This window comes from Corylus avellana, chromosome 8, assembly GCF_965113065.1.
Source record: "Corylus avellana chromosome 8, dhCorAvel1.hap1.2, whole genome shotgun sequence".
Classification (NCBI taxonomy): Eukaryota; Viridiplantae; Streptophyta; class Magnoliopsida; order Fagales; family Betulaceae; genus Corylus; species Corylus avellana.
The window spans coordinates 19,518,769-19,630,799 of NC_142497.1; the positions used below are offsets into that span (position 1 = coordinate 19,518,769).

At 36.6% G+C, this 112,031-nt stretch overlaps 13 protein-coding genes and 1 long non-coding RNA gene across 20 annotated transcripts in view; 8 read left to right on the forward strand and 6 right to left on the reverse strand.

Moving 5' to 3' along the window:
- Positions 1-4,288, forward strand: part of LOC132163317 (heat shock cognate 70 kDa protein 2-like) — an 8,179-nt gene extending 3,891 nt beyond the window's left edge. The window contains exon 2 of the mRNA XM_088519027.1: positions 1,856-4,288. Within this exon, the coding sequence (XP_088375153.1) occupies positions 1,856-4,065 (2,210 nt within the window). The 3' untranslated portion in view covers positions 4,066-4,288. The remainder of the gene's footprint in view (positions 1-1,855) is intronic.
- A 2,272-nt stretch (positions 4,289-6,560) lies between these two features.
- LOC132163316 (heat shock cognate 70 kDa protein 2) lies at positions 6,561-12,787 on the forward strand. Its single transcript, XM_059573559.2, has 2 exons — positions 6,561-6,975; positions 10,576-12,787. The coding sequence occupies exons 1-2, from the start codon at positions 6,762-6,764 to the stop codon at positions 12,630-12,632; spliced, it is 2,271 nt and encodes a 756-aa protein (XP_059429542.2). The 5' UTR covers positions 6,561-6,761; the 3' UTR covers positions 12,633-12,787.
- A 5,577-nt stretch (positions 12,788-18,364) lies between these two features.
- On the forward strand, positions 18,365-24,421 carry LOC132163338 (heat shock cognate 70 kDa protein 2-like). Its single transcript, XM_059573588.2, has 2 exons — positions 18,365-18,852; positions 22,220-24,421. The coding sequence occupies exons 1-2, from the start codon at positions 18,639-18,641 to the stop codon at positions 24,271-24,273; spliced, it is 2,268 nt and encodes a 755-aa protein (XP_059429571.2). The 5' UTR covers positions 18,365-18,638; the 3' UTR covers positions 24,274-24,421.
- A 1,006-nt stretch (positions 24,422-25,427) lies between these two features.
- Positions 25,428-28,544, forward strand: LOC132164136 (heat shock cognate 70 kDa protein 2). Its single transcript, XM_059574565.2, has 2 exons — positions 25,428-25,755; positions 26,648-28,544. The coding sequence occupies exons 1-2, from the start codon at positions 25,545-25,547 to the stop codon at positions 28,381-28,383; spliced, it is 1,947 nt and encodes a 648-aa protein (XP_059430548.1). The 5' UTR covers positions 25,428-25,544; the 3' UTR covers positions 28,384-28,544.
- A 542-nt stretch (positions 28,545-29,086) lies between these two features.
- LOC132164604 (uncharacterized) lies at positions 29,087-31,733 on the reverse strand. Its single transcript, XM_059575141.2, has 2 exons — positions 29,515-31,733; positions 29,087-29,348 (listed from the first exon to the last, which is right to left on the reverse strand). The coding sequence occupies exon 1, from the start codon at positions 31,029-31,031 to the stop codon at positions 29,538-29,540; it is 1,494 nt and encodes a 497-aa protein (XP_059431124.1). The 5' UTR covers positions 31,032-31,733; the 3' UTR covers positions 29,087-29,348; positions 29,515-29,537.
- Positions 31,734-34,407: 2,674 nt separating this feature from the next.
- LOC132163064 (WUSCHEL-related homeobox 2-like) lies at positions 34,408-35,869 on the reverse strand. Its single transcript, XM_059573263.2, has 2 exons — positions 35,536-35,869; positions 34,408-34,772 (listed from the first exon to the last, which is right to left on the reverse strand). Exons 1-2 carry the CDS (start codon positions 35,867-35,869, stop codon positions 34,408-34,410), a joined length of 699 nt encoding a protein of 232 aa, XP_059429246.2.
- Positions 35,870-41,179: 5,310 nt separating this feature from the next.
- Positions 41,180-42,849, forward strand: LOC132163599 (uncharacterized). Its single transcript, XM_059573946.2, has 2 exons — positions 41,180-41,340; positions 41,670-42,849. Exon 2 carries the CDS (start codon positions 41,747-41,749, stop codon positions 42,680-42,682), a length of 936 nt encoding a protein of 311 aa, XP_059429929.2. The 5' UTR covers positions 41,180-41,340; positions 41,670-41,746; the 3' UTR covers positions 42,683-42,849.
- Positions 42,850-49,839: 6,990 nt separating this feature from the next.
- On the forward strand, positions 49,840-53,313 carry LOC132164043 (uncharacterized). Of its 2 annotated transcripts, XM_059574451.2 has the most exons (4): positions 49,840-50,076; positions 52,312-52,439; positions 52,716-52,902; positions 53,075-53,313. In XM_059574451.2, the coding sequence occupies exons 3-4, from the start codon at positions 52,732-52,734 to the stop codon at positions 53,144-53,146; spliced, it is 243 nt and encodes an 80-aa protein (XP_059430434.1). In that variant the 5' UTR covers positions 49,840-50,076; positions 52,312-52,439; positions 52,716-52,731; the 3' UTR covers positions 53,147-53,313. The 2 variants fall into 2 exon arrangements, with proteins under 2 accessions (XP_059430434.1, XP_088375259.1); XM_088519133.1 differs by lacking the exon at positions 52,312-52,439 and having other exon boundaries at positions 49,985-50,076.
- Positions 53,314-63,212: 9,899 nt separating this feature from the next.
- On the forward strand, positions 63,213-68,401 carry LOC132163027 (dof zinc finger protein DOF3.6). Of its 3 annotated transcripts, none has more exons than XM_059573229.2 (3): positions 63,213-63,460; positions 63,617-64,526; positions 67,991-68,401. In XM_059573229.2, exons 1-3 carry the CDS (start codon positions 63,410-63,412, stop codon positions 68,080-68,082), a joined length of 1,053 nt encoding a protein of 350 aa, XP_059429212.2. In that variant the 5' UTR covers positions 63,213-63,409; the 3' UTR covers positions 68,083-68,401. The 3 variants fall into 3 exon arrangements, with proteins under 3 accessions (XP_059429212.2, XP_059429214.2, XP_059429213.2); XM_059573231.2 differs by lacking the exon at positions 67,991-68,401 and adding an exon at positions 66,682-66,891 and having other exon boundaries at positions 63,214-63,460; XM_059573230.2 differs by lacking the exon at positions 67,991-68,401 and having other exon boundaries at positions 63,216-63,460; positions 63,617-64,873.
- Positions 65,018-66,209, reverse strand: LOC132163028 (uncharacterized). Its single transcript, XR_009438272.2, has 2 exons — positions 66,108-66,209; positions 65,018-65,442 (listed from the first exon to the last, which is right to left on the reverse strand). It is a non-coding gene; the product is annotated as an uncharacterized LOC132163028 (long non-coding RNA).
- A 207-nt stretch (positions 68,402-68,608) lies between the features above and the next one.
- PUB13 (plant U-box 13) lies at positions 68,609-75,318 on the reverse strand. 2 transcript variants are annotated; one of them, XM_059573227.2, is made up of 4 exons: positions 74,831-75,318; positions 71,331-71,447; positions 70,504-70,959; positions 68,609-70,040 (listed from the first exon to the last, which is right to left on the reverse strand). In XM_059573227.2, the coding sequence occupies exons 1-4, from the start codon at positions 75,098-75,100 to the stop codon at positions 68,895-68,897; spliced, it is 1,989 nt and encodes a 662-aa protein (XP_059429210.1). In that variant the 5' UTR covers positions 75,101-75,318; the 3' UTR covers positions 68,609-68,894. The 2 variants fall into 2 exon arrangements, with proteins under 2 accessions (XP_059429210.1, XP_059429211.1); XM_059573228.2 differs by having other exon boundaries at positions 74,812-74,901.
- A 15,704-nt stretch (positions 75,319-91,022) lies between these two features.
- LOC132164064 (uncharacterized) lies at positions 91,023-94,537 on the forward strand. Of its 2 annotated transcripts, none has more exons than XM_088519327.1 (12): positions 91,023-91,285; positions 91,383-91,517; positions 92,128-92,194; positions 92,337-92,433; positions 92,508-92,555; positions 92,713-92,809; positions 92,983-93,066; positions 93,394-93,434; positions 93,567-93,623; positions 93,732-93,791; positions 93,955-94,006; positions 94,093-94,537. In XM_088519327.1, exons 1-12 carry the CDS (start codon positions 91,126-91,128, stop codon positions 94,182-94,184), a joined length of 990 nt encoding a protein of 329 aa, XP_088375453.1. In that variant the 5' UTR covers positions 91,023-91,125; the 3' UTR covers positions 94,185-94,537. The 2 variants fall into 2 exon arrangements, with proteins under 2 accessions (XP_088375453.1, XP_059430457.2); XM_059574474.2 differs by having other exon boundaries at positions 93,567-93,632; positions 94,093-94,527.
- A 1,919-nt stretch (positions 94,538-96,456) lies between these two features.
- LOC132164340 (uncharacterized) lies at positions 96,457-97,490 on the reverse strand. The gene is made up of 2 exons (XM_059574837.2): positions 96,792-97,490; positions 96,457-96,696 (listed from the first exon to the last, which is right to left on the reverse strand). Exons 1-2 carry the CDS (start codon positions 97,458-97,460, stop codon positions 96,613-96,615), a joined length of 753 nt encoding a protein of 250 aa, XP_059430820.2. The 5' UTR covers positions 97,461-97,490; the 3' UTR covers positions 96,457-96,612.
- A 1,152-nt stretch (positions 97,491-98,642) lies between these two features.
- LOC132163584 (uncharacterized) lies at positions 98,643-99,858 on the reverse strand. 2 transcript variants are annotated; one of them, XM_059573925.2, is made up of 3 exons: positions 99,138-99,858; positions 98,943-99,025; positions 98,643-98,845 (listed from the first exon to the last, which is right to left on the reverse strand). In XM_059573925.2, the coding sequence occupies exons 1-2, from the start codon at positions 99,810-99,812 to the stop codon at positions 98,954-98,956; spliced, it is 747 nt and encodes a 248-aa protein (XP_059429908.2). In that variant the 5' UTR covers positions 99,813-99,858; the 3' UTR covers positions 98,643-98,845; positions 98,943-98,953. The 2 variants fall into 2 exon arrangements, with proteins under 2 accessions (XP_059429908.2, XP_059429906.2); XM_059573923.2 differs by having other exon boundaries at positions 98,643-99,025; positions 99,138-99,857.
- Between the last annotated feature and the right edge of the window lie 12,173 nt (positions 99,859-112,031).

The window sequence follows — 112,031 nt, forward strand, 5'->3', positions numbered from 1 at the left end:
TGTGAATTACCTAGGTATAAGCACATATATAAAACTTTAGTGCGATTTGATTTAGCAAAATAATAAAATCGAGGCCTAACTTGCAAGGACGAAGCCATAAAGTATTGCAGGTAGGGGCCAAGGCATAAATTTATTTATTTATTTATTATTATTATTATTTTTGTATCATCTAAAGTAGTGGTTCAATAGCCTATGGAAATTCACGAAGTGGTTAGGTACATACTAAGGTATAAACTAGAAGAAATAAAGAAAAAAAAAATTTAAGACCTAGATTGAAAATTTGGGGTGTTCAATCGGTTATAACCGTCGGTTATTGGCTATAACCGGTAACCGCAACCACCTAGGCGGTCATTGGTTATTTAATCCTTTTTTTCTGGGGGGGTATTCGGGCTTTTTAAAGTATTTTGGGCCTTTAATTGGCTATTTTTGGGCTTATTTTAATTATTCTGGGCCAAAATATTTCCAGAAAGATGAAAAACGAGAGAATGATGGCACCTTGGAATGAGAGAATGAGGGATTGAGAGGTAGGGAGGGACTGGGAGAATAAGATGAAACCCTATCCCTATGGATTTAATATATATATAGTCGGTTATTGGTTATAACCGCTTTGCCCTTCCTCTAAAATCGCTAACCACAATCGCCTTAGTCGGTTAGCAGTTTTTAATAACCGACTACCAAATCGGTTAGCGGTTATCAGTTGACTCGCTTGAACACCCCTATTGAAAATCACACGAAGAAGAAGCAACAACTATGAGACGAAAACAGAGTGAGTTTAAGCCGTGTTTAAGTTGAAAACAAATTACTTAGCACTACTTCTGTGTTGCAAATTGCGTTTTTTCATTTATTTTTCGCTTGGAATAAATCAGTATAGGAAAATTAATTCTTGATTGTGGACTTGTGCTTGTTTTGGGTTAGAATAGTAACAAGATGTACAGCAAAATGCTCAAAAAATATAAAATTTAGTAGATAGAGCCAAATCTCAAATGGGTAACTAGCTTAATGGGTTATGGACAAAAATAAGGTTACTACAGTTTTTAATGGGTAAGGGTTAAAAGGTTTGAGAATGAGTAACCAGCTTTTAGGTTTGAATGAGTATGGCTCAAAAGATTTTTTGGGTAGAAGCAGTAAGGCCAAAATTTTATTGGGTAATGCCAAAAATATTTATAAGTGGGGCCAAAAGAATTGTGGGTAAGAGCCAAATATTTAAAAACGAAAATTTGACCTTAAAATTTTTTTTTCCTCAAGAATTGAGGGAGGGGGGGCATGGCCTCTACCGGCCCTCTCTCATTCCGTCACTATTGACTTGTCTAAGTGCGATTTGTGATTAGTGTATTTTTTGGCCTAGCCAAATTTGTCAATAAAGTGTTAAGGTATATAATTAAAATTTTACATTGATTAAGTTTTTATATGTAAACTGCTCTTTTACATTAATTTTTATGGAATATAGTAGTTAATGCTATTTAGTAAATTATTATACGATTGTTATGCAACTTGAATAAATTGGCAGTAAAAATTAGTATTTGAATCAGTAAGGACTTATAAAAATAAAAATCAATAATCAATTTTCACTTGCATATCATCGCATTCTACTAAATAATGTTTATCTTTTGTTATATATTAACATTATAAAAAATATATAAAAAAATAATTTTTTTTTTTTTTACCACTCTAAACTAAAATTCTGACTCTGCCACTGGTTGGGGGTCTTTCTTTTAAGTAGCATAAAAAGGTGACCCTTTTTGCTTTCTAATGGGTTCGAAATAAATTAAGGTGACAAAATGTACTTATTGTGAGGCTAAGAATGTTTAATGTAATGACTTGTTTACATGTTGATGTTTATGTCGGTGGTATGAAGACTCTAAGCGTTTGATTGGAAGGCGATTCAATGATGCCTCAGTGCAACATGACATGCAATTCTGGCCATTCAAGGTGATTGCTGACCCTGATAATGGGAGGCCCATTATTGTTGTTAACTACAAGTACGAGGAAAAGCAGTTTCTGGCTGAAGAAATCTCTTCAATGATTCTCATAAAGATGAAAGAGATTGCAGAGGCTCATTGTGGTTCAGAGATAAAAAATGTTGTTATTTCTGTTCCTGCTCGTTTCAATCACTCACAACGTCAAGCCACAATGGATGCTGGAGTGATTGCAGGCCTAAATGTGGTGCGTATTATCAATGAGCCAACTGCTGCTGCTATTGCATATGGGCTTCGCAATGAAAATGGTGGTGGTGAGAAGAATGTTTTCATCTTTGATCTTGGTGGTGGCACGTTGGATGTCTCACTTCTCGCCATGGATGGGCATTTTCTTGAAGTGAAAGCTACAGCTGGGGATACCCACTTGGGAGGTAAAGATTTTGACCGTAGAATGGTGAAGCATTTTGTTCAAGAGTTCGAGGCAAAGCATAAGAAGAAAATTAGTGGAGGTAAGGCTCTTAGGAAGTTGTGGACTGCTTGTGAAAGGGCTAAGAGGATGCTGTCATCTAACACTCGAACAACAATTGAGATTGATTCTTTGTGCGAGGGTATTGACTTCTACTCGAGCATCAGCCGAGGCAAGTTTGAGGAGCTTAATAAGGATTTATTCTGGAAGTGTATAGAGCCTGTTGAGACGTGTTTGAAGGATGCTAAGATGGATAAGCGCAGTGTCCATGAAGTGGTTCTGGTTGGGGGGTCTTCCAGGATCCCCAGGGTTCAGACATTGCTGCAGAACTTCTTCAAGGGGAAGGAGCTTTGCAAAAGGATTAATCCTGATGAGGCTGTTGCTTATGGTGCTGCTGTTCAGGCTGCGATTCTCAACAGTGATGCTAGTAAGAAGGTGAAGGACATCTTGTGCGTGGATGTCACTCCTCTATCGCTTGGTGTGAAGACTGCTGGGGATGTCATGAGTGTGCTGATTCCGAGAAACACCACCATTCCCACCAAGAAGGAGGAGAACTACTCAACCCACTCTGATAACCAGGGGGGTTTGTGCATAGAGGTGTATGAGGGTGAACATACGCGGATCTGTGAAAACAATTTCCTGTGCAAGTTTGAGCTCAGAGGCATTCTTGCTGCTCCTCGTGGAGTTCCAAGAATCACCGTTTGCTTTGACATTGATGCTGATGGTATCTTGAACGCCTCTGCCAAGGACCAAGCCACTGAAAGTAAGAAAGAAATTACAATCACCAATACAGGCAGGCTCTCCAAGGAAGAGATCAAGAAGTTAGTGCGGAAGGCTGAGAAATACAAGGCTGAGGATGTCAAGCATAACAAGAAGGTGGAGACAAAGAATGTACTGGAGAACTATGCTTACAACATGAGGAGCACATTTAAAGATGACAAGTTTGCAGCCAAAGTCCCCTCTGCTAACAGGGAGAAGATTGACAATGCAATCGAGCAGACTATCGATTGGGTCGAACGGAACCAACTTGCAGAGGCAGATGAATTTGAGTTCAAGATGAGCGAGCTGGAGAGCATATGCAACCCGGTCATTGACAAGATTGAGCATGGCTCTGATGGTGATGACATGGCTGGGAAGGAGATTAAAAACATGGCTCAGGATGAGGAGCACAAGGAAGAGATCGAGAAGGTGGTGAAGAAGGATGAGATGGCCATGGATGGAGCCAGGCAAGAGGATAAGTGGCCTGAGAGGGAGATTAAGAACCAGGCACAGAAAGCTGAGAAGTACATGGCTCAGGATGAGCCGGAGCACAAGACGGAAGAGATGGCCATGGGTGGAGCCACCCAAGAGGATAAGGAGCCTGACAGGGAAATAATTAAGAACCAGGATGAGGAGCATAAGAAGAAGGCTGAGACCATCCCCGAGGATAGGGAGCATGGGAAGAAGGTTGAGGCAAAGAAAGCATTGGAAAATTGTGCTTACTCCATGAGGTACAGAATCAGAGATGTGAAGAATGCTTTGGCAGAGACTGAAGATGCAATTGAGCAGACCATCCACTGGCTTGGAAGGAACCAGCTTGTGGAGGCACATGAGTTTGACAATAGGATGAAGGATTTGGAGGGCATTTGTTACCCTTTCATTGCCAAGATGTACCAAGGAGCTGGTACTAGTGGTAAGAATTGATACATTTAGCATCTCACTAGCCTATAAAAGTCTCCATCTATAAATTTCTCTTCTTTTTCTTTTTTTCCTAGGCACTGTAATATGGCTTTTGTTTGTGGAGTCTATAATTCTATTGCAAACATAGCAATGTAACTCGTTGTATTTTAGGTGTGCTTGGGTTGGGTGTTTTAACTTCTAATTCTTGTTGTGGGTAACAGAAGCAAGTGAGAGCCCAATGCGCCTACTTCAGTGGGCTTAATTACATCATACTCAAGCTCTTAAAGTCTATTACATGAGTGAAATTGGTGTAAAAATTTAGTATAAAGAGTAATATTATTCTCTAAAAAAAAAATTAAGTTCAACCTCTAGCACCCTCTTAACTTTCTCTAACCCATTATTATAGTATAATTAAGTTTTTGTTTAACAAAATAAATATTTTAAGGCCCCAATTAGGGTAAAGTGGTTAGTCAATGCTGCGTAGAGTGGAACAGTCTTCATTCAATCATTCAACTCCCCAAAAAAAAGTGTAAAAGTCTCTCAAAAAAAAAAAAAAATTAAAGTATTGTAAAGTCTTGGTGACCTTTTCTTTTTTTTGTTTTTTTTAAAGGCAAGTCTTGGTCGTCTTTGATGCCTTCTTGTTCCCTCTGTAGGAACGTCACTAACCTACGTCACCTTCCTTATGAATTGCTTGGGTCATCGATAAAGTTGGACTTTTTTTTTTTTTTGCTTTTCTTTATAAAGGGATAACTTCTTGGACAAGTAGCAATAGTTAGGTGGGAACCACATCTAATGCGACGGTCCTATCGCGTAATTACTCTTACAATTAAGTGGCTGATTTTTGAAGGAGTCGATTTTTTTTTTTCTTAATATGATAAATTTTAAATAAAAACGAATTCTTTTAAAACTAAATATGCGTATAACAAAAAATATATTTGTCAAAATTCATAAATATAGACTAAAAATTGATATATTAATAAGATAACACGTAGGCAAACACTAGTACCAAAAAAAAAAATGCAAAAACAAAATGTTTAAAATTGGAGCTTACGCTATTTTAGAGAACTAAAATTAGTAAGGACCTGTTTGAGATTGCGTTTGAGTGACCTAAAAATGCTTTTAACACTCAAAAAGTCCGTTTGAAAAAAAAAAAGTACTCGTTTGGTAAAAAAATTAAAAACGCTTTTAAGAATTCAAAAAGCCTAAAAAAAGCCAAAACGCATTTGATAAAAACTTAAAAATGAAACTTTTGCCCAAATGTTTTTTTTTTATTTAAAAGTTATTTTTCTCAAACGCAATTCCAAACAAGTTTTAAATGTTAAATATAATTAAAAAGTAAAAACCAATAAAGTTATCCCTCGTTAAGTTCTCTTTTACCCTTTTACCATGGTATGCTACTTTCTTAAAAGTTACCCAATCTTCAACTACATGCATTACACAAACAATAATTAATATAAGTTGCAAAAATATTAAAAAAAATAAAATAAAAAGACAAAGCAAAAAGAATTGGCATAAATCCACTTGGTCGTGTTTAAGTTGCATTCTCGATCCTAGAGTAATGCTATAAGAAGGACTATAATTCTTTTTGAATTTTTTCAAATGTGATGTGGCTTTTAAAATTATTAATAAATCAAAATTTAATAATAATGATCACAAATTGAATGGTAATTTTAAAAATTATATCACATTCGAGAAAACTAAAAAAAAAAACTCTAGTCCTCTTTATAACATTACTCTACGATCGAGAATGCAACTTGAACACAACCAAGCGGATTTATGCCAATTCTTTTTGCTTTGTCTTTTGTTAAAATATATATATATATTCCAATTTTGAATTTGATAAAATTAAGATTTGTATTTTGAATATCTATATAAATCGAAGCTTTTGTTACTATTTTCCATCAAATAAATAACAAAAACAACATAAAAGTACAATTATGTCATTCAGTTTAAAAAATTCAAGAAAAAAAGAGAGAAGAAGTTGGGCTGGGTTCTACTAGTCAAATGATTAGAACACACGAACATTATCAGCCAAAAAAGACTTTTTTTTAAAAAAAAAGATTCCTAGTCAAAAGAGTTAACAACATTAAATTATAAATAATTTAACAAGTACTGTATCAACCGAAACACAAATTTACATGCATAACCAAATGGCTGAAAAGGATAAAATAAAAAAGAACAAAACAAAAGTTTATGCATGGATTTACATTTACATACCATAATAAAATATATTTCAACCATTTCGATCAAAATGCTATAGAATTATATATATAATAACTATAATTAAAAGTGAATATGGATAACAATATAATAATTAATGGATGCTTTTTAGATGCATGGTACTGAGAAATGCTGAGCTTTCTGACGTCTATTGACAATAGATTAGGAAAAGAATGAAAGACATCGATTGACAATCGTACGAAAAAGTGGAAAAGGAATCGAATATGCGTTGGCTTTCCCCAAACAATAATTGCAACTCTCATGTACTCAGACAAACAACTCTGCTGAAAACTTGCGAGCCAAGTCTAGACTGTCTAGTAGTCTACCTGCTCCTCCATTACTATACGTCTATATACTAGTTAGTTTGCCCTGATCTCCAATTCTCACTACACTCTTCCACTGAATTCCCAGTGATCGATCATCTTTCTCTTCAAACATCCAAGAGATTTCTTCCTTGTTTTTCCTTATCTTTTTTAATTTCCGGTCAATTCTTGTAAGCTATGGCTGGGAAAGTGCAGGGTCCGGCGATTGGGATTGATTTGGGAACATGCTACTCCTGCGTGGCAGTTTGGAAACATAATCGGGTGGAGATCATACCCAATGATCTTGGGAACCGGAAAACACCATCTTTTGTTGCTTTCAATGAGACTCACCGCTTGATCGGTCATGCGGCCATGGACCAGGCAGCCACGAATCCTGCCAACACTGTTTTTGGTGAGTTCCTGCTTCTCTGTTTTTGTTGTTTGTTTTATGTATATATATGGGTTCTGTAATTCTGTTAGCTTGCAGAGAAATTTTGGATTTTTTATTTTTTATTTTTTATTTTTATTGGTTTGGTTTCTTTCATGATAATGAGGAGGAAAATGCTTTCTTTTGGGTTTGGGTGTTTGGTTGTTGGGTTTGGATTGGGATCTGAAAATTAGAATTTCGGGTGTTTTCTGGTGGTTGGGAAACGAGTGTGAGCTGTTTGGTATTTTCTGATGGGTTTCTTTTTGTTGGGTATCAACGGTGGCTGGGTTTTGGCTATCGGTAATCGGTGCGATTTGTTCTCTTTTGGGCTTTGAATGGCAGTGACTGCCGATTGGATAGGGGTGATTGGGGTTGCCCACCCTCAGCCGTTCATCAAGGTTCAAGAAAGAAGATGGGGAAGACGGCTTTTAGTTTTTGGCAAAAAGCAAACGTTTCTCTTTACCTAAACTTTAGGTAAAGAGAAACGCACCGTTTGAATAAGGAAGAAACACTTGTTTTATCCGGACATTTTTTTTAGAGCCCCTACTATCAGCTGTAATACACTAATACCCCATTTTTACAGCATCCAACTAAATTTTGCCACATCATCGAAAAAAAAAAAAAAAAACCAATTTTCCCATTGCAAGAGACCCACGATCTATACCAAAAAACCCAACACCTACTCAGCCCAACGCCGCCGGTGGAGGATCTGTGCTGCCGGTGGAGGAGCACCGTCCTGTCTGATAGCCGAAGCCAAAGCACCGGCGCCGGTGGAGTTTATGAGAGATACCTCTTTCATCCCTTCTTCTCCGCCCAAATCACACCCATCTCTTTTTCTCTCTTTCTCGGTGGTTTTGGAGAAGGACCCAGCAATGAAAAGTAGCTCAAAACCCCCCAAGCAACTGTCAACTTCCATATCTGAGAGAGTTCCATATCTGAGAGAGAGAGCGTCTGAGAGAGAACACGCTAATGAGTTTCACTGTCTTGAGAGAGAGAGAGAGAGAGAGAGGGCTGAGAGATATCCTCCTCCAACGTGTGAGAGAGAGAGAGGGAACGTGAGTTTTCCTTTGAGGAGTGCTCAAGAAATTATGTTCCAGTGTTTTCATGCTTATTTGCTTTTGATGTTTTTAGCTTACTTGTCAAATTTTTATTGAATGCCTAAAAAGTGGGCTTTTACAGCTGGATCGCATTAGGAATGCTACGCATATAAACAAATTTGATGTGGTGTAAAATGGTTAGATATAAGATAAGTTCAAATTTTAAAAAACTTACTTACTTATGCCGGTTTTTTTTTTTTTTTTTTTTCGAAGTGTGTTCAGACTTTGACTCTTAACATTTTTTATTTTTTATTTTTTTATTTTTTAAAAAAGAAAACTTATGAAATTTAAAAGTTGAAAGGAGTTAATGAGGACGACTCTGGCGCCAACTTGAAACAGAAAAAGATTCTCTCTATTTCTTTCATTTAGTGCATTTTGAAGGGTAATGCATTAGAGAATAACTTATATAGGGAGGTTGTACAAAGGGTGAATTTTGTGCAACCAATTAGAAGGTGACACCTAAGTAAAATTTATCAAACTTAAGTTTTTGAAAAAAAGCCTAACTACACCCGATTATAAATAAAAATTAATTTAAAAAAAAACATAATTGAAGGGGTGGCCTGTGGGTGGTGGCCGGCCACCCCTTCAATTTTGTTTTTTCTTTTAAATAAAAAAATATTAATTTTTTATTTTATTAGAGTATAATCTGGTGTGGTTGAGTTTTTGTTTTAAGTATAAGTCTAATAAAATTGGCTGATGTGTCAACTTTTTATTGGTAGCACAAAACTCACCTTTTGTGCAACCTCCCAATATAAGTTATTCTCAATGCGTTATCATTAAAACTTTTGGACAACACTACCTTTTAAAATGTACTAAATGGAAGAAATTGAAGGGATTTGAAATGGAGAAGATCCTTTCCCACTTGAAACATGCTTAAAAAAAATTAATAATGCTTTAAACCTAAGCTTTTTTTATTTTTTATTTTTTATTTTGAATTCTAAATGTAAATTACCTAGGTATAAGCACATATATAAAACTTTAGTGCAATTTGATTTAGCAAAATAATAAAATCGAGGCCTAACTTGCAGGGACAGAGCCATAAAGTATTGGTAAGGGCCAATGTATAAGCTTAGGTAAAAAAAAAAAAAAAAAAAAGGCCAAGGCATAAATTTATTTATTATTATTATTATTTGTATTATCTAAAGTAGTGGTTCAATAGCCTAAGGAAATCCACAAAGTGGTTAGGAACACACTTGGGTATAAACTTGAAGAAATAAAGAAAAAAAAAAATTTTAAGACCTAGATTGAAAATTTGGAGTGTTCAATCAGTTACAATTGTCGGTTATTGGCTGTAACCGGTAATCGCAACCAACTTGGTCGGTTATTAGTTTTTAATAACCCCAACTAGGCGGTTATTGGTTATTCAATCCAATAACTGACCGGTTATTACTTATTTTTTTTATTTTTTTTATTTTTTTTTGGGCTTTGGCTTTGGCTTTTGGGATTTTTAAGTATTTTGGGCCTTTAATTGGCTTTTTTTGGGCTTATTTTAATCATTTTGGGCCAAACTGTTTCCAAAAAGATGAAAAACGAGAGAATGAGGGCACCATGGGATGAGAGAATGGGGGATTGAGAGGTAGGGAGGGACTGTGAGAATAAGATGAAACCCTATCCCTATGGGTTTCATCTTATTCTCTCTCCAAAACGACGTCGTTTTAGATGTTTTATTCAATAGTTTATTAATATAAATATTTAATATTGATTTAATGAATATGGCTCAAAAGATTTTTTGGGTATGAGTAGTAGGGCCAAAATATTTAGTGGATGGAGCCAAAAATTTTATTGGGTAATGCCAAAAATATTTATAAGTAGGGCCAAAAGAATTGTGGGTAAGAGCCAAATATTTAAAAACTTAAATTTGACCTTAAATTTTTTTTTACCTCAAGAATTGAGGGAGGGGGGCATGGCCTATACCGGCCCACCCTTATGACCTGTCTAAGTGTGATTTGTGATTAGTGTATCTTTTGGCCTAAGCCAAATTTTTCAAGAAAGTGTTAGGTATGTAATTAAAATTTTACATTGATTAAGTTTTTATATGTAAATTGCTCTTTTAAATTAATTTTTAAGGAATATAGTAGTTAATACTATTTAGTAGATTATTATACGACTGGAATGCAACTTGAATAATTTGGCAATAAAAATTAGCATTTAAATCAGTAAGGGCTTATAAAAATAAAAATCAATAATCAATTTTCATTGGCATTTCATCGCATTCTACTAAATAATATTTATCTTTTGTTACATATTAAAATTATAAAAAATATATAAAAAAATAATTTTTTTTTTTTTTTCTTGACCCCTCTAAACTAAAATTCTGAATCCGCCACTGGTTAGGGGTCTTTCTTTCAAGTAGCATAAAAATCTGACCCTTTTTGCTTTCTAATGGGTTCGAAACAAATTAAGGTGACAAAATGTACTTATTGTGAAGCTAAGAATGTTCAATGTAATGACTTGTTTACTTGTTGATGTTTATGTCGGTGGTATGAAGACTCTAAGCGTTTGATTGGAAGGCGATTCAATGATGCCTCAGTGCAACATGACATGAAATTGTGGCCATTCAAGGTGATTGCTGACCCTGATAATGGGAGGCCCATTATTGTTGTTAACTACAAGTACGAGGAAAAGCAGTTTCTGGCTGAAGAAATCTCTTCAATGATTCTCATAAAGATGAAAGAGATTGCAGAGGCTCATTGTGGTTCAGAGATAAAAAATGCTGTTATTTCTGTTCCTGCTCGTTTCAATCACTCACAACGTCAAGCCACAATGGATGCTGGAGTGATTGCAGGCCTAAACGTGGTGCGTATTATCAATGAGCCAACTGCTGCTGCTATTGCATATGGGCTTGACAATGAAAATGGTGGTGGTGAGAAGAATGTGCTCATCTTTGATCTTGGTGGTGGCACGTTGGATGTCTCACTTCTCGCCATGGATGGGCATTTTCTTGAAGTGAAAGCTACAGCTGGGGATACCCACTTGGGAGGTAAAGATTTTGACCGTAGAATGGTGAACCATTTTGTTCAAGAGTTCGAGGCAAAGCATAAGAAGAAAATTAGTGGAGGTAAGGCTCTTAGGAAGTTGTGGACTGCTTGTGAAAGGGCTAAGAGGATGCTGTCATCTAACACTCGAACAACAATTGAGATTGATTCTTTGTGCGAGGGTATTGACTTCTACTCGAGCATCAGCCGAGGCAAGTTTGAGGAGCTTAATAAGGATTTATTCTGGAAGTGTATAGAGCCTGTTGAGACGTGTTTGAAGGATGCTAAGATGGATAAGCGCAGTGTCCATGATGTGGTTCTGGTTGGGGGGTCTTCCAGGATCCCCAGGGTTCAGACATTGCTGCAGAACTTCTTCAAGGGGAAGGAGCTTTGCAAAAGGATTAATCCTGATGAGGCTGTTGCTTATGGTGCTGCTGTTCAGGCTGCGATTCTCAACCGTGATGCTAGTAAGAAGGTGAAGGACATCTTGTGCGTGGATGTCACTCCTCTATCCCTTGGTGTGAAGACTGCTGGAGATGTCATGAGTGTGCTGATTCCGAAAAACACCACCATTCCCACCAAGAAGGAGGAGAACTACTCAACCCACTCTGATAGCCAGGAGGGTATGTGCATACAAGTGTATGAGGGTGAACATACGCGGATCTGTGAAAACAATTTTCTGTGCAAGTTTGAGCTCATAGGCATTCCTGCAGCTCCTAGTGGAGTTCCAAGAATCACTGTTTGCTTTGACATTGATGCTGATGGTATCTTGAACGCCTCTGCCAAGGACCAAGCCACTGATAATAAGAAAGAAATTACAATCACCAATACAGGCAGGCTCTCCAAGGAAGAGATCAAGAAGTTAGTGCGGGAGGCTGAGAAATACAAGGCTGAGGATGTGGACCATAACAAGAAGGTGGAGACAAAGAATGTACTGGAGAACTATGCTTACAACATGAGGAACACATTTAAAGATGACAAGTTTGCAGCCAAGGTCCCATCTGGTAACAGGGAGTCAGTTGAAGATGCAATCGAGCAGGCTATCAATTGGGTCGAACGGAACCAACTTGCAGAGGCAGATGAATTTGAGTTCAAGATGAGCGAGCTGGAGAGCATATGCAACCCGGTCATTTACAAGATTGAGCATGGCTCTGATGGTGATGACAATATGGCTCTGGATGAGCCGGAGCACAAGGAGGAGATGGCCATGGGTGGAGGCACCCAAGAGGATAAGGAGCCTGAGAGGGAGATAATTAAGAACCAGGCACAGGAGGCTGAGGAGCATAAGAAGAAGGCTGAGACCATCCCTGAGGATAGGGAGCATGGGAAGAAGGTTGAGGCAAAGAAAGCATTGGAAAATTATGCTTACTACATGAGGTACAGAATCCGAGATGTGAAGAATGCTTTGGCAGAGACTGAAGATGCAATTGAGCAGACCATCCACTGGCTTGGAAGGAACCAGCTTGTGGAGGCACATGAGTTTGACAATAGGATGAAGGATTTAGAGGCCATTTGTTACCCTTTCATTGCCAAGATGTACCAAGGAGCTGGTACTAGTGGTAAGAATTGATACATTTAGCATCTCACTAGCCTATAAAAAGTCTCCCATCTGTAACTTTCTTTTTCTTTTTCTTTTTTTCCTAGGCATTGTAATATGGTTTTTGTTTGTGGAGTCTATAATTCTATTGCAAACATAGCTATGTAACTCTTTGTATTTTAGGTGTTCTTGGGTTGGGTGTTTTAACTTTTAATTCTTGTTGTGGGTAAAACAGAAGCAAGTGAGAGCCCAATGCGCCCACCTAAGTGGGCTTAATTACATCATACTCAAGCTCTTAAAGTCTATTACATGAGTGAAATTGGTGTAAAAATTTAGTATAAAGAGTAATATTATTCTTTTAAAAAAAAATTAAGTTCAACCTCTAGCACCCTCTTAACTTTCTCTAACCCATTATTATAGTATAATTAAGTTTTTGTCTAACAAAATAAATATTTTAAGGCCCCAGTTAGGGTAAAATGGTTAGTCAATGCTGCTTAATTAAGGTTCAATTATGATTAAAAAAAAAAAAGGAAAAATACATTTTACCTCCTAAACTATCCACGTATTTGCACTTGTAACCCTAATGTTTAAAAAGTGATACTTTACCCCCAACATCCAAATTGTTGTAATTTGACTATTTTGACTTTTTTTTTTTTTTCCCAAAATGCCCATATCTCAAGTTTTTATTTTATTTTGTTTTGCACCATTGTCAATTTTGTCCTCCCACTTTAAATGATCAGTTCCTCTCTAATTCATTTGAATCGGATAGAAACAAAATTCCTAACTTAGGAGTCCAATTCATTGATTTGTTTTTTTATGTCGGCTTTTAGTCTAGTGGAGTGCAACAGTCTTCATTCAATCATTCAACTCCGTAAAAAAAAGTGTAAAAGTCTCTCAACAAAAAAAATAAAATAAAAAATTAAAGTATTGTAAAGTCTTGGTGGCCGTTTTCTTTGTTTTTTTTTTAAAGGCAAGTCTTGGTCGTCTTTGATGCCTTCTTCTTCCCTCTGAAGGAACGTCACTAACCTACGTCACCTTCCTTATTAGCTGCTTGGGTCATCAATAAAGTTGGATTTTTCTTTTTTTTTTTGCTTTTTTTATAAAGGGATAACTTCTTGGACAAGTAGCAATAGTTAGGTGGGGACCACATCTAATGCGGCGGTCCTATCGCGTAATTACTCTTACAATTAAGTGGCTGATTTTTGAAGGAGTCGATTTTCTTTTTTCTTAATATGATAAATTTTAAATAAAAAAGAATTCTTTTATAACTAAATATGCGTATAACAAAAAATATATTTGTCAAAATTCATAAATATATACTAAGGATTGATATATTAATAAGATAACACGTAGGCAAACACTAGTACCAAAAAAAAAAACAAAAAAAAACAAAATGTTTAAAATTGGAGCTTACGCTATTTTAGAGAACTAAAATGAGTAAAGACCTGTTTAAGATTGTGTTTAAGGGACCTAAAAATACTTTTAACATTCAAAAAGTCCGTTTGAAAAAAAAAAAAAAAAAAAAAAGTACTCATTTAGTAAAGAAATTAAAAGCGCTTTTAAGAGTTCAAAAACTTAAAAATAGTCAAAACGCATTTGATAAAAATTTAAAAATGAAACTTTTACCTAAAAGCTTTTTTTAAAAAAAAAAAAAATTTAAAAGTTTTATTTTTCAAACACAATTTCAAACAAGTTCTAAATGTTGAATGTAAGTCAAAAGTAAAAACCGATAAAGTTATCCCTCGTTAAATTCTCTTTTACCCTTTTGCCTTGGTATGCTACTTTCTTAAAAGTTACCCAATCTTCAACTACATGCATTACACAAACAATAATTAATATAAGTTGCAAAAATATTAAAAAATTAAAAATAGAAAGACAAAGCAAAAAGAATTGGCATAAATCTACTTGGTCGTGTTCAAGTTGCATTCTCGATCCTAGAGTAATGCTATAAGAAGGACTATAATTCTTTTCGAATTTTTTCAAATGTGATGTGACTTTTAAAATTATTAATAAATCAAAATTTAATAATAATGATCACAAATTGAATGGTAATTTTAAAAATCACATCACATTCGAGAAAACTCAAAAAAAAAATCTAGTCCGCCTTATAGCATTACTCTAGGATCGAGAATGTAACTTGAACATGACCAAGTGGATTTATGCCAATTCTTTTTTTTTTTTTTAAAAAAAAATGATATTCCAATTTTCAATTTGATAAAATTAAGATTTGTATTTTGAATATCTATATAAATCCAAACTTTTGTTACTATTTTCCATCAAATAAATAACAAAAACAACATAAAAGTACAATTATGTCATTCAGTTTAAAAATTCAAGAAAAAAAAAAAAAAAAAGTTGGGCTGGGCTCTACTAGTCAAATGATTAGAACACACGAATATTATCAGCCAAAAAAGACTTTTTTGAAAAAAAAGATTCCTAGTCAAAAGAGTCATCCAGTCTCTTATAATTTAACAATTTTAAATTATAAATAATTTAACAAGTAATGTATCAACCGAAACACAACTTTACATGCATAACCAAATGGCTGAAAAGGATAAAATAAAAAAGAATAAAACAAAAGTTTATGCATATGGATTTACATTTACATACCATAATAAAATATATTTCAACCATTTCGATCAAAATGGTATATATATATATAATTTAAAGTGAATATGGATAACAATATAATAATTAAGGGTTAAATACTTAATACCTCTTGAAGTTTGATAACTTTATTTTTTTTCCCTTAGGGTTTGGTTTTTATCACAGGAGGTCCCTGTGGTTTTGATAAATGACCAAGTTAGTCAATCCGTTAGTTGACCTAACAGAATTTTACGTGGACCAATCAGATGTTGACACATGCCACCTATTTTATTTTATTTATTTATTTTTTTTAAACAAAAAAAAACGCAAAAAAAACCACCCCCAATGGTGGTTGGGAGTGGTTTCGGCCACCCCCAGCACCCACTGGGGGTGGTTTCGGCCGCCCCCTTGGAGCCAAGGGGGTGGCCGAGCCACCCCCATTCGGCCAGATGGAGGTGGCCATGGCCAAAGAGCCACCCCCAAATGGCCAAGGGGGTGGCTCGGCCACCACCAACATCTGATTGGTCCACGTGGAATTTCGTTAGGTCAACTGACGGAAAGACTAACTTGGTCATTTATCAAAATCACATGGACGTCCTATGATAAAAACCAAACCCCAGGAGGAAAAAATAAAGTTATTAAACCCCAGGGGGGTATTTAGTATTTAACCCAATAATTAATTGATGCTTTTAGATTCATGGTCATTGGAAAGAGAATAACTTATATAGGGAGGTTGCACAAAAGTCACATTTTGTACCACTAATAAGAAGTTGACACATCAGCCAATTTCATTAGATTTATACTTAAAACAAAAACTCAACCACATCAGATTATACTCTAATAAAATAAAAAATTAATTTTTTTTATTTAAAAAAAACAGAATTGAAGGGATGGCCAGTTGGCCACCCCTCCCCCACTTTGGGTGGCCGGCCGCCACCCCCAAGCCATGCGGGTGGCCGCACAGCCACTCCCATGGCTTGGGGTGGCTTGCCGGCCACCCCATAGGCCATGGGGTGGCATGCCGCCACCCCCAACCCATGGGGGTGGCTCACTGGCCACTCCCATGGCCTATGGGGTGGCCGGTGAGCCACCCCCAAACCATGGGAGTGGCTGCGCGGCCACCCCCATGGTCTGGGCGTGGCCACACAGCCACTCCCATGGCCTATCACTACAAAAAAAAATGGCATTTTATGACGTGGTTATAGTACATGTTTTGTTGCCACGTCAGAAAATTTCTGACGGATTAATTTTAAAACGTCAGAAATTAATTTTCTGACGTGTGAACAGTGACACGTCAGAATTTTCTGACGTGTCAGTTTTAACACGTCAAAAAATTCTGACGTGCTAAAAATTGGAAAGTCTGAAAAATTTTAACGATTTAAAAAAAGAAAAAATTATATATTTTCTGACGTGGCAACTTTTACCACGTCAGAATATTTCTGACGTGTCGATGTGCCACGTCAGAATTCTCTGACGTGGCTGTCCAACACGTCAGAAGATTTCTGACGTGGTGGTGTGCCACATCAGAATTTTTCTGACGTGGCTGTCCAACACGTCAGAAGATTTCTGACGTGCTGGTGTGCCACGTAAGAACATATATATAAATTAAACTTATATATATGTGCAGATTATTTTGTTTTTTAGAGTGCTTTTCTGACGTGTCAGGTGTTGCACGTCAGAAATTTTTGACGTGCAACACCTGGCACGTCAGAATTTCCTGATGTGGTAAAAATACCACGTCAGGAATCCCCTCAAGCGAAGGCGCGCTTCAGGAATCCCCGCTCGCACACGTCCCATCTCTCAGCTTTGAATATTTGAATATTCATTATTTTTTTATATATCTTTTATGTCCCCCAGCTGGAAGACCACTGCCCAAGGTATATCTCTCAGCTTTTTCTTTTTCTCTTGTTTTCTCCGTTTTCTTTCTTTCTTCCGCCATAGCTGAAGCTTGATCAAGCTTCTTCTTTTTTCTCTTCTCCACCCACCGGCCGTATATATATATACTCTCTCTCAAGCTCAGTAGTTTCTCTCTCACGAAGTCTCCGATCCTCCACAGCTAAACCCGCCGACCGTCTCTCAGCCATCGATCTCCGGCCGTCGTCCTCTCTCCCTCCGTTTCTAGCCCCTACAAGAGCTCCTCACAGGTATATATACAAGAGCTCCTCCGTTTTCTGAATGTACACTTTAGTGTTCTTCTGCAGTTCTTTGGTAGTACATTTTTTAAGCTTACATAGCAAAACATTAGGCATGGAAGTGCTGGCTACGGTTGGCCGGACAGGTTCTCTGTGGCTCTATCTATTAATCTAAGATCAACAACACTGTCAAATTCCAGTCAAACCTTGACATTTTGAAAAAGGAGATGAAATTAAGGCCTCTTGGCAGAAAAGCTTTCTCGACGACCCATGTTGTGGCTGCCAATCATTCAATGACCAAAGCAGTGGAGCAAATTTCTTGACCAAAAATTCAAGATTAAACAACATCAAACAAATTGAAAGGTGCAAACAAAAAAGCAATTAATCGTAAATTCAACAAACAAATAAAAAAAAAGAAAAAAAACTAAATTTTCTGACGTTGGAGTTCTACCACGTCAAAAAATTTTCTGACGTGGTAGAACTGCCACGTCAGAAAATTTTCTGACGTGGCATTAGTAGCACGTCAGAAAATTCTGACGTGCTACTATTTGCCACGTCAGAAAATATTTCTGACGTGTGCTACACTAAAACGTCAGAAAATTCTGACGTTTTATCCACTAACACGTCAGAAAAAAAAAATTTATTGACACCTATGTTTCTGACAATCAACACACGTCAGAAAAATTTTCTGACATGTCGGACACCGAAAAACGTCAGAAAATTCTGGTCAAGAAAAAATTGTTTTTTTGTAGTGTATGGGGCGGCCGGCGAGCCACCCCAAGTCGGGGAGGGGTGGCTAGCCAGCCACCCATTCAATTTTATTTTATTTTTTATTTATAATTTGGTGTAATTAAGCTTTTTTGAAAAACCTTAAGTTTAATAAATTTAACTTAGATATCACATTCTGATTGGTTGCACAAAACTCGCCCAACTTCCTTATATAAATTATTTTCCCTGAGAAATGCTGAGCTTTTTGACCCACAATAGATTAGGAAAAGAATGAAAGACATCAATTGACAATCATACGAAAAAGTGGAAAAGGAATCGAATATGGGTTGGCTTTCCACAAACAATAATTGCAACTCTCATGTAATCAGACAAACAACTCGATCTGCTGAAAACTTGCGAGCCAAGTCTAGCAGTCTACCTGCTCCTCCATCACTATATGTCTATATACTAATTAGTTTGCCCTGATCTCCAATTCCCACTACACTCTTCCACTGAATTCCCAGTGATCGATCATCTTTCTCTTCAAACATCCAAGAGATTTCTTCCTTGTTTTTCATTATCTTTTTTAATTTCTTGTCAATTCTTGTAAGCTATGGCTCGGAAAGTGCAGGGTCCGGCGATTGGGATTGATTTGGGAACATGCTACTCCTGCGTGGCAGTTTGGAAACAAAATCGGGTGGAGATCATACCCAATGATCTTGGGAACCGGAAAACACCATCTTTTGTAGCTTTCAATGAGACTCACCGCTTGATCGGTCATGCGGCCATGGACCAGGCAGCCACGAATCCTACCAACACTGTTTTTGGTGAGTTCCTGGTTCTCTGTTTTTGTTGTTTGTTTTATGTACATATATATGGGTTCTGTAATTCTGTTAGCTTGCAGAGAAATTTTGGATTTTTTTTTTAAAATTTTTTATTATGTTGGTTTGGTTTCTTTCATGATAATGAGGAAAATTGCTTTCTTTTGGGTTTGGGTGTTTGGTTGTTGGGTTTGGATTGGGATTTGAAAATTAGAATTTCGGGTGTTTTCTGGTCGTTGGGAAACGAGTGTGAGCTGTTTGGTATTTTCTGGTGGGGTTTCTTTTTGTTGGGTATCAACGGTACGGTGGCTGGGTTTTGGCTATCGGTTCTTTTGGGTTTTGAATGGCAGTGACTGCAGATTGGATGGGGGTGATTGGGGTTGCCCACTTTCAGCCGTTCATCAAGGGGCATCGATCAAGAGGACATGGATTTACGCTCAGTTACCGACGTTTTTTTTATTCTTCTGTAACTGTTAAGTCTTTAGGGCATGAAGGTTGAAGAAAGAAGATGGGGAAGACGGCTTTTAGTTTTTAGCAAAACGCAACGTTTAGGTAAAGAGAAACGCACCGTTTGAATAAGGAAGAAGCACTTGTTTTGTCCGTACACTTTTTTTTGAGAGCCCCTACTAGGCTACTATCAGTTGTAATACCCCATTTTTACAGCATCCAACTAAATTTTGCCACATCATCGGCAAAAAAAAAAAAAAAAACCAATTTTCCCATTGCAAGAGACCCACGAACGATCTATCCCTAAAAAACCCAACAACTCCTCTCAGCCCAACGCGGCAACGCCGCCGGTGGAGGAGCACTGTCGTGTCTGATAGCCGAAGCCAAAGCACCGGCGCCGGTGGAGTTTATGAGAGATACCTCTTTCATCCCTTCTTCTCCGCCGAAATCACACCCATCTCTATTGCTCTCTTTCTCGGTGGTTTTGGAGAAGGACCCAGCAATGAAAAGTAGCCCAAAACCCCCAAGCAACTGTCAACTTCCATATCTGAGAGAGAGAGCGTCGACTTCCAGATCTGAGATAGAGAGCGTCTGGGAGAGAACACGCTAATGAGTTTCACTGTCTTGAGACACAGAGAGAGAGAGAGAGAGAGAGAGAGTGGGCTGAGAGATATCCTCCTCCAACGTGCGAGAGAGAGAGAGACAGGGAACGTGAGTTTTTCCTTTGAGGAGTGCTCAAGAAATTATGTTCCAGTGTTTTCATGCTTATTTGCTTTTTGATGTTTTTAGCTTACTTGTCAAATTTTTATTGAATGCCGTAAAAGTAGGCTTTTACAGCCGCATCCTACGAGAAATGTTAGGCTTACAAACAAATTTTACATTAAAATTTTTACAAACTGACGTGGTACAACATGATTGGATATAAGGTAAGTTCAAATTTTGAAAAACTCAATCATGTTGTGTCACATCAGTTTATAAAAAATTTTCTATAAAATTTGTTTATAATCCTAACACACCTCGCATCTTATAGAAGGTTTTTTTTTTTTCCAAGTTTGTTCAGACTTTGACCCTATAATTATTATTATTATTTAAAAAAAAAAAAAAAAAAACTAATGAAATTTAAAAGTTGAAAGGAGTTAATGAGGAGGACTCTGGCGCCAACTTGAAACGGAAAAGAATCCTCTCAATTTCTTTCATTTAGTGCATTTTGAATGGTAGTGCATTAAATGCACTATCATCATTAAAAATTTTGGACAATACTACCCTTCAAAATGTACTAAATGGAGAGGATTTGAAATGGAGAGAATCTTTTTCCACTTGGAACATGCTTAAAAAAAGGAATTAATAATGCTTTAAACCTAAGTTTTTTTTTTTTTTTTTTGAATTCTAAATGCAAATTACCTAGGTATAAGCACATATATAAAACTTTAGTACAATTTGATTTAGCAAAATAATAAAATCGAGGCCTAACTTGCATGGATAGATCCATAAAGTATTGTAGGTAGGGGCCAAGGCATAAGCTTAGGAAAAAAAAAAAGGGCCAAGGCATAAATTTCTTTATTTATTTATTATTATTATTTTTTGTATCATCTAAAATAGTAGTTCAATAGCTTAAGGAAATCCACAAAGTGGTTAGGTACACACTAGGGTATAAACAAGAAGAAATAAAGAAAAAAAAAAAATTTAAGACCTAGATTGAAAATTTGAGGTGCTCAATCAGTTACAACCATCGGTTATTGGCTATAACCAGTAACCGCAACCGACTTGGTCAGTTATTAGTTTTTAATATTCGTAACCGCAACCGCATAGGCGGTTATCAGTTATTTTATAACCGACGGTTATCGGTTATTCAATCCAATAACCGACCGGTTATAAATGTTTTTTTTTTTTTTTGGCTTTTGGGCTTTTTAAATATTTTGGGCCTTTAATTAGCTATTTTTGAGCTTATTTTAATCATTTTGGGCCAAAATGTTTCCAAAAAGATGAAAAACGAGAGAATGAGGGGGCCATGGAATGAGAGAATGAGGATTGAGAGGTAGGGAGGGACTGAGAGAATAAGATGAAACCCTATCCCTATGGGTTTCATCTTATTTTCCCTCCAAAACGACGTCGTTTTAGATGTTTTATTTAATAGTTTATTAATATAAATATTTAATATTTATTTAATGAATATGGCTCAAAAGATTTTTTGGGTAGAAGCAGTAGGCCAAAATTTTTATTGGGTAATGCCAAAAATATTTATAAGTGGGCCAAAAGAATTGTGGGTAAGAGCCAAATATTTAAAAATGAAAATTTGACCTTAATTTTTTTTTTTCCTCAAGAATTGATCGAGGGGGGGCATGGCCTATACTGGCCCTCCCTCATTCCATCACTACTGAGTTGCCCAAGTGTGATTTGTGATTAGTGTATTTTTTGGCCTAGCCAAATTTGTCAAGAAAGTGTTAGGTATGTAATTAAAATTTTACATTGATTAAGTTTTTATATGTAAATTGCTCTTTTAAATTAATTTTTAAGGAATATAGTAGTTAAATGTATTTAGTAGATTGTTATACGATTGTCATGCAACTTGGAATAATTTGACAGTAAAAATTAGCATTTGAATTAGTAAGGGCTTATAAAAATAAAGATCAATAGTCAATTTTCACTGGCATATCATTGCATTCTACTAAATAATATTTATCTTTTGTTATATATTAAAATTAAAAATAATATGTAAAAAAATAATATTTTTTTTTTCACTAAAATTAAAATTCTGGCTCCGCCATTGGTTGGGGGTCTTTCTTTTAAGTAGCATAAAAATCTGACCCTTTTCGCTTTCTAATGGTTTCGAAACAAATTAAGGTGACAAAATGTACTTATTGTGAAGCTAAGAATGTTTAATGTAATGACTTGTTTACTTGTTGATGTTTATGTCGGTGGTATGAAGACTCTAAGCGTTTGATTGGAAGGCGATTCAATGATGCCTCAGTGCAACATGACATGAAATTGTGGCCATTTAAGGTGATTGCTAACCCTGATAATGGGAGGCCCAGTATTGTTGTCAACTACAAGTACGAGGAAAAGCAGTTTCTGGCTGAAGAAATCTCTTCAATGATTCTCATAAAGATGAAAGAGATTGCAGAGGCTCATTGTGGTTCAGAGATAAAAAATGCTGTTATCTCTGTTCCTGCTCGTTTCAATCACTCACAACGTCAGGCCACAATGGATGCCGGAGTCATTGCGGGCCTAAATGTGATGCGTATTATCAATGAGCCAACTGCTGCTGCTATTGCATATGGGCTTGACAATGAAAATGGTGGTGGTGAGAAGAATGTGCTCATCTTTGATCTTGGTGGTGGCACGTTGGATGTCTCACTTCTCACCATGGATGGGCATTTTCTTGAAGTGAAAGCTACAGCTGGGGATACCCATTTGGGAGGTAAAGATTTTGACCGTAGAATGGTGAAGCATTTTGTTCAGGAGTTCGAGGCAAAGCATAAGAAGAAAATTAGTGGAGGTAAGGCTCTTAGGAAGTTGTGGACTGCTTGTGAAAGGGCTAAGAGGATGCTGTCATCTAAGACTGGAACAAAAATCGAGATTGATTCTTTGTGCGAGGGTATTGACTTCTACTCGAGCATCAGCCGAGGCAAGTTTGAGGAGCTTAATAAGGATTTATTCTGCAAGTGTATAGAGCCTGTTGAGACGTGTTTGAAGGATGCTAAGATGGATAAGCGCAATGTCCATGATGTGGTTCTGGTTGGGGGGTCTTCCAGGATCCCCAGGGTTCAGAGATTGCTGCACAACTTCTTCATGGGGAAGGAGCTTTGCAAAAGGATTAATCCTGATGAGGCTGTTGCTTATGGTGCTGCTGTTCAGGCTGCGATTCTCAACCACGATGCTAGTAAGAAGGTGAAGGACATCTTGTGCGTGGATGTCACTCCTCTATCGCTTGGTGTGAAGACTGCTGGGGATGTCATGAGTGTGCTGATTCCGAGAAACACCACCATTCCCACCAAGAAGGAGGAGAACTACTCAACCCACTCTGATAACCAGGGGGGTTTGTGCATAGAGGTGTATGAGGGTGAACATACGCGGATCTGTGAAAACAATTTTCTGTGCAAGTTTGAGCTCAGAGGCATTCCTGCTGCTCCTCGTGGAGTTCCAAGAATCACCGTTTGCTTTGACATTGATGCTGATGGTATCTTGAACGCCTCTGCCAAGGACCAAGCCACTGAAAGTAAGAAAGAAATTACAATCACCAATACAGGCAGGCTCTCCAAGGAAGAGATCAAAAAGTTAGTGCGGAAGGCTGAGAAATACAAGGCTGAGGATGTCAAGCATAACAAGAAGGTGGAGACAAAGAATGTACTGGAGAACTATGCTTACAACATGAGGAGCACATTTAAAGATGACAAGTTTGCAGCCAAGGTCCCATCTGCTAACAGGGAGTCGGTTGAAGATGCAATTGAGCAGGCTATCGATTGGGTCAAACGAAACCAACTTGCAGAGGCAGATGAATTTGAGTTCAAGATGAGCGAGCTGGAGAGCATATGCAACCCGGTCATTTACAAGATTGAGCATGGCTCTGATGGTGATGACAATATGGCTCAGGATGAGCCGGAGCACAAGAATGAGGAGATGGCCATGGGTGGAGGCACCCAAGAGGATAAGGAGCCTGAGAGGGAGATAATTAAGACACAGGAGGCTGAGGAGCATAAGAAGGCGGCTAAGACCATCCCTGAGGATAGGGAGCATGGGAAGAAGGTTGAGGCAAAGAAAGCATTAGAAAATTGTGCTTACTACATGAGGTACAGAATCAGAGATGTGAAGAACGCTTTGGCAGAGACTGAAGATGCAATTGAGCAGACCATCCACTGGCTTGGAAGGAACCAGCTTGTGGAGGCACATGAGTTTGACAATAGGATGCAGGATTTGGAGGGCATTTGTTACCCTTTCATTGCCAAGATGTACCAAGGAGCTGGTACTAGTGGTAAGAATTGATACATTTAGCATCTCACTAGCCTATAAAAAGTCTCCATCTGTAAATTTCTTTTTCTTTTTCTTTTTTTCCTAGGCATTGTAATATGGTTTTTGTTTGTGGAGTCTATAATTCTATTGCAAACATAGCTATGTAACTCGTTGTATTTTAGGTGTTCTTGGGTTAGGTGTTTTAACTTTTAATTCTTGTTGTGGGTAACAGAAGCAAGTGAGAGCCCAATCTTAATCACATCATACTCAAGCTCTTAAAGTCTACTACATGAGTGAAATTGGTGTAAAAAATTAGTATAAAGAGTAATATTATTCTAAAAAAAAAAAAATTAAGTTCAACCTCTAGCACCCTCTTAACTTTCTCTAACCCATTATTATAGTATAATTAAGTTTTTGTTTAACAAAATAAATATTTTAAGACCTCAATTAGGGTAAAATGGTTAGTCAATGCTGCTTAATTAAGGTTCAATTATGATTAAAAAAAAAAGAAAAAATACATTTTACCTCCCTGAACTATCTATCAATTTGTACTTTTAACCCTAATGTTTAAAAAATGACACTTTACCCCCAAACTTCCAAATTGTTGCAATTTGACCATTTTGATTTTTTTTTTCCCTAAAATGCCCCCATCCCAATTCCCAAGTTAAAAAAAATAATAAATAAAAAATTAAGGGGTAGCTGGCCACCCCAGTTGAGCCGGGGGGTTGCTTCATTGTATTTTGTTCAGAGTAATGAAATTTAATCTTTAAAAAAAAAAAAAAAAAAAAAATCTCAAGAGGGGGAAAAAAAAAAAAAGAAGTTCAAATATTTGAAGGAAACACATGGGTGCTTTCCCAAATTTGGTATCGACAGAATCAGCCAATCAGAGCTGACCGTCACAGACGCAAATCACACGACGCCGCTAATAAGAAAACTCTCGAACCGCCTAGAGAGTTAAAAGACCGAAGAAAAGCGGGAGATGTCTTCCAATAAAAATTAATGAAAAAAAGAAAATTCCAAACAATACAAGAAAACTCTCGAACCGCCTAGACGGTAAAAGACCGACGAAAAGCGGGAGAGATCCCCACCGTTAAAAATATAAATTCCTTTTTGTAGCAGTTGAAAAATCTAGATCGTACGGCTCACAGATCCCGATCAGAACCTTCCAGAAATCAAACTTTCTTTATAACCCATCCCCCTCCCTCCCACTCCTCAGTTGAGCAAAATTGTCTGAAAATCTCGCAAAAATCAAATCTCTCCTTGTTTTCAGTGTTTTTGTCTGAATTTTTCGTGGTTGATCTGCTATGGCGAAGAGCGAAGGACCGGCGATTGGGATCGACTTGGGCACGACATACTCGTGCGTGGGGGTGTGGCAACACGACCGCGTGGAGATCATTGCAAATGACCAGGGGAACAGGACGACGCCGTCTTACGTGGCCTTCACTGACACGGAGCGTCTGATCGGCGATGCGGCCAAGAACCAGGTCGCCATGAACCCTACCAACACTGTTTTCGGTGAGTTCCTTAGCTCTCTGATCACTGCTCTTTGCTGGTTTTACGTTTGAATTAGAGCTTCGTTAGCTTCTTTTTTCTGGTATTCCTGATTTTTTTAATGGATTCTAGGATTAGGGTTTCAGTTATTCGGTTGAGAGAGAAAGAATAGTGTTGGAGATCTATGTCTCTGTTTTTTTGTGAATTGAACTATAGATAGGCGATGAAGCTTAATTCGCAATATTTACATATTCATTAATCGCAATATTTACATATTCATTAACCCTCTAGAGGAAAAAAGTGAAGGGAGAGAATTGTTGATCAAGCTAATCAAGTAAAGAAAAAATTCGTTATAAACAGTGTTGTTTCATTCTGGTATGAGGAAGATCTACCTCTGCATGTGATCTATTTTCTTTTCTTATCAATCTACGCCTCTATGAACATCAAGAGGAATTTGTAATCAATCTCTATCCTTGTTAATGTTGAAGAATCGTTAATCAAGCTAACCAAGTAAAAGTAAAGAAAAATTCGTTATAAACAGTGTTGTTTCATAGTGGTTCTGTTTTGAGGAAGTGCTACCTCTGCATGTGATCTATTTTCTTTTCTTATCAATCTACACCTCTATGAACATCTAGAGGAATTTGTAATCAATCTCTATCCTTATGAATGTTGAAGAATCGTTTTAGATTATCGTGGAATACTTATATTCATGACGAAACTATACTACCCATTGATTTTTAAGTCAAAATTCCACGTTTTTGGATTCAATCGAGTCTCAGGAATGTTATTTTTAACTTCCAATTGCTAATAGATTTTTTTGAAGGATTTTCTGTTGCTTTCTGATTTAAGTGTGTCTAAACCCAAAGATAATTTTGGATAATGTTCTGAATGAATTTGTTTTTATTTGGGTATTCAGATGCCAAGCGATTAATTGGTAGGAGGTACAGTGATCCATCGGTGCAGAGCGACATTAAATTGTGGCCATTCAAGGTGATTGCTGGGCCTGGGGACAAGCCCATGATCGTGGTCAATTACAAGGGAGAAGAGAAGCAATTTTCTGCGGAGGAAATTTCCTCCATGGTTCTCATAAAGATGAAGGAGATCGCTGAGGCATACCTTGGTACAACTATTAAGAATGCTGTTGTCACCGTCCCTGCATACTTCAATGACTCGCAGCGTCAAGCCACAAAGGACGCTGGTGTAATTTCTGGCCTCAATGTGATGCGTATCATCAATGAGCCAACCGCCGCTGCTATTGCATATGGGCTTGACAAGAAGGCAAGTAGCTCTGGTGAAAAGAATGTGCTCATCTTCGATCTTGGTGGTGGGACGTTTGATGTCTCGCTTCTCACCATTGAAGAGGGCATCTTTGAAGTGAAAGCTACAGCTGGTGATACCCACTTGGGAGGTGAAGATTTTGATAACAGGATGGTGAACCATTTCGTCCAGGAATTCAAGAGGAAGAACAAGAAGGATATCAGTGGAAACCCCAGGGCTCTGAGGAGGTTGAGGACCGCTTGCGAGAGGGCTAAAAGAACTCTCTCATCTACTGCGCAAACGACCATTGAAATTGATTCTTTGTATGAGGGTATTGATTTCTACTCGACAATTACCCGAGCAAGATTCGAGGAGCTTAACATGGACTTATTCAGAAAGTGTATGGAGCCTGTGGAGAAGTGTTTGAGGGACGCTAAGATGGACAAGAGCAGCGTCGATGAAGTGGTTCTTGTTGGTGGGTCTACTAGGATCCCCAAGGTTCAGCAATTGTTGCAGGACTTCTTCAATGGAAAGGAGCTTTGCAAGAGCATTAACCCTGACGAGGCGGTTGCCTATGGCGCTGCTGTTCAGGCCGCAATTCTTAGCGGTGAGGGTAATGAGAAGGTGCAGGACTTGTTGTTGCTGGATGTTACTCCTCTTTCGCTTGGTTTGGAGACTGCCGGAGGTGTCATGACTGTTTTGATTCCAAGGAACACCACCATTCCCACTAAGAAGGAACAGGTGTTCTCAACCTACTCCGATAACCAGCCTGGCGTGCTGATCCAGGTGTACGAGGGTGAAAGGAGCAGAACCCGCGATAACAACTTGCTCGGCAAGTTCGAGCTCTCCGGCATTCCTCCTGCGCCTAGGGGAGTCCCTCAAATCAACGTGTGCTTCGACATTGATGCCAATGGTATTCTGAATGTGTCTGCAGAGGATAAAACCACTGGACAGAAGAACAAGATTACAATCACCAATGACAAGGGCCGACTCTCCAAGGAAGAGATTGAGAAGATGGTCCAGGAGGCTGAGAAGTACAAGGCGGAGGATGAGGAGCATAAGAAGAAGGTCGAGGCTAAGAACGCACTGGAGAACTACGCTTACAACATGAGGAATACCATCAAAGATGAAAAGATTTCTGCCAAGCTTCCGGCCAACGACAAGAAGAAGATTGAGGATGCTATTGACCAGGCCATCAATTGGCTTGATGGGAACCAGCTTGCTGAGGCTGATGAGTTCGAAGACAAGATGAAGGAGCTGGAGAGCATCTGTAACCCGATCATTGCCAAGATGTACCAAGGTGCCGGTGGTGATATGGGTGGAGCCATGGATGAGGATGGTCCTACTACTGGAGGTGGAAGCGGTGCTGGCCCCAAGATTGAGGAAGTTGATTAAATATTTTAGCCTTCTAGTGCTTTTTGGGTTGTTCCTTTAGATTGGGAACGATCATTTCTCTGCTTTTGTGAATTTTCTTTTGTTTGAAAAACTCGATGATGGTATATGTTTGAAAAACTTGGTATTTGAAGTATTAATAATGTTCCTTTTATTTTCCCTTATTGTCTGTTGTTTTTGTGCTTTTGTTTTGTTTTTAGTTTTGATTGATGGTCAGTGCCACCTCCAACCTCCACACAAGGGGTGGCTCCGACCACCAAATATGGTGATTTTGTGATGAAATTCTTCTTTGGCATTAGAAATCACTGTATTAATCCAGACCCCACCTTGTTACTTTGTCAACAAACAGAAGAGGATGTATTATTTTTCCTGTTGTGTGAGAGGAGCAGATGATATATAGAGCTAATTCTATTTATATTTGAGAAACTCGAAAAAGCGATATAGAATGTTAACGTTGGATAAGTGAGTGGCTTGTAAATGTTTTATAAAAATTAGCTTTTTATTTTTTTATTTTTGTTTCAAAAAGTAAAAGTAATTTAAAAGTGTTTTATAATTTGAATTTTTTTTTTTATTAATAGTTTTATTTTGAAAAGAGAGAAGAAAAACGGCAATTACCGCAATTACCTGGTAGAGGACATCTTTGACATGTAAAATTTGGATGTTCCATTCTAAAGGCACCTCACGGCTGTGATGACTGCACTGCACATGTATAATATATATATATATATATATATATTACATGTTTCTACTCGAACACTATCACAAAATTGGAACAAAAACATCTGCCAGACATAATACACCGAAAGATTTTCAAAATTGAGAATAACCCAGCGGGAGTAGATTATCCAAGTTGATGATCCTGAGAGATCTAGGAGAGATATGAAGTAGGTGAGCAATGAGGTTGCAGGATCCTTACCACTGACCCTAGAACTTCAAACTCGAAGCTCAGGAGCAGTTCCAGACCAAAGCTATTTGAATACACAACAAAAACCAGAATAATCAGTTTGAGTCCAATGTAGTAGTAAAAGAAAAATCATGAGTAAAAATTTTATTTGATAAAATTTTTTTTTTAAAAAAAAAAAATCTTTCTTCGATACAAAATAATGGAAAAATGACAATGACAGCCTCCCTTACATTTTCCAATAAATGTCTCTCATTCAAGACAATAAAAGCTCATTTGCTCCAAGGTGAGGACGAAGGCAAACACGAACTTCATGTTCTTCGGGTCCCACTCGATGTTTTGGCACCATGATCTCAAGACCAGTTCCTGTTTCATCACCATATGCTTCTAGCTTGGCATCATCTGGGATCCGGGTGGGAAGAGGGATTTCCCTTACAAACTCCCCGGGAGGGCAGTGTTCAGGAGATGGATCAGTGAGCTTGAATGTTCTATCATTTCTCTTGATAAAGGGCATGCAGGATGTGCTCACAGATGATATCTTCACAACACCATGTGTGAGATTATTCCACCAAGTAACTTTTACCCTTTTAAGGTCGGCAAAAGGCAAGCTGATGATTATCAAGTATCCTTGGTCATCCTCATATATAGTTTTTGCAGCTGTGACAGGTCCATATACATTCCTCATCACCCCGCTAAATTCATTTAACCAGGGTGGTTCCACCGGGTGAATTTCTGTATCATTTTGTTGATTCATAAGCAAGAAACAATCTTCATCATTACCTTGTAGAAACAAATCCTTCTTCCTCTTGTTGCAAGCAGGTGAGAGATCCATCCCACTACCATTTACATGGTGTGCTGAACGAGTAGACAGATTCAAACTAGAACCATTAAGCAATTTTTTGGGGTGGGGCTGTGAATTTGTCTTTAATGGAGGAAGGGGTCTTTCAAGCTCGAAATCGGTGTTGGGAAGGTTCCTCCACGAACAAAATTCACTTGCATCAGGTGGGACTGTGAAGTTCAGATCCCTCCCTGTGAGTTCAATCCACCTTTTTTGTTCTTCCTCATCAAGACCCTTTAGGCTGGGACATGGAACAACCTCAATACCATGAACACACTGGGGATTTGAAAGCCCCCTGTAATGCTTTCGCTGCATTCTGTGAGACCGAACAAACCCCTTGTCGACGCTGAATGGAAACGGGCGCTCCCCCTGACGAGAGTGCCCATTCATGTAGCTCCTCAATTGCATCTTACCTAACGCATTCTCAGGCCTTTCCTTAAACACCCACATGTACATGTTCTCCATATCATGCTGAACCAAGAACACTTCCAGCTCAAGGTCCGTCTTATCAAATCCAGAAACTCCATTACTACCCCGCACTATCTTGCTCTTCGATTTCTCATTCAACACAGGCTTAAAATAATAACTGAAGAAGAACCAAGCACCCCACACACTGTCCAACCTCTTGGCGCATTTTCGCCCTGACTTAGGCAGATTAAGGAAAGTATCAGACTCATGAATTTGAGTACCAAGGCCAACATCCAACATATCAAAAGCGTCAGTATTCCACGACTGCAAAGGACTTCGCTCCACAGACAACGGGAGATTAATATCAGGCGGTCGAGGAAGGATTATGGACCGATTCATCTCTAGCTCCAATTCCTCATGAGACATGGCACTTGAATCCATGGACAATAGTGTTGATGGGTGGTGGTTCTCTATAGATAGGCTTGTGAGCAAATCCTCTCCCATTTTCCCCTATTCCCTTAATGCGTATCTTTCGTTTTGTTGAAAAAAACAATTTTCAATCCCACAAAAGCTAACAAAAGACCCTCATAGCAAACCCATATAATCAAATTTTCTTAAGACAAACCTAACCTCACCAAAACAACACTATAATCCTTCACCATGAATAAAAATCGTAACTTTATTGGTGAATACAACCATCAATATGAAATTCTTTTGGATCTTAACTAGACAGGAACCCTAAACAAGTAATAGGGTGATAGAATTTAGATTATTTTCTTGCAAAGTTACGTTTGTCTTGATTATTACACTAGATTTCCTATTTCCATAAAAAGGCTAATTTCCCTCTATAAAAGTTGGATGCCGTATGGCAAAGTATCAAGCAAATTTACCTTTGCTTGAAAGCAAGAATTGGAGGCCCGATCCCCTCGAACTGATCACTATTTTCTCTTTTTCCCTTATTTTTCTTGATAGAATCCCTTGGATCCTATCATCTGGTGTCAGAGCATTCGTTCTTGGGAGGTTCCGTTGATTACTGAAAATTTTTCCCCCTCTGTGACGGTTTCTCCTTCCAGTTGCTGTTCTTGCGCCGCCGTTTAGTGGTTGGGGAGCCGTGAAGTGGTGGTACGCTGCTTAGACGACCGTAGAGGAATTTTTGGCCAGCCCGACAGACGATGGTATTTGCGATTTGGGCATGAATCTAGGTTGCAGGAAGGTTTAATTGGAGAAGATAAAGTGTGTTCGGGTTACAGGCTAAGACCAATCCAGGTGAACTCTAGTTCATCCCTATTCCATTCCAAGGATATACTTATCCTCATTTAAGGCTTTGTGTTTATTCTGGTTTAGTAGTAGAACTGTACTGTTTGCATACGTGTTTAAGATAACCTTAGCCCAGGTTCTGTTATTCTGAGGATAGCCTATTCCGTATAAGGGGAAAAAAAAATACATTAACCTTAGTTTCTCAAGTAGGCTGAAATCCCTTGTGGTGAAATGAAGAGCAGTCTACATATATGTAATCCCTAGTTTGTTTTTGTTTTTAATGAAAGTGTGTTTGAGCATAATCTTATTAATAACCAATTTAAACATAACACTGAGTCTCCAACACTTGAAGGGCATAGCCTTCCAACTCCACCCATTGGTGCCCCAACTCACAACAAAAAATAATGGCTCGTAATGCTATGCTTTAGCAGTAATCAGTTCTATAATATAGTCCTTCGAAACAAACGAAGTAGCCAAACCTCACCCTTACAATCTTGAATTATAACCCCAATGCCCATCTTGCAATTACGGTTACAGTTATTCATAGCCGCATCTCAATTAACCTTCACAAACCCCCTGATTACTCATAGGACCTTGCTTCCTTAGCTTGTTGTTGGGAATTAGCACTCAGAAAAGCCGCAAGGGATATTATTGCATGCAATAGGTCTCTATTACATGTAATGGGGTTAATTAATCTTATTTCATGAAAGCTTATTGAGTGGTTTGGATGAAATAAGTGAAATGGCAAGGCGCCACATGGCCAAGCTTTGTGTCACCTTATCATGTCACCTGGTCTGTTGTTGTTAACCACAGTGAGTCGAGTGCTCCAAGCTACTCAATAAGCCCACCCATATTTATAGGCTCATACAATTCTTTGCTTGAAGTCCAACTTTGCTTAACAAGCCCACCAATTCAAATTTATGCTCACTTGGTTCAAGCCTAAAACCAATCTCACTCCAAGTTTCAGTTAAGCAATTGTTCTTAACCCACGAAGAAATTCATGAAGCCAAACCAATCCAAGGCAAAACCAATATTATGAATTCATGGTTATGGACCATGGTTTAAGAATTAGGTCCATATATATGTAATGTCCAAGCTTGGTATTTGGTAATCTAGCTATTAATCAAATTTGACCTATTTATTAAAATGTTAAGTCCATTATTTATCAATATGCTACTCTTCATACCCATTAAATCACGCATATTTTACATTGGCTAATGTATCATGTTTCAACTGATTTTTTTTTTTTTTAAAGTGACTGACATGAAAAATTACTTAAAATACATGTTACGTCAATCACTATGAAATGTATAATAAATGGGTGTAAAGATTGCTCTTTACCACTGCATATTCATTTACAAACTTAACTTATCCGATTCTAATTATAAGTCCAACTCGTGACTTAATTTTTATTAGTAGTAGTATATCAGGACTTTTTGAGACTAATTAATGGTGAAACAGAAGCACAAAGCAAACGGATCCTCTCCATTTCATTTGAAATAGAGAGGAACAGGTTAGTTACTTTTGAGTGGCAAAATTATCTATCAAAAGTAAAATTACAATTTTGCTCCTCAAATTTCAACCAATTAGTTCCTCTCCATTTCTATTTCAAATGAAATTAAGAGGATCTCATTTCAAGCACAAAAGGGTTGTAGCTATATGTGATCGAAAATGAGACCAAATGTTGTTAGATTGATGGCAAGTGTTTGGCAAATGGTTAGTTAGAGTTTGACATCATTGTTGGTAGATCTCAAGATCAACAAAGGTTATAGGCCGAGTATGTTGTTCGAGAATCTTGGCTGCTAGGATGGTAGACAACCCTAGTACTCATATATATATATATATATATATGACTGAAAAGATTTTTGATGGAGCCCGTGGAGGTGACAATAATGTAGCTTTGAATTTAGGGGTCGCAATTCGGGTTAATGGATCGGGTTTGTATTATGTCGAGTCATGTGAATACATACGACTATATGGGTTAACATTAAGACGAGTCATTTAATTACTCGTGTCAAACTTGTTAACCATAACATGACCTTAACTTAACAGGTAACATGAAACAACTCGCATAACTCATTTAATAAATATATCATGTCGAGTTTACACCAATACGACCTATTTTACCCTATTTAATATAAATGACTTTAGTTAACACAAAAAATTGATCTGATTAATACAATTTCATATCAAAGCATAAATTATATAAGTTATACACACTCACAACTAGATTCAATGACAAAATCAATTTTATAATCGATATACATAACCATAATTAATAAACATAACTCAATTTCTCAGTGCATGTCCAATCAAAATAAGATTATATAGAAATTATATGATATTATGTAAGTATAAATACAATACACTTAACCATATTCATCAAAGAAAATTATTACTTATGCATGAAACCAAGTGTCAAGGTGCATGTATGAGATAAAGTCATGGAAAATGGCTCCTTTGTTCAAAAGTGAAAAGACGAAGCCAATCAGATAAAACTTGAATAAAAAGTAAGCTTCTTCCTTGATCCAACGATCGATTACAGAAAGAAGGGAATTAAACACAAAAACTCATGACCATGAAAAGATATTATACATCAAGGGACCCTCATAATAACATTCGATTAGCCACTTTCACAGGAACCCTCCCCGGAGAAAAAATCAAAAAAGAGTTGATCACCAGAACCTTCTTCAACCTGATCAGAAAAGCTACGAGTATTAGTAGAGTTCATAGCAGAAGAAGAACCAATGGAAGACTTTCCAGTTTCTCCATGTAAATTGCCTGTTGGGTGCAATGGAAATAGAGGCAATGTTTCTTGACTATTGCCTGCCATGTGCACAGGCGCATCATCATCGAAGGCTCTTGATTTCTCCTGTTTTTCAGTCCTTGGCCTCCTCCTGATTCCACCGGGAAGCAAAACTTTGGGATGGTGATATTGCGGATAGAATCCTATATCGCTCTGTGGTAGGTAATATGGGCTGCAGATAACTGAAAAAAGAAGACCCCATTAACAAATTCGAATACACAATTAATGGAGAACATGCAGAGAGAGAGAGAGTAACAATTTGAAGATGAGAATTGGAAATAGTAGATAATATTGAAGGAGAACTGGGTTTGTTACAAATCATTTTGATTTTGTAAAATGCAGAGAAAATAGATCGAATTCCATGTTATGGATATTACTATTTGAGTTATTGCTCCTGGGAAGTTTAATAGGAGGTCAAGGGAGAATGAAGAACTTTGTCATATATATAGTAATATGTTTGCTTTTCCAGAACTTCTGTGGATCCATGCGAATATATATTCTTGGCTGATTCTGTTTGAATAGTGTGTGTGTATATATAGATAATAATATGTATGTTTTGCAGAACTTGTGTGTACGTATCATATCCATGCGAATATTCTTGGTTGATCCTATTTGAGTAGTGTGTGTATATATATATATATTAAAATGTTTGTTTTTGCTTGTAAAGTTTTTAGAATGGCAGATTAGTAGAAATGATTGTAAAGAGTTTTCTGCAGAATTGTTGTTTTTGCAGTACTTGTAAGAAGCCTGCATAACAAACACAAGAGAAATAGCCTCATCTGTCTTGAAAGGTGCTTTTCGAGACTTTTGAAATGCAACAAGCCTGACCCTTATAAATTTATAATCTTTACATCATTAATAAGAGATTTAGAAAATATAAACCGAATAAAAAATAACTTGAATAAGAGGGTATTGGGGAAATATAATTAAGGTGAAGTGACAGACCATTTGGGCAATTAGGAGCAAAGATTGGCTGAGGAGTCCTATGAAAATAGCGGTTGATGTAAGCCATGCTCTCTTGCTTCTGCTTCTGCCTTTGCCGTGCCTTGTGATTCTGAAACCAATAGAACACATTTTTCCCCTCAATGTGACCGTAAGCCTTTAACCTGCTTGTTATCTGCTGTATTTGCTCAGCACTAGGCGTGCGTATCCCCTGCATATAGAGGCCCTCGAGCATGCTTATCTGCTCCTTTGTCGGGTTCCACCGTGAAGTTACTGGAGCCCCCTCCGCCGCCGCCGCCGCCGCTCCACCAATATCCACATTATGATCAGCCTCCATGTTTTTTTCTTGAATTATTATGATATATTACTTTTTTGCATGGGCATTTTTATAGAGGGAGAGCGATGGTCAAACAAAGAAGCGGGGAGAGAGAGAGAGAGAGAGAGAATGACATGCGTATTGTTTTTGGTGCTTGACATCTCTGAAAACATGGCGGGTAGCGGCTGAGAGTGAAATATATTTTTCGCTTTGTTCTAGGTTGGTTATTTGTTCCTCAATGCTGATATCTCGGGAATGACAGAGACTGGCTGTAACGTAGGTTACGCCATTGAAGGAAAGGAAGGGTATAAATGTCATCGCGAGGAAAAGACAGCCGGTTGGGTTGTAAGGTGTAGGTAAGGGCTAGGCTTTGGGAATTGGAGTGGGAACAGAGAGGTGCAGAGATAGATAGATGAAATTCAAACGTCTTTGCTTTATTTCATATGGATTTTATTTGGATTTCGGAGATTTCATATAAAACAATTTGAGGGTTGAGGACTTTTACACGTCTTTTTTGCTCTTGTATCTTTGAGTGCCTTTTAAAAGATCATATTCATTTGAGGAGAAATATAAATCATCTGAGTAATTTTATTCATAACCTCTAATTTTTCTCATAGTTTATGTAGTGTAGTTTTCTAATCAAAACACTAATTTTCACTAATCAAATGTTATAAGAATCACGCCATATAAGTTTTGAGATTGATAAAATTAGAGGGTGACTTATAGCATTACCCGTTTCATTCGGTTTCACTAGTGTTTTTTCAAGAAAATACTGTATATATATATAGAATGAGTGAGCAACTGATCGCATGGACTACTACAGCACTAAAATGGTTTCTTCTTTTCTTATTCTTCAAACTTGGTCTAACCAAAACAGAAGCAAATTTTTCCATTTTCCAAAAGCCCAAAAAAGAAGTCTCAAATATATATAACCTTTTCATAGTGCAGCAGCAGCATGCATGCAGATGCAGTTGAATTATGTATATGAAGGTGGCGTGGCCCGTGGGTTAGCAAAACAGGAGAAAGAGCCATGCAGAGGCGCCATAAATGCAGGCCGTCACACAGGGTCAATGAAACAGGGGAAAAAACAGAGGCGATGATAGGTGGTTGGCATTGGCAGCAGCACTCATGCGTGATAAAGGGTTTACGCTGACTATGATGCTAAACTATTATAGGAGTAGTTATACATGTCTGTTTGTTGCGCATTATTTAGGTGCCGCCACCTTTCAGCGCCGCCTCGTGAACCACAACCACCACCACCCTACGCCCTCCTCTGCTCCTCTGTATTGCACCGAATTCGATGCAGATTGGTGGAGCTTCCTTCTCGTCTCTCTCTCTATCTCTCTCTCTCTCTCTCATGTCTGTGTGTGTTAGTCCGCATACGACAATGTTCCTTAACCTGGTGTATTTGGCCAGACAGAATATGAGCAAGGAGTAATGTAGAGTGGCTACATGCTCTGTTTTCTACCAAACTATAGACGACAAATTTGATATCTGAACAGCCTGCCCAATGACTCTGCAACTAGATGTGTCACCATTGTGATTCTCAACATCAAAGCTTTAATGATAAGATTGGATTTCCTAACCATTCGACTAATGCCAAACTTTGTAAAGATTCTTAAAGATTTGAAGCGTGAAAATTTGTTTTTACGTGTTAGGTTTAGGTCCTGTCGAAGTATATACAGCCAATAGTATGGGTCGGATTCATCAATCCTAACTCACTTGTTTTTTGTTGAATTTGCAAGTCGTTAATCTTAAGTGTCATGTGTCAAGGCGTAGGTGAATATAAAGATTATGTTGGTCAACTATAATTAGTGGCGGATCCACGTGGTACCTTGGGGGTGCCGTGGATTTTTAAATATATATATATATTTTTTAACCCACGGCACCCTAAAAAAAAAAAATTACAATTTTACCAACCCTTCGGTAGTCTCCCGCACGCCGCACCCCCAAGGATTTCTAAAATTTTTTTTATTTTTTTTTACCCACGGCACCCTAAAAAAAAGAAAAAAAAAAATTTTACAATTTTACCTACCACTTTTCAGCACATATTTATGAACTTTTATAGATATTTTTTGTGATGCATATATGGTGTGAATTACCAAATTTTTAGGGTAAAACAAATTTTTGAGACGCCAAAAAAATTTTAGCGGCACCCCCAATATTAAATAGCTGGCTCTACCATTGACTATAATCTGATCCATTTAATTAAGGGGGTCAAACCATTCAACTATAACCCATTAATTTTATATTGAATTTGTATCGAATTCACAAGGATCAAAATCGGCACTTGCACGACTTAAATTAAACTTGGCCAAACTTTTGTCATGCACGAGAATTATAATATGCTGAGACGTACGATATCTTCAAAACACATGAATATGGTTGGGCTTATGCCTTCTTGAAAAAAAAAAAAAAAAAAAAAAAAAAAAAAATTGTGAGCCAGACGGTTTGATCAGTATTATTGGTTGGGTTGGGCATGAATGCTTCATAGTTAAAGAGTTCAGCCCATAGCTGGCTTTGGGCTAAGATGGCCCAAACTTTCTTGATTTATGATATAATGATTTTATATACGGTTCTCTACTTATCTTAAATGAGTACTTTCACCTATTTGATGGCTTAAGGTTAGAGCTGACAATTTTTTACACGATTTGTAAATTCAATACGAACTCAACACAAAATTAAAGGGTTAAGGTTGAGGAGTCTGACATATTTAATTAAATGGGTTGAGTTATAATTGATCAATATAGTTTTATATTCATACTTCGACATGATCCAAATCCAACACGCGACATAATGGTATTTAATTAATATTTTTTCTCTAACTCAGTTCGATTAATATTATAACACTAATATTGAAACACCAACTTAAATAGTTTTCATATATGATCATTTGCTCACAAAAGGACCAAGTATATTGAATTTCTAAAAACATTTACTTCAAACAATTTGATTACAAAACTTGGACTAATGTCCGAAACCAAGCTTACCAATTCCCACAACAACTTGACCTAGTTTGTTGGATTGATTTCTGTTCATGAAAAATATTCTAAAAACTAGAGATGCCAATTCATGTATGTTTGTTTGTTCATGGGTATAAGAACATTTCAAATACATAAAGTTTGTTTTTCAAAGCTACTCAACGGATATAATTTGGAACATGTGTAGAAGTGGACCCTTCCTCCCCACGAAGATCAAAGATGCTGTTCAATTTGATCACTACCGTACATATAAATTTCGTTAGAAGCAGGTAAAGATGATAGGGATCTAAGTTTGACTATAGACCTTGACCAGATATTTGCATACTTTGGTGCCTGTAAATGGGGGCAGGATAGAATTGTACCTATTAAAGTTAAATCATAAGCAGCTCCGATTAGACCTCTTCCTTCTTCTTCTTCAAATACACATCAATTTGAAGGGGTCCACTGCACCTGCTTTGGGGGCCATGCATTTCATCTTTCATCATACACTTTGCGGCCCCTAACTTCACACTTCTCGAGCAATGGAGGCTCCATTAAAGCTCGCACTCACTCTTCACCAAAATTAAGCTGCATTCAATGTGTTTTTTTTTTGTAGTCATTTGACTTTTGTGTGACACGTGGTCTCATTGCCACATCATGTCAAATGAAACGAAGACATTTGTCACACTCGACGCCACTGACACGTCAACATAAGAAGTTTCGAACGAGTTTATAGAGCATTTTTTTTGAAAGAGTACACTCATTCTAAATTTTTCTCCTAAAAGTTAATTTTCAAATGATGTATCACAATCTCATGAGATTCATTATTTTGAAAAATATGTCATAACTCATAAGATGGTTACACATTATTTAATAACAATTTTTGAAAAAAAAGTCTTAGAATGTCTAATATTTTCATTTTTTGTGCCACCGAGTCTATTTCGATTGTGTTGATACACAAAGAACTTGGGTGGTGTGCCAATGCAATTACTCGCTTGAAGTGAAGTGTCTTGGATTTAATCAAACCACGTTGTTGCATCTTTGATCAATACCGAAAGTCTACCAAATGTGTCAGGTAAGAAAATTGCAAGATTGAGAAAGCAGGGAATGAGTAAAGAGCATGTTTGCACACGGAGTATTAGAACTACATATTTATTATGATATGTTGGTCGGATCGGGTCGGGTCAAAAGCATGTTGAAAATCTTATCCATATTTTAACATTCGACCCAACTTTTTGTTAAAATTTAAAGGCTTTTTAATTTTTAATTTTTTAATTTTTTTCACATCCACTCCACACCCTTGTCATTGGAAGTCAACCAAAATGGGCAGAGATCCGGCAAAAGTTGGTTGGTTGTAGAACATAGGGGTGAGTATCGGTTCGGTCGATGTTGGTAAGGGCATTTTTGCCTACCGATTCGTAAAAGTCAGTTAAGGCAATTAATTAACGGACTTCATACCGACAATGAATAATTTCAACTTTTTTGGTTAATTGGTTAAGTCGGTTAATTGTCGGTTACAAGTTTTTATGTTAAAATTTATAAATTTCCTTGTAATTACAGAATCAATAAATAATATATTTTATAACTAAAAAGAAAAAGTAAATTCATTGAACATAGACTAAAATGACAACCACAAATCAGCTGACCAAGCACAATAAGGAAAGTTACTAGATAAAATTTAAAATTCACTTAAAAAATCGGTTAAGTCGGTTAACTGATATAAAAAAAATTTATACCGCCTACCGAACCAAAAAAAATGTCGAAACAGTATTTTTATTCCGCTTACCAACTGTCGAAAGTCGGTTGTCGGCCAATGAGAGTTCAATAACTGTCGATAAGTGGTTGGTATGGTTAAAATCTGTCCACTAAACACCCGAACTAATCAACCGCTAGATTAGCACCCCAAATTAACCAAAGGTTGATTGACATTTAGTGTGGTTGGATTCCTGTGCATCTACCATTTAGTTAGGGGTGATTTGATTGGTAGTGGCCGACACCAATCGGTCGGAATCCGATCATCAGAAATTACAAAAAACCGACCAAACCAAAGGGGTCAATGTCCTACTCTAAAGACATATTTCATTCGCTGTGTTTTACACGTCTTCTTGTTGTATATTCCAATAAGCTCTACAAATACAGTTTACTTATTCAACAAACAAAACCCCCTTCTCTCCCTCTCTCTATTCAAAAGAAAAATAAAAAGACAAAAAAATATTGAACTCAACCCAGCTGGACGTACATGGGTGACGGGTGTTTTCTTTGGCATTGTCCTCTAACAGGATTAGAATTTACGTGGTTGCGCGCGTGGGTGATGCAATTACTACCAATTATTTTTATAATTGCTTTGTTTTTGTTTTTGTTTTTTTTTTCCACTTTTTTCCCTTCTCTCTCTCTGTTCTTTTCTTGCTTAAATTTTCCATTATGACTAAGTGGAACACACGCTTTTGCAAACCCATGTGAGATGCTCTCCAGCCATTCCACACAACCACATAGTACAAAGATTTGCCCACGCATCCCCGCAATCCGAATCATGTTAGTATTCCTTTAAGCTTTTCTCAAGTTTGATCTTTGACAATACTATATGAGATTCCTTTAAGCCAAGGCCTTGTTTTTAATTGGTTGCGCATAATTTGTGGTCTGGGTGGGTTTGTTTTGCTTAAGAGGTTTCTTATTTCCGGGATTTTCACAGTGCCTGGTTTTCCCTGTAGCGTGTGTTTCAGGCTACATGTAAGACCTTAGTCAGTGATATTTAATAGAAGGGAAGGGTACTTGGGCCGTTTGGCAAGGAGGGTCCTTATGGATTCTGTGATTCTGTAGGGAATAGTGCTTTTTTTGTTTTTTTAATTGTTTGTCTATTTCAGAGTCGAAGGTTAGCTGTTTGAGCAAATTCTGAGCCCAAGATTAGCTTTGTTCTGGGGATGTGAAATTCCAGGCAGAGATGGCATCTTTCAGTGGGTTAGGAATTGGTTTGAGTCTGGTCTTTGGGTGCCTCCTGCTGGCTCTTGTTGCAGAGCTTTACTATTTGTTATGGTGGAGGAAGAGGAGAATCGCCAGCGCAGAGATTGAAGATGATTACAGCAAATATGCGAGGGAATTCTTTCAATTTATCTGCTGGAAGAGACCCTCTTCTTTGCAGACCAACGACACTCAAGAAAGTGTGAGAGACCCAGATTCCAATTGTGAAGAACCAGACCTAGAGCTGGGCTCTGGCAAGGATTTTCTGCTGAAGGCTTTTGGGGAAGAAGGTGTGGAATCAGAGCTCATGAGGCTGCACAATCTTGCAGGCCCACCAAGATTTCTCTTCACAATCAAAGAGGAAACCAAGGAGGATTTGGAGTCTGAAGATGGGAAATCTAGAGGTGATAGAAGCAGAAAAGGGTCAAGAACGAGGAGCTTGAGTGATCTTGTTGCGGCTGTTGACAGCCCATTCCTTGCCCCTTTGGCTTCCCCACGACTAAAGACTCCTCCTTTGAACGCTTTGGATTCTTACAACCACCACGGATTCAACCCTCTCTTTGAATCTTCAGCGGAGGCAGAAATGAACAGGCTGAGATCTTCACCCCCTCCAAGCTTCAAGTTCTTGAGGGATGCAGAGGAGAAACTGTATAGAAGATTGAGGGAAGAAGCGGAGAAAAGGGCACTGCAGAATTGTGGGTCTGTTCAATATTCTGGGGTTAAAGCCTCTCCCAATTCGACAGTGGCCACAGAAGAAGAAAAAGATGGGCCTTTCCTCAAATTCATTGCTGGAAAAAACGAAGAGAGTGAGCTTCCTCACAACCTACCACAATATCCTTCAAGCTCCTCACAGGTACTGCCACTGGCTTCTTCCCCTACAACATTCAGGCCGCTTGACAAAGCACCCCTGGTGCATTAGATATGAATTACCATGAAATGTGCCTTCGTTAATTCTTTTCACATGTTAATCCATTTTTCCAAGATGATTAATTCTGTCTTTTTGATGCTTTTTTGGGTTCTTATTTCTTCTGTCTTGACTGTTTGTTTTGGGGAAGATGGACATGGTTAATCAACTACAGTTTTGAACTTTTGTGCAAGTACCTGAGAATTAATTGAATGGCAAACTGACATTTTCTGCAAATGATGTTACCATGTTGGTTAGCTCCAGTGGGGAGACTAGTAGGGTAATCTCTTTTTGTCCATTATCCATTGTGTCCTGAGGTGTTAATCATTCATATGGATGGCAGTGCTGCAGAATCTCACTGCCAAAAAAGGGCACTGTTATTCTCTGTGGAAGATGGTGATTCAATCACTTTTCATTCATTCTTCTATGGCCCTCTTCGCTAACAACACATAAAGCATGGTTAACAACTTAAAAGTGTCCCTAAATCAGTGGGATAATTCCTCTCCATGACACCATCATTACAAGTTATAGTACCATAATGTGAATTTGATCATGTTCTTCGAAAGCTTTCACATGGCTTGGTTGTGGACTTCCTTGTGTGAATGAATATGTATGCGATCGACATGAGCAAAATACAGAGTATCGGTCATAAGTAATACGTCAATCTTGGAAAGGAAAGTTGATTTTATCCACTAAACGCGTCAAATGCTGTACAGGTAATGGCATTAGAAACTTTACAGTTGAATAATGGTACAGCAACTTTTTTAATAGCTTTTTTCCTTTTCCCTTCACTCAATTTTGGTATTTAGATGGAGAGAATGGGAAAGGAAAGAAATAAAATGGGAAAAAGTCTTAGACCCTAGTGTATTGTATTAGGAGAGTTTGTTCTTAAAAAATTGTAGTTGAAAAATGTAGAAAAATATGTATTTTCAAATCGTAGATAAGGGGTGTGTTTTTTAAAACATATGATTTTAAAAAAAATAAACTACAATTTTAAAGATTAAATCATAATTTTATCAAATGTTTAATTATGTTTTTAAATGGTAATTTAAATCTCACGTTTTGAAATTGATACTTTTTTTAAATGCCCGCACAAAGAAAAGAAAAGTGGGGAGAGAACCGACGGATTCAGATTCCCTCCAATTACTCAAAATTGGAGATTCCTATGTTACAAAATCGTGGCACTTCATTTTAAATTCAATGGTCTATAAAAAATGGATCAGGATCTACTGAAATTCTTAGGGAATTCTAGTTTTTGAAATTTCAAATTTAGGCTATCCAGTTTTCATCCAATAGTCATTGGTCTACAACATGTCTCACTACTAATAAAATAATAAAATATTTATTATTTTATTAGTAGTGGGGCACATGGTAGAACAATGACACTTTGATAAAAAATAGATGACCTAGATCTAAAATTTTCCCCTAAAAATTTCAATGGATCTAGATCCCTATAAAATTATTTAAACGTCAGTAAAACAACAGTCAGCTTAAAATCAAAATTTAATACCTCGGTTATACAAAAACAGTTGGCATTTTATAGACTATTGAGTAAAATGAGAACCTCCAATTTTGAGTAATTGGAGGGGATCTGAATCCGAAAACGGACTTAGTACTGAGCAATGAAAGGGAAGTATTCGTAACATTTATTTTGTCTGCTCTTCATTTCATTACTAAATATAAATAGTTATTACGAAATTCACTTCTCTTCTCATAAAATCAAAAGAAAAGTATCATAAAGTTCAATGCTCTTCTCATGAATTCTTTTTTACATATTTTTTCTAAACTCTTAAGGCAGGATTGTAGTACATTAAGGAGTAATGCTGTTATACCAGAAAAATTTCAATAAACCCTTAAATCTCTTTTTAACATAAATAAATTTATCATTATAAAATAAAAATATAATTCCAAGCATTACTCTTTTTAGCAATGTCTTATTCAACGGAAAGTGACAAGGTGGAATGCGGTGCAGGTTATGAGCTTGTGATTTACCTAATCAACACCAAGTGTCATTGTTATCACGCGACTCTGCTCTCAGCCGAAAGTTGGCTCCGACTTTCAAATATCAAATCCTTTTTATTTTCAATACACACAAGAAAACTCCTTTGTCCAAAGAGGCCACTACTCGAGAAGAAGATGACGTGGCCCTCCAACGTCTAGAATTTGAAATTGCAAAAGGCAGGTGGCATTGGGTTCAGGCAAATTGTTGAGAGCTGAGCTGGGATAATATGAACATGGTTCCATGTGACAACAGAGAACCAGAGACCAGAGTCACCAGATCCGATGGTGGTCCTGGTACCAGTCTATTTGTTGGGCCCAGTCCATTAACACTAATGGGTGGGCCACCTCAATAAAACAAATAATAATAATAATAATAATAAATAATAAAAAACAAAGAGATTGAGGATCCCCAGCAGTCTTGCAATTTGGATTAGAAATACATGATCTGCAGAGCCCGGATGAAGATGATAACATCTCTCTCTAACTCATCTTGGTGGTAGTTGAATGGTCTCAAAGGAATTTTCATGAGATTGGGCATGCATTAGGGCCTAGGTTCGACTCTCGCAATGAAAATTTCTTATCTTATTAGTGTTAACCACCTTAAGTCCCATTGATGTCCTAGTAGGGTGGATGTTAAGCTATGATTCAGTCGATCTTGAAAGAGCGTCTGCGGTTCTCTCACCGTCTAGGCCTCTCTTGAGCGGCGCCCCACTAGTTGGTGCTACTATAGTCACGTTCAAGTATGATAGCTATAATTGGCCTCACCCTCTAACTCTTTTGTATTAGAAAAAAATAAAAAAAAATCTCTCTCTCTCTCTCTCCTACTTGCTGAATTTTGCAACTACTAGGACCAGCCATTTATGAGACTGGCAGGAATACATACAATAATGAGAAATGCCATAAAATTGGTTTCTAACTTAACGTGTCACTATCCTATGTGATCTCTAGTTTTAGTAAATAAAGGTTTAACTAGATGGGACATTGACACATTACTTAGAAAGCAAATTTTTAAAAACTAAATTTGAAAACCTTCATATCGAATGATACAAATTTCGAGCACAAATCATTATGAAAAAATTGACTTGCAAGAAAATAGTAATTAAGAATTTATTTACGTAAAGTTAAACATTATATTTAAATTACGTGGGACACTTAAAAACGTAACGTGTTTTTAACACATAAACACCTTCTGGTTACAAGAAACTATGATCAATAATAGCAATGTGTGATGAATTAAAAATTGATTTCCCTTGAATAAGACAGCCAAGCAATGCCCTAGAAGAAATCACTAGACAATTCAGAAGCAACCAAACATCCTCCACCGGCGGATTTAAGTATATTATTTCTACTCTACATGGAAGAAGGGGTGTGGAAGTTTCGACCTACTGTCTTCATATTTGTATAGTGACCCTTATTACAACTTACAAGTTATAGAGGGATTTTACCAACTACTTTAATGGTGGAAATTTCTCATTTCTTGACTTTAATAGCTGCCAATTTTGGACTGGGCACCATCACCAAATGACCACGACCAATTACTCCCAAGTACATATACGTGTATTTTTTTTTTTTTTTAATTGTTAAATTCGTGATTCGTCTCAATGACAAATAACCCTTAACAAACAACTCGGTTGGATATTTGTGTAATTTTTTTTTTTTTTTTTTTTGATGTTGGATAACCTCTTCAATACAGGGTCTTTCGGACCCACTCTTGCAAAATAAATCATGGTCTCATGCACTTTACCCTTGAAAGTTATCCAAATTATTTCAGTCATTTTCTTACATAGTCATCATTAAAATTACAATTTACACTAAAAATATTTTTTAAAAAAAATGTTTGTGGTGGCGCTGGGTGTTCGACCCAGGGGCGGAATTAGGATTTATAGTGTTAAGGGAACAATTTTTTTTTTGGTTGAGGAAATAGACTGACTTGTATAAATACAAAATCACATAAATACATATAATCTTTTTATATGTGTTTATATAAAATAAAGTATAGAAGTCTTACATTTAATCTCATGTCATCGCAAATACACAATAGTATAAAACAACTAGCAAATTAATAGCTTAGGAGAAAAAAAAAAACTAGCAAAATAGACTAAACACAATTTATTGGGTCTAAGAAAAAGGTATCTTTGAGTGTGGACTTTTTTTCCTAACAATCACCCGGAGCCCCAAATAATAACAAAAGAGTTGAACCAAACAATTTTGCAATTATAAATTATTAAACCATTTAACTTGTGATATCAAAACAAATATTGTAAGCCTAAATAACTCAAAATAACCACTCAAAAAACTGATTGCTAGTTAGAAGCCACTCAAAGAACCAAAACTATTTAACTTTGTCTTTCACATATTCAATGAAAGTCTCAAACCAAATTAAGTTTTTATTATAAGTGAACTAGAATACAGAGGGAAACTAAATAAATTAGGTATTTTAGGTGTTTTTATGTTTGAAAGAGGGAGCAAAATTAAAATAATAATAAATTAAAAAAATTAAAACTAAAAAATAATAATTAAAAGGGACACAAATATTATTTTGGAGGGCAAAACTAAAAAAAGAAATAAAAAGGGACACAAATAAAATTTTGGGGGACAAATATATAATTTTTGGGGAGACTAATTTATAAAATTGGTATATTTGAAAGACATTTATGAAAATTTATAAAATTTTGGGGGGACCGCCTTTGGTTCGACCCACCCTTAGCGGCCGAATTTGGGGTGGCTAAACAACTCCTAGGCCGTTAGGCTAGGCCTTTGGGGTTGTATAATTAATCAATTAGAAATAACTAGAATTTGTAAGGAATGAATATATATATATATATATATATATAATTTGAGGTTGTGACAAATATATCTTCGGACTTTCAAACGCACCTAAGTTGAAAACAATATATATATTAAAAGGAGTAATTTAGTAGTTTTGAAAGTCCGAAGATATTTGTCACAACCTCAAATCATAATAGACCAATTTAACAAAAAAGTTTGTTTAACTCAACAATGGTTGATTTGTTAATTGTGTCATGTCTTGGTTAATGGGTTGATTAGCCTTTGCCAGTTGGAAGGGTTTAGGTAAGAAATATGTGCACCCTACTTTTCAGAAAAAAATCTGAGAAAATAAACTCCTGTGTTTCGACCACTCCGCTACCTTGCTTTCCTACTCAAAGGAAAAGCAATTTGAAAATTTGGATCATTGATGGTTCGCACGATGTCTTGGATATTGCGACACGTGGTACCAGAAAAGGATTAGAAAGATAAAATAACAATTTAAACAAATCCTTCGAGAAGATGGTGGTTCTCTGACAAAGTCTAACGTTAACCCGTATAATGTTTATTTATAATTTAAAAGCACAGAAGATGCTCTTCACATTTTCAAATTAATTTAAATTAACATCACACTTGGGTGCGTTTAAATTAACAATCACATGCCTTTGACATTTTGATTTCATATACAAAAAATACAATTTTTTTTTTTTGACATGTCCGCACAAGAAGGGAGGAGAGAGATTCGAACTAGTGACCTCCACTTCATTAAGTGTGGTCCTAACCGATTGAGTTACCTCTTGGAGACCAAAAAATACGATTTTAAACAACTAAAAAAGAAAAGGTAGATTGTTTGGAATTGGGATTTGAAAATCGTAGAAAAAATGCGTTTTCAAATCACTGGCAAGTATAAACTGTAATTTTGTAAAACACTTAATTGCGTTTTTAAAAATCATTTTTTCAAATCGCATATTTAATCACAATTTTTAAAACTACACTTTTTAAAATCACAAATACAAACAGACCATTAAAGAATACATGTTAGTTAGGGCCGGCTTCATGGTTAGGCCTATTAGACCACCGTCTAAAGCTCATAATTTATAAAAGGCCCCAAAAAAAAGCCATTTATAGTAAATTAGTCCAAAAAAATAAAATAAAATAAAATAAAGCATAATCCATTTTCTTTTAAATTTATTTATTTCACTTTCTTTTTATCACTTTTAATATTTTGCTTATTTGATAATAAAGAAAAGGGAAAATTACATTTTACCCCCCCAAAGTTTGAGGCGATTTACAATCCGACCTATAAAGTTTCAATTTTGGCAATTCATCGCCCCAAAGTTCTAAATTTTTGCAATTCGACTAATATTATCCCAAAATTTTCATATTACCCATATTTTGTATTTTTTATTAAAAAAAAAAATTGGGGTGCGAAAATGGCCAGATGGCCAATGAGCCACCCCGCATTTTTTTTAAAATTTTGTATAAAAAATAAAAAATTAAGGGCAATATGGGAAGTTTTGGATACAATTGGTCAAATTGCAAAAATTTGAAACTTTTAAAGATGAATTGTCAAAATTAAACTTTGGAGATCGAATTGTAAATTACCTCAAACTTTGGGGAATAAAATATAATTTTTCCTAAAGAAAACTTGGTTCAGAAATTATTGCATTTGGGGGCTATTGTCTAACATAGTTCGGCTCGGCCCAGAATGCTCTGTCTAAGGCTAAGCAATCAGGGGCTTTAGCACCGAGTCTGTGTAAATGTAAGCCCAGACCATTGCATTTGGGGGCTATTGTCTAACATAGTTCGGCTCGGCCCAGAATGCTCTGTCTAAGGCTAAGCAATCAGGGGCTTTAGCACCGAGTCTGTGTAAATGTAAGCCCAGACCAATTCACCTTAGGCCTATACTCGCATTTTCACAAAGATTAAGTAGCCCAGAAAGAAACAGAACAGCCTGCAAAACCAAAGAACAGATTGCTTTTTACTAGCGGTGGGCAACCAAATGCTTATCAACGACGACCGAATCAAAATTAATCGTCAACCAACTTTTGTGATTCGAAAATTGATATGAATTTTTTATACCAACATCGGTTTGGTTTGGTTAATTGATATAAAATTATTTTTTTTTGTTAACCGAACCGATCTGAAACATTCATGCATAGTAAAACGACATCGTTTTATTTTCAAAAAGTAACTCATTCGGCTGGAACTACGCTTAATAAAATGGAAGTCACTAGTTCGAATCTCCTTCCGCACTCTTATGCGGACATGTCCAAAAAAAATAAAAAACACGGCATCGTTTTGACATAAAAAAAAAAATAAAATAAAATTAATTGAAACTCAAAACGGCGTCGTTTTAAGCTTCAATATAAACTAAACTTTCATTTGAACCGTAATCCCTAAACCTCACGCCTGCTGCCCTCTCCATTCTCCGGTCTCCTGCGGCCCTGTCTCCTTCCTCTCTCACGCTGCGCGGCCGTCTGTCGAATCTCTCTCTCGCTCTCTCGTTGCAAGCGGCAAGCCGTTGTGTCTCTCTTTCGTCTCCCGTCGTGTCCGGTGGCTTAAATTCACCGTCGTCTCCCTCGCTTTCTCGTTGCAAGCGGAAAGCCGTCGTATCTCTCTCTCGTCTCCCGTCTTTTCAGGTATACATTTTTCGAGTTACTTCATTTTCTTCGATTTTTATTTTTTGAACTAATTGAGAGTTTAGATTTTGATTCTTTGATTTTGCATTTATTTTCGAGTTTGTTTATATTATTAGGATTTAGGAATACTTAGGAATGAAAATGATAGATTTTTAGTTTTTAACGCAACCTTGATCTGATTTACGCGACCTTGATTTTTCCTGCAAATAAATTTTCTTCTTTTGGATAAGCATTTGCTAATTGCTGTAATTATTCTTGAAATTTGTATTGCTGTTGGGCCCTTGTTTTTCTTCTCTGTTTGTGTCAGGTTTTGGTTGTTTGGGACCTTTAGGTATGATGTATAGGATGGGTGCATGGGGTGCATTCATTGACTTTCTTTTCAGAAGATTGATTGTTGTTTGATTAAGTTTTTTGCATCTTATATTCTTACTGCTTTCTTACTTGATATTACTTATTTGTGGTATTTTACTCTTTTATATTGATCATTATGTTTATGTTTTGATTTGTTTGATTATTGAAGGAAGAAAATTTAAGGAATTGAAGGTAATCCATGTTGGAGGTGGCTTAGTTGAGACTTTATTTATTATTCTTTGATGGATTTTAAGTTTGCCAAGGTTTGGGATTTTCTGAATCTACCCATTTTTGTAACCAATTTGTGACTTCATACCAATTTATAACCATGATAACAGAAAGAACTTTACACTCAAAAAACATGTTCAATAAGTTATTTTTGCCCAAAAAACAAATTTGGGCCCTCAAGATTTATCTTAGCCCAAAAAACATGGTCAATAAGTTATTTTTGTCTTTTTAGCCCCCCCCCCCCCCCCCCCCAAAAAAATTGGGCTTCCAAAACAACCAATTTTTGGCCCATTTAAAAGTAGCATTGGCCCAATTGAAAAGGCCCACGGTTATATGATTAATCGACTGAAATTAACCGACTGCCAAAATTAACCAAAAATTTCGAAATACATTGTTATCGAAATGCAATCGGTGAATTAACTGATTTAACCGATAATTTCAGTTAACCAACCGAAAATGACTTTTCCGAACCGAACCGATACCCACCCCTAAGTTTCATGCTTGCAGCCTTGTTCTATCTCTTTCAATATTAATGGATTGATTATAGAATTCCTCTTCCTTTGCTTACCTTGTGAGAATCATTTAGTAGATTTTACATGGAAATGGAGGATAATGGATTGATGGTGGCGTTTGCTTTCTCTGCTTTGGACCTGTTGTGTTATTCTTTTTCAGTTTGCGATTTTATGGTCTTCATTCTCAACTACAAATTATTTGGGCTACTTTCAGATGTTTTATTTTACTTTATCTTAGGTTATATGAATAAATCTTTACAAATTTGAGTTGTTCAGGGAGGGGAAAGTACATAATATTCCTGGATAAGCTTGGAATTTAGCGTTTAGTATGAGTTATGCACTCCCTATAAGTTGGGGCCTCCCCATGGGTGCTGATGCACATGTCAATGATGAAATGATGTTAACTCAAAGCTAACTTGGAAGTCTAGAAATCTGAAGGTAGAAAGCTAAGTCTTGCAAAAACCCCTTGCCAAATAGCGTAAGTATAATCTCATTTTATGACTCTCCACCAACCTCTTCCCCCTCCTCCTTTCAATGTTATTATGATTTTTAGAGGTTGCAAAAGAATATCTCTCAGGAGGTGAGGAGGTTCGATTGAATTAGCTTGGAGAGTAACAAGGTGGGCAGACTTTTAATGACAAATGGCATGAACATTTACCCTAACGTATTGTAGAAAGGGCGCTGCCACAGAAATGCCTTTGATTGCAGATATGGAGAGTATTGATTATTGGAAAGTATTAACAGTGATGCATTTGCTGGGATTCAGTATATCTTTTGGAGTTATGGTCAGCCTTAAGAGGAACATGTCTGAAATCAGTTTTCTCTTCTAGTAATGGATTCACTTTTCATTCATCTTTCTAATCATGTCTTGCCAAATTCAATATACTAATTTAGTTTCCACCATTGACATTTCCTTAAATTGAAGACTTCAATAGAATTGTGTTAGTATGTATTATAAGAAATGTCGGAGGGGTTTGAATATGAGTTCTATGTGAGTAAAAAATGGGTACCTAGTGCCTTGACCCTGTATAATTTAAATTCTTGGAACAAGGCTTTGCTGTTTTGGATAGTAGTCCCCATTTGAAGTTTGTAAGTTTGTAACTCAGCAAGAGGAAAAGGTTTTAACTTTTAAGCTGTTTCTCAGGTAAGTAATTGCCTTGCAGAAAATCGTAGCAACTTGCTCTTTGTGGTAGAGTGCTATCTACATCAACATTTTTCTAATTGTCTGGCATCAGATGCTCTGCGCGTGTATTTGTGTAATATCACTTCCATGTAAGTGAATCAGAGGTAGAAAGATTATTTCGTAGGTTTATTGTGGAATCAACAGTGGTGCTTGCTCTTTGTTCCTTGAGTAGTAATAGATCAGGGAGGCCGATCATTTAAGTACCTTGAAATGTTAGCAAGTTTCCCATTGTTTGTGATATTGTCCTCTTATTCTTATCATTTTGCCTGAGAATTCGTTTTCAGGGTCTGCTTTTATCGTGTTTCTTGATTTTATTTTTCCAGTAAGTGGTTGAATCTAACGTTGTCTTGGTTGGGCTGGTGTAGTTCTAAGTGTACAATAATGGGCCGGAAAGCTGGTACACTTTATATTAACCCAAAGAAATTTGGCGCTCTTCACAAACCTTGCATGAAGGAAATGATTACATTTCTCAACTGCTTGACTCAGAACCAAAGCAGTGCCGAAAAGTGTGTTCGGCAGAAGGAACTTTTGAGTGCCTGTATGGATACTCAGGTGATACAACTTTTCTAGTTTATTTTAGCTTCTGCTTGTTTTAGTGGCTGCTTATTCTTTCATGCTTACATTTGTACTTGTTTCTAAATATTGATTATTTGTCACCTAGGATTTTTTCCAATGTAATCTATATATATATATTTTCTAAAGCTTCTGGTTACATTTGTTGCAGACAAGCAAGAAACGGAGGTCTATGGGAAGTATTAATTACCACCTGCAGAGGCTTAACAGAGGAAGGAAGTAGTTTGTATTTTTTGGAAGAACATTTAACTAATGTCTCATTCTTCGGAAGTTGGGGAAGAAACTACTTTGTTTGTTGAACAAGAGAATGTATGAATTCATTTCCCATTTGAATTGACTGCATTAGCAATGAAAACGTTGAACATATTTGAGCACTACTGTTGTAATTCACATCAATCCTTATCGTGCTGATTTTTTTTTTACAATAATTCGTACACCGGTTTGCCTGGCCCAAGTAGAATGAAATTTGGACGAGAAGGCCTCCTCTCTTTTTTGTTATTTACTCTGCTACTCAGTTTTGAATTTCTGTATTACCTAAGATTTTGTTTGGCCAGCGATTTTGCAGGTTATAAGTGTAATTTTGAACAAAATTGTAGAAAGTGTATTGTTTGAAAGTGCGGTTTAAAAACGTAAAAAATAAATAAATAAAAAATTGTATTTTCAAATTGTAGGCGAGAGAGTACATTTTAAAAATGCACGAATTTAAAGACTAAGTTGCGATTTTAAGGGATAAATCAAATTACATGTTTTAAAAATCCAAAGAGGTCATCACTGGTAACTGCCAACTGGCACCCAAAAAACAGAAGAAAACACTTTCTGAGAAACACTGATTTTTTTTGATGTGGGGAAGAGGCTGATGTTGGTTGTTAAAAATCTCTCTGAATTGACCTGCTTTAGCCTTTATAATATATTTTAACACAATCGGTAATTCCAACACTAATCTTTCCAATTATTTGATTCTTTTTTTAGGGCTTAGTTTGATCAAAGACATGCTAGCTTGAATTCAGAATTTCAGTTTCTCTCCCTTAGCAACTGAAACTAGTACTACTTTTTCCATCCCAAAAATGCATGCTTCTTGGAATGGAAGCATGTGGTTCAATCTCCAAGATCATGGGCCCATTTGACGGTCCACGAGATCTACATGCGTATCTAACACTTAATTTTCAGTAGCCTACACAAGTAGTCTAAAGGAATGAGCGACTACTGGAATTAAAGTATGAGGCTCAGCCCGTTAGGCCCACGGGATAACCAGCCCGCGGCCTCAAATGAGCAGCGAGCTCCCCAAAACCCAACCTTGCGTGAAGCATACGTCCAGAAGGGAAATTCCACATCAGGCAACCATCCTCTATGGAAAACAACATATGCACCCACTTAGAAAAGATGATTCACTAAAGGAAGGCAGATCAAAAACACCCGCATAATCGAAGGCCAAATTAATGGCTGTCTCACGACATTTGCCTTATGGAAGGCACACAACATAAATGATACCTAGCCTATGTAAGGTTAGTAGGAGGCTAGACCATGTATACTCTCATCCCCTAATTTTCATCTAGCCTTTTCATTTTCACCTCATATTTTTACTGACTTAAGCATCAGAGGTGGCACCACCACCACCCTTTTGCATTCGCGGCGCACCACTCTAACGTTTAATTGTCTTGCAGGGATCCTGAATCAAAGACTAGGCGTGCGTATATATAAAAGCATGTAATGCTGAATAATATTCACTCTATCTGGAATCCTAATCACTGGATAATTTTGCTTTCATTATTGTTTTATCACGATCACCCCCACTACACAGTAATGGAATCTCATGTGGGCATGCATGATCCTACTATTTTAGATAACGAAATGCAGACATAGAGACATATATATAAAATGAAATCAAATTATTGGCCCCATTACGTGAGAATCATCAAGAAGAATTACTTCAAGAGCTATCTTAACAAAATCTACCACCTATAAAATTAATTAGAAAGGAGAAGAACCAAAGAACATATTGAGAGATGCCCAAAAAGCAAGATTATAACAACATTTTCGTACATAAAATTGACAGGGGAGCCTCAAGGGCATAGCCACCAACTTCAATTTTGTATGCTTGCGCCTTGTAGTGCCTCTTCCCCTCACTCCCCCACTTTCTTTTTTGGGTCACATGGGAAAGGTCAGTCAATATGTATGCATGATTGAATCGTGCTGCCCCTGCGGATTTCCCGTCTTGGTGGGCTCGTCTAGGCTCCTCTTGTTATTGGTTTTTCGACGGTTAGAACATTATTTATAGTCATGTTCAAATAGGATTGTCACGACCCGTCTTCCCTCTCCTACCCTTTTTGCTTAGAAAAAAGAAAAAAGGAAAAATAATGTCGTGTTGTGACACAAAATTATCTGAGAAAAGGCGTTTAGAAATCAGAAGCAGTTGGCAGGGTCTAATGAAACGGCCCACCACATATTTACCTTCATGTTTCGTCGGTTTGTGTGGTTGGAGGTTGGGTGTCGTGGTGACAACATTTTGCTTGCCTCATTCAACCCCAAAATGATTCTGTCTGTTTTGGCGGAGCCGCTGTTGGGAAAAGAATATTTTGTTATAAGAAAGCTTTTGTCAAAGAGCTGTTTAAAAAAAAAAAAAAAATTAAACCTATTCCCTTAAATTTACAATTAAATTGTAATGGATCTCTAGCAAACGTTAAAAAGTTGTAATTGACCTCTAAACTATTAGCCTCTTTTACAAATGTTAAATCTAATATAAGAATTGATATTTAGTAGACTCGCATATTATTGTCATACAACTATGATTGTATGATAGTATTGAATATTAACCTTTGGATTAACAAGAGCTTATAAAAAAAAAAAAAAAAAAAAAATCAATGGTTGATATTCACTGTCACGTCATAATAATTGTATGATAATAGTATGAAAGTCTACTAAATAATATGACTCAACTAACATAAGGGTATTATTATTGTTTTAGCTATAGGTCATGCGTATAGCAGATAGTCTATTTTTAATCCAATTTAACCAAAAACCATAATAGAAGGATTAAGTGAAAATTTAATAATTTGAAGGATTAATTGTTATTTTTTAAAGCTTGGAGAAATGTTGCATGCAATTTGACAAAATGTTTGGCACGGGTAAGTTCCCCTAAAAATACATTTAGCGGCCGTTTGACTGTTTGAGTGTTAAAAGTAGTGTTGTAAGGAGAAATGATTGTAAAGTACACTTCAAAAGTGTTTGTCAATTATAGCTGTTTGGCAACAAGTCTCAAATGTGAAGGTTTTTTTTTTTTTTTTTTTTTTTGAACTCATGAATTATTTGTTGGAGTTTTCTTGATTATGGTAGTATTTGAACATATATTATATCAATTAAGGTCCCCACTTGAAGACTAGTTTTTAAGGTGTTTATTTTCTCAACAAATGATATTAATTGGAGATAATGATATATATGGTATGGTGTGCCAGAAGGTCCATCATTGTGGTCATTTTTTTATTTTAAAATGGAAAAAGAAAAAGAAGAAGAAAAAATAGTGGTCCTTTCAACAGTAGGAATGAGGACAATGATGCACGTCTATAGATGAAAAGTCAATTCATAACGCAATTGGAGCGGGGAAAAGATGCATTTGCATTCACAAAATACCATATTTCATGATATGTGTTAGCTTTTTAGATTTAAGTGATTTCAATTTTCATTATACGTTTTATATCAAACTCTCAGTTGGGGAGTTTCACACATGTTTACTTTCCTAAACACAAGAGGTTCTAAAGAGTACGTAATGTTATAAGTTTCTTTTCAACTTGTTCTTTTTTGTGTCTCTTTAAATTTAATGTGACTTTTAAAATTAACCTTTAACGAATATTAATAATAATATTATATTACAAATTTAATAGTAATTTTAAGAGTCACATCAATTTTAAAATGATACAGAAAAGACATGTACAAGGATCAATTGGCTACGCATCTATTGATGCAAAAATGACCTTGGTCCTTACTCTGGGGACCCTCATTTATATATACTGTGTCATGAATCATGATCATTCGCCCCTTATTTTAATGTCACTCGTCCATATTTCCGCCTTGCACCTTTTGTTTATACTTTAAGAACCCCTTCTACAAGTCCATTTCATGAATCTTTACCCCTTACTCGAACGACCCTCATCAATGCTAACACCTTCCACATTTTGTCCATACTTTAAGAACCCTTATACAACCTTGTACAAGCCCATATCATGAACATTTGTTCCTTATTGGAAGGATCTCCATCTACGCTTGCGCCGTGCACCTTTAATTTGCCTCTACTCGAGGGGCGTTTGTTCGTGCTTGCACCACTCTATCATACAGGATATCACCATCGACTCTAATGATACCATTGATCATAAGGAGATTGATATCTTGAAAAGTCTTTTAATAAGCTTATAATATAACATGTTGAAATATTACTCAACCTAAAAACTTAAACTTATAAATTAGAACCCAACTATATTATATTAACTACTCAAGCTTATTAGTCTTCTTCAATATTACACTCACACAAGTAAACTGAGCAGATCGAGGGAAAGTTGGCTTTGCTGGTATTGGTCCTTCATAGCTGTAAGTTATAAAGTGATCGCAAGCTGATTGTGTAGAATCTATCCGATGTCAGATATGCATGTGCAATTATGAACAAAGTTTCGTTACTGCAACTATTTCATGGACCGATCGATAACAACTATATTATATTAACCGTTTCATGTTACTGCAACTATCACAGATCTCAGCACCATTACTTCCCAATTTTGCAGTGCTTTTAATCTATTTTTTTAAAATGGGTCATGGTAAAATTGACCTATAATTAATATTATATTTATGTCTTAACACATTTCGACATGACAGTTAAAATGTAACATGAATTCAACAAGAAATTAACAAATTATAATTAAAGGGTACTATAACCTATTTAAACAAATAAGAATTGACGCCCCTGGCGAGGGATAACTTCATATGCAAGGTTGTCACAGAAAGGGGACAATTTGGGTCCTACGATGAGACTCATCTATCTATAGTGAACGTAAAAGAACATCATCAATCTCTTTTACGTGTCGTCCAACCCAGTGTACTTTGACAAGTCTCCGTGTGCATGTACGTGGCAACTCACAGAGAGAGAGAGAGAGAGAGAGAGGGGGGGGAGAGGGAGAGGGTGAGAGAGGACAAACGAATGTGTCAAGGCTGCAGTTTTGCCTCCTTTTCCATACATGAGGAATAGCTTTTCGCATGAAAATGAGCAAAAGCCGTACCCTGTCAAAACAGATAGGGAATTAGATTCCAACACCACCAATTTCCATCTTTCACAACTAAACAAGTAGAATCATCCATATTTAAGATAATATATTTATATAGCAGGTTCCACGATGCATGCCAATCAGAAAGCAATGCCCAAACAAAATAATTTCGAGCTCCATGCACGTGCTACATTAAATTACACATTCACAACACATTTTTTATCACTCTCTTCCGATCATGAATATAGGTTCTGCGCATGTCCTCAAAACCACAATTATTATAGGCAACCCATAATTATTTCTATCTCATCTTCTTCAATTTGATCGATAGGTCATTGGAAGCATGCACTTGACTGATCAAAAGGTGCCACCTGAACACCCATTATTGAAATAATTATGGTTTATAAGTCTAAGTGGCACTTATTACGTTAATCATTAAACAATTAATTTTAATTGTAGCTGACATGTTATAATTGCCACCTGAATTGTCACATTGGTTTGTAAGAAGCTTAGACCGGAGCTTTAGTAAAATTTATAGTACCCAAATATTTTTCATTTTCCGTGAAGTGAGATTTCTGAATGGGTAAAGCATAGTCGTCGTATAGGTACAAACGCCAATTGTCAAGTCAATTTCTATGAATATCAAAGCAAATAGACTACTGTATATATATAATGGATCTAGTCTTTATGTATCATTATCGAATTGATATACATACACACATATATATATATATATATATGGGTTAAGACGAATCCCTATCCCTTGTAAGAATAATGTTGTGCCTTTCGTTTTGAGAATATATAGTGAATCTTCTACCTACCATCATAATCATACATAGTCTTCAATTTCCTTGGAAAGTATAGGCAGATATTATGCCAACTTGATGTAGTCGAATAAAGCAAGCCACACGTTGGCCTCCATTGAAAATTAAACAAAGAAAAAGTTGGTGTACGTACGAAGCTTCAAATTAACCCTATATATATACATACATGCCTCCTATATATATAGTAAACACAGAAAAATCCAAAGACCAAAAGCTTTACCAATCAAAGAGGAAAGCAAATAAATAAATAAACTAGAGGAGAGGGAGAGGGAGAGAGAGAGAGAGATGATGGTGGGGGTGTGCATGGATGCTTTTCCACCGTCCAGATCAAACGGTATATATTCCGTAGGCTAATTTTGGGAAAGTGCTTTTTGTAATAGAAGTAGGGGACGTGGCAGTAGGAATTCCCGACCGAGAGCATCTGATAATAGAGATTGACACAGAAATGTCCTCTCACTCCTCACCATTGCTACGTCAGCCGGCTCTAGGGCTCCACCACTCCCTCTTTTTATTTCTTTGCATGCGATGTCAATTAAAGAGCGTCCGCCGAGGCTTCGATCGATCTCTCTACGATCTTGTCCCACCTAGCTATGTCGTGATTCTAGAGGGCTACTCTTGGTGTTGGGCATGGTCACAAAGCTAGAATTGTATTATCCATAAAGTAATCATGTTACTCTTCTTACGTTTTTGTTTATACTTATTTATTACACATATTTTACACCGGAATATTTTAAATAACGCTTAAAAATGACTGGTCCGACCGGAGGATAGCTGAGATACATAATGGGTTTTGGTTTTTAGTAAATTTGAGTGATTAATTGTATGGTGCAATTCGTTTATGTATATAGTGTTCTCTGATTGTGATCATGAAGGATATATATGGGTTCTTTGATTGGTATGTTGACTATCAGTAGACCTTTTAGATTAGTCTATAGCGCCCATATTTTGAGCTTAGTTTTTCTTGTAATTGCTTTTTTCCTTATTCTTTTCACTTGTAAAGAATGGTACGTATCTGTGTTTTTGTAATTCATCCCAAGATCTTTCTCTTTCATTGGAGAAAGTTGGGCTTTTTTTTCTTTTTTTTTTTTAATAAGTTTATTACTTTTTTTTTTTTTTTTGAACTCAGACTTCAAAAAAAAAAAAACTCATGTTGGGCCAATTGAGTACACAACAAGGGCTCGGCTAGTTAGGGGTGTTGTGAGCCAAGTTAATTAATTTGAGGACATGTTCCAAGCTAGGCTTAGGTTTGAGCTGAATTTGACCGTGTGTTCAAACTATTGAGCTCGGCTTGATTACATCTCTAAATTTTATCCTCTTAAGAAAGTTATGTTGTGGATATACTTATTTTATTTGTCTTTTTTACATTAATATTGTACTTCAAGAAGGTAGTGCAAGTTATAAACTTTGTAATATATATATATATATATATATATATGTATATATATGCTCGAGCATTAGAGGAGAAGTGAAGGACTTTTGTTTTAAGGATATACTTGCACGTGTGCATACTGTAAAAGCAGCTAATTATTGTGACCTACTGTTTGCCTAAAGCAAAGTAGTCTTTTTGTTAAACTTCTAGCTACGTGTCTCTAAATTAAAGCTTAACATGAAAGAAAATTAATTATGAATTTAATAATTAATAATCAATATTTTAACATTTCACCTACGATTCTAAATTCTCTAATAATTTTAACTGAAATTTGATATCATGTTAAGTTATCCTGTTAATTATCTCAAAAAATTAAATTAATATTAGAACATTTTGACTTAATTAGCTTTTGACAATGGAGTTTTTTTTTTTTTTTTTGACATGTCCACATAAGAAGGGGGAAGGAGGATTCGAACTAGTGACCTTCGCTAATTCATAAGTTATGGTTTGCAGCCGATTAAACTACTCCTTGAAGGCTTTAACAATGGAGCTAGCATGATGAAAATAGAAGAAGAATGAAGTATTGTATGAGTTAATGTAGAGGAACTAGATTCCTTATTGACGAAGAAACAACATACATGTACAGAGAGCCTGCTTTTCTTCCTTTCAATTCCTGACGTCCATCGATCCAGCCCACGTGGCACACCCACCTACGAAGGAATTCATGGTTATCTACCAACTCAATTTGGAGGTCTCAATCGTTAAAAAGAGGGTTCATCAGGAGAAAAAGATTACGCAAGAAAAGGAGGGAATTAAAGACAGATTACAAGTTGATATATATCCTCTCTATTTTAAAGTTTTATTTTTTATGTTAAAGTTGGAAGGCAACAAGAAGATTTTGCGACTTCAAAAGTTGATTGGGATATATTATAGATTAACTTAATTATGGCATTTACACACAATATATATATATATAGCTTTTTTGTCCATATGCTTTGCATTTCCCTGGCCTTTCCTTTAATTCAATCAGGCTTCTTTGAAACAACCTATGCAACATCAACAACAAAATACAAGCGTTATGCTTTTTTTATTGAGAAGTGCTTGGAAGCCAAACAAATGAATCCAAAAAAAATTTCAAACTCTTTTTTTAAAAAAAAAAAAAAAAAAAAAAAGTTGTAAACTGATGTGGTCGGCAAGGGTTTTTAAATTAAAAAAAAAAAAATGCAATTTCTTCTCTCTTGTCTGTCACTCACGGTCTACCACGTCAGTTTAAAAATTAATTTTTTTGGGTTTATTTGTTTGACTCCCTAGCAAATAAGGAAAAAAAAAAACAAAAGAAGAAAGATTTGCCTAAAGAACAAAAGAAATTAAAAAAGTTTGTTCAAAGTTGTATACAATAATATCTAACGAGAGTACGTGTCTCAGCTCCCATCATTTTCTTCATGAATATTTCGAACGCCATCTGATATATATGTAATAAATTGTCTTGTAAAATGTTTATATTTTTCTCATAAAAAAAAAAAAAAAATTGAGATAGTAAGAGTAAATTTAAACCTTGCTGAGTGTTAATTTATTAAACTTGCTTTTCTTATTTTTCCCCTTTAATAATGTACAATATCTACCACACTTCATGATTTTTGAACTCCAATTTAAAATGAAAAGATGAAAAGAAAAAATAATAATAATAATTAATGCCAGAAACCACATTTTTATTTTACAACTATAGCATAATGCTATAATGACAGTCTTAACAAATTCAATCATTGTAAAAAGTAAATAAATAAATAAATTTCTAAGCCTTTGAGTTGGTTCAGCCACCCTCTCTGTTTTTATTTTTATTTTTATATTATAATAATAGATCATATATGTTGACTTTTCTAACGGTAGTAATCTTCTTGTTTTCTATTTTCGCTTACCTCCATTAAGTGTTTAATCACTTTTTAAACCCTAAAGAACTATTTGTCACAACCCTAAAATACCGGGGCCAATTTAAAATTTTTTTTCTCGATCATTTTAAGAGCATCTCCAATAATGCTTTCAAAATAGAGATATAGTTAAATTTATCTATTTTGAGTATTTTTACTTCTTCAGCAGAGCTAATTTCAAAATGAAATTTTTTTAAAAATTTGTTATAGTAAACTTTCATATTTGAAAACTATTGTAGCACATTATATTCATTATTTTTCCATCTTTCTTCCTCCCTCAACACTTGTTTGTTCTTTTTCCTTCCTATCCCTCACTCTCTCTCTCTCTCTCTCCCCCTTTAATTTTCATATAATAAAATAATACTAAAAAATAATATTTAATTAGAGTAGATAGTTAAAATAGATGTTCTGTTGAACTAGTAACTAAAATGAAAATATATATATATATAGTAATTAAAATGAAAATCCTTATTAGAGATGCTCGTCTCAACTATTTTATCGTCGTAGTACTATTCTGCATAATATTCATGAAAACATCTTGTGGGAATACTTAACCTAGCTAGTAGAAGTCCTATATATATATATAAAGTTCCAAAATCTGGTTTTTGATGATCGAGCCAATGATAATGTTCTATGTAAGCTTTATATATATATATATATATATATAAATTAAAGTTTGCTGTACGTTTGTTGCAAATTAAGGCGTGTTCCTTTATTTTCATGGGTGCTGGTCTCTAATTAGGTATTTTACTACTACTCGATCCATCGATCGATTCCACCATATGATAAATTGCTTTACAGTGTCATCATCTCTCTCTCTCTCTTACATGCATGGGGAGCCACTCTCTTTTTGAGCACTAAATCACAGCATCCAAAGAAGCTTATTTGCGAAGAAACTTCGTCCACTCAAACCCTAAAAATATAATAAAACAAAAAGAGATGAGAATGAGAGAATAAGAGCAAAGTAAACAAAAGCCTCTCTTAGCTTTCCTCCTCCTCTCCCTCTTTAATCTCTTTTTGCTTTCTTTCTCGCCTCTGGTATTCCCTTGGTGCGATTCTCCACCATATTTTCCAAAAGACCCATCAAACTTTATAAAAGAAAAGAAAAAAAAAAGATCAAAAACCATGGTTTTCTCATCTGTTCCAGTCTATTTAGATACTCACAATTGGCAGCAGGTAAGGTTTTCTTCAAATTTCATCCACATCTTTTGAACCCGAAAAAAGCAAATTAAAAAGATAATTATTCCTATTCTCTACTCATCTCTTCTTGAATATACCAAATATTTTGTTTCTTTTTATGCTTCACATTTACAAGGGTTTATTATTTTGCAGCAACCAAATCATCAACAAGGAAGTGATGACAATCAAAACCCACTCCTCCCACCACCCCACCATGCTGGCGGCGGTGGTGCCGGCGCGATCAGGCCCGGTTCGATGGCTGATCGAGCCAGGTTAGCCAAGATACCCCAGCCGGAGACAGCTCTCAAGTGTCCCCGCTGTGATTCCTCCAATACTAAGTTTTGCTACTTCAATAATTATAGCCTAACTCAGCCCCGTCACTTCTGCAAGACATGTCGCCGTTACTGGACTAGAGGGGGTGCTCTTCGGAATGTTCCGGTGGGTGGGGGTTGCCGCAAAAACAAGAAGAACAAAAGCAACCGGAATAAATCTCCGGCCACCTCAACTGAGAGACAAATGGGTCTCAACTCTAGCAGTGCAATTCCCTCTGCCTCTACCTTGGAGACAAATGTTGGTTTTTTGCCTCAGCAACCTCCTCAATTACCCTTCATGGCCTCTTTACAGAATCTTAGCAGGTATGGTGTGGGAAATATTGGCTTAAATTTCAGTGACATTGATGTCAGAAACATGCCGTCATCTGATGTCAGAAATTCTAGATATGACCTTTTTATTAAGAATGGTCTCGTTGAAAACCACCCTGACACCCAAGCGCAGACGGATCTGGTAGGGTATCCGATTGGAAGCGGTTCAGGCGGAGGAGCGGAGCAGTGGCGTTTGCAGCAATTCCCTTTCATGGGTGGCTTTGAGTCATCCCCAGCTTTATACTCAATTCAAAGTGAAGGAGTTGAAGTAGCTTCTCCTATAGTTGGAGATACTGAGCTTAGGACTATGACTTCAAATTCTAGGGTTTCTCAGCTGCCTCCAGGGATGAAAATGGAAGAAAGACAAGGGCAAAATTTGTCAGGTCTCAACTGGGGAGGAAATGCATGGACAGATTTATCAGGTCTCCACTCTTCTTCATCCTCCCATCTGCTATAATTCTGGTATTTCTTGATCGTCACCTCACACCACATGAGCTAAAGTTTTTAATCCGGGATTTATGGTAAAAGGGTTGGATGTGATCATAATGAACAACTTCTAACATATTAAGATGATGAAATTGAGGAAACTCTCATGATGCACGATCTGGCAAGGGAAGAAGCAAAAAAAACAAAAAAATGGTAGATCGTATCCATGTGCTGTTGTTAATTAGTTTATGTACTTTTATGTTTTCTTTGTTTGTATGGTGTTGTTTGTAGAAGTATTGCTTGTGTGTGTGAGGTGATATATATATATGTGGAGTTTGTTATATGTAAGACATGATGATCTTTATTTCTGTAGAAAAATTTCATGGAAATTTCTTAGTTTCCAACTGTTTTAGCACCAATTGCATGTGTGAGAGTGAGAAATAACTTGCACTATTTACGACAGTTGGTTGATGCAACTATATATACATGAAGCTTGCTTAATTATATTGCCTACGTATCAATGTATTTCACGGTTGAATTAGTGCTGAAATTGAGCAATATTTATGAAAATCTAACTGGGAAAAGTCCACGTATACATAGTTTTCATTTGCATTATGATATATATAGATAGATCTAGGTGATCATCTTCACTACTTGAGGATGACGTTGAAGTTGCAGTAGATGTAGAGCTTCTTCATCAATCTGATCCCTTGTCGGTCACTCTCGATCGGTAGTTTGATCGTAATGTGGCTGATCTCTCTCTCTCATGCAGAGCTTCTTCAATCTGCAGATCTCTCTCTCTCTCTCTCATGAAGAGCTTCTTCAATCTTCAGATCTCTCTCTCTCTCTCTCTCTTTCTCATGTAGAGCTTCTTCAATCTGCAGATCTCTCTCTCTCGTTTCTGTTACACTTCTAAAGGAGATTGTCACGCAGGATAGAACGATAACAAGAGAAAATAGACAAAGAACAACATAAAAATAATAAATAAATCACATTGATCATAGTATTATCGGTAAACAATACTGCGGTTTTGGTAGAGTCTCTCATTACCAAGAAGAAGACAACAATCATATTTCCAAGAAAACATTTTTTATCATTAATTATAATCATAATATGTCTTCGTAGGATATAAAAGAACATTTAAATAAACCCCGAGAAACCTTAACCTTAAATTGATCGACTTAATTTTCTCATCCCGCATCAAATTGCTTCTCCTTCCCTATCACCATGTTATGGAAAACTAAATAAAATTATAAGAAATTTTCTTATTGTGTCAAGATTTTGCAAGGTTCATATGATCAGAGGATTATTTTTTTATTTTATTTTAAGAAAATGATAGGTGGTCGTACCCTTCTTCTCAGTTTTCATCTTCCCAAGAAAACGGTTAACACAGACATGTAGGCATGTCCGGTCGCCAAAGAGAATAGAGAAGAAGAACATCATCGATCGTCACACACTACAATATATAACATGCAGTAGTCTAGTACTACTCTTAATGATATTGTAATAATTATATATATCCCAACAAAAAAGAAGACTTTGCAATAATAAGATAAGAATCATAAGATGGGACGTACTTATTTGTAGTGTGCGAAATGATGATGAAGCGAAAGGGCAACAGTCTAAGAAAACGCCAAAAACCTCACTCAAATTAAACCATCAACTTCCATTTTCAACCAAACCCCCCAACAAGCTAGCTAGTATTCTAGAATTCCATGTAACACCATATATATATATACATATACATAAGTGTTCTTTTTTAAAGTGTTTTTTCAAAACATTATACATTATGTTGCTTAATTAATTTAATTGTCGATTGGTTTATTCTTATTTGTTCACTTTTATTGTCCTAAACTAGAAAAGAATCAAAGATACCCTAGCCTGCTGTTTTTTATGCAACAAAATACAACTATATGGTCAAAATAATGATGAGACAACTTTAGAAAGCTTCGATCGTTTTAATATGGGATGTTTGATGTGTCCCTAATTAATTACCTCCCATTCCGTTCAAAATGGATGGAGAAAAATGTAAGTGCAAATCTTCCACACTAATAATTGCAAACATGAGTATTCAAATCCAACTGGGGGGCCGCTACTTTTGGGAGTCTTATAAAAAGAAAAAGAATCAATGCATGGATTTGCTTTTGCAAGGACCAAAGCTGCCCGGGGAGAACGAATAAAGCAATCCAGAACAGTGTGTACAGCCAGCCACACAACAAAAAGCACACGTACTCTCTCTCTCTCTCTCTCTTCATCATACTGTAATTCCGAAAAATGGTGATGGATGGAAAGAAATAAAGAGCAGTGGATGCTGCTGTGGTACGTACGAAGAAGAGAGAGCAATCAAAGGAGGGCTCGGAAACCCACGATTCGGAGTTATGTTCCATGTCGACGACCGGACCACGTGGATAGTCGTGAAATATTGTTAAATAAAAGGAGGTTTTAGGGTTGATGTATTGGGAAAGAAAGCATGTGGCCTTGTTTTCACGTAATTAAAGGGGGCCCGAGTTTGCATTTTTTCTGTCTTTCTTTGGGCATGTCGTCATTGTCATCATCTTTTTTCTCCTTTTTCTTCTTCATCATCTTCTCTTGCCTTTCTTGCTTTCACAAATGCGCGGGACCTCTAGCTGGAACGACTAATCAAATTATAACAATAAACATCACGTTATCTTCTTCACCCACAACCTTCATAGGGCTGATCAGTCAACCTTTAGTGTTGACCAGTTAACGTCATCAGCTAGCTTGATTAAGAAAAGAAAATCAAGCTCAACTTGCCACTTGCCAGCTTTTAGTAAAGCTTAATTGTGCTTAAGTCGACTTGATGGGTTCTCCCTCGACACTAAACTCGTTAGCCTCCTATGAGAAACGTGAATTTGATTGACGATGACGCCCGTTAGCAATATAATCAAATTACTCCTCCATCTGCTGCAAATGTATTGTGATTAGTTGCTCATCACCTGCTGCCTCATAACATTCATACACACTGCCAATGGTTGCATGTTTTCCTCCACGTGCTCCTTTCCGTGCCATGGTAGAAAAATAACTTGGCTCTATTACCAAATTAATGCAACGTGGCGTAGGGGAAGGAGATCTACGAGCACAATAACTCATAACTCTTCTATTATCCTAGAAAAATCTAAGAATTAAATCTAAGAATTATAGGAACAATGAAGAAAAACTCTCTCAAGAGTATTCTTATTAATGAAATTTACAAAAGTGAGAACAGGAGATCTTAATATCAATGCTCAAGGAGTTTTAGCAGTTTTTTTTAATTTTTTTTTTTTTTCTAAAAAAAAAAGAAGAATCATTTGAAATTATTTGAATTATTATTTTAAATTGTAAAAGACTTTGGAAGAAAAGAAACCTCTGACAACAACATTCATAATAAGCCTAAGGTAGTATACCAACGTGGTGTGCCGGTGTGCCCGCGTCTAACAATCCAATCATTCTAATGGCGCAGGGTGCAGGTTGGATAAAGCAAGGGTGCCGTGGCCCGTGGTGGTCCACTCTACTGAAAGAGCAGGTGACACAAAGGCCCAGAAGATGGGGTGACTGCATCTGCATGTCCTAAAGAAAGCCCTGGAAGCAGAAGTTTGCAGTCTGCCACAAGCCTCTGCTCTCCTCCTTTCTTCTACAAATTAAAGCAGGTGTACGTGAGCTGGCAAACAATATTTCATAGGCGCACCAAGACAAAAAGTCTGTTAATTAGGCACCATTTGCAATAATTTTTTGTTATTTTTGCCTCTTGCATAAGCATAAGCTAGATTGGACACTGTCAAGTTGGCAATATGCTAATTTTCTTTGTTTTTGAAAATGTGGGCACTCCAGGCTCACTTGGTTACCTGATCTAGAAAAGTAGGAAAATGGAGAAATAGCATTGTTGGAACCAAAGAAGAGAGAGGAGGCTCATCATAAGCGAAACCCACTAAAATACCCCATGCTGCAGGCAATTGCAAGCATGACAGAAGTTTAATAACAGCATTGTACTGCTCTCAAATCGTATTTCAAAAGCTCTTCTTCTCCTTGCACATATATATATCACCCCTAGCCTACAATGGCATTAATCCTTTGGTTTGAATACAGGAAACATCTCTTCATTAAAAACCGAGGATGATCACAGTTGTACGTGTTACACTGGTGTACAGTTCCCATATATATGTATATCAGATACATCTCAGCCCTTTTCATCTTTCTACCCTATTGAAGGCTCTTTGAATAATCTCTTCAAAATAAGGTCCTCATTCCCACACAAACGAATAACTTACAGATAGGGTAGGTGATCTTCCACCTTTCCCTCAGCCACTTTCAATACCTTAAAAGAACCAAAAGAAAAACGAGTAAACAGGGGAAAATATGTAAGAACCTCAGCCATCATCGGGATTTATTGTGGAGGGTGGCTGTGACTGCTGTGTCTGAGCTAGTGCCTCGGCTTGTGCCTGAGCCTCCTGCTGTTGGTCAAGAAACCTAGTCATACGCTCTAGCAACTGTGCAGCCTTTCGCTTGGCCCTATCTGTGCCATTTTGTGCCAAATCCGCCAGTGGAACCATCACTCCAAGATCATTGGCCTCTGCAAGATGTTGCTGGTCTCCAGCACAAAGGTGTACCAAAACGGCAGCTGCATTCTCTCTATTCCTGGGGGATCCACTCCCAATAACCTCTACCAATACTGGCACTGCCTCTGCAGCTCCAATGGTAGCTTTACCTTCAGGATGGCTAGCCAGTATCGCTAAAATGGCAAGTGCCTCATCCACCATTCCACCTCCTGCTTCTGTTAGCAGCCGCATGAGTGTGGGAATAACACCAGCCCTTATTGCCTTTCCCTTGTTCCCTTGGTAAATGCACAAGTTGAACAGTGCTGTTGCAGCATCCTTCTTACCCCTTTGGGTTCCTTCACTCAGTAGTGTTACAAGGGGTGGGATGGCTCCAGAAGCACCAATTGTGATCTTATTTCCATCCACAACAGAAAGGCTGAAAAGGGTAGCCGCTGCATTTTCCCGAGCTTCCATGCTCCCCTTCTTGAGCACGTGAACTATAGCAGGAACTGCCCCATAGGATATGATGCTTTCTTTATTATCCTCACATATGGAGAGGTTAAGTAGCGCAGTCACAGCATGCTCTTGGGTACGGGAATCAGGTGTTGAAAGAAGGCTAACAAGGAGAGGGATTGCGCCAGCTTCAGCAATGGCCACACGGTTATCTGCATTGCGCTTAGCAAGAAGGCGGATATTACAGGCAGCCGATCGCTGGTCTTCGGGGTTGTTGGATGCGAGCTTGCGTAGGAGAACTTCAATTATAGTACGTTCAGCAGGTGAACAGGCAGATGTTTTATTGGGTCTAGAACTACTGGGTCGTTTTGGTGGTTCAATGCCATTTGCCTCGCACCACTGGGCTATGAGACTACGTAAAACATAGTTCGGCGTCAGGGCAGTGCTAGAGAGGGTCTGTTGTGTCTTTGGACATGTTCCATGCCCTGCTTCCAGCCACTTCTCAATGCAGGTACGTTCATAGGTCTACAGCAGAGAAAACAAGACCTGTTAGAAATTTGTGGTAGTAGGATGCATATAAGCAAATCTCCAGTCTTCACTTTCATGGGGCATGTGTTCTGGCTTGTGAAGTAAAAGGACAAATAGTTTTTCTCTGACATCTTTCAGTCAAAAAGTCAAGTCAACCTCATTATTAAGATTTTGAACATTTTATTTCTATCACATCTTAATACCACTCTTCCAAAACTAATGGTTGTTTTTTAGCAGCCAGGAGGAAGGCGTTATTCTATGGTGACCAGCCAATCTGCACAAAGAAATGATCATTTCCAAGTACAGGATTGGATGTAAGAAATCAATTTCATTATCCTAATAGCTCTGGCCAAAACACAGTGCATTCTACTAACATTTTCTAGTAATGCAAATAAGAAATGAGGAGAGGAAGGGAGGGGGAGAGTTTTGCGATCAAAGAGCAATGGCAGGGTGCATTTACCTGCCCTGTTGAGACAATGACAGGATCCTTCATCAACTCCAGGGATATTGGACAGCGGAAATCATCTGGTATAACTGGGGCCTTATGATTTTTGTCCGTGGATGCTTGTCCACTGCAGCTTGGAGGAAGACTTTTTTCTCTTGCAGGAGCATCCATGTTAGGGTTTTCTGTTTGCACAAAATCCTTGATTTTCTTCAGTAGCATTGACATCTTCTCAATGCTCTCCCCAGGATCTCCTCCACTGGCAGTAACCATCTCATGCAAAGCCAGTGACTCTTGTGTAAGGTCATTTATTCCCATTAATTGCAACTTTTCAGCCAATCTCTTTAGGACAGCTGGATCTGTTGATGCATCATTCGTCTTGTTGTAAAGAGATAAAAGATCCGCATACAGCTCAACATCGGGAGAATCAACCCTTCCTTTGGCTCTTCTGAACTGAGCAAGAACAAGCTCAACCTGGACACAGAAAGAGTTAAAACAGAACATAGACAAATATCAAAACATCATTAAACATAGAGACTTGAGAAGCTCTCTTTTGACCCACTCAGATACTTTTTCAACAACAAACCAAGAAGTGGGCTAAATAAAGTTTTGATGAAAACTCTGTTAAGCCATTGTGTGTGTTTGTGTGCATGCATGTTATCATGGATCTTTGAATCAAACTCTTAAGGTCAGTATCGGGGCATCTAATCTCAAGCTAATGCACCATGAACACACTACTATGAAAGATTAAGAAAGAAATGAAGAAAGGAAGTGCACTATTATTGTGGAGGTCCTCGGCAATTACATTCCAGAAAAAACAACACTAAAAATATATTTGTCCCTACCTGTTCCTTAACTTCATCTGATATGTCAATATTTTCATAGGAAATTCCGCTCAAAGCATGTTCCAGTCGAGCTGTCACCTCATGAAATTTAGTCATAATTGGCTCCCTCTCTAGGACCTGTACGTGGTGTGCAAGGGTTAATTCAAAGAGAAAAGAGGAAAAGAAAATACAATACCCATGACAGAGAAGCAACTACAAACCAAGGCATCATCTGATTAAACACTTTGGAATTGCTTTTGTTGCCCTTCAAAGCAAACTTTTAATATTTTATCTCCAAAAACAAACATGGGTGTGCTTGAATGTGCTCAAAAATTGAATAAAAAAATGAACATACAATAGAGCTTCTAAGTAACCAAGAGGCAAAGCAAGCATAAGGCATCAACAAAAAGTAACCTAAATCTGGACGCTTCCCATATATATGTTCATAACTAAACCAAGGTATCTATATTACACATGCATGTGTATTACCTATAACTACAATTTTAAGTGACTGAATATTCCTTTGCTAAAAAAGAACAGAACAATAATCCCTAAACTCTTCTCTCCTAGAAACATTGCTCAACAATTTTAAATAAAGAATATTGTCATTCTTGCTTCCCTTTCTTTGAGTTAGCAGGGAAAAACGAGGGGGTAGGTGCGGAAAGATTTGAGTTTAGTCACAGTTACAAACTATGTCTACAACGGATCTTTTTTTTTTTTTTTTCCCCTACTGTACCATGTCCATAAAATCTCAAACAATGGACCAAAATTTCATTCTTAGAACTTGCCAAACACTTGTTTCATCCCTTATCAACTAAAAGTGGCTGGAATTATTCATTAGAGTTCTAAGGGGAAAAAACTGTCAATTTAAAGAACACAGAGAGAAACAATCCCCAGCCCCTCCCATTTTAGGGTAGTATACCTGTTATCTCCATGAGTCCCCTAACTAGAAATAGGGCTCATACATGGCTCACAAACTATATATTTGGCACTCTTTTCTGCCCATATTGAAGTAGTATTTTACAAAAAATAGTAGCAGAATCACCGTGTACATGACCTTGACATCAAAACCCCCAAATCAATGGCTGTGACATACAAAACAAGCTGATTTTGTTGCACAACTGATTGGGGCTGCTCAGCGGGCCGTTTATAACCTCGAAACACCAAATTTGATGTCACTTATCAACCAACGAGGTAAAGGCAACAACGACCAGGCCCTCATTTCCCACTAATCAAAGAGAACAAAAAATTTTTTTTAAAAAAAAAGCTTTCACTTTCCCTCAGCGACGCAGATTGAGAGAGAGAGAGAGAGAGAAAGAGAATCAGAAGAAGAAGTTTCTCGGTTACACGAGAGAGAACACAAAGGATGGTGGATAGGTAGATCTAGAGTCTAGGGAGATGCTATACCTGGGTTTGAGCCACGGTGGTGCTTCATCTGCAAGGTCAATGGTACCCTCACTGCCCAGCTCATCCTCACCACCATTGTCTCTTTTGTCACTGTCCTTTACTCCCCTGTCAACGATCTCCTCATGAGCAATTTTGGGCTTTTGCCCTTTCTCGTGTTCTTCCCCTCATCTATGCATAAACCCTTAAATTGTCTCTTAGGCTTCTCTTCTTCCTTATGTATATGTGTATATGTATGTATGGTTTTGTGAGCTACAAATTTCATGAATTAACTTGTGGATTTCTAGAGTTAAGTGGATGTAAAACAAGAATTGATTTGTATGTGTTTTCTATTCGGTCCACGGGTTAAATGAACAAGATCTAAAAAAATATCTGTCCCCTGGGGGGTGGATACAGCCAAGCTTTGAACCCCATGGAGGGGCAGATGGTTCCAGAAACCGCACCCCCCAGAACGTTGCCAGGGCAGGGCTGAAATCTGGCCAAAGGGAACGGTGCTCAGCCCTACAAACGATAAGCGAAGACTATGCTCCAAAAGGTGATTTCTTCTAAGCAGTAAAAAATTTACAATGTTCATGCATCTGTCTCTCTGAGATTGCCCCTCCCCCCACCCGGACCCTCTCTCTCTCTCTCTCTCTCTCTCTCACGAATATGAGTAATTTTCTCCACTGTGTAACATCAATGGTGCCCCCCTCACAAAAAAAAAAAAAGGGACAACCTACATATCCTTTACTGAGTTAATGTACCAACACAATGTAACTTCAGTAGTGCCTCCACAAAGTCTCTTTTTCTTCTTTTTTTACAAGTAGTGCCTCCACAACCAGAAAATGCAAGAGGAAACGTTAACATTTTCTCTTTTTCTTTAAGTTACAAGCTTTCAGCCATTCATACAATGAATCTTATACCAATTCATATCCCCACTACTTCCAGACATAAACGGAATTCAACTTAATGTGCAAGAGGGTATGACCAAAGGAACATAAATTCAGATACAAGAGAATAAACACAACAAGAGACAAGGTTATTCTCAGGTAATATATCTTGGTACAATCAAGACATACAAAGCTAATGGAGACAAATAGCATCAATAACACCCATTTAAGAATGTACTAAATTCCACAAATTTCACAATCCATACATGCATGGGACACTCATAAACCAACAGAAATTCTACTTCAGGCTTCCAGCTAATTCATAGATGACTTTGACAGAAACCAAAACCTCAAGGATCTAAGCAATAACAATGTGGCTGCAAAAAAAATATATATGTAAAAAGTTCCCTAAAAAAAATTTAAAAAAAAGATTGAAAACGCAAAAAAAGAAGCTTTTAGGACCTTTATGCCGAATCTCCAAAAAGGAAAATTCACATTTAGTTAATTCCATTCTCTACTTCTATGCAATTGGACCCAAGTATCCATACTCTGACAACCATAATACACGAACCGCAATTTCTAATTTTAGATTCGTGAGAAATTGTACCGGCACATACTGATAAACAAATATTAGATGATGCCGATAGCCCACACAGAGAAAATAACCAAAGCAACTTCAATTTTCAAAACAATCATTCATACTCCATTGGGTAGCTGAGAAAATGTAGCAATTGAAAGGAACCCAGAGTTTGAAACCTCGATTTCGTTTATCTAACTTTCCTAAAGAACGCTCCGAAGAGAGAGAGAAGTCCCCAAGAACAAAAACTCCCATTCAGCTGATTTTTTTTTTTTTTTTCCATGTCCGCACAAAAGATGTCCGCACGATTCGAACTAATGCCATCTGCTTCATTCCCAGCCGATTCAGCTGATCCTAACACATACACCAAGTCTCTGCTATTTAATTCCAAAATCGAACAGAACCTAACGCACAACTTTTTTTTTTTTTTTTTTGATAAGTAATAATCAGTTTTAACGCACAACATTTTTTTAAAAAAAATATTGCTTTAGAAATGTTATTTAATCGCCAGAACTGATTTGGCTGCTTCCAAAGTGGCAGCTCCGGCAATCGCAATCACAGACTCACCGTCTATTTTCCCTCACTTCCCTTCATTTTTTTTTCCCAGCAAACAAACAGAAACCAAATCAAAATCAACGTACAAAAGACTCACTGAATGGACGTAAACGCACCAGGTAAATCTTGCTCCCTTCGCTCCCGATTTTGAGCAACTCCTTGGCCGATTTCAGAGCCTCCTTCATCGAAACCAGAGCTCTCACGGTCTCTTCCGGGACGGCCTCTTTGCTGTCCCTGATCTCCTCGAACATTGGGGTCAACAGCTTCAACCTCCTCGCCAAATTGCAGTACTGCTTCTTGACCGTACACCTGTACTCCGAGATCGAAGCTATCTCGTTCACTATGTCGATCAGGCTCTGCGCCAAAGCTCCTTTCTCTTCCTCCATAGCTCCAAACTCTCAAATCTCTCCGGTTCGCCACCGTTCCGAACGTACAGTCACCGCCGTGGATTTTTCTTCTGTTAAGTGTAACCGTTGATTTGATCAGTAAGCGGTCGTCGAATAGCTGGTCATAGTCGTCTCGAACTCTCCATGGGAGCGAGCAAGCGAGAGAAAGAGCGCAAGAGAGCCAGGGGTTGGGGGGGGTGTGAGGCACGCGCAGAGACTTTTTGTGGATTGGCTGAGGTGAGAGGTAAACGATGGTTGGGTTGGGATTTAACTCGCGGTTGGTGAATTCTCAGCTCCGCATTGGGGGAGAGCTAAACCAGGGGCTCGAGGCTCGGCTCGGCTAGTTTTTTTTTGTCATAGTTGGTTGATTTTTAGTTAAACGAACACCGGCGAATTGCTCGCCTTGCTCTGATGTCAGTGCTCAGTTTTACGATCACGTGACTGTTTTACTTACGCCATCCTTTTTCTTCTAATCTCAAAATTAGGTTGCCAGACAGCTCCAATTCAGTCAATTTAGCCTTGATTAATCCTTAAACACATGCAGTTTTACTGTCACGCAAAATAATTCTTTTATTAATGCTTCTATATTTGCTTATTTATTTTTAAAAAAAAAATAATAATAATTAACCTTAAAGCGTTGTCAAACCTACCCACATGAATTATTATTATAGATTAATTTATCGATCTTGCGTAGCTTAATTCCTAGTTGAACAAATAAGACGTAACTTTGGGCTCAGTCAACGTAAAAAAGTAGATACAAAATTTGGAGTCAATGAATCCAACTTTACTCTGTTACCGTATAAAGCTAAAGCAAGTAATGAGTAAGTAATGTGCTCCTTGGATTTCTTTTATGGGGGCAGAAATTTTTTTTTCTTTTGACATGTCCACACAAGAAAGGGGAGAAAGATTCAAACTAGTGACCATCGCTTCATTAGGGTACAGAAATTGTTCATCATCTATATATATTTCACATTCATTTATTATTTATTTTATACAAAGCTATGGTTTAACTTTCAGGCCAAGTTTCATCCTTGCTTGCATGCACCATTGATGGCATGCTACATCATGGCAGGCAAAAAGGTATATATATTAAAGTTATTTACTTCCTTAACTATTTTAGGTTTACTAAATTATTTGCTTATCACTCATAACTTCTTTATAAATAGAGATTTTTATATTTATTTTTTATATCAGATTCAATACAATGTAATCCAATATATATATATATATATATATATGTCAAATATTGCATGCTGCAAAAAAGAGTGTGAATGAGTGATGATGTCCGTGCACAAAACACCGACCATACAAAGTTACAAACAAGTGGATATAGTTGGATTTTGTCATACGATACGCGTACTAACCATTTGAGTGGTAAGCCGCGCGCGTCGTTGGCTAAGCCTTCACCCCAATAATGACGTGTAACTAAATATAATAACATCTTTACTTTTTGATCCCGGAATTAGGCGGAATAATTAAGTGACAAACAATCAAACATCATCATTGACAGCACGATAGTTAACTGAAACTACTCTGACAGACTCAAATAAAATAATCCAACACCTCTAATTACTTTTCTTTTCTTACAACTGGAAACAACTTCATTAACATTTCGCGTCTCAAAATCATGCCGTTTTTATATGTATTTTTTTAAAATGTATTGATTTATATGTATTATAAAAATATATAAGGTAAAGTTCACTTAATCTTCTTAAACTATCACCTTAATAATAATAATCTATTTTCAAACTATCAATTGTGATAATTTACTCTCTAAACTACTAAAACAATAACAATGTACCTTCAATTTTAACAAAATAATGAAATTACTCTTACTAAAATAAAAACTAAAATTCTAAAATTTAAATTTTTCTTTTTAAAATTTTAAGGATATTTTTGATTTATTAAAAATTTTATAAGGGTAATTTCGTCATTTTGCTAGCATTTGGAGTATATTGTTATTGTTTTGGTAGTTTAAGGGGTAAATTATCATAATTAATAATTTGAGAGGTAAATTATCATTAACATTGCAATTTAAGAGAATTAAGTGAACTTTACTCAAATATATATATATATATATATATATATATAAATTACATGTTTTAAAAAATATATACATATATACTAATTTAATCATTTTTTTTTTTTTTTTTATAACTCAATTTAGACAAACTTTGTCCTGTCTTTTTGGCCATCGAGGAAGAAAAGCAACAACTTGAAGACAGAAGATAACGGCAAGTAATGTGAAAAAAGAAATTTGATGGGCTAAATAATGAGAAATAAGACAATCAGTCAATCACCATATCGATAATCAACAGCTAAAATATCAAATCTGACAGCTATCTAAGATATGATCCACTCCCCTTTCCCCCTTCCCCATCCCACTTTTGAATAAAATAATAATAATTGTTATTAAACAAAACAAAAAAAAACAAAAGATATTATCCACATTAGGCACCCACCAGCAACCTTCTTTGATTAATATATGTTGCTGATAAACTTTAGCTGATATTAATTGTAAAACCATCATCAAAGTAGTAAAAATTACAGTATTCTAAGCATTTTCTCATTTTAATATGGGTTAAACATAATTTTTAAGCCTAATTCCGTCCCGGTCCAATAGGATTATCTAGGTGCATCTTAACCATAAAAACTTATGGCGCTTATTAAATTTATTACTATGAAATATAAAGCGGTCCTTTTTATTTTTTTTGGGAAAGTTACTGTTCTAGTCGTTTAGGGTTTTAGTTTTTATCAAATCATTCATCGAAATTCAAAATCAATCGTTAAGGTTTAATCCATTACCAAATCAATCCCTTGACAGACTTCGATTCCGTCAAATTTTTTAACAAAATGTCATGTCATATCCAATAATACACACACGTGCATTTTGCATAATTAACTTTATCATGTTTTGCGTACTCCCGTTGAATGCATATCGAATGAATCGTCATGTCATAACAAGTCAACTCGACGTAATATAAAAATACAAAAAATTGAGAAGGAGGTGGGTTGCGCCGGCGCAATCCCCCATATGATGCGAGAAACTAATATAGTATAACAGAAAATTAAAAAATTATTTTAAAGAACATATTAGTTGAACAACTATTTTGCTTAAGAGTCAATGGTGGATAAAAATTCGATTTTTTAAATAAAATTACAGAAAATTTATCGTTGAAGAAAACATTTTAAAGCTCTGACAAAATTTCCCATGAGAGACTAGAGTTTTGACTTGTCTAAAGCAATACATCAGTCAACATCTTAATTTACGATCATGTCCATGTCTAAGTAATATGATTTTTAATAAACAACCAGGAAATTAGATTTCCATTAATTAAAGTAGACTATCAAACAACCAGATAATGAAAACAAATTTGTGGAAATTTTTATATTACAGACATCCTTGGACTGGCCCATATGTCAATTTCTCCTTGATTACGACCAAGCAATTGCAAGCCAGCCTACCTATGTGGGCCCAAGATCTCTCTGGAAGAGTAATAATAAAAAGAAAGAAATAGGTTGCTTGACCTTTTCACACCTAGGACGAATCTAGACCATACACGTAACAAAATCACGGGCTCCCTGAGACGTTTGATTCCCTGCCCTACCAGAATCAGAGATACACGTGGCCCGCATGCGCTGTCTGGGGTAGTGGTGGCTTTAGGAAAGATAGAACTAGAAGAACATCATTTGGTCCAATACGTCCATTTCAAATTAAAGTTAGATCAATTATTTTTTATATTCTATATTCAAAAGTGAGACCAATTATTTTATATTCTATATTCATATTGAGCAGTGTTATACATTTTTTTTTTTGAGCGTTCACTTTTTAATGTGATAATATATATAAATTATTACTAAATAAAATAATAAATAAAAATACATGTAATATTTAATTTTAATTTTTACTGACATACTAGAGAGTAAATAATTAAAAGTATGTGAATAAATTTTCTTTTATGTTATTTTGTTTTATTTAGAAAAATGTGATATGTAATTTAAAGTTCACACTTTCAAGTTTCAAGTTTCAATTACACATTTTTTAACGTTGTAGTAAATGGTGATTATTATGTCACGTCAAGGAATATGAATTTGATAGTTCATATGACATTTTTAAAAAAAAAAAATTTACACTAAACTTTAGTAGTAACAATCTTGGATCTTCGGTCAATCTTTTTTGTTTTCTACTTAATTATTTTTTTAGAACAAATTATTGATCGATGGCAAATGAATTATCAAGCATATGAAAGAATTGTCATTAATGGTAAAAGAAACAAAAGAGATTACATTTGGGAATGTATTTGTAGAGGAGATAAAAATAAAATAAAAATAAAAAAATAAAGAAATTATTGTCTAGTTGAAAAAGTTGTGATGGACCCGGCAATGATCAGAGACGTAACTCATCGAAACTGATTAAGTTGATGACATTCAAAAAGTTAAACAAAACATAGATCAAATTTGGATGAAAGAAATTTCTTATTATATTTATCATATTGTTTTGTTAAAATAATATGATATATTTTTATGAAATGAATAAAGAAGGAATATTGTTATATATATATTATGATATTATTTAAAAAATTAAAATAACGTAATTATGTCTGGGTGGAATTATGTCTTAATAGGAGTGGTTACATAATACATTGATATCAGCTCGGCTGGGCCGTGAAGCTTCGGAGCCGTTCTCACAAGCCATGCTCCAATAATAACTCAGACCGGTCGGATCCCGATACCCGATCAAGAAAAGTCCACGAGGCCGAGGTGGGTCCCGTTGGTTTAACTTTGTATGGTAATGGAGGCGGGTCCCAGGGACGAAAGCCGCGGAACATGGTCGACGTGTAGGCAATGATGGTCCGGTCTTATCCACCGTGGCACGATCCGGACTTGGGGCTGGGAACGAATCAGGGCGGTCCATTTGGGATCCTATTACCGTGGTGGATCTACGAGAAAACTTGATATATCCACCGTCGCATCTTCTAGGTCCCACGTGGGGCCCGAGACAGTGGTAGGAGGGAGTGATGCAGGTGCATGTGATGCGCCGTAAGGACAGGTCAGATGTCTCTTAATTAACGATGTTTGGAGTTTAGCGCAACAGCTTTTCCTTAAAAACAATTGGGAAAATGACTCCGTCACAGCGGGTGAGGTAGGTGGGTACTTTCCCTTTGGCTTTGGTAGTTTTGCTCACCAATTGGACAACGCTGTATTGCACGTGAATGCAAACATGTTATCCATGTTGTCTGATAACACAAAAAGAAAAAAGATCGCCTGTACGTTCACACATCACTTCCTTTTTGAAATAGATTAATAATATTTCTTTAAAATTATGATGATTTTTTTTTTTTTTTTTTTTTAATTTGAACTGACATAATTATTAATGAAAACGTTGAAGTATTTGAATTTTAAAAATGTAACGGTCAAAATAGTTTTATTTATTTATTACAAATGTAAGAAATTAGAAAAAAGTGAGACCTTTTCATTTTAGAAAAAATGTGTATGTATTTTGGAGTAATTCTAAAAGGTTTATTTGTGTCATATTAAAAATGATATGGTTATTAAAATTATTATTTGATCAAAATTCAATAATGATCAATTACAAGTTCAATAGTAATTTTAATAGCTACATCATTCTTAGTAGGACACAAATAGGCCTCTTAAAATTATTCTGTATTTTGGAGATGCCTTAAAAAAGATTTATAGGAGTAGACTTTACGTGCCTAGTCTGTAAATTGTTTGGGATATCTAGAGAAATATTGTTTGAAATATTTATAAGAAAATATTTTATTGTTTGATAATTATGGACAGAGTACCTCTAATTTGTTTTTAAATCACTTTTTTTTTTTTTTCTCAGCAAAGCAACAAAAAAAATTAAAAAATTAATGAGGATGCTAAAAGAATTGAAAAAAAAAAATGGGGGGGGGGGGGGGGGGGGGGGGTGGAAACAATATTAGTTTTTTTTTTTTTTTTTTTTTGAAAAAAATTTCAGTCTCATTGAAGAAGGATCACGAGCATAACATTCTTACATCACAAAGTAAAAAGCTCTAAAAAAATCATAGCCGAAGGTACGAGGTTACAAATCATAGATGCTTACATAAAAATCAAACATTCAAGACCTATCTATGACATCAATATCCGCTTACCTATAACTACTTTTCAGTTGTAACACCATATCTGTTCTAAACAGACTCAACTCAATGCATAAGTAGCTCATCTTCCTCGCTCTGAAAACAAATCACATCTACAACCCAAAGGTCTAAAAAATCCTTATTCAAACAAAAATACAGACAACAAAAAACAGAGAAAACCCAGCCCCAACAAAAAAATAGCCACAAAAGCACATATGCTCTTAAGAAGACTAGATCTACTCTTCATCGACCCAAAATGGTCGGGAAACTACATCATTTTACTCATAGATCGCTCACGAGAGCAAATCTAAAGAAAAAACTATTATTCAGAAGAAACAAAACAAGCAACACAGCTAGCAAATCAGCAACGACCGAAGTAGAGGAGATGATGGGCACTGGCCAGCGTTGACACGTGGTGGAGCGGATGGAGGACACCTACATTTATTTATTTATTGTTGACTAACTTGGAATTGAAGACCTACATGTAGTAGGTTTTTTCCACCGACTTGCTGCTTCTTATAAAAAGGTCATATTGTAGCTTTGGGTTTCTATGCACCAACAAAGCTGCACAAATTGTGGGCTTCTGTGCACCGTGCATCAAGACTAACAGAGCCACACAAAGGTGAAAACAACAGGTGGGTTGTTGTGTGTGTAATCAAAGGGCGCCAACTATTTTCTTCTTGATTTTGGAGGAGCCAAAATAAGAGAGAAAAAAAAAAAAGGTGCTATTGTAGAAGAGAAAAAGAAATAGAGACCAACCGCCATCATATCCTACTGTCGAGTCTATTCATACGTCCCCACGTGAATAGACCCGACAGCGGACAATGGCTGGCAAATCGGGCGCGGAGGAGATCGGTGATGGACTTTGTTAACGTAGGTGACTTTTTCAACCCATTATCATTATGGGTCCTACAACCTTTATTGTTAGCCTTTGTTATTTGTGGTAGCCACTACTCCTTTTCTTTGTGGGTTTTGAGAAAAGTTCAAGTTTGACTAGTAAAAGGATTGTTGACCAACTTGGAATAGGAGACTTACGTGTAGGCCTGTCAACCTAGTCTGGTTTCCTGGCTCCTGGTTACCGGCTGGTTCCAATTTGTACCCGGTCCGGTAATCGATTTTTCAAGAAAATTATTTTTTGGGCTTATTTTAGGTATTGGGCCTAAATTTGCATACAGTTGGCCCATTTTTATAAAAATCTATTAGCCAAACAAAAAAAATTTCATGGATCAACAGAGAAAATATCAAAGAAACCCAGAAATAAAAAGCCCAGACCTGGCTGCTAGTGCTCATTGCTCGGCAGACGGAGCGAGAGATGGAGATGAAGCTAGAAAGGGAGGCAAAGCGAGAAACAGAGAAAGAGAGAGGCCAGGTGTGAGAAATGTTTGAATGAAGATTCACCCGAATGGGTGTTGTACTGTTGTGAAATGAAGAGGGGGAAATAAGAAATGGAATGGCCGAATGGGTGTTCACTAAAGGGGAGAATTGAAATGAAGAAGAGAAGAGAAAATGGAAAAGGAGGCTTGCGGCGTGAGAAATGAAGATGAAGGGGAGAAGTGCTAAACCTAAGTGTAAAAAATATTAATATATAAATATTATTAAATAAGATGGAAACCTGGTTACCAATAACCCGGTAAAAATCGGGTACCAAAAATCAGGTTTTGGATTTTCCAAACCGGGTCCCCGGTTTCCCGGTAATTTTTGATACCCCTACCTACGTGTAGTAGGTTTTCTCCACCGACTTGTTGCTTCTTATAAAAAGGTCATGTTGTAGCTTTGGGTTTCTATGCACCAACAGAGCCGAACAAATTGTGGGCTGCTGTGCACCGTGCATCAAGACTAACAGAGCCGCACAAAGGTGAAAACAAAAGGTGGGTTGTTGTGTGTGTAATCAAAGGGCGCCAACTATTTTCTTCTTGATTTTGGAGGAGCCAAAATAAGAGAGAGAAAAAAAAAATGGTGTTATTGTAGAAGAGAAAAAGAAATAGAGACCAACCGCCATCATATCCCGCTGTTGGGTCTATTCACGCCTCCCCACGTGAATAGACTCGACAATGGACGATGGCTGGCAAAGTGGGCGTGGAGGAGATCGGCGATGGACTCTGTTAACGTAGGTGACTTTTTCAACCCATTATCATTGTGGGTCCTACAACCTTTATTGTTGGTCTTTGTTATTTGTGGTAGCCGCTACTCCTTTTCTTTGTGGGTTTTGAGAAAAGTTCAAGTTTGACTAGTAAAAGGATTGTTGACCAACTTGGAATAGGAGACCTACGTGTAGGCCTGTCAATCCGATCTGGTTTCCTGTATCCCGGTTACCGGCCGATTTTGATTTGTACCCGGTCCGGTAATTGATTTTTCAAGAAAATTATTTTTTGGGCATATTTTAGGTATTGGGCCTAAATTTGCATACAGTTAGCCCATTTTTATAAAAATCTATTAGCAAAACAAAAAAATTTCCATGGATCAACAGAGAAAATATCAAAGAAACCCAGAAATAAAAAGCCCAGACCTGGCTGCTAGTGCTCATTGCTCGGCAGACGGAGCGAGAGATGGAGATGAAGCTAGAAAGGGAGGCAAAGCGAGAAACAGAGAAAGAGAGAGGCCAGGTGTGAGAAATGTTTGAAATGAAGATTCACCCGAATGAGTGTTGTACTGTTGTGAAATGAAGAGGGGGAAACAAGAAATGGAATGGCCGAATGGATGTTCACTGAAGGGGAGAATTGAAATGAAGAAGAAAAGAGAAAATGGAGAAGGAGGCTTGCGGCGTGAGAAATGAAGATGAAGGGGAGAAGTGCTAAACCTAAGTGTAAAAAATATTAATATATAAATATTATTAAATAAGATGGAAACCCGGTTACCAGTAACCCGGTAAAAATCGGGTTTTGGATTTTCCAAACCAGGTCCCCGGTTTCTCGGTAATTTTTGATACCCCTACCTACGTGTAGTAGGTTTTCTCCACCAACTTGTTGCTTCTTATTAAAAGGTCATGTTGTAGCTTTGGGTTTCTATGCACCAACAGAGCCGAACAAATTGTGGGCTGCTATGCACCGTGCATCATGACTAACAGAGCCGCACAAAGGTGAAAACAAAATGTGGGTTGTTGTATGTGTAATCAAAGGGCGCCAACTATTTTCTTCTTGATTTTGGAGGAGCCAAAATAAGAGAGAAAAAAAAGAAAAAGAAAAAAAGAAGGTGCTATTGTAGAAGAGAAAAAAGAAATTGAGACCAACCGCCATCATATCCCGCTGTCAGGTCTATTCACGCGTCCCCATGTGAATAGACCCGACAACGGACGATGGCTGGCAAAGCGGGCGCGGAGGAGATCGGCGATGGACTCTGTTAACGTAGATGACTTTTTCAACCCATTATCATTGTAGGTCCTACAACCTTTATTGTTGGCCTTTGTTATTTGTGGTAGCCGCTACTCTTTTTCTTTGTGGGTTTTGAGAAAAGTTCAAGTTTGATTAGTAAAAGGATTCTTGACCAACTAGGAATAGGAGACCTACGTGTAGGCCTGTCAACCAGGTCTGGTTTCCTGGCTCCCGGTTACCGGCCGATTCCGATTTGTACCCACTCCAGTAATCGATTTTTCAAGAAAATTATTTTTTGGGCTTATTTTAGGTATTGGGCCTAAAATAAGCCAATTTTTTGCGTACAGTTGGTCCATTTTTATAAAAATCTATTAGCAAAACAAAAAAAATTTCATGGATCAACAAAGAAAATATCAAAGAAACCCATAAATAAAAAGTCCAGACCTGGCTGCTAGTGCTCATTGCTTGGCAGACGGAGCGAGAGATGGAGATGGAGCTAGAAAGGGAGGCAAAGTGAGAAACAGAGAAAGAGAGAGGCCAGGTGTGAGAAATGTTTGAAATGAAGATTCACTCGAATGGGTGTTGTACTATTGTGAAATGAAGAGGGGGAAACAAGAAATGGAATGGCCGAATGGGTGTTTACTGAAGGGGAGAATTGAAATGAAGAAGAGAAGAGAAAATGGAGAAGGAGGCTTGCGGCGTGAGAAATGAAGATGAAGGGGAGAAGTGCTAAACCTAAGTGTAAAAAATATTAATATATAAATATTATTAAATAAGATGGAAACCTGATTACCAGTAACCCGGTAAAAATCGGGTACCAAAAATCAGGTTTTGGATTTTCCAAACAGGGTCCCCGGTTTCCCGGTATCCCGGTAATTTTTGATACCGGTACCTACGTGTAGTAGGTTTTCTCCACCGACTTGTTGCTTCTTATAAAAAGGTCATGTTGTAGCTTTGGGTTTCTATGCACCAACAGAGCCGAACAAATTATGGGCTGCTGTGCACCGTGCATCAAGACTAACAGAGCCGCACAAAGGTGAAAACAAAAGGTGGGCTGTTGTGTGTGTAATCAAAGGGCGCCGACTGTTTTCTTCTTAATTTTGGAGGAGCCAAAATAAGAGAGAGAAAAAAAGGGTGCTATTGTAGAAGAGAAAAAGAAATAGAGACCAACCGCCATCATATCCCAGCAAAAGAAGAAGAGTTTGTATTTCTGTCTTTTGTATTTTTTTGGAGAATAGTCTTTATTGTGTGATAGTGAGATTTAGGTGTATTAGGGTTTTGGGTCTAAGTGATTTTCTCTCTACTATATTTTGTACTTCATCTTTCATAGTGAATTTCTTCGTGATCACCTCCACCAATAGACGTACCTCACATTAAGGGAACCACTTAAATCTTGGTGTTATTTTGTGTGCAATTGTTCTCGCCTTATTTAACCATAATTGTGATCGTGTGTTTTTTGCACAACAAGTGATATCAGAGCTCAGGTTCAAGAAATAAAATTAACAGCAAATATGGAAAGTACAAAGTTTGAAGTGGAGAAGTTTAATAGGAAGAATAATTTCTCTCTTTGGCAGAGAAGGATGAAGGATTTATTGATTCAACAAGGAGTGCATAAGGCGTTATTGGGAAAGGTGAAAAAACTTGAGACGATGGAGAATGATGTTTAGGAAGAAATGGATGCGAAGGCTGCCAGTGCGATTCGTCTTAATTTATCAGATGAAGTCATTCACAATGTAATTGATGAAGAAAAGACAGAATCAATTTGGCAGAAATTGGAGAGTTTGTATGTGGCAAAGAATTTGATGAATAAGCTGTATGTGAAGAAGCAACTATATGGTTTACAGATGGAGGAAAATGCAGATCTACTGGAGCACCTCAACAAGTTCAACATGTTGAATACACAATTGTTGAATTTTGCAGTGAAGATTAGAGAAGAAGATAAAGCTATACTTCTGTTGGCATCGCGTCCCCCTTCTTATGATCACCTGGTTACGACATTGTTATATGGGAAAAAGACTCTGACTTTTGAAGAGGTGATGTGATCTCTCTTGTCACATGAGACGCGGAGAAAACCTGTCAATGATCAGGCTGATGGGCCTGTGGCACGGTTTGAGCGCCAAAGCGCAAAAGAGATAAGTTTAAGGGGAAGGATGACAGAGGTAAGCAGTATTAGTCTATGCCACGATCGGCACAAGATGGAGAATCTCGATCAGATGCAAAAGATGTGGAGTGCTATTATTGGCACTACAGAAAATTTTGCATGCTGATGAAACAAGATCTTGAAGATAAGAAGAGACAAAGTTCCAGAGATTCCGTCAGTGTGGCTGATGGTGAGTCTGATGATAGCGAGGTTAGCACATATGTTCTTTCAGTTTTCTCAGGTAAAAATTCTCTCATAGACTCTTGAGTTTTGGATTCTGCTTGTTCATATCATAAGTGTCCGAATAGGCAGTGGTTCAACACATTTAAATCCTGTAATACGGGTACAGTATTAATGGGCAATGATGCTAGGTGTGAGGCCATTGGACTAGGTACCATAAAAGTCAGGATGTTTGATGGGATTGTCAGGATACTCACTATTGTTAGATATGTTCTCGACCTTGAGAAAAATTTGATCTCATTAGGCACATTAGATTCTTTGGGCTATGGTTATTCAGCAAAAGATGGAGTTATGAAAATAACTAAAGGTGCTATGGTGATAATGAAATGTAAGAAAATTGGCAATTTGTATAAGTTACTCGGGGACACAATTACAGGTGGAGCTGCTTTGTCCACCTTGGCAGAACCAAATAATGATAACAAAGTTTTATGGCATATACGGCTTGGTCATTTAGACGAGCGTAGTATGTTTGAGCTTCACAAGATGAATTTGTTGACAGGTGTAAAGTCATGTAAATTTGGTTTCTGCAAGTACTGTCTGCATGGGAAGCAACGAAGAGTCAACTTGAAGGTGACATCTCATACAAGCAAAGGTGTTCTAGATTATGTTCACTTAGATGTTTGGGGACCAATGGCAGTGCCATCAAACGGGGGTGCACATTATTTTGTTAATTTAATTGATGATTTTTTAAGAAAGGTCTGGGTGTATTTTATAAAGCACAAGTCAGAGGTTTTCACCATCTTCAAGCAATGGAAGGCGTAGGTGGAAAATCAGACTGGAAGAAGAGTGAAGTATCTAAGATCCAGCAATAGGTTAGAGTACAAAGACACTGCATTCTTGGAATTTTGCAAAATAGAAGGCATTACTCGTTACTTCATAGTGAGAGGGACTCCACAGCAAAACAGAGTTGCTAAAAGGATGAACATAACACTGTTGGAAAATGCAAGATGTATGGGGTTGAGTGTAGGATTGCTAAAGAGTTTTTGGGCTGAGGCAGTTAATTATGCATGCTTCGTCACCAACCGATCTACAGCCTCTGGGATTGACTTCAAGATTCCAGAGGAAGTATGGTCTGGTAAACCGGTTGATTATTCTATGTTGATAATATTTAGTTGTCCGACATACGTTCATGTGCAGAGTGGAGAGCGATCAAAATTAGATTCAAAGTGAAGAAAATGTATTTGTCTTGGTTTGGAATCTGGTGTTAAAGGCTATAGGCTCTGAGATCTAGTCTCAAAGAAGAAGATTGTTAGTGAGACGTGGTATTTGATGAGGCCTATATGTTAAGGAAGGGTGAGAATGAAGCATCGACTGAAAGCCAAAAAGGGAAACAGGTCGTGGAGGTGGAGCTTGATGAACAACATTCACTCACGGACATATGTGATGACGAAGAATTGTCAAGAGATTCAAAGCACTGAGAAGTGCCTTATTCTTTAGCTAGAGGAAGAGAGAAACGTGATCGAAAAGGACCAGAGAGGTATGGATTTGAGGACATGGTTTCCTTTGCTCTGACAGCTGGTGGTGGAGTCTCGTCGCCTGTTCATAATGGCATGCCGACAGATGAGGAGTTACTACAGAAAGGTAAAGCTTAAGAATCGACAGAATTGCTCAAGGTAAAGAAGGCTAAAGGGTGCAGATGGGTTTACAGAGAGAAAGAGCCAACAGAAAAAGCTGTGTGGCCTAGAAGACTGGCAGAAAAGCATGGTAGTCTGTCTAAACTAGGCCCTATGCTCAAGTGCAATAGGTGCTTGGACTTGAGTGTCACTTGTGGAATGTGATAGCCCTTAGGGGCTTGGGCAGAGGCATCAAAAGGAGATTCTTATGGTTGCGATTTTATGGGTTTCAAGTCAAGGTAGAGATTGTTAACGTAGGTGACTTTTTCAACCCATCATCATTGTGGGTCCTACAAACTTTATTGTTGGCCTTTGTTATTTATGGTAGCTGCTACTCCTTTTCTTTGTGGGTTTTGAGAAAAGTTCAAGTTTGACTAGTAAAAGAATTATTGACTAACTTGGAATAGGAGACCTACGTGTAGTAATTTTTTTCCACCGACTTGTTGCTTCTTATAAAAAGGTCATATTGTAGCTTTGGGTTTCTATACACCAACAAAGCGGCACAAATTGTGGGCTGCTGTGCACCGTGCATCAAGACTAACAGAGCTGCATAAAGGTGAAAACAAAAGGTGGGTTGTTGTGTGTATAATCAAAGGGCACTGACTGCTTTCTTCTTGATTTAGGAGGAGCCAAAATAAGAGAGAGAAAAAAAGGGATTCTATTGTAGAAGAGAAAAAGAAATAGAGACCAACCGCCATCATATTCCAGCAAAAGAAGAAGAGTTTGTATTTCTATCTTATGTATTCTTCTGGAAAATAATCTTTATTATGTGATAATGAGATTTGGGTGTATTGGGGTTTTGAGTCTGAGTGATTTTCTCTCTACTATATTTTGTACTCCATCTTTCATAGTGAATTTTTTCGTAATCGCCTCTGCCAGTGGACGTACCTCACATTGAGAGAACTACTTAAATCTTGGTGTTATTTTGTGTGATTGTTCTCACCTTATTTAACCGTAATTGTGATCGTGTGTTTTTTGCACAACAGACTCAAAGCACCGGGGGGAGAGTTTGAGTGAATCCCTATGAGTAGCACCCACAAAAGTGTGCCAAACAAACAAAAAAACAAACACATCGAGAAGAAAGGGCAAATAACAGGCAAAGACAAGAAAGGGAAAAACCACAAAATAGAACTTAAACAAACCACAGCCGAAGCGACAGATCCGGATCAAAAGGTGGGATGGACATGGACGGATCCAGAGAGCAAGATGGCGGGGCACGCGTCGAGGGGATTAGATGGAGGATGGAGATCGAGCAAAGACAAAACGATCCAACGCCAAGCCCGACCCAGAAAAGACGTGACAAATACTGAAGGCGGCGGGAAAAGGCGACATAGTGGAGAATGGCGAGGTGGGCACAGTGGCAAAAGGAGAAGGGCAAACGCCAAAGAACGGGACAAAAAAGAGAAAGGGGCAGAAGAGAATGAGGAAAAACTGCACAAGCCAAAAGGGAAGGGAGGAAGCCATTGAGCTAGGGACATCAAGTAAATAGGCTAGCTCCGGAGAGGGCAAAGGAGGGAGGGATACAACCAACGGCCATCCCTCCTCCCTAAACTAGGGTTTGTCCTACCTATGCAGCGCTCTGGGAAGAGAGCTAGGGTTTCCTAGGGGATTTCTTATTTAGTTTTCTTTACATTACCTTATGTACCTTTGCACCTATGTGAAAATCTGGGGTATTAGTACTACAAACAATCTTCATTATGCCCTAAAAATCATTTATGCTAGTCTTGGCAATGGGTGCCCTAAAAACAATATTTAAAAGAAGAGTAATGCTATTTAATGGATTGTTATACGATTGTCATATTACTAAGTTGTATGTATAACAATATCCTGAACAATTTCTCAAAAAACAAAACAAAACAAAACAAAAATCCTAAACAACTTTACTCTTTAAAGAACACTTATTATCCTATGAGAACGTGTATTTATATTTTTCAAGAAATAAAAAAGTATAATTATTTTTTGGATAAAGTTTTTCTCTAAACTAACTTAAAGAAACTTTTCAAACACACTTTATTAAAATGACATGTGTCATTGGAGCATGCGATTCTTACATACATTTTTAATAAGACGATATATTAAACCGACATGCGTCCTTAGAAAACTTTCCTTGCATTTTTTTTTTTTTTTTTTAACCTTGATTCATCCATAAGAAGAAGAAGAAGAAAAAAAAAAAAACCTAGTGTTTAAACATTTTGACTTGTGTTGAAATTTAAAAGGAAAAAAAAAATTAACGCTCCTTAAAAACAGATTAAACCTATAAAATCTAATTTGAACTATGAAATAATCTTCTCTATTTCTACTCTTCAACCTTAAGGCCATTAGTTAACTTATTATTTATTTATTCGTAATCTCACAAGTTCGAATTTCGCCATCTATTTATTTATTTTTCTTGGGGTTCATTCTCACCGGGCCCATTGCCTTAGTGGGCTCCAATATGAATCGGGCTCTTGGCTATTTGGGCTATTAAGTCGACAACTTTCTTCTTTGTTATAACAAGGTTGAATGACTTCTTTGACCCTCACATCCGTACAGTCTTCTTCTGAGGCATCGTCTACTACATGCCCAAGAATCATCCAAAGCTGGGAATGAGATTTTGGGGGAAATGGTAGAATTACACTATCAGAGAAAGCCGTTAGCTCGGTGGAAGCTGATTGGTCGTTGCACGGTCTCCGGTATCTCCGTTTTGCTCTCTCAATTTGCGGTCTCTTTGGTCCCTCGCTTCTTCTCTGCCTCCCCCCTTCTCATCCAAGTCGCACTCTCAGGTTCTCTCTCTCTCTCTGGTTCATGTACTATATACATGCGTCTGTGTGTAAAGATGATTGGTTTTGAAACTTTTAATGGGTTGTTTCTTTTTTGTAGCTCTGGTATTGCTGGTGGTTGTGGGTTTTGGGAGATGGTGTAGGCGGCTTGTTGGATTCTATGCCTCAGCTCCGGCTTTTGTTTTCTTCAATGTACTGTTCGTTTGGGCAGTTTACTTCGTTGTCCTTCGACGAGGTGCTTGTGTTTTTTTTTTCATTGCCTTCAAGAACTTTCCTATTCAAGGCCCCAAAAAATAATTTGATTGAAGCATGAGACAAGACGTTCTTGTTAGTTTGTAAAGAATTTGTATGTATATCCTTTTTGGGTATTTTCAGATTGTTTGTGATAAATAACACCACTTCACGTGGGGCTCCCACTCCCCTTCAGTAGACCATCACACATGGTTTGAACTCATGATTACATATTTTTGCATCTTAATAAATTACCATTCATCCCATAAGTTTTATCCGATAAACCGTCGGCTTTTGTGACGGGTGGGACCCAATACTTCAATTTTAACATTTCAATGGGTGAGAGGTAGAGTGGAGTCAGTCCCAGAAATCTAAACTAACAGAAAATGGTAAATTTAGTCACTTAAACAATTATTCTAACAGTTTGGTTCTATCTGTAGGGATTGGTTGTGCTACAACTTGTTTGATTGTTGAAAATGCTTAGCACCAAAAGAACTTGCTTTTGTTATGGGTATATGAAATAGCTATATCTCATCATGAAACAGAAAACTTGTAATATACTCTCAAGCTGACTCTTCTAAAATTGAGAGCTGACTCTGTTGCCTGCCTTGCAGCTGTATCATGTGTAATGGATATTGTGTTTAGTGGAGAGGTCACCATGCTCATCATTGGTCTGTGTAGGTTGGTGTTTATTTATATTCTCACTTTCAAACATCTCCTAATGAATCCGCTCAGGGAAAAAAAAGAATAAGATTTGTAGTTTGTTATGCCATGTTCTGTTGGTATTTACATGTTGCACTAAGTATCATGTTTTTAATGGCAGCATCATTGCAAGCAATCCTGGTTTGGTAACATGCGGGTCTTCCTGTGCAAATGAACTTGTCGAAAGTTTAGTTGCTGAAGTTGAAGCGCATAATGAGGTAGGAAAAGTGTATTCAGTTAATTAATGATATAATGCCACAGGCATAATGACCTTCCATATTCAATTGTGCAGGTAGTGGAAACCTCAGCAAGTGGCTTGTGTCATGAATCCCTGACCAAGGTAATCATCTTTGTTTCATTTTTCTTTTCAATGATAGAGAACACCACAAATCTGTTATCATATGAGTTTCTTTCTTTTGCTCTTTTTCAATTGTTCCAATTGCTTCATGCTTTGTGGTTTCTCTGCAATATGATTGTGTCTCCAATATTGTTTTCAGGGTTCTGTTTTGGGCAGGAGGATAAAATATTGTAGAAGCTGCAAGGCATACATAGAGGGATTCGATCACCATTGCCCTGCTTTTGGGAACTGTATAGGTAATGAATATATGTCTGACAGTGTTTTCCTCGTTGAATTAACTATAAACTTCTTAAAATCCCCTTATGCTGTTCTTTTTTGTAAGTTGTCCTTCAACTTCTTTGTGATTATTAAATACCGAATGTGACTGCGTACCTGAGTCGACAATGATGTTCATATAGTTTCTATGTAGGCCAAAATAATCATGCCCTCTTCATGGTTCTTCTAGCTGGATTTCTTGCTACCGAAGCTTCTTATGTAGTATGCTCATCCCAGTGTAAGCTTATGCTTGGCCATACCTGATATTTATTGTTTAATTACTGTCATTGAGTATCAGAGGACGCAAACGAATTTATGCAAATGTATCATATGAATGCCACACTGATTGTAGTTGCATTTAAAAACACATATTCCACGACAGTCTTGATCTTCTGAGATGTGAATATTTGTTTTAGTCAGCAACCTATGCGAGACTAATGCCATAATATGGATCATAAGTTAGAACCAAGCTTCAATTTTCCTTATTTCACCTCATTTGCTTTGGGAGTGCTTTTTGTTGTACCCATTTATTTTATTCAGTTGTGTACTTTTGTACTTTTTTCAGTTGCTGCAAAGGCCCAGACCATAGATAGAACTACGTTGGAGGTAGGTCATTGCACTAGAGGTTTTGTTTATAGGGTGCTACTTTGTTACTAACTGTCCAATTTACTCAAAAGTTTTGTCATTCTTTACTTTATGTTATTTAGTTTTTTTTTATTTGTGTTCTAATTTGTGTAGACTAGTCTGTCTGGAAATCTGGCTATTAGCACAATGCTGTTCGCTATTCTCCAATTGGTATGGCAGGTTAGTATTGTTATTGCCAATTTGTTATATTCTGAAAGATTTACTGATGAGAAGGTAATTTGTTTGGACGTATAATAGGATCTACTTGTGTACTTGTAGGTGGTGTTTATGGCATGGCACATATATTGTATATGTTTCAACATCAGAACTGATGAATGGGTAAGTTCCTGAATGAAACACGATTAAAAAAGATAAAAGAAAAGAGATGGTGGGTAAGATGTGTCTTTGTGTTGGGGTCTCTCTAGAAAGTGCATGAGTCTTCTCTTTGTCCAATCTGCAAAATAGGTGATTTTAAGCAGTTTATTTATTTATTTTTTCTCAGGTAAACTGGAAAAAGTATCCCGAGTTCCAACACGTTATTGAATCGCAGCCAGGTAAATATATATCAAAGATCCATTCTTACTCTAAATATCCGTAACCATTGATAAGGGGAATAATATTCAATCTTTTATCTGTCTAGGGCAAAGCTTTAGTAAGGTGAGATTTAAAAATCCATACGATAAGGGCATTCTAGAAAATTTGAAGGAGTTTCTAGCTTTAGAAGAAAAGTAGAACTAGCACATACGTTCTCTGCCGGCCGAGGAGCATTTCCTGCTTTCATGCATGGGTTCTAACTTCTAAGATTTGTTGTGAGAGTGTGAGCCTTTAGAAGATGCAGGTCGGAGGAATTACATCCTTGAAATTTTTATCGAAGTAGATCATACGAAATCAAAGCTTTCCCTTTAATGGAAGGGTAGTGGCTCATGTAACATTATGGCCTGTGAACGTGTATATATGTATATATGTGTGTTTGATTAGCATTTAATTGAATAGAATAATAAATTCTTGTTGCTACTAAATATGTTTTCTGGACACCGAGAATGAATAGAGACAGACAAACAGATTGAACTTGTTCCACATAGATTGACTTAAACAAAAACTTCAAGATTGGAGGACATGTTGCTTAGCCAGAGATCTCAATGACCTCGACCTCTCTCTTCTTCTCCTCTTTAGGATCAGTCACAGTGAGCCTTAACCTGATTGGCAACCTGCACCTGCGGAGGAACTTCCCGCTGCTCCTTTCAGTGCGGTGCCCCTTGGCTCTTCTCCTCTTGCTTTGTGCTCGTCTCTCCGCTAATCTGGAGAATTTCTACTTTCTCCAACCTCGTCTTCTTCTCGGATTTCTTGATCAGAGACCTTGACATTCTGCCTTGAGAACATGAGACTCCGGGGTGCTTCCAGTCAACTAGCAACATGGCTAATGCAGAGGTTTTTTGTCATGAGACATGGACATTGGCTACGCTGGAGGAGAAGAAGCCATCAAAGGGATCTCGTATATCTAGAGAAAATGTGTCAAACATATTAGTTCGTCGACCACCATTCACCAAAGATGCTACGAATGAGCGGCATGTCGGAAAATTTGAAGCTAAGGAGGCGTTGAATGAGAACAAAAGGAGCTTTGATTAATGATCAATTTCACAATGAACTCAAGCGGGATGAGCACCCTATATTATACTTATGAGAGGAGGGTTCTCGTTTCACGTTTGCAGAATTATCACATGTTGAAAACTTTAGTATAAAACAGAGGTGTTCAAAAAGAAAAAAGAATCCATGGGTGGAAACGTCAATACTTCCTTTGTTAAGGAGGCCTTGTAAAGCCCTTTTATACGCCGGGGAAAGCCCATTACTTCTGTGAAGTCCTAGACTCCTAGCTCTACATGCAAAAAAATTCAGAAAAGGCAAAAAGATTAGGGGGGAAAAAAAAAAAAATCCTCTTGACCCACCACCATCTCGTTGTCAGAGAGGATATAATTTTTTTTTTTTAAAAAAAAAAATTAAAGTTACAGTTGTAACCTTAATTTCACGAGATATGCTATAGTGTAATAAAAAAATTAGTTTTGGTCCATAAAAATCTTAGGTGGCAAGAGGCCATAGGCCAATCAGTAGGTGGGACCACAGCAACTACGGATGAAGCCTATGACCTCTTGCCACCTAAGATTTTTATGGGCAAAAAATGATATTTTTATTGCATAAGCATTTTTCTAATTTCACGGTGTATAATGGTAATTTTGCATCACATGTGAGTCACGTGATTGCCCTTGCCATCAAACTCCACGTATTTTCCTAATAAAGGGAGGATATTGCAACCTCAATGTAGATTCGAGTAACATTACAAATTAGGTAGTAGATTTAGAGGATAATTGTAGTTTTTCTTCTTATTTATAATTTATACTCTAGATTTTGTGACGTCACTCGAACTTCATCTTGAAATGAAAAACAAGTTGTTCATTTCCTCAACTCAGCAACTCGTCTTATAAACTCACTAACTCTTCTTCCACTCTTTCCTCTGCAACACCATATACAATCCCCACTGCCATATCGATATTGCACCTTGAAATGTTTATCTCGACCAAGGCCTGAAGCCTGAAGAAAGCAATCCCCGGCCACCGGAATCTTCTTTTCCCCTTCATTTTTCTCCATAAATTGCATGCCAAAATAAGACAACTGCTACAAGTAAAGCCCCGAATTTTTTTTTAAATTTTTTTTTTTTTTTTTTTTTTAATGAAAGTGTTTGATATGTAGGATATAGCCATTGAAAAACTTGGTTAATTATCCAAAAAAAAAAAATCCATTAATTGTAAAACACCTCCTTGTTTTGTATTAAATGTTCTACTAAATAATTTTTCTTTCGCAACTCCTCTCATCAAATCCTCCCCGCCGGCCAGCGAAATACCCACATCACGATACATCCCAAACACCATTTCTTCTCCGGCCGAAACTGAACCCGATTGGAGCCACCCCTCTTAAATTTTCAGAGGGAATTGAAACAAGGCAAATCCACACATCAAGTGAAATATATATAACTCTTTACTAAAACCCATAATTACACATAGCCCAGCAATTCTTCCTTTTTTCTTTTTCCAAAATGATATAAACCATAAATAATTACATATAATTCCACAGCAAAGCTACTTGGATTGGCTTTGAAAGTTGAAGAGAACTAAACAAGTAGCCCCTCATTCCCAAGGAAAACATCTGTGAGGACTGTGGTAGATCCGAACGAAGCCTTCACCAGCTCCAAGCCCTAAGAAGACAGCACAAATTCAAAACAACACATTATTAATTTAAATGCTTCAAAAAAATTAAGAAAGAAAAGCCATGAATGAATGAATTGAACACCTTCTGTATGTCAACATTGACCATCTTCTCCTGCAGCAAACCGACATCTTTGATGTTGAAGGCGTTGAGAAGGGTGATGCAAGAAATGGTTGACATGGGTGTCACCGTCAGATCATCCTTCACCATAAATGTCACCACACCTTTAACATACCCCGTCTCCCTCTGTTCATGTTCAACCACCGATTTATTCCGAGACAAACTAAAAGGAGAATCGGGATCCGAATATTCCGAATCCGAATCCAACTCATAAGTAACAGTTTGGATTAGATCACAAGGATTAGAAAGCGAACGCGAACGTGAATTGAAGTGGTTCTCAACTGAGGTGGTGGCTTGTTTTGGTGGCGGCACGAAGTTGAGCAACAAGGGAGGCGGATGAGTGTTTGATGGGAAGGCTGGTTCAGGCATCAAGAGTTCCTCCTTGGTCTGGTGAAGACAGGTGGGGTCAAGGTTTTGGATACTCTCATACACTCTGCTCAACGATCCAGGCCCATCCATGCCGTGATTCCAAAGAAGACCCATTATGGACCCAATGGGCATCTGTATGAGTCCGAAGAGGAAGTCCACGAATTCCTTCCCGGCTTCTGCGAACACCACCTTCATGGAGTTGCTGTCTACAAGAAGCTTCAGGCTTATCGCTTTGCTGCTGTTGGGTGTTGATGCGCCGGCCATCTTTGATCTTTGTCTCTGCTGGTTAATTTGCAGGGACAATGGACAATATATGTAGAGGAATAAAATGGTATGTGCGGACAACAAAATAGTTAGAAATTAATCTAATAAAATTACGTGTCTCTTGTCACGTGTGTTTTTAATAGATTTTTTTTTTTTTTTTTTTTTGACATGTCCACATAAAGGAAGCAGAAAGAGAATTTGAACTAGTAACCTCCACATTTGCACTTCATAAGACGTAGTCCATTGCCGATTGAGCTATCCATTAGAGACTTTTAATAGATATTAAACACATTATTTGCAGCTAATTTATGTCCGTATAAACATCTATAATTGAATCTTATGATGTATTGTAATCATTTATTAAAAAAGTGATATGTTATTGGGGAGATTTGAGTATATTTATATCTAATTATTGTTCTTTATGTTCTAAAAATGTTTTAAACAAAAATCATTTTTTAATTTTCTGGAAAAGACTTGTCACTTCTGAAGCGAAGAAAAAGCTTTTTTTAAAAGAGATTTTTTTTCTTTTTTTATTAGCTTGATAACATGTTATCTTTTTAATATGTTTTCAAGTATTTTGGAGTGTAAAAATATCCTAAATTTTATAATTTAAAAATTGTAAAAATTTTAATTCAACAATGAATAACGATTAATGTGACATTTAAAATTACCAATAGATCAAAATTTAATAATAATCATTTTAAATTCAATGGTAATTTTCAATATCATATCATGTTACGAATATATCAGCATAGATGTGTGGGGTCAGCTAGTATGTACGGACATTTAAATTGTTTTTGTCACCGGTCATCTATAATTGAAACTTTTTGGTGCACCGATGAATAATAGCAGGGCCCATAACTCGTACTCCAAATTAAAGCAACGCAAAAGCAGTAACAAAAAAAAGTAATGCAAAAAGTAACTAGGGTTTGTCTGCTACCGATTAGCAGGGATTTCTGGTTGTTCATTTGTCAGGGGTTTTTTTTTTTTTTTAACCAGTATGCCAAAATTAAAGTTATGCAATTAATAGTAGTGAGAAATTTGATTAATAATCCAAAAAATGTTTTTTGTAAAACGTTTTTTTAGCATTTTTGAGTGTTTGAAACCTAATAATTTCAGAAAAAAAAAAAAAAAAAAAAAAAACCTTCAACGATTACAAATTTACAATCTTGCAAGGGAAACAGGGCAAATCCACTCATCAAGAGTGAAATATAAAGCTCTTTACTAAAACCCATCATAATTACACATAGCCAAGCAATTCCACCTTTTCCTTTTTCACTTTTCCCATAATGATATAAACCATTGAAGAAATATTTCCTTTTCAGATTACATAAAAACACATAATTATACATCTTTATTGGCACTCCTGACTCCACTCTTCCTGCCTAAAAAGCAAAAAAGAAGTTGAATATTGGAGAATTCCATGGTAAAGCTACTCGGATTGGCTTTGAAAGTTGAAGAGAACTAAATAGGATCAAGCACCTCGAGATCATTCAGTCATTCCTAAGGAAAACATCTGTGAGGACTGTGGTAGACCCGAATGACGCCTTCACCAGCTCCAAGCCCTAAGAAGACAAAGACAAATTCAAACAACACATTATTAAATGCTTCAGAATAAAATAAATAAATAAAAAATAAAAAATTAAGAAAGAAAAGCTATGAATGAATGAAGAACACCGTCTCTATGTCAACAGTGACCATCTTCTCCCGCAGCAAACTGACATCTTTGACGTTGAAGGTGTTGAGAAGGGTGATGCTTGAAATGGTTGACATGGGTGTCACCGTCAGATCATCCTTCACCATGAATGTCACGACACCTTTAACATACCCTGTCTCCTTGTGTTGTTCAACCACCAATGTATTCTCAATAGATCGAGACCATGGAAACATATCAGGGTGGAGAGAGGTGCGATCGCTACGACCAGAACCAAAAAGTTTTTCGAAAGGTAACTGGTTCTCAACTGATGTGGTGGTGTCATGTTTTGGTGGCACGAAGTTGAGCAGCAAGGAAGGCGGATGAGTGTCGGACGGGAAGGCTGGTTCAGGCATCAAGAATTCTTCCTTGGTTTGGTGAAGACAGGTGGAGTCAAGGTTTTGGATACTCTCATACACTCTGCTCAACGATCCAGGCCCATCTATGTCGTGACTCCAAAGAACACCCATTATGGAACCAATGGGTATATATATGAGTCCGAAGAGGAAGTCCACGAATTCCTTCCCGGCCTCTGCGAACAGCACCTTCCTGGAGTTGCTGTCTACAAGAAGCTTCAAGCTTATCGCTTTGCTGCTGTTGGGTATTGACGTCGCCATCTTCGTTTCGATCTGCTGCTTAATTTGCAGGGAGCATGGCATATATTTATATATATATAGAGAGAGAGAGAGAGAAAAGAGCGTAATAGCTCTTATATCACAGACATAAAGCTATGATAAAACATAGCTTTATATTTTTTTGTAGATACAATAAAAAAAAAATCTTACAATCAAATTGACATCAGCTTTCGCTAACCTATATATGTACAACTTCAATTATGAAATAAATTTAATCCGGCCATACTAGATCTAAGACATATGTAACTCAAATTCCTAAAACTTAATTTTCAACCATGAGAAACAATCACCCACACCGTTCTAATCATCTTCGACCAAAGGTATGGAATCAACTCACGACGAAAACCCAAGAAAAAAAAACAAAATGTTGATGTGTTTGATAAAATATTATCAAAGTATATATATATATATATATATAACTTCTTTTATCTCAAATGCATTTTTGAAAAAACTTAAAAGTGAAGTTTTTTAAAAATGAGGTTTTTTAAAAACTCTATTCGTTAATGCAATTTTCTAAAGAGCATGATATAATATATAATTGTCATACGATTAAAATTACGTGGTTAAAAATTAAATAAAAAACAAATTTATTTATTATTATTATTATTTTGACATGTCCGCAAAAAAAAAAAAAAAAAAAAAACTTTTGCTTTATTAGACGTAGTCCCAACCGATTAAACTGCCCTAAAAAGACAATAAAAAAAAAACTTAGGTTCCGCGTGATGTTTGCGGCCAGCTGGTATATACGACAAGGGTTTTTTTTCTTTTTTGTTGCGTTAGTGTACGGACACGTATAATTGAACCTTTTGGTGCACCAATGAGAAATAGGTGGGCCCATAAGTTGTCGAAGGCTCGAAGCCACCGCCTAGAAAAGGAAAAGACCCAATAAGCAATCGTCAACGTGCCCTGCTACTCCAATGCAAAGCAAAGCAAAAGCAGTAAAGAAAAAGTACTGGGCAATCGATTTTTGTTAGTTGGTAAAAGTAAATTTATTCTTCTACCTTTCTCCTGCTCCTTTGTCTATATTCCTCTATCTATATAGTAGTTTAAAATGTCTTTTTCAAAATTTCAATTATTGTCAATTTGTAATGTTCTCTCAAATTTTCATTGGGTTGTAATATTTCTCTTTTTTACAAAAAAAAAAAAAAAAAAAAATCGTTTTTCTTAGATTTTTGGGGTATTTTTTATTGTTGGTTTTAAAAAAAGTGTTTTTATGTGACAAAAAATAAAAATATTTTTTAGTGTTTTGTTGATAATTTGTGTTTTAAGTTGTTTGTTTATTTTGTTGCTTTGAGAATAGAAAACAAAAAGACACTATAAAAGAATTTTAAAAAACAAAGCCTCAATTTGTCGTGGGTTATCGGAAGAAGAACTCTTCAATGTTTAAGTTAGCAAATGTCCAAAAGATATGACTTCAAGGAAGACTTTTTTCAAGCTATGAATGAAAACATAGTTTAGATCTAAACAACACTTAGAGGAACGTGAATAGGTGTTTCGTAGAAATTATACCAAATTAAAAATGATGGCATATATCCGCATCAAACAATTACTAAATATATGAAAGTGACAAAACAATCAATACAAAATTTGGCGACAAAATGGAAATTCTTTGAAGAACATCTCTAAAGTAAAATCATTTTGAGGCAACCAAATGAGGGAAACCTATCCACTATAGAAAACTTCAATTTATAAGATTGACGTACACTTAAAAAACCTTTGTAACGAACGCCTTCCTTGTACAGACAAACGACCAACTTGCGTATTATCGCAATAGTTATAGAATGTCCACGCAATTATTCTATCAAGCTTCCTCTTGTAAATTCCAAAACTCTGGTAATTAGTTAAGAAGTGCACGTTTGCAGCTCCTAACTTCTAAGAATTTTTTTTTTTTTTTGCTTTTCTTTAATGGTCATTCCCGTAAAAGAATACGAATATCGTTCTATTTTAGTTTGTTAAAATAGAAAATATGCTGCAAAATCTATCAAATAATAACAATGACTTTCTAGTCATTTGCTAAAAAGACAAGTGTTAAAGTAATGGTTAAGTGATTAAATTTATATCTTCCTATCAACTTAAGCTTGTGTGATAAGTATTAATTTAACATGATATTAGAGCCAAATATCCTAGAATCAAACCTTAATTTTGTCGATTTACCCCATATTAAATTAAATATTCCATGTAAAAAAAAAACAAAAAATTAAATATTCCACCCTCACATGAGGGGGAGTGTTAAAGATGTCCTAGGACATTCAATTGAGTTTGCTCCTTTTATATCTAATACATAAGATTAAAAAAGTACAAAAACGAAAAAAGCAAAAAAAAAAAAAAAAAATCAGAAAAGGCAAGAAGATTAGGAAGAAAAAAAAAGAGACAAAAGAAAGCAAAAAAGTTAAGAAAAAACTATATACAAAAATAAAAAATAAAAAACCCTCTTTACACACGACGGCCACCTCGTAGTCAAAGGAAAGAATTTTTATTTTTATTTTTATTTTTATAAATTAAGATTGTTTCTATTTTCTTTTCTTTTTTTTTTTTTTTAAGAAAAAAACAAATTAAGGTTATAATTGTAACCTTAATTTCATGGGGTATAATAGTAATTTTGCATCACATGTGAGTCGAGTGATTACCCTTGCCATGTCACTTCACATATTTTTCTAATGGAAAGAGGACATTGCAACCCTAATGATAAATTTGAAGAACATTACAAATTAGGTAATAGATTGAGATATTAAATATAAATTTTCCTTTATTTATTCATGCTTTAGATTTCATCACGTCACTTGAACCTTTTTTTTTTTTTTTTGCTCATTTCCTCAACTCATTATCAACTCCTCTTATTATTAAATTTTTAAAAACTCTACTTTTAGCGTAATTTCTTAAATTTTATGATATAATATATAACTTTCATACAATTAAAATTATGCGGTTTAAAAAAAAAAAACCATTTTAAACAAAAAGTGGACGTGCTTGAAAAAAAAATTAAAAGTATTTTTTTAACTTCATTATCCTAAATACATTTTTGAAAAAACATAAATAATTTTTTTTTAAAAAAAAAGTTTTTATTTTTAAAATTTTAAAAACTCTTTTTTTTTTTTTTTTTGAGTAATTTCTTAAATTTTATGATATAATATATAACTTTCATACAACTAAAATTATGCAGTTAAAAAAAAAAAAAAAACTATTTTGCGCCTGATGTTTGCAGCCAGCTGGTATATACGGATATTGTTTTTTTCGTTGGTGTACATACATGTATAATTGAGAAAGGAAGTGGGTTGGAACTGTAGTAAATTTGATTGATGTGAGATAAAAAAAAATAAGAATACTTTATATAAAAAAGTGAAAAAAAAAAAATTGTTTTGCAATGAATTTTTTATTTAAATAGTAATAAAAAATTATTGATGTGATGTAAAAAGTAAAAATATTGTGATTGATTTTAAGAAATTTTTTAAAAAAATTTTAGGTCCCATCCAACCCACTCCTTTGCCTAACACAGCCGGCTGGGCTAATAATTGACGAAGCCACCGACTAGATAAGAAAAGACCCAAAAAGCAGCGTCAACGTGCCCTACTACAGCAAAGCAAAGCAAAAGCACCAAAGAAAAGTTGGGCAATCGATTAGCAGGAAATGTATGTTTGTTTCAGTTGGTAAAAGTAAATTTTTTCTTCACCCTTTCCCAAGCTCCTTTGTCTATATTCCTCTATCTTTTATAATGTCTTTTTCAAATTTTCAATTATTGTAAATTTGTAATGTTCTCCCAAATTATCATTGGGTTGTAATATTTCTCTTTTTGACAAAAACAAATGAAAAAATAATCTTTTTTTTTTAAAAAATAAATTTTTGGTTCTCTTTTTACTAAAAACCAAAAAAAAAAAAAAAATTACTATTTTTTTTTTGCACAAAGGGGAAACATGGCAACCTCAATAGTATTTTTTTTGGGAGGGGTGGAGCCGGAAGAGAGACATTGCAACATTTGAAAGTTTGAGAGAAACATTGCAAATTGCTTAGTACGTACTTAGATGAGGTAAATATACTTTCTCCTTGTGGGGTTTTGTCTATTGTTGGTATAAAAAGTGTTTTTATGTGACAAAAAATAAAAATATTTTTTAGTGTTTTGTAGATAATTTGTGTTTTAAGTTGTTTGCTGATGTTTTTATTTTAAGAATAGAAAAAAAAAAGATAGAATAAGATAATTTTAACAAACAAAGCCGTAATTTGAATTTAGGGAACTTAGCTATCCGAAAAGGTTGATAACCTAGTTGATTGCATAGTCGGACTTAACCAATTGAAGCCTGCAAAAAAATAGTAAATAATTGAAGACTTGTCAAGGGTTACCGGAGGGAAAACTCTTCTATGTTTAAGTTAGCGAAGGTCGAGAAGATATATATGACTCCAAGGAAGACTTTTTTCAAGCTATGAATGAAATTGGTTATGTGTTCATATCTGGAATGGTCGTTGAAAAACACGGTTTAGATCTAAGTAACAATACTTAGAGGAGCGTGAATAGGTGTTTTGCAAAAATTATACCAAATTAAAAATTATTGCATCCACATCAAACAATTACTAAATATATGAAAGCGACAAATCAATCAATACAAAAGTTGGTGACAAAATGAAAATTCTTTGAAGAACATCTATAAAGTAAGATCATTTTGGGCAACCAAATGAAAGAAACCTATCAACTCTAGAAAACTTCAATTTACAAGATTGACACACTTACAAAACCTTTGTAACGGGCACCTTCCTTGTACAGACGAACGACCAACTTGCCTCTTGTTAGAATGCTCTGATACCATGTTAGAATAATAGAGAGATATAGAAGAGTGGAAGAATAATAGGGAGAGTGGAAGCGCACAATGGACTACATTGTATTTATATTCTGTAATATGAAGGACCACAGAGACCTCCATATATAGAGAGGCTATGAGTGATAAGCAAATAGCCTAATAGACTAAGGAAAGGTAAACCTAGTAGACCTAGAACACATAAAGAAATAAATAACCCTAACGTAATATTCTTAGCATCCCCCCTCAAACTTAAGGTGTGGGTAAAAGAAAGGGAAAGAAAAATGAATTCGCCGAAAAAGCTGCTTGTGTCGAAAGAGTTGCCGGAGTGACACCATAAAAGTTGCTAGAGACCAGTGGATTCTGCCTGAATTGAGTAATGCATTTAAGCTGGAGCTTGGTTTATTTGGTTGTAATTTGACTTGAAAACCATATACTAGTAATGAAGAAGCTCGCCTGGCTACTGAGAAAAGCAGGGTCGGTTAAAAGGGGCTTGTTTGGCCCGTAACCCTTGGACCGTCTCACCTAGTCGGCTGAGCTAAAGTCTGACCCAAAAATTTTAACTAGTAGACCATCTCGCTTGGTCCGCTGAGATAAGCAAGGCCGGCTGAAGAGGCTAATCATGCTTGAAACCCTTGGATCGTCTCCCATGGTTGGCTGAGCTAAAGTCTTATCCAAAAATTTTAACTAGTAGACCATCTCGTCTGGTCGGTTGAGCTAAGCAGGGCCGATTGAAAAGGCTAATCATGCCTGAAACACTTAGACCGGTGATGGCTGCGGTTGAGAAAGCATAAGTGGGTCAGTTAAAAGGGGCTGCTTCTTTGGCTCGAAAACCCATGGACCTGAGGAAAGATTGGTCTGACCCGAGAGTGCCTCCCGCGAGAAGAATGAACTGGATTGAACTGTGCCAAAGAAAAAGGCTATGGAACCAAATTGAACAATGCATGAACCAACTTGAACCGCATAAAATAAACACATAAATTTGGAGAAGAATCTTATTTTCTGCCTTATAGAGATGCCAAAAGCAAAAATAGGCCACAAATTTGAAATCGGGACGAAAAATTGAATGGGAAACTCCTGGTCAACTTTTCAAGTGGTCAAAGTCAACGGTCAACACAGAGGAAGTCAAAGTCAATGGTGGAAAAGTAAAATCTGACAAGTGCTGACGTGGAGAAGCGCTGACATGGTAGAGGTGCTAACATGTTAGAGGTGATGACGTGGTGCTAGGGCTGACGTGGCACTCTAAGAAGTTGACATATGGCTGGCAGGAGAAGAAGAGATGCGCTGGCGCGTGTGGTGCACGCGCCAGTTTCTGCCGCCACATGAGGCGTGTGAGATACACATGCCAGGAAGCAATTCAACGCATGTAGCGCGTGAGTCCCATGCACAGAACGTTCAGCCAGCGTGTGGTAGCGCATAGAGTTGCTTGTGGTGGAGTGTTTGGCGGTGATATGACTTGCAGCGCCGAATCTGTAAGGTGGACCAACAACCTTCTGATTGGGTTGACGTGGCGTCGCGTGGAGGAGCTGCAACGGTGCATGGGCAAAACGACATCAGCTTTGAGCGGCGCATGGGGGCGTGTGGTTGTTCCGATGAGGCTATGCTCAATGGCTCTAGACTCTTCTGGCCCGGATCTATCGATTGGCGCTTCCGCGGATGTGATCAGAGCTTTGTGGAGGCGCGTAAAGGAACGAACAGATTCTTAGGCGAGTCTTGCCGGCACATGAATTGCTCTTGGGACGTGCGTGGAGGTGTGTTTATTGACGGACATAACCTTCTGGTGGCGCGTGTGAACGCACGGAAGCCTGGATGCTTTAGATCTCTTTGGATTTGTATTTGGCGGCGTCTGAACTGTCGTCGGTGGCAAAAGCATGTAGCTCCTGCAATGCCAGTGGCGGCGCAGGCAAAAACTAGCGGAGGCGCATGGTGGTGTGTCAGAGGGACGATGGTAGTTCCGGATCTATAGGCTGGCACGATTTTGAGACTATGGGCAGCATAAATTTTGGCGATGTTTGATTTAGGGCGATGAAACTGAAATTCGACAAAAAGAAAACAGACGTTCATTGAAGGCCGCAAAAAAGTGGCTCTGATACCATGTTAGAATAATAGAGAGATATAGAAGAGCGAAAAAATAATAGGGAGAGCAGAAGCACACAATGGACTACGTTGTATTGATATTCTGTAATATGAAGGACTATAGAGACCTCTATATATAGAGAGGCTATAAGTGATAAGCAAATAACATAATAGACTAAGGAAATGTAAATTTAGTAGACGTAGAACACATAAGAGGTAAACCTAACAAAATATTCTTAACACCTCTTATCGCAATAGTTATAGAATGTCCGAGCAATTATTCTATCAAGCTTCCTCTTGCAATCCCAAAACTCTGGTAGCTGGAAGTTATTTGTTACTTGATGTGGTTTAAACAAAACTCTGAGAGGTATAAGTGAAAGCAAAGGAACTAGGTTTTCTCTCTTAGCACGCAGAAAATAAGGCTCTAAGCTCTCTGAAAATAATGCCTCTAGTATCTCTTAACATTGTGCACCGAGAGCTCTTAAATAGATTTGGAAAATAATGCTTCTAGTTTCCCATACAAGAAAGTTTAGAAAGAAGTAAAAAACCTTCTAATGTTAGCATAAGATTATGAGATAAGAAAAAGTTTAAAGAAGTAAGGACATGGGTAAGATGAAGAAGATATTTTTATATATTTCGTCTAAGAAATCAGAGAAGACACAACAAAGTACTAGCGTTGGGATAAAGGACAACACACCGAGAGACATTTTGTGAAGGTGTGGTCTATGACCATGTTTGCCCAGCTGAGTTTTCCCAAAAATTAGAGGGACACGTTTGCAGCCCCTAACTCCTAAGATTTGTTGTGAGAGAGTGAGCCCTTAGAAAGTGCAGACAGGAGGAATTACATCCTTGAAATATTTATCAAAGTACGTAGGGCATACAAAATCGAAACTTTCCCTTTAATGGAAGGGTAGTGGCCGATGTAACATCATGGTCTGTCAACATGTATGTGTATATCTGTGTGGCGGACTGCCTTCTACCGATGTGAAGAAATTCGTGTGCCCAATTCATTTCATAAAATCGATTCAATAAGGGAGGGTTGCCTACTCCTTATAAACGCACCCAAGGTTTTCTCCACAAGTAATGTGGAATTATTCATCAACATGATGGAGAGCATTTGTTTTGGTCTAAAAATAAATAATAAAAAAATGGGGAAATTTGGTTTGGGCAAAATGCGATTCAATTCCAGTTTTTTTTTTTTTTTTTTTTGGTTTGTCAAAAAAACTGGTTATTCCCGTAAAAGAACACGAATATCATTCTATTTTAGTTTGCTAAAATAGAAAATATGCTACAAAATCTATCAAATAATAACAGTGACTTTCTAGTCGTTTGCTAAAAAGACAACACATGGAGCATACAGAGCGTAATAGTATGAGACTAAAGAATAAGTTAAAGTTTTATTAAAATTTAACGATATATTTTTTTATTGATTTTTTTTTTTAAAAAAAAATTTGGAAAATGAATTCATTATCATTGAATAAAATTCAGACGGAAACAAATTGTTCCATAAAAACAATATTACGGATAGCCCCTGGGGTTCAAACTTACAGGTCTTCTCAATGAAACGTTTACAAGCCTCTTTGACCAAGCCATTAGCCGCCCCATTAGATTAATTGGCGGCAAACATGACGGCATTCCCACTTAGCTAAGACTCTCTCTGTATCTTCAGCAAGTTGACCATATCTGTGATTTTGGGACATCCCTGAATTGACTGCTGTAACCACCTACTGCGCGTCTCCTTCCAACATAAGCTGATTGACACCCACCTCTCTAAAAAAGGTTGCACGATAAGCACCCAGAGTCTCTGCAACAGTTGGTTCTAAGTGACCCAAAACAACGAAGCATTTTGCAGCTACCACCCTTCCCATATGGTCCCGAACCACCATACCCAACCCCATTCTGCCATTGAGAGTTATATGAAATTATTTTCGACATGGAACTATGTGTTTTAAAGATAAATATTTTCAAGAAAAATGATTTATAACCCAACCAACTTGAAAAATAGTTGTGTAACCTGCCTCTTTCATTTATAAGTTAACCTTACGGGAATTCAAACCCCTGCCATGGGCCACGTCACCTTAAACCATTATTAAACCACATAACAATTTAGAGACACGTTTAGAAAATAAAAATTTTAAATCATGGTTTATTAATTTTTGTTTATTAATTTTCTATATTAACTTAGGCTCAAATAAACGGGCCTACACATTTGAAGCCCACCACCTTGGACTTACCTAAGGACTAAATCTGATGATGTTTTGTTATTTTGAAAGTAGTGGCCCAAGTAGGCAGAGAACTGCTATTGGGCTTGATATTGTTTCTGTTAACTCCTTGTTATTAATGGTTAATCTAATTTTGTTTATTGCCAAATGTTAGTGGTCTACGCAACATTAACGTGTCGTGTCCCAAAGTAAGAATGATGACATAAGAATATTAATTAAAAAAATTTAATGCTTTATTTAGTATTTTAGATTTAGTAACTTTTGGCATTTACTATAAAGCGTGCACAAAGTTAGAAGCGACGACGTTTGCTTTCCAACTTGCACCATTTATCATGTCCCACACATTTGTTCCATTCCAATCTCCACCTTGAAAAGTTAATCCCATCTTTATCAATGCATTTAATAATAATAATATTCTGAGCTCCAAAATTAGTACCTTTCTTTAATTAGTCTCTTCTACTACGTGAAAGTAGTTGTCAAAGGGTACCGTGACAATTTGTTTGTTAATATTCGTTTCATGTGGTATGGTTTTCAGCTGATTGAACTATTTCTTGGGACTCAAAACTCAAATCTTACAAATTAAAAAAGAGAAGGAATCGAAGGTAAAATCTGATCTATATATCAAACTTTCTTCTTAGTGGACCTATAACCAAGCAAAGCATAAAGGTTTCCTAGTCTATAATTAAGCATCTAAATACAATCTTAAGAGAGACAAGTATACATTCAACCTTTTAAAAGATTACTTAGCGATGGAACCAACCATTGCCTCGGGGTACTAACTCTCAGAAATTTTTTTAGAATATCTCTAAACTTTATGTTTTTTATGGGTTAATTATAATTAAATTTGAGATAATTATTATTAAATTTTGATATGTTTGTGATTTTAAAAGTTGCATCACATTTAAGTCTTCCTTATAACATTACTCGTTGTCTACAAACCCCAAAACGTAATAAACCAATTCTTCATTGTAACTACTAAAGTGAGCGGTTTCTATGGTTTTGAAGCTAACCAACATTACATGTACAATAACTAAGGGTGAAAATTAGAGGTAGCAAAACGGGTCAGGGGGTTGGCCATTTACGACTGTAATGACCTGCGATTCGTTTAGGATAAACCCAAACACGATCCGTTTAGCTAACGGGTCGGCCCCACCAAACCCGGACAAGACACAACAATTTTACGAGTCGTTCGACATGACCCGCTTAACTCGTTTAACTTAGTAAGTGATTTATTTTATTTTATTTTATTTTATTGAAAATGAAAGTGATGAATCGGGTCATAAACGAATCAATTGACCCGTTTATCAAAATAAACTGGTCAATTGACCCGTTTATGACCCAAACCCGTTAAAGGTAAACAAAAAAATATAAATAAATGAGTGTAACAGGTCACTCACGAGTGACCCGTAGGTTGACCTATTAAGAGCAAAATAAACGGGTCGACCAGTTTATGACCAAAACCCGTTTAGGGTAAACCCAAGCCTGGTAATTTCATGTCGGGTTGTCGGGTCATGTCAAAATTGCCAGCTCTAGTGAAAAGGCGGTTGTACTTAGCAGTTATTGTCAATAACCGCTAACCGTAACAGCATAGACAGTTACTAAATTTCACTAACCGCATCCGCTAGGCGGTTAGCGATTAGTAAACATATAACTACACACTATAACCGCCTTTTTCAAAGTTGGGCCTTTGGGCCAATTTTCAATTTTAGGGTTTATATACCACATTGGGCCAAATTACTCTAAAAATGAGCCCATATTATAAAATCTAAATATTTGGCCCCAAATTTACATCTACTTGTCCTTCAAAAAAAAAAAAAGTCCATATAACTTGTTAAGAATACAAGTTATACTAATAAAAAAAAAAAAAAAAAGGAAGAAGATAATATATATATATATATATATATATATATATATATATATATATATACTTCAATTTTGGTTATAAGTAACACGTTATTTAATCCAATATCAATTACTTAATTTGATATTATACGAATCACATTATCATTGTACAAAAATATTATGATTAATTATTTAAATTTAATTTGAATCATATGATTAAGTATTTATCTTATACAACTATATTATTCAATATGCATATTTGTATAATTATAATTTATAGCATCAATGGACTTGTAAGTTTATAATATACATTGAAACTAAGTCTCTAGATACTTAATTATTGTATTAATATGAATTTGTATACTTATGACTTATATCATATTATATATGTATAATTTGTTATTATATAATCATATAATTATAATGATAATACATTAATACTTAAATTGTGATTTAATGATCAATTGATCATATTATATGTATAAATATTATTATCATTATTATTATTATTATAAAAATATAAAAATATATATTATATAATAAATACGGTTAGCGGTTAGTAGTTATGACGATTGAACCGCCCGCCTTTTCACCCTTAATAACTAAGTAAATCTTAGGTTAACATAAATTAAGATGGGTACCATTGTTGGTTCCTTCTTTTTCTTTTTGTTGATTTTTTTTTTTAAAAAAAAAAATTTCTACACACATTGAAAGTCCATCTCACGTTCCTCACATACTTCGCCATTAATATAAGATCACTTGCTAGTGTATTGAATGAAAAATTTGACTAAAATTTTCAAAATGACAAAATTCAAGTTGTTTGAATTTTCAATCCCATCAATTAAATGAATATACTTTAAAATTATATATATATATCATAGTAATTGTGATGATAATAATAACAATAATAATAATAATAATTTTTATTATTAATGATTTTATTTAAAAATAAATAAATAACAAAGCCTCATAAATTAAAAAACCTTCTTTGAAAAGTGTTTTTTTGGTCAAGTAGTCAAGACAAAAGAATTAAAAAAAAAAAATGCGGTAAAAAGGTAAAAAGTTACTAGATGTCCGATAAAGAAGAGGGAAGGTAATTTGTTACTTATAAGCATTCTTTATCGTCCATTTGTTGTGGGGGTATATTTATTGTTGGAGATCGGGAAATTCTATATGATATGATATCCATGGACCATGTTCCACGTTTGCTTGGAACCATCGGTTAATAATTTTTTTTACTGTTGGGGAATAGTCCACCCAAATCTTGTTGACGTGAGTGAGCCCACGTTTGTACTCGTTGCTCCTTTCATAATCACCTATTT

Bases quoted from the DNA above. Each gene is read 5' to 3' on its own strand.
- LOC132163316 (XM_059573559.2), top strand. From the start codon at position 6,762: ATGGCTGGGAAAGTGCAGGGTCCGGCGATTGGGATTGATTTGGGAACA. The intron at 6,976-10,575 runs GTGAGTTCCTGC...GGTGGTATGAAG, and splicing joins TCCTGCCAACACTGTTTTTG to ACTCTAAGCGTTTGATTGGA.
- LOC132163338 (XM_059573588.2), top strand. From the start codon at position 18,639: ATGGCTCGGAAAGTGCAGGGTCCGGCGATTGGGATTGATTTGGGAACA. The intron at 18,853-22,219 runs GTGAGTTCCTGG...GGTGGTATGAAG, and splicing joins TCCTACCAACACTGTTTTTG to ACTCTAAGCGTTTGATTGGA.
- LOC132164136 (XM_059574565.2), top strand. From the start codon at position 25,545: ATGGCGAAGAGCGAAGGACCGGCGATTGGGATCGACTTGGGCACGACA. The intron at 25,756-26,647 runs GTGAGTTCCTTA...TTGGGTATTCAG, and splicing joins CCCTACCAACACTGTTTTCG to ATGCCAAGCGATTAATTGGT.
- LOC132164604 (XM_059575141.2), bottom strand. From the start codon at position 31,031: ATGGGAGAGGATTTGCTCACAAGCCTATCTATAGAGAACCACCACCCA.
- LOC132163064 (XM_059573263.2), bottom strand. From the start codon at position 35,869: ATGGAGGCTGATCATAATGTGGATATTGGTGGAGCGGCGGCGGCGGCG. The intron at 34,773-35,535 runs GTCTGTCACTTC...TTCTTTTTTCAG, and splicing joins TGCTCCTAATTGCCCAAATG to TTATCTGCAGCCCATATTAC.
- LOC132163599 (XM_059573946.2), top strand. From the start codon at position 41,747: ATGGCATCTTTCAGTGGGTTAGGAATTGGTTTGAGTCTGGTCTTTGGG.
- LOC132164043 (XM_059574451.2), top strand. From the start codon at position 52,732: ATGGGCCGGAAAGCTGGTACACTTTATATTAACCCAAAGAAATTTGGC. The intron at 52,903-53,074 runs GTGATACAACTT...CATTTGTTGCAG, and splicing joins GTGCCTGTATGGATACTCAG to ACAAGCAAGAAACGGAGGTC.
- LOC132163027 (XM_059573229.2), top strand. From the start codon at position 63,410: ATGGTTTTCTCATCTGTTCCAGTCTATTTAGATACTCACAATTGGCAG. The intron at 63,461-63,616 runs GTAAGGTTTTCT...ATTATTTTGCAG, and splicing joins ATACTCACAATTGGCAGCAG to CAACCAAATCATCAACAAGG. The intron at 64,527-67,990 runs GTCTCCACTCTT...CTAATGGCGCAG, and splicing joins TGCATGGACAGATTTATCAG to GGTGCAGGTTGGATAAAGCA.
- PUB13 (XM_059573227.2), bottom strand. From the start codon at position 75,100: ATGGAGGAAGAGAAAGGAGCTTTGGCGCAGAGCCTGATCGACATAGTG. The intron at 71,448-74,830 runs GTGCGTTTACGT...CACCACGTACAG, and splicing joins AAGGGAGCAAGATTTACCTG to GTCCTAGAGAGGGAGCCAAT. The intron at 70,960-71,330 runs GTAGGGACAAAT...TTCTGTGTCCAG, and splicing joins CAGATGAAGTTAAGGAACAG to GTTGAGCTTGTTCTTGCTCA.
- LOC132164064 (XM_059574474.2), top strand. From the start codon at position 91,126: ATGGTAGAATTACACTATCAGAGAAAGCCGTTAGCTCGGTGGAAGCTG. The intron at 93,067-93,393 runs GTAAGCTTATGC...TACTTTTTTCAG, and splicing joins TGTAGTATGCTCATCCCAGT to TTGCTGCAAAGGCCCAGACC. The intron at 93,435-93,566 runs GTAGGTCATTGC...TAATTTGTGTAG, and splicing joins TAGATAGAACTACGTTGGAG to ACTAGTCTGTCTGGAAATCT.
- LOC132164340 (XM_059574837.2), bottom strand. From the start codon at position 97,460: ATGGCCGGCGCATCAACACCCAACAGCAGCAAAGCGATAAGCCTGAAG. The intron at 96,697-96,791 runs GTGTTCAATTCA...CTGTCTTCTTAG, and splicing joins TCAATGTTGACATACAGAAG to GGCTTGGAGCTGGTGAAGGC.
- LOC132163584 (XM_059573925.2), bottom strand. From the start codon at position 99,812: ATGCCATGCTCCCTGCAAATTAAGCAGCAGATCGAAACGAAGATGGCG. The intron at 99,026-99,137 runs GTGTTCTTCATT...TTGTCTTCTTAG, and splicing joins TCACTGTTGACATAGAGACG to GGCTTGGAGCTGGTGAAGGC.